The following is a 144,179-nucleotide window of genomic DNA, read 5'->3' as shown; positions in this document are numbered from 1 at the left end:
GCCCTACTGTAACCTTTGACAGCCTTCCACACTATCCACAAATCATTGAAATTCCCTCTAATGCAGCAGTATCGTTTCAGCATATTTCCCCGTACAGTTGACTACATGTTTGACTCTATGAGAGTTCTGTATTGCACTCATGTAACTTCACTTCTACCTGTTTGAGCTCACATATTGGTCTTCAAGCCATTTCATTCCTCCTCTATGCTTACAGTTCCTTTAACCTACAATGGAACCTTCACCTCTCTCTTTTGTCCACTCCATCTCATCCAAAAACTATGCAGCAGGAATTCCAGTTTTTACTCTACCTGTATTTCAGTATTAGCTGTGGTATCATTCTCTCTCAGGTTGGTCTAAGGCTTTCACTCATATACTACAGTCATTGGTCAGCATTCCGTGAGCACTGACTAATTCCTTTGCTGTCTTTTTTCCTTTTTTTCCCCTGTTCCATCCTGGCTTGATTGTTTATTGCTTCCAGTTCCAGTTTGGTGTACCTCTCCCCTGAGCAAGCAAATTTCCCCAGAGCAGTAGCGGCCCTGGTCCTACTGAGTCTCAATCAATTCGGATGGTATTTTCTCCATCTTCTCCAGACCAGTCCCAACGCTTCAGGAATCTAAAACATTGCCTCCTGCAACATCCTTCCACCCATTTATTTGTCTACAGTTTCCTCTTATTTCAGGCTGGAGGAATTCATCATTCTGTTTACCAATGTCAGCAGTACTGACATATCGATCTCCTATTATATATTGTTTCCATTACACCATAATTCCAACTCCAAGAATGTTCTTTAGCTGCTAAGGGATATCCTCTGTACGTGTCACCAGAGCAATAATGTACTGTCATGGTGCATTACTGAATCCCAATTCACTGACCTTCCTTCTACTCCACTGACATGACGTCATACTGCTATACCAGAACAGTACCTCAGTGCTGGGGTGGACTCTGGGATGTTAGCTACGCAATCATTTTCACCAATTGAAGACCAACATGCACTCTTAGCAGTGGAGCTCCTGTCACCCTCCATAAATATTGAAAATGCTGCTAATAGGCAGAATAAACCAAATCTTGTGCTTTACATTAAATTTAGCAGTTAAGTGACACAAATAAAGTGACACTTTTCTAATTATAACTGCCATTTTTCAATACTTCATTATTCTCTTTTTCATCATCTTTTCATTATTTTAAGTTCACTCTAATTACTGCCAGGGCCTTTTCCCAACTGATAGTGCTATGTGTCAATCTTCCAAAACATCCATCTGCAATAACGTGGCAGTGGGCTTAATCTTTCATCGTCAGATGTGCTGGTTGCAAAAAAAAAAATTAGCTGAATCCTGAAACCTGCAGCAGGTTGTACAAGGAACAGCTGCACTCAACCCTGGCTTCCAAAACTGGGCCCACATCAAGTTTGGTGCTCGGTCTCACCTACATTTAACTGGCACCAAGCAGGGCTCCAAATAACAGAACCAGATCAAATACTGGACATCCAAACACGTGAAAATCTGCAGATGCTCGAAATTCAAAATAACACACACAAAATGCTGGAAGAACTCAGCAGGCCAGGCAGCATCTACGGAAAAAGTAAACAGTTGACGTTTCGGGTCGTGACAGTTCCTCCAATGAATTTCAAAGGTGATGCATGTTCCAATGAAAGATTGGTGACCTCAGATGAGTCCTGAACCATTACACACATTTCCACCCTGCTTAGCTTTTATTTTAGCATCATCCATATCTCGCATTTGGCTCAGTGCTTCTGATTTCATTTGAGAAGCTTCTCCCTAACAAACGTACGTCCAGCCACCCGAGGTCTTGAAGACGTAGCCAGGCCTTGTGTTCCCAAGGTGCTATTTAGTATATACCAAGTTTCTTTCCAACATCCTAAGGTCACTATGATGCCCTGAGTTAGTCAGCATCAAATTCCCATTCTTTTTCCCCCATTATCTTGCTTTATAACAATATTAAACAATTTCCCCCGGGATCAATAAAGTATGACTATGACTATGACTATATCCCGTAACTATTTCAAAGTTACGATTGAATCTACTTTGCCCACCATTTCAAAGATTCCGCATCACAATAGTGTACAAACAATTCACCTTATCCCCCCTCTGCTCTTTAGCTCATTATCTCAAAATAGTTTATTTTCCTCAATGGTGATTTTCCAACTGTTTCACATTATATTCTCTCTCTAAACCTCTCCTTATTTTGAGCTTTATATACAGTTGACGTCAGAAGTTTACATACACCTTAGCCAAATACATTTAAACTCAGTTTTTCACAATTCCTGACATTTAATTCTAGAAAACATTCCCTGTCTTAGATCAGTTAGGACCACTACTTTATTTTAAGAATGTGAAATGTCAAAATAATAGTAGAGAGAATGATTTATTTCAGCTTTTATTTCTTTCATCACTTTCCCAGTGGGTCAGAAATTTACATACACTCTGTTAGTATTTGATAGCTTTAAATTGTTTAACTTGGGTCAAACGTTTTGGGTAGCCTTCCACAAGCTTCTCACAGTAAATTGCTGGAATTTTGTTCCATTTCTCCAGACAGAACTGGTATAACTGAGTCAGGTTTGTAGGCCTCCTTGCTTGCACACGCTTTTTCAGTTCTGCCCACAAATTTTCTATCGGATTGAGTCAGAAAATGATGTCAAGACTGGTTCATCCTTGGGAGCAATTTCCAAATGCCTGAAGGTACCACGTACAAACAATAATACGCAAGTATAAACACCATGGGACCACACAGACATCATAACGCTCAGGAAGGAGATGCATTCTGTCTCCTAGAGATGAACGTACTTCGGCGCGAAAAGTGCAAATCAATCCCAGAACAACAGCAAAGGACCTTGTGAAGATGCTGGAGGAAACAGGTAGACAAGTATCTATATCCACAGTAAAACGAGTCCTATATTGACATAACCTGAAAGGCTGCTCAGCAAGGAAGAAGCCCCTGCTCCAAAACTGCCATAAAAAAGCCAGACCACAGTTTGCAAGTGCACATGGGGACAAAGATCTTACTTTTTGGAGAAATGTCCTCTGGTCTGATGAAACAAAAATTGAACTGTTTGGCCATAATGACCATTGTTATGTTTGGAGGAAAAAGGGTGAGGCTTGCAAGTCGAAGAACACCATCCCAACCGTGAAGCATGGGGGTGGCAGCATCATGTTGTGGGGGTGCTTTGCTGCAGGAGAAACTGGTGCACTTCACAAAATAGATGGCGTCATGAGGAAGGAAAATTATGTGGATATATTGAAGCAACTTCTCAAGAAGTCAGCCAGGAAGTTAAAGCTCGGTTGCAAATGGGTCTTCCAAATGGACAATGACCCCAAGTATACCTCCAAAGTTGTGGAAAAATTGCTTAAAGACAACAAAGTCAAGGTATTGGAGTGGCCATCACAAAGCCCTGACCTCAATCCGATAGAAAATTTGTGGGCAGAACTGGAAAAAGCTTGTGTGAGCAAGGAGGCCTACCAACCTGACTCAGTTACACCAGTTCTGTCTGGTGGAATGGAACAAAATTCCAGCAACTTACTGTGAGAAGCTTGTGGAAAGCTATCCAAAACGTTTGACCCGTTAAACAATTTAAAGGCAATGCTATCAAATACTAACAAAGTGTATGTGAACTTCTGACCCACTGGGAAAGTGATGAAAGAAATAAAAGCTGAAATAAATCATTCTCTCTACTATTATTCTGACATTTCACATTCTTAAAATAGTGATCCTAACTGACCTAAGACAGGGAATGTTTTCTCAGATTAAGTGTCAGGAATTGTGAAAAACTGCGTTTAAGTGTATTTAGCTAAGGTGTATGTCATCTTCTGACTTCAACTGTATCTCCATAACATTTGCAAGAAGATGGATGCCAAAGACTGGTGTGCTTTTTTATGTATAAAAGAAAGCTATTTTGGTCTAGTGCAGCACCAACGTATTCCAAACGAGGCAAAAGCTAAAGGCATAAGTACAGTCTGTCATTCAGTTCCATTGCCATCCTGGTGTAGAGTGTGAAGGATGTGGTCTTTGTAACGTAGTGGATAGCATGTTGGACTTCTACAGATGTGATGAAATAATTCAGAGGTTGTCAGCTAAAGTCCCATCAGTCACTGTTTACCTTCATAAGTTATCATGAGTTATATGTGTTATGTGTATCACTGTGCGTTACATCCTGGTTCGGAAAAATGTTGTCTTGCTTCTGTATACATTATGAAACACCTTGGCTGCATAAGTCCAGGGAAGACACTCTAAAGTCCCGCCAAACTCGTGAGATTGAGACAGCACGTCCCACCCCAGACTCTGGTTTGTGTGGATGCTGTGTAATTTGCTACCCTGTTACAAATTAGTGCCACGAAATAAGACAGTACACTGCATACGATTAAAGGAATTATATTTATGAATCTTAACCTAACTAAAGGGTTATTAAAGAATAACAAGAAGAAAATGGCCCATTCTAATTAAACAGTCAAATGTGCACAAGTTGTAGCTCATCTTGAACTTCTCTGTCACTCACGTGCTGGGCCGTCGGTCATCGTGAAAGCACACACCACCTTCCGACTGTTGCTCGCAATCCATCTCAAACAAACGGGTCTCCCACCGGGTCGTATACTACGACCGGTTCTCCCCAGCATCTTCCCTCTCCATCTCCCACCAAACTCAAGCCCGAGACCAGCATAGAACATAGGAAACGCAGAGCAGAATACAGGCCCTTCGGCCCACTAAGCTGTGCCGAATATGTCCGTACTTGAGAAATTACCTAGGGTTACCCATAGCCCTCTATTTTTCTGATCTCCATATACCTGTCTAGGAGTCTCTTAAAAGACCCTATCGTATCTGTCTCCACTACCGTCGCCGGCAGCCCATTCCACGCACTCACCACTCTCTGCATAAAAAACGTACCCCTGACATCTCCTCTGTACCTCACCAGGAAAACCTTCTGCTAACTGGATGGCACACATTCCACATCATCCCTTATCTTCAACAATAACCCAAATGGGCTGAAAGCAGAACAGACTGCTCTCACAGAGCTGCTAAATGAAATACCTACAGCATAACAGTAAAGATGTGAACCAGGGCATTACAATTATATAGTTATATACATGTATATAGTTAAATGATAATAAATTTGCTTTGACTTTGATGGAGAGAATGCCAACTCCATTACTCACCTCTGCAGGGCACTATTTACTGCTACAATAAAACCAACTAAATTTATCAGTTGAAAAATGTGTTCCCAGATGGCCAATTAAACCCCCCCCACCCCGAATCACCCCTATACCCATCCTAATGACAAAGTCCCACCACCACCCCACCCCAAATTCCAGTGAAATAGAGCCACGTGCAGGGTTAATTGTGCTTTAAGGGAGTGAACAGTGTGATTCTCAAAGTTACTGCAGCCTTCTTCCTCATACATCAAACTGAATGCTTATTGTCCACATTGTGGTTCGGCCACTACAATATTTCAGTGCCATTCAGCTAATTCTTTAATCCATTTACATTAGATCTTGCAATCTTACCATTCCTGCTAATCTATTGGCTGTCTTTATAATACATCTTTTTTTCTCATTTTCCTTTTAACTCTCTTCTGACTATTTCCATTTGTACAATCATCAGTCATTGGAATGGAAATGATTGCAAGTGATCCGACAGAGGTATTTATAATCATATTGATAAAGTAGGTAGAGAAAAATTTTCCCCATTAGCAGTGGGATCAAGAACGAATGTTTATAGCGTGAAGAAAACAAAACAAGAATGACCTGGAGCCTGGAACACTTTGCCAGGAGTAGTGGTGGGAGGCCGCCTCACTGTAATACTCAATAGGGAGCCTGATACATATTGAAAAGAACTGCAGGGATATGGGGAGTGTGCCCTGGTGAGGCGCCAGCTGACTTCTTGTGTATGGGGCCAGCACGGGCTCAACAAGTCTAATAGTCTCCTTCAGATAAGTTAGCTTCTTGTCCATGAAATATAAGAAAATAAAAACAAGGGAAATATGCATTAGAAGGACAACAAATAAATTAGCAGAATAATTAATATTGCAGGATATAATGTCTAAAACAGTGAAGGATCAGCAAATTCTTGGATTACTTTTCATATAAATTTGAGATGTAGTGGAGTTTCCCTACTTCATATGCAATAGTCAACTCAGGGGCAAACTGTCCCCCAAAATATAACTACTTTTCAGATCTGTACTTTTTCTTCTGACATTTCTGTTCAATCAAGTTTACATATCATTGAACTTTGAATCTGTGAAGAACCAGGCCAATGACCAGCATTATGGAAGATAGCTTTTTTGCAGCTTCTTTACTTGAGAAAGTATTCATTGACATTCCTACATTTGAGAGGTGTAGATTGATGGGTGTTGGCTCTGGCTGACTGGTACTCACAGGGAGGGAACACGTGGAGTATAGCTGAGGCTCAAGGACAGGCCAATACAGCAGTCACTTTGCTCCATTATCATACTCTACTCTGGCACCAATGAGACTCATCTAAGAATGGCCAAGCCTACATGGGGAAAAAAGAAAATTCAAATGCAAGTGTGAGCAAATGTGCACTCATCGTAATCTCCATAATGCAACTTGAAACCAAGCATTACTTTGTCAAATCCTTTAACATGAAATAAACTAAAGGGTATTGAGTGAAGGACAAATGTTAAATACAAAAAAATAATGAAATGTTTCATAATTTTAATAAATAGCAGTAAACAATAAAAGCACACATACAATAATTCAGGCTAGGTTTCTGATTTCCAGGTTAGGTACAATCAGAGATGATTCTAAAATCAACGCAGTAGTTGATCTCACTGATCATTAAGTGAGTATCTTGCTACAGCCCTAAGATAAGGCAGCCAATTTCATCTTCCTCTACCCTTGATTTGACTTTGCCTTTACTGCAGCTGCTGCATTGATATCTGCCATTTATTTTCAGCTTTCATGTTAACTAAGGAATAATCATACAATATACTTTATTGATCCCCAAAAACAACATTTAACTCTTTGAACTTCATTCTTACGTCTGTCATGACCATGTAAGATTTATGTTTGAATACTTACAGATAGGTGAATAGCATATTGTACCTTAATCTATGTTCTTTTTTGATTTTTTCCTTATAACCTCATACAATTTAAATAAAATATTCAATACTTCCAATGTTACTTTATTAAATTATTTTTAATAGGATTGATTTAGTTGGGTTTTAACTTTTTCTCTTTTCAGCCAACAAGCTGCCAGAAATTGACTAACGTCAGAGCCGAATTCAATGAATTAAAAATAATAAAGCAATATTCTACCTTCAGATTATATATTGCTTGGATCTTCATGCATATTATTTTGGAGAATGAGAGCGGCTTCTAATGAACAAAAATTGTGATAAATTATTTTCTGCAAGTCACAGTTACTACTTCAACATAACAATCAATTCAAATAATCATGGAATATGCACATCTCCTCGGTTCTCCAACATTCTCATACACTTCCAAGTTGTTTCCTTTCTCTTTTTGTGGCATTGTAGTGATTCAGCTAAAAACATCTCAAATGAAAAAGATATTCAATTTGACCCACAAGCACTGTTTGAAATTGCAGGCATCAAATTACATCGTATAGCTATCAGATAGAAGCCATATACTTTAGTGTCTAATAAAGCCCAAACATTTCAAAGATTCCAAACATTAGTATTGAGGAAATAAGACCATAAAACCATAAGACATGGGAGCAGAATTAGGCCTTTCAGCCCTTTGACTCTGCTCTGCCATTTGATCATGGCTGATTGAAACAATGGAAACTATACATGAAAACATCAAGCCACTATTTAAGAGTATTTGAAATGGGGTAAGTTCCAGGGACAAAAACAAATGAAGCTATGATATAAACACAAACAAAATGTTGGTAGATTATTTAAAAACGCAAACAACAGGAATTCTGCAGATGCTGGAAATTCAAGCAACACACATCAAAGTTGCTGGTGAACGCAGCAGGCCAGGCAGCATCTCTAGGAAGAGGTACAGCCGACATTTCAGGCCGAGACCCTTCGTCAGGACTAACTGAAGGACCTTCAGTTAGTCCTGACGAAGGGTCTCAGCCTGAAACGTCGGCTGTGCCTCTTCCTAGAGATGCTGCATGGCCTGCTGCGTTCACCAGCAACTTTGATGTGTGTTGGTAGATTAAGAGCTTCAGTAAAATGTTCCATTCCAAAGACTGAACAGAGCATTGAATTAATCTAAATATACATTGCTATTGTTCAATTCATGTTCCTTGCTTTAATAAAGTTTAAAATTTACGTGAAAATATCTTAGAGAGAAGTACAGATGATGTGATGAACAAAATCATACAATCCATATGTTTGCTTCTGATATTCTTCATGTGATCTAATCAGTCTCTTTGACTCTTGCTAGTACCCAGGTACTTTCATATCATTCCTTCTCAAACCAATCTTTAATTATTTTTCAAAAGTGAAACACTAGAAATGCCATTACCAATCAGGTAGCCACAAAACCAAAGTCTTTGCTGTTTACAAAGACTTCCCAGTGCATTTCATTGGTGGCCAAATATTACTCTTCCTCAGACAAATAACATTATTTACATGATTCTAAATGATGATGTCTATCCACAGATAAATGCTTCTATGCATATGTCTTCAATGAGATAAACAGTGGCAACCTCAGTGGCCGTACTGTCAAATTTGGCAGGGTCCTGAGTGCAAAACTAACTCTATCCAATATTGTTATGTGATGACATTTGCCATTATTACATTTACTTCCTTGGCATCCAACAAAAGATTTGTGGTCTTCCTCAGGTCACACATGTAATCAATGGTAACGAATGAAGATTCGTTCGTTTTGTCACAGCTGCAAATCTGAAATAGCTATTTCATTACAGAAATACTGTACACAGTGCTTCATAAAGCTGCAACTTTTATGTTTACGGAAGGCCACCTGGTTCTGACATTGTTCAGTCCTATATACAGAATGAGAGATTGCCTTAGCACTGAATCTGCATGTACAGTATATCATGCCTTTTCGCATTATGGTGTCTTTTCATTTTACATTCAGTAATTCATTATGAAGTTATTAAATAGCTAAATACTACCCAATCATTACAGAGCCAAATTCTGCAAGATGCAAACAGGATAATGGTGTTTTCATTTATGATAGAGTTAAGAGAACTGCAGCATCATAACTTCACAGGCAACCCACATTTTGGTTGGAAGTGGGTGTGGGATTTGCGTTCCAAGAAAACAGTCCATATCGCATTATTCAGTAATGTGAAGTGGTATCATGTCAAGAAATGCGAGATGAAAAAAAGTATTTATTTACTTTTTTCACATAAATTTTATAAGAGCGTATTTATATTCCATTTCCAATTTTTGGTAACAATTAATGAATGCCAGAAATCTGAATTTCCATAACTCAAATTGCCATAATGTGGGGATTGCCTGTATATTCCAAAGTATAGGCTCTTATTCAAAATCCTGCCACGGGAACTTTCTTGTCCACTTGGGACTGCAGCTGAATCATTCACCTGAAAGAGAAAGCCTGTAACAATACAAGATTCCCTCAGTCTTTGACATCTGGGTTTAGTTTTCTGGACATCCTTGTGGGAAATTTTAACCAACTGAATGGAGTCAGTGATTTTTTGGGGGGACGGAGAGATCTTCCTTTCTGTATATCAAATAGTATTATGAGACCCTTACTATGTTTTTAGGGCAGCACTTTCAATAATGTAGAACCGAAATGACATTTTGATTTGCTTTTAACTGAAAATCTGCTGATTAAAAGGCACGTGAGCAACAAACAAAGCAGTACCATTCCACAACTGCCCTCGGACCCAACACATGCATATTAATAGATTTTTGATATTTAGTGGTTCATCAACAGAAAACTAGAAGACCAGACTAGAATCCTAAAATGTTTAATAAAGGTTTTATTTTATAAAGGTTAGCTTTATTTGTCATATGTACATGAAAACATACAGTGAAATGCGTCATTTTGCATCAATGACCAACACATTCCAAGGATTGTGCAGGGGACACCCCGCAAGTGTCTCCATGCTTCCAGTGCAAGCATTCACACTAACACTAATTATACATCTTGCTTTTGGAATGTGGGAGGAAACTGGGGCACCCAGAGGAAACCCACTCGGTCACAGGGAAAACGTACAAGCTCTCTACAGAACCTGTAGGAATTGAACTCCGATCATTGACTGCCAGCACTGTAAAGCGGTTACACTAACCACTACACACCATGCCTTCTCAAAAGAGTGAAGACAATGAAAAGTGTTCAGCACCAAAGCAATAAAAATGGGAATAGCATAATTTAAAGCACATTTCATAAGTGACTTTCTTCACATAGAAATCTGTTGAAAAGATGATTGTGACAGTTAAATTTAAGGCTCCAATTTGTACTGTTGCCTAACTAGTGTATGAACATAAAGCTAATTTTTTAGGTATACTGAATATTGTCACATTTATTTTTTCCCCTAGGATCAGAGGACATCAACAAAATACCAGAGTTTTGCAATCGGTTGAGAGAAATACAAAATGATCCACAAATGATTTAAATGTTAATTGTTATCTGATTGTTGAGAAGTAATGCAGTAAAAAGAAATGAAAAAGTGTTGCAGAAGAAAGACTAATGATAAAGTATTGTATCATGAATTTTACAGTATCATTTGATGAACAGTGGAAGGGATAGCTGTGAAAGAAAATCAAAGTAATAGGAATAAATTGCGTCTACAGTAATAAAGTTAAAATAATGAAACTATTAAGAAAGAGTTGAGATGTAACTGATATCAATTCCAGAAAATTAAACCCAATATGGAAAGACTAACCCAGTGATCAAAGTAGTCAATGAAATAAATAATAGAAGAAGGTAATGCAATTATAAAGAAATATTGACATAAATTTAAATGAAAAATATATGAAATATTCATGGCAGCAATCACTGTCAGTAGACAACTGCAAATTTTGAAAGTTCTGTATCGTGTGTTACAGAGCTTAGCTTGTTCTTAGTTCATTTTATGTTTTTTCCTAATCCGTTATTCAGAAATCCTGTGCCTGAAAATGGAATTTAGGAAACTCAACAAATTGTCAGCCGTCTCACTGAAAGGTTATTGACCTGAAATATTAACTGATTCTCTTGTGGGAGGTACTACTGCTGGATATTTCCAGCATTCCATATTTTATAACAAATTACTTTATTTTTCCTGGGAAGAACAAAAGGTTGATTTGGAATTGTTTTAAAATCAGTAACAGCAGATCTAAGAATACACAATGGGCTACATTAGGATTACCTGCTGTTGACAGTTCCATAGTGAACTGCCAGGTCTCAGCCATTCAATGTCCTATAAATGTCGGACATACACATTGAAACACTGAGGCAAAGTTCAGCAGATGAACAGTGACATGCTGAAGAGACGAGTAAGAGGCAGCCCCTCACCTCTGAGCCACAGAGGACCCATTTGTGATTGTTGACTCTCTTTACTTGAATACTGGTTGTTCCTGTGTAAAATATATCTATTCAGCTTATTTTGCTTTACTTTAATGTTTTTAATCATTTATCAGTTTCATGTTTTTATTACTTTTACCTTTTAATTTTCTTTAATTTTAGGTCATTTAAAACTAATTGAATAGTTTTTTAAATTTCCCTATCAGAGCTGTCAGAAGTAGAGCATTCGAAGGGGTAGGACTTTAGGACATACTTTCTCTTTTTTTTCAGAAAGCCAATCTGTTTTGTGGGTTACCTTGGGTTCAAAAAACATACCTGGCCTTCCACATCCACAATAATTAAGTACGGGCCAGATAATTTATGGAGCAAATCCAGGCAACGGGCTAGAATCAGGAAGAAACAGTCCAATATCATTTACAAAACAACTGTGAGAAAGCGGAGAAGTGAAATTTTAACTGCTTGATGCAGTTGGCTATTCTTCAATTAGCAATTTAAATTCACGTCAACAGTCTAAACAGGTATGATACATATTGCTTAATAAAACACAGAATTAACTACTGCTTCATAATTTAAATCTGTGCTTCACAGAAGCACTAAAGGCAACATGAAAAAAGTTTTGTGATGGAATGATTAACTTGCATCACCTGACAGGTGACGTAGGCACATACGATTGTGGCTTCCAAAAGGGAATTAGATCATTTCTTAAAAGAGTACAAAAATAGCTGCAGTAAACAGGCAGGGTGTGGCTCGCGTAAGCATAGGCCCATCCAACCACCAGCCATAATCTGTCCAAATTGTTTTATGATTTATTGTGCTATTTACAGTATCATTGCAGTTCTCTTTTATGAATAAACTACTTCCACTACTAATTTGTATTTTTCTGAACTAACAAATATCAAAAAAGACTATTTGTAATGTTAACATTAGCAATCACAATGAAACTTGCAATGAATAAGTTCCAAGAAACATTTCATAGAAACTTCCCTTTACATTAATAATGTAAAGAATGAATATAATCTGTAATAAAAACTTGAGGTCACCTGAAAGGTGTAGAATAATTCATAAAATAGCTGTGTAGAAAATAATACAATTACTATGGAGTTGGTATTAATAGGTTCGTTTTATCTGTATAATTGTTTAAAGATCTGTGAAAGATTGTTGAATATATGATGCATAATATTTAAAAGAGATCATAAGAGTTACGTAGTGAAGAGTAATTTTATTTTTAAATTAATTGAGGTTGCTAAGAAAAAAACTATCTTGATTCCAGTATCTACATAGCAGTGAGCTTCCAATACATTCTCCAGCAACGTCAACCTGGACTTAACATGGCTATAACAGAACTTAAGGGTTTAACTAGACAGTGCAATATTATGAGCACTGAGCACTTGACCCTGCATATAGTGTACACAAAATCCGTGTGTTCTGTTAGCTTGACTTCAGGATTCTGGCAGCATTGACCGTGCTTTATCCCATTGGATTTGCTCATGGAGTCCAATTTCATGATTGAATAACATAAGTTGCAGCTGGCTAATACTGATTGAAGCCATGCTAACACTCCTGAAATACTGTATATGAAATATAGAGAATACATAACATCATATTCTAAATCTTGCCAACAGCAATATAATTTATGTTTTCAGCCACTTTGCTCTATGTCTTGCTCACCATACAGGTGTTTCCTCTGCTCTTCAAGTTCAGGTTCAAGTTCAAGTTGGCACCAGTGAACAATGTGACCAGTGGTGACATCCTGCAGAAATTCACAAAACTACTTACTTTACGTGCTTCTTATTCTGCTTTCAAATATGACTCTATTATTAAGCTGTGTGGGATTGGAAGCTGTGATTTACATTTTGATAGTGTGTTTGTGGGCCGATAGAGCGATTTCTGGCGCTGCTGTCTCCAAGGGGGTTCAGTGAGGGTTCGAGCTGAGTGTGCAGCCTAGAGGCTTGCAAGCCTGGAGACAATTGACTCCATAGCTTCACTTTGATTCAGGCATAAAGCAAGGAAGGAGTCAACGAGGACAAGAGCAGAAGACAGGCATGTGTTTGATGCTGTCTGCTTTCTTTTGACCAGTCTTCCTCACTCTCTCACTAGCTGCTGTCAGAGGGAAGTACAGGAGTGCAGAAGTCTTGGGATCCACATTGCAAAGATTGTTTAGTGAGGTTATGGAATCATTTTGGGGGACTTTGAAGTTCATGTTGCATGTGTTTCTGGAGTGAGCTGCAGTGGTCTAGTGGTGCGGTGCTGAACTGAACAAACTGTATACTCCTGGACTCCTGAACTGAACTCAATAATCCTGGACTCCTGAACAAACTGTGTACTCCTGGACTCCGGAACTAAACTGTATAATCCTGGAATCCTGAACTAAACTATATTCTCCTGGACTCCGGAAATAAACTGTATAATCCTGGAATCCTGAACTAAACTGTATAAGCCTGGAATCCTGAACTAAACAGTATACTCCTGGACTATCATGGTCCAGTCCGTGAAATCCACATTCCGTTTCATGGTCTGGTTCATCGATCCTTTTTCTGGGATTTCCTGCTTTTCCTTGTTCCATTGGGTGCTTTAATTGAGGCACCTGATTCTCATTTTGGGCTGCCACATAAATACCTCTGCAAACCAAGGATTCCCTGCTGCACTGTTCCCTTCCCCTTCCTCCTGAAGCCTTGCCTGCATCCCCGTCAAGTTCAACCACCGGAGTGAGACCGGAGTTTTGCCACGCCAAGATAAGGAACTATCTATCATTGAGTTTGGAACTATCTCTTTGTGTCCCCGTCTTTAGTGTCTGTGTCAAAGAAGAGTCCCAGCCCTAGGTCCTGTTCCCAAGGAGGGGTCCTAGCTCTGTGTTCTGTGTTCCTGTGTTCCAAGTTCCAGGCACCGTGTTCCAGTCCCGTCCATATGCCTCGTCTAGTCCAGGAGTCCCTCGGCAGTTTACCTTGGTAAGTGTCCTCGGCAGTCATCCCGGCCCTGCGTCCTAGAAAACGTCCCAGCTCTGTGTCCTAGAAAGCGTCCTGGCCCTGCACTCCAAGGAGGAGTCCCGGCTCCATACCCAAGAGCCTAACCAAGCTGAGTCCAAGAGCCGAGCCAAACATAGTCCAAGAGCCTGGCCCAGCCCAGGGCTGGAGTTCCCTCATCCTGTGCTGGAGTCTCTCGTCCTGTCCAAGCCACATCCAAGAACCTCCTCCTGTCCAAACCAAGGCTTTATGTTCTCGTCCTGTACATGTGCCTCGTCCTGTGCAGGAGTCCCACGTCCAGTCCTGTAGCCACATTTTGTCCTCACCTAGATCCGGGGTCCGAGCCTGAGTCAAGACCCAGGTTCCCGGTCCAGGTCCAGTCTCCGGCTCGGAGTCTGAACCCAGGCTCCTAGTTCCAAGTTCCTTGTCCTGGTCCCGCTTTCCTAGTCTTAGTCCTAGCCCAGGTCTGGTGTCCTTGTCTCATTCAGGGCCTGTGTTCATGGACAGCATTGTTTCTTCCTGACTCCCCTTGCTTGCTTTCTTGATAAACCGTGTCCTGTTCCTAACACTTCGGTGTCTGTGTCTTGCATTTGGGTCTGTTCCCAATGCCCACTTATGATATCGACTCTGAAACTAAACTGTATACACTATGCTCCTGGACTCCTGAACCGCACCATGTACTCCCGGACTCCGGAACCGCGCCGCGCGCTCCCGGACTCCGGAACCGCGCCGCGCGCTCCCGGAGTCTGGAACCGCGCCGCGTGCTCCCGGACTCCGGAACCGCGCCGCGTACTCCCGGACTCCTGAACCGCACCGCGTACTCCTGGACTCCTGAACCGCGCAGTGTACTCCTGGACTTCTGAACTCCTGAACCGCGCCATGTACTCCTGGACTCCTGAACTGCACCGTGTACTCCTGGACTCCTGAACCGCGCAGTGTACTCCTGGACTTCTGAACTCCTGAACCGCGCCATGTACTCCTGGACTCCTGAACCGCACCGTGAACTCCCGGACTCCTGAACCGCGCCGTGTACTCTTGGACTCCTGAATGGTGCTCCTGGACTCCTGAACTGCACCGTGTACTCCTGGACTCCTGAACTGCACCGTGTACTCCTGGACTCCTGAACTACACCCTGTACTCCTGGACTCCTGAACTGCACCGTGTACTCCTGGACTCCTGAACTGCACCGTGTACTCCTGGACTCCTGAACTACACCCTGTACTCCTGGACTCCTGAACTACACCGTCTACTCCTGGACTCCTGAACCGCGCCTTGTACTCCTGGACTCCTGAACTACACCGTGTACTCCTGGACTCCTGAACTACACCGTGTACTCCTGGACTCCTGAACCACCGTGTATTCCTGGACTCCTGAATTACACCGTGTACTCCTGGACTCCTGAACCGCACCGTGTACTCCTGGACTCCTGAACCACCGTGTACTCCTGGACTCCTGAACTGCACCGTGTACTCCTGGACTCCTGAACTACACCGTCTACTCCTGGACTCCTGAACCGCGCCTTGTACTCCTGGACTCCTGAACTACACCGTGTACTCCCGGACTCCTGAACCACCATGTACTCCCGGACTCCTGAACTCCACCTTGTACTCCTAGACTCCTGAACTGCACCGTGTACTCCTGAACTCCTGAACCGCACCGTGTATTCCTGGACTCCTGAACTACACCGTGTACTCTTGGACTCCTGAATGGTGCTCCTGGACTCCTGAACCGCACCGTGTACTCCTGGACTCCTGAACTACACCCTGTACTCCTGGACTCCTGAACTACACCCTGTACTCCTGGACTCCTGAACCACCGTGTACTCCTGGACTCCTGAACCGCACCGTGTACTCCTGGACTCCTGAACCGCGCCTTGTACTCCTGGACTCCTGAACTACACCGTGTACTCCTGGACTCCTGAACTACACCGGGTACTCCTGGACTCCTGAACGACACCGGGTACTCCTGGACTCCTGAACTACACCGTGTACTCCTGGACTCCTGAACCACCGGGTACTCCTGGACTCCTGAACCACCGTGTACTCCTGGACTCCTGAACTACACCGTGTACTCCTGAACCACCGTGTACTCCTGGACTCCTGAACCGCACCGTGTACTCCTGGACTCCTGAACCGCACCGTGTACTCCTGGACTCCTGAACTACATCGTGTACTCCTGGACTCCTGAACTGCACTGTGTACTCCTGGACTCCTGAACTACACCCTGTACTCCTGGACTCCTGAACTACACCCTGTACTCCTGGACTCCTGAACTACACCGTGTACTCCTGGACTCCTGAACCACCATGTACTCCCGGACTCCTGAACCACCGTGTACTCCTGGACTCCTGAATTACACCGTGTACTCCTGGACTCCTGAACCGCACCGTGTACTCCTGGACTCCTGAACCGCACCGTGTACTCCTGGACTCCTGAACTACACCGTGTACTCCTGGACTCCTGAACCACCGTGTACTCCTGGACTCCTGAACTACACCGTGTACTCCTGGACTCCTGAACTACACCGTGTACTCCTGGACTCCTGAACTCCACCGTGTACTCCTAGACTCCTGAACCACCGTGTACTCCTGGACTCCTGAACCACCGTGTACTCCTGGACTCCTGAACTACACCGTGTACTCCTGAACCACCGTGTACTCCTGGACTCCTGAACTACACCATGTACTCCTGGACTCCTGAACCGCACCGTGTACTCCTGGACTCCTGAACCGCGCCTTGTACTCCTGGACTCCTGAACTACACCGTGTACTCCTGGACTCCTGAACCACCGTGTACTCCTGGACTCCTGAATTACACCGTGTACTCCTGGACTCCTGAACCGCACCGTGTACTCCTGGACTCCTGAACTGCACCGTGTACTCCTGGACTTCTGAACCTCACCGTGTACTCCTGGACTCCTGAACCGCGCCTTGTACTCCTGAACTGCACCGTGTACTCCTGGACTCCTGAACTACACCGTGTACTCCTGGACTCCTGAACCACCGTGTACTCCTGGACTCCTGAATTACACCGTGTACTCCTGGACTCCTGAACCGCACCGTGTACTCCTGGACTCCTGAACCGCACCGTGTACTCCTGGACTCCTGAACTGCACCGTGTACTCCTGGACTCCTGAACCACACCGTGTACTCCTGGACTCCTGAACCACACCGTGTACTCCTGGACTCCTGAACCACCGTGTACTCCTGGACTCCTGAACTGCACCGTGTACTCCTGGACTTCTGAACCTCACCGTGTACTCCTGAACTGCACCGTGTACTCCTGGACTCCTGAACCGCGCCGTGTACTCCTGGACTCCTGAACTGCACCGTGTACTCCTGGACTCCTGAACCACACCGTGTCCTCCTGGAGTTCTCAAGTCATGTCAAGTCAAGTCACTTTTTATTGTCATTTTGACCATAACTGCTGGTATAGTACACCAGGGGTCCCCAACCTTTTTTGCACTGCGGACCGGTTTATTATTGACAATTTTCTTGCGGACTGGCTGACTGGGGGGCGGGGGGGTGCGCGCAGTAGGGTTGCCAACGGACAAGTAGCAGTCAAATACGTTGTGTTTACCCTGAGAAAGACTACCATGACCATGAAGCCTTGCACGGGCACCTGTATGCGCATGCGTGCCGTGTGCATACGTGTACGTGCTGATTTTTTCCTACAAATGGTTTTTGGTGATTCTGTTCAGTGAAACTACACTGTACATACATTATTTCTATTTTATATAGGCTGTGTATTTATCATACCATTCCTGCTTTTACTATATGTTAGTGTTATTTTAGGTTGTATGTAACACAACGCATGAATATAGTGATAAGTCACTTATAAGTCAATAGCATCATAACATTTTAAGTAACGTTTGGATATTAAACACACAGCGCATATTTTCCCCGTAAGAACTCATTGCAACACACCAATATTGCTGAATCAGTGGGAGCCCTGGGCTTGTTTCCCTGCAACAAGACGGTCCTATCGAAGGGTGATGGGAGACATCGATACTCGAAGGGGGTTCCTGATGTCCAGTCTATTCTGCAATTTAGTTTTCATGCATTCATTGCAGAAAACTCCACTTCGCAGAAATATGATGTTGGAAATGAAAGCAACGTTTTCAGTGCTTTTGTGGTGATCTCATGATATTTAGCCTTGACTTTGATCCAGAATGCTGGCAGAGATGTTATGTCAAACATACTTTTCAGCCTGTCATGATTTACAAGTTCGAGGAGTTGATCTTCTTCCCGCGCTGACATGGATGATGCGTAGGTAATGACCTCGCATGCGTTCAAGTTCAACAGTGAGCATGACAGGGAATGAGGAAAGGTGCTGCTGACTCATATCGCCAAATCATATCGTTTCCTCATGGCCCAGTAGCACAAGCTTTGCGGCCCGGTACCGGTCCGCAGCCCAGTGGTTGGGGACCACTGCAGTACACAGTGAAAATGTTTTTCAGGACCATGGTGCTACATGAACAATACAAAAACTACACTGAACTACGTAAAGCAGCATAGAACTACACTAGACTACAGACCTACCCAGGACTGCATAAAGTGCACAAAACAGTGCAGACATTACAATAAATAATAAACAAGACAATAGGCACAGTAGAGAGCAGTAGATTAGTGTCAGTCCAGGCTCTGGGTATTGAGGAGTCTGATGGCTTGGGGGAAGAAACTGTTACATAGTCTGGTCGTAAGAGCCCAAATACTTCGGTGCCTTTTGCCAGATGGCAGGAGGGAGAAGAGATTGTATGAGGGGTGCGTGGGGTCCTTCACAATGCTGTTTGCTTTATGGATGCAGCGTGTGGTGTAAATGTCTGTAATAGTGGGAAGAGAGACCCCGATGATCTTCTCAGCTGACCTCACTATCCGCTGCAGGGTCTTGTGATCCAAGATGGTGCAATTTCCGAACCGGGCAGTGATGCAGCTGCTCAGGATGCTCTCAATACAACCTCTGTAGAATGTGGTGAGGATGGGGGGTGAGAGATGGACTTTTCTCAGCCTTTGCAGAAAGTAGAGATGCTGCTGGGCTTTCTTTGCTATGGAGCTGGTGTTGAGCGACCAGGTGAGATTCTCCACCAGGTGAACACCAAGAAATTTGGTACTCTTAACGATCTGTATGGAGGAGCCGTCGATGTTCAGCGGAGAGTTCAGCAGCTCCTGAACTAAACTGTGTAATCCTACACTCCTGAACTAAACTGTATATTCCTGCAATCCTAAACAAAATATATACTGCTGGACTCTTGGTTCGATGGTTGATATTCTGTGTGTTATTTGCTCACTTTTGGTTGTCTGCGCAATTTGTTCTTTTTCGCGTGTTAGGTGTTTGAGGTTTTCCCGTCGTTTTCCATGGTGTTTCTTTGCTTCATGCTGCCTGCGGGAGGAGAAATTTCAGAGTTGTATTCTGTATACATACTTTGATAATAAATATACTTTGAACCTTTTGAATCTTTGAAGTTTTTTGTGAGACAGTGTTAGATGATGGCCCAAGTGCTGAGGGAGATTCACAAAAAGGGAATCAACAGTTCACTGAGTTTTATTAAGAACTGCGCAGAACAAAGGGAAGATAGTGAACACGAGGCCAATAGGGCTACTAACTAAAGCTCTCAAGCTAAAATATAACGCTGTCACTGCGGCTCAGAAGCAGTAACTTAATACTAAGTGAATATGGTTTCTTTACAGCCTCAATCTAAATTGTAATCTCTTTCCAGGAACAAGGATTAAGGTAAGTATGGAGCGTTGCTGTCATTGTGCTTTGGTCAAGACTCAATAGGACTCAAATGAAATGAAGGGAATTAAATACAACCACCAAGAAATCCGATTTGGCTGGAATGTGCATTCTCTGGAGTGTGATGGCCGACCTCTTTCAGTTGCCCAGCAACAATGGTGTCCAGACTCGGCGGCAGAAGCCGTGGTTTTGACAGTGCCCCCTTCCGAAGCATCAGAGACATGTGCCCGCTGGAGGTCACATATGAAAGACTTCTCCAGGATGTCAGGACCAGAACCCAAGAACGTTCCTCTGGGCAATACCCCTCCCAATCATCGAGGGACTGAACCCTGCCCAGACCCAGTACAATGGCAGGAGGCACTGCACAGAATAAACCGGGAACACATCTACCAAGCGGGTAGGGAGTAGCGGGTGACTGGAGCAAGAGGGGATAAAATTACCAGCTTGGGCTGGGAAATATGAAATACTGGGTGAATTTTCATAGATGATGGTAGATGGAGACTAAAAGAGGCTCTGTTGATAGCCTTCTCCAGTATGAATGGTCTCAAATAACATGGGTCAACCTGCGACTCTCTATTCTCAAAGGAAGATCTCTAGATGCCAGCTAGACCTCTTATCCTGGCTTGAGAGGCCTCACCTGTCGGTGGAGCCAATCAGACTGCTACTGAGTGTGCAGCGGAGAAGCCTTGGCCCACATCTGCATGCACTTGTAGAATTGCACCAACTGTTGAACAGCAGGAACTCCCAAATCAATCTTTTGGTCAGGAAAGAGTAGCGGTGGGAATCCTTTACGGCAGTGAAAGGGGGACATGCCAGTGGGGGACGACTGAAGGCTATCATGAGCAATATTTGCCCAAACAAGTTGGGAGCTCCAGGTCGTAGAGTTGGAAGATACAAGGCAGCGCGAGGCTGACTCCAGCTCCTGCTTCACTCTCTCAGTCTGAATGCTAGATTGGGGGTGGAAACGTGATGAGAGACTGGCTGTGGCTCCCAGTAGAGAAAATAAAGCCTTCCAAAACAGGGAGGTGAACTGTGGTGCTCCATCAGACACTATGCCCTGAGTGAAGCCGTGCAGCCTGAACAAGGGGTGAATCCTGCTGGTGGCAGATTCACAAGCTGATGGGAGCTTGGGGAAAACAATGAGGTGGGTCTGCTTTTGAGAACCGGTGCATAACTACCTGAATGGTAGTGTTCCCATCAGATGGAGGCAGATAAGTGAGGAAAGCCACCAGAAGTTGGGACGTGGGATGGTGAGGCACAGGCAGAAGGCAGAGTTTTGTTCTGGGCACAAGCAGGACAGGCAGAGTTGAAGTTGTGGACATCTTGAGACATAGACAGCTACCAAAACCTTTATAAATTCCAGGGTCCATTTAATCCCCAGATGGCCAACCAGACAGGAAGAGTGATCCCACTCTAACGCTCTGGGGCACACAATGGCAGGGACAAACAGCTGGTAGAGAAGATCCTTACCTGGGCCTAGATCTGACTTTTGGGCACCTCTCACCTCTGTTTCTATTCCCCAAATCACCGTATAAGCTACGCACAAGAAAGGAAGATGGGCTTTGAACTGGTGTTGAACTCAGAGATGTCAAACTGACAGCAAAGAGCATCGGATTGGTATCCTTGCTGCCAGAATAGTAGGAGAGGTGAAGAAGAGGATCCAGTGGGCTTCATGGGAGTTGAGTCTCTTGGCATCACGGATGTAGGAGAGGTGCTTGTGATCAGTCTATACCAGAAAGAGATGCTCTGCCCCTCCAGATGGTGTTGCCACGTCTCCAGGGCCTCCTTGATAGTCAGAAGTTCTCAGCTCCCAACATCATAGTTACACTCTGCAGAAGTCAAGCAATGGGAAAGACAAACACAGGGGTGAAGCCGATTACCTACAGAAGAGATCTGGGAGAGTACAGCTCCAATGCTGACATTTGATGCATCAACCTCGACGATGAATCAAAGTCAAAGTCTGTCCCGAGCCTTTGTGGCCCATCAGGCCGGTGCTTATGCCGGTTCCCAACCTCGATGATGAAAGGACAGCATTTTACAGCACTGAGAATGCTGGGTTTGCCTCACTTGTCCAGAGGAATCTTGTAAAGGAGTTAGTGAGTGCACTTATGGGAGCCGTGAAAGAATTTAAGTTTTGGATGAAGTGGTGATAGAAGTTTGCAATCCCCATGAAGCATCTCACCTGTAGATGGTTTGGCACTCTGTGACTGCCTGAATTTTATATGGATCCGTATGAACGTTGGAAGTGGTGAGGATTTAGCTCCATAATGAATGGTACCTGCTCTTTATGGAACTCACACTTATTTGGCTTGGCCTAAAGCTGTTCTCAAGGAGCCATCTGAGAACCTTCCAGATATGTTTTATGTGTTCCTAATGAGAGCGAGAATAGATAAAAGTGTGGTCCAAATACACAAAAACAAACTCATCATTGACTAGGGCCTGAAAAACAGCCGGGGCGTTAGCCAGACCAATTGGCATCATGAGGTACTCATAGTGGCCAGTGGAGATGTTGAATGCTATCTTCCATTTGTGCCCTTCTCAGATGTAATCATTGCACAGATCTGCCTTGAAAGATTTGGTTGCTCACTGAAGATGTCTAAATTCAGAAGCAAGTAGGGGAAGAGGGTATCAGTTCTTTACCATGATGTTGTTGAGGAGTCGATAATCAATGCCGGGGTGGAGCTTGCCATCCTTGTTGCTCACAGAAAAAAGAAGCCCGCCCCTGATGACAAAGTTGACAGGGAGATAAATCCCAAGGCCAATACCTCCTTGATGTATTCTTCCATGGCCACCTGTTCAGGACAAGAGAGTGAAAAGAGCCAACCCCAGAGGGGTGGAGGTGACTAGAGATGGGTAAGAGGGTCAATGGTGCAGTTGTTTGGCTGGTGTGGAGGCAGGGAGGTGACCTTCCTCTCATTAAAGATTTCAAAAAGGTCAGCATATTCAGCTAGAACAGCAGACGGGTCCACACTAGCAGTTCGCACCGGAGGGGATATACTGACAGGGGCTTGAGCTGGACCCAGACAGGTAGACAAGCATGCCAGAGTCCACTCTTGCAGCACCTTTAGGGACCAATCGATCTAAGAGTTGTGTCGAGATAGCCAGGCACCAGCAGCAGTTCAAGTGAGTCAACTAGACAGGAGAGCTGTTCCCTATGATTGCCTTCTTGCACAAATAGGATGGGTACTGGGGAAAGATGAATCTGCCGGTGCCCAGAGGCTGATTATCCAGAGCCTTGGCATCAGTATTCTCTTTCCATTGTTGAGTGGGAATTCCTCAGCTTTGAGCCAGAGACATACCCATGAGGTTCCCAGCTGCCCTAGAGTCAGTAAAAGCCTGAAGTTCATGGGTATGTGTCTCCTACGACAGGGAAGCTAGGAGCAATACTCAATTAGCGGAAGATGTTTGCAGGGAGAATTGACCTGTCAGAATTCCTCTTCTTGCTGCCAGGTATCCTCTTTTACTAGGTGCTTGGGACATGATGGCCAGTAGTGTCCTGGAGAGACACTGTAGAGGCAGCAACCTGTCCTGCACTGATTTATTTCCTCCAGAGGTAGGTACAGGTCCCTCCACAGACTGTGCACTGGGAGATGAGAGGGAGCGGAATTAGTGTAAAATTGATGGTTTGCATTGATTTGATAGGCTAAAGGGCCTGTTTATGTGCTGTATGATTCTTTGAGTTAATGGCTTCAATCTCACAGTAGCTTCACAATAATCTTCAAGACAATGGGTAAAATCAATGTGTATTTGAAATCTAGTGGATTTAACTACCTCCTGAACTACCAGGCAAGGGAGGTTAAAATTGGCATTGTCTTTTGGGATTAAAATAGTAAATTGGTAAATTGGTTTCTGATTGATTCTGATTCTGCTGTTATTATCACAAACCAAGAAACAGTGAAAAACCTGTCCTGCATACTGTCCATACAGATCAATTCATTACCACAACATATTGAGGTAGAACAAGGTAAAGGAATAACAGGGAACAGGTAAAGTGTTACAATACATAGAAAGTCTAGTGCAGGTAGAAAATAAGGTGCAAGGTCATAACGAAGTATATTGTGAGGTCAAGAGTCTACCTAATACTAGGAAGTCATGCAGTAGTTTTATAACAATGGGACAGAAGCTGTCTTTGAGCCTGGTGGTACATGTTTACAGGCTTTTGTAGCTTCTGCCTGATGGGAGAGATGAGAAGAAAGAATGTGCAGTGTGGGTTGGTCTTTGATTATGCTGGCTGCTTCACCAAGACAAAAAAAATTGTGAGGGTCAAAAGGGACCTGCTAAATTTCATTAGCCTCCTGAGAAAGTAGTGGTGTTGCTGAACTTTCTTGGATGAGTCACAACATGGTTGGACTAAGGCAGTCTACTGGTCACGTTCAGTTCTAGGAACTTGAAGCTGTCAGCTGTCCCAACCTCAGTATGAAGTATGAGAAACCTAATTCTTAATTTTATCAATATGTGAAGAATTCTCTGAAGACATTTATATTAAAATGCGATTATGATCTGTAGCTGCACAAAACCCTATCAGTCTTGAGCACAGGAGAACCATGCCCTCAACAGGCAACTGAGTCCGCTGATAACTAGTCGAAAATGAAGCTTTAAAAATTTGGACATGTATTGGACTATGCCTATGATGCTCCATTTATTCTTAACCAGAAACTGTTTGCAATTATAGCTGCACATGTAGAACTTGCCCATATAAATTTCAATGAAATCCAAATTATTTTTAAATTATAGGCAATGATTCATTCTACTGTACAATTATGCAAGCTTTCCTATCAATTCTGACCCACTTTACATACAGAAGACATCTCCAATATAAAAATAGGCTCTTTCTCAACTATCCTTATGTGCTTCATTTTATTCGCATATCTCCTGTAGAGTCAACTTGGTTCAACATTTTTTTTGTTCCTATTAAGATGACAACGACTTAAAACAGCTGAAACCAAGGTATAAGCTGTAAGCCCTTCATGGTGTACAAGATGTGCACATGCTCTTCCAATTAAAGTCAGTTGGGTAAATTTTCTGTGGAGGATCTCCTATGGATCCCCTTGTGTATTGTTAATTGAATCCCATTACGGGAGACTCTAGGGAGACTGTCACATGCACTTCTTCTATGTGTTCTTTCAAGTAGAAGTAGTTACATTAAACTAGTCAAATTAATATAACTTGTTAACTGTGCATACAATAATTAGAGATGACAGCAGTTGTGTTGAGGCTGTGGTTCTCTTGTACTTAAAACTGGCAGGGATTCTTGTGCAGGTACAAATCACAATCAAATTTAAATCAAAGCTTTCTTCAGATAAGAGTAAAATTTAAGAATTAGCTTCCTCTTACTGCTTTTTAAACCAAAAACAAAATGCCAAGTTTAACTTTACTTGCATGGTACAATTGAGATGAAGGGGTAGTTAAAATCAACCAGATGATTCACCTGATGACATTAGCCACTATCTGGAATATTATCCCATCCTATGAGCAGAGAGGAAGGAAACCAGGGGGGAATATATTGGGGTCTTTCTATTAAATATGATTTGGCTCTGATAATGGAATTGGACTATAAATGCAGTTTAAGTTGTTGGCCTAACTGTAATTCTTTTGCATCACCTGATATTCACAACAGAGTACAGCATGACTTGGACAATGTGCGGAAAGCATTCAGAGGTCAGGACGGTGTGCTTGAAGAAATAGTGGGAGAAGTGCTCTGAGCAGGAGGCCACATAATCTAAAGTATACAAAGGATCATCCACCTGCTTGGTGCACAACCAAAAACATAGAACATAGAACAGAATGCTCCTCTTGTAAAATGTGAGGTTGCAGGAAACCTAACGGTCTTCCTGTTGATAACATCTGCAGGAAATGCACCCAACTTCAGCTCTTGACTGACAAGGTCAAGGAACTGGAGCTGGAGCTAGATATACTCAGGACCATCTAGATGGTGAAAAAACCTCATAGATGAATTTTACTGAGGACACAACAGCAGCATCAGCCAGGCAAGAGGTACTGTGGCCAGTTCTGAGACTCAGCAGGGAAGGGCAAGGTCAGGAAGAGTGATAGTGTTAGGAGATTCAATAGTTAGGTGGAGGGATAGGAGATTTTATGACCATGAAAAGAAGCAAGGATGGTGTACTGCTTCCCAGGTGCTAAAATCAAGGACATATCAGAGCACTGCAGAATATTCTCAAGAGGAAGGATAAGCAGCCAGAGGTCGTGCTGCACATTGGCACCAATCACATAAGATATAAAGGGGAAGACAGCCTGCACAGTGAGTACAGGGAGTTAGAAAATAGGCTGAAGAGCAGCACCTCCAAGGTGGATCTCTGGATCACTCCCAGTGCCACATGCCTTACAGAGCAGGAATAGAATGATAGTAAAGGTGAATGAGTGGATGAGGAACTGGTGCAAGGGGCAGGGTTCAGATTTCTGAATCACTGGGATCTCTCCCAGGGAAGGTATGACCAGTACAAAAAGGATGGGCTGAACCTGAACCTAAAGGGTCTAATTTTGTAGGGGGCTGGGAACAGGAGTGATAGGGCTAGTGGTGGATCATTTGGTATACAAGTGGGTGCAGTGTACAGTGAAACTGTGAGGAAGTACAGGTAGATGATAGAGCAAAATTGCAGTCAGTGGGATGAGTTAAAGTGTAACGTGCGGGCAAAATAGAAAAGGGTGATGAATATAGAACTGAAGGTGTTATACATGAATGCATGCATGCAGCATATGGAATTAGGTAGATGATCTTGTAGAGCAGTTACAGATTGGCAGGTCTGACGTCGAGGGCATCACTGAGTTGTGGTTGAAAGAAGATCATAGTTCGAAGCTTAATATCTTAAGGACTTTTGAGAGCTTGACATCAACAAACAAGGAAAGATCATGACTTGTGATACAGTGTGCTATGGATAGCCTTTCTGAATATGATTTAGTATCTGAAACCTACCATTTCCTTTGCTGCACAGTGCATTGTGCCAATTAGTGCATCATTGGTAAATGGAAAATAAAATTACTTAATTTGGTAATAACCATGTGATGGAAATTGTCAGGCAGTTAAAAATGACATACCTGCATCAATACTGGAATTTTAACATTCTCTTTCAACTTGGCCACAAGCTTCTGGTTTGAGGTTCTCCTTTAAACATGTGGGTCGGGTCCAATGATGTCACTTGACCTCGAATGTAGTTTTAACTGGAGTTTTATTCTGGGATTTTGAGGCTGACAGCCACTATGTAAATTGCAGAACAACAGATTTCTGTGAGTTCTAGGGATAAAATGGTACTTAGCCCTAAATATTGTCCTGAAGGCATTGCTATCCTAATATAGATTTGGATTATCAATTGAGCAATTTACCACTGCTGCAGAATATATTCTGCAATTTTCAAAGATATTAAGTAAACATACAGATAGATCCAAATAATTAAAAGCTCTTAAAGGAAGGTACAAGAAGAAATACTATTTCTCATAATAAATATTCCGCACTCTCTCCTTGCTGCAGACACTATATCCAGTTGGTTGTTTTGCATCTGTTTGATATGTAAGTGCAATTATCAATACCAATGGTCTGGTATCATTTGCTGGTTTCTTGAGAAGGTCATTGTATGTACTTAACAAATTTTCTACAAATTATTGAAGTGATTTTGAACAGGACATATGCAGTTCCAACAATGCAAAGGATTTAGGGTAGGAAGTAGATGCCATCAAATTGATATGTTAAGAGTTGCTCTTTTTTGTGGAAATTCTTTAAGCAACATTTGAGGAATAGGGACAACCATTGCATAGGGTGTCAGATTCTGGATTGATGGTTTAAACTAATTTGGCAGGGGGATGGGAACCAGAGTGATAAAGGCTGAGCATGGGGTAGTTAGTTTACAAAGAGGGGCTTGGTGTAGTGAGACTGCCAGCAAGGACAGGCTGATGATAGGACAAAATTGCAGTCAATGGAATGAGTTGCAATGTAAAAAGGGACAAAGTCAAAGAGGGTGATGAATACAGGATTGAATGTGTTACAGTTGAATGCACACAGTATACAGAATAAAGTAGATGAACTTGTAGTGCATCTATAGGTTGGCAAGTATGACGTTGTGGGCATCATTGAATAGTGGCTGAAGGAAGATTATAGCTGGGAGCTTAATGACCAAGGTTACACATTGTATCAAAAGGACAGGCAGGTAGGCAGAGGGGTGAGGTGGTTCTGTTGCTAAAAAATTAAATCAAACCCTTAGAAAGAGGTGACATAAGATTGGAAGATGTAGAATCCTTGTAGGTAGAGTTAAGAAACTGCAAGAGTAAAAAGACCCTGTTGGGAGTTAGATACAAGCTTGCAAACGGTAGCCAGGATGTGGGATATAAATTACAATGAGAGATAGAAAAGGCATGTAAAAAGAGCAATGTTACAATAGTCACGTGGGATTTCAGTTTGCAGGTAGATTGGGAAAATCAGGTTGTTACTGGATCCCAAGAGAAGGAATTTGTAAAATGCCTATATGATGGCTTTTTAGAGCAGCTTGTGGTTGAGCCCACTATGGAAATCAGCTATTCTGGATTGGGTGCTGTATAATGAACTAGATTTTAAGTTAAAGGTAAAGGAAGCCTTAGGAGGTAGTGACCATAATATGGTAGAATTCACCATGCAGGCTGACAGGGAGAAGTTAAAGTCAAATATATCAGTAGTACAGTGGAGTAAAGAGAATTACAGAGACATGAGAAAGGAGCTGGCCAAAGTTGATTGGAAGCAGACACTAGCAGAGATGATGGCAGAGCAGCAATGGCTAGTGTTTCAGGGAAAAACTCAGAAGGTACAGAAAAGATACATCCCAAAGAAGTATTCTAAAGGTAGGATAATGCAATCATTGCTAACAAGGGAAGTCAAAAATAACATAAAAGCCAAACAGGGCATAAAATAACAGCAACAATTAGTAGGATGTTAGAGGATTGGGAAGCTTTTAAAAACAATCAAAAAGCAACTAAAAAGCCATAAGGATGGAAAAGATGAAATATGAAATTAAGCTAGCCAATTATATCAAAGAGAATACCAAAAGTGGCGAGAGTGGATATCAGACTACTGGAAAATGACTCTGGAGAGGTACTAATGGGTGACAAGTAAATAGCAAATGAACTAAGTAAATATTTTGCATCCATCTTCACTGTGGAAGACACTATCAGTATGTCAGAAATTCAAGAGTGACAAGGGGCAGAAATGACTACAATTGCTATTACTAGGGAGAAGGTGTTTGGGAAGCTGAAAGGTCTGAAGATAGGTGGACTACAACCAGGGTACTGAGCAGATAGCTTAAGACATTGTGCAGGTATTAGTAATGATCTTTCAAGAATACTTAGATTCTGGAATGGTTCTGGAGGACTGGAAGATTGAAAATGTCACTCTATTCTTTAAGAAGGGAAGGAGGCAGAAGAACAGAAATTATAGGCCAGTTAACCAGACTTCAGTGGTTGGGAAGATGTTGGAATTAATTATTAAGGATGACGCTTTGGGATACTTGGAGGCACATGATAAAACAGGCCAAAGTCAGCATGATTCCCTTAAGGGAAATCTTGCCTGGGAATTCTTTGATCAAATAGCAAGCAGGATAGACAAAGGAGACCCAGTCGATGTTACTTACTTGGATTTTCAGATGGCCTTAAACAGGGTGCTGCACATGAGGTTGCTTAACAAGGTAAGAACCGTGGTATTACAGGAAAGATACATGCATGGACCGAAGATTGGCTGACTGGCAGCAGGCAAAGAATGGGAAGATCTGGTCAAGATGGTGCCTCTGTACAATACTCCTTTGGTCAACATCTTCTGGATAGATCATGAAACCATATATTTAATTTCTTTTATGTCTTTTGCATTTTTCATCTCGAATGTGATTCTGGAACTGCTGGAGCCTGAGATTTGCTGTTTTGCGATTGTTTGGGTGTTCCAACACTCTGCAATCTCCGAGGGAATTCCAGGAGGTAGAGGCAGCGTGCGGGAACCTCGTGGCAAGAAGACTGTGAGCCGATGTTCAACTCCATTTTGCCAATTAAAGCTTCCATTGTTCACTGATTAAAGCAATGAGGGAGACTGAAATGCTGGCTGCCTGCCATTTTATCGCGGGTGAGATTGCTCTGCTACAGATGGGGAGAATGTTGCCCAGGATTTCTGTGGTTTGGATGTGGACTTGGACTGTAGACTTTTTTTCAGTCTTGAGTTTTTTTTGTATTCTGTGTTTATCACCCAATCTTTCTCATTTTTTGTGTATGGCGGAGGGGACCTGGTGGTGGATATGCCTGATATGCCTGTTCTGTTTTGACTTTTTTTTGTGCGGGAAGGAGGGATTTGGGGGTTGACGATCATGCTGCCGTTCTTTTCTTTCTTGGTTTACTGGCTGTCTGGAGAAGAAGAATTTCAGAGCTGTATATTTTGAACCTTTGAACCTTTGAACCGTAAATAAAGGGGGCCTTTTCTGGTTGGTTGTTGGTGCCGCAGGGGTCGGTATTGGAATCACTTTTCATATTATGTGTTAACGATCTGGATGATGGAATCGATGCCTTTCTGGCCAAGTTTGCAGGCGATACCAAGGTAGGTGGAGGGAAGTTTAGTGTTGAGCATGCAGGAAGTCTGCCAAAAGATTTAGACTGAGGATGGGCAAATAAGTGGCAGATGGAATATAGTGTCGGGAAGTGTATAATTATACACTTTTGTAGAAAGAATAAAGATGTAGACTATATTCTAGATGGGGAGAAAATTCAGAATATGAGGTGCAAAGGCACTTGCGAGTCCTTGTGCAGGATTCTCTAAAGGTTAACTTGTAGACTGAGTCAGTGGTAAGGAAGGCAAATGCAATGTTAACATTCATTTTGAGAGGACTAGAATATAAGAGCGTGGATGTGATGTTAAGGCTTTATAAGACATTGGTCAAACCACATTTGGAGTATTGTGGGCAGTATAGGGCCCTTTATCAATGAAAAGATGTGCAAGCATTGGAGAGAGTCCAGAGTTCAAAGTTCAAAGTACATTTATTATCAAAGTAGGTAAACTTTATATAACCTTGAGATTTATCTTCTTACAGGCAGCTACAAAACCAAGAAACCCAATAGAACCCAATAAAACAAAAGAAGACCTTCAAACACCCAACGGGCAGAGAGAAAATAACACGCAAACACTTGAAGTAAGCAAATAGCATTCAGCACTGAAGCTCACAAAAGTGGTTCCACACTGTGATAATTACAGAAGACAGCCACAGCTCAGTGCAGGGGTAAGTTAAATTCACGAAGCAGCAAGCTGAAGTTCAGTGCAGAGTCGAGTAAAATTCATGGAGCAGTAACTTGAACCGGCCTGTTCCTCACCTCCAGCCCCCCAACACCCTGACCTTTTCAATCTGGCCCAGTGCTTAAATCGTTCAAACCTCAGGACATTGCTTGATCTCGGACCTGGGCTCTGCCACCTCAAAAAGCTCCTAGGCTGGTGCCCACCCACCTCAATTCGACCTGTACCCAACTTTTCCAATTCCATCACACCTCGGGTCTTTCCTCACTCTGAGGCCCGAGTCCAGGCCCATTGCCTTAATTCTGCATTGCCTCCACTCTCCCCACCTCGGTTCTGCTGAATCGAATTGCCTCCACATCTGCACCAGCCAAACAGCAGCTCATTCCCCGCTCTCCAGCCTGACTCCACCAGCTAGATTCAGCCCATGCACACCACACTGCACCATCCTGCACCTCTGAGACTTCAGTTCCCACCACAAAAATGCCAGGTCGCACAGGCAGTTCAAAAGCTCAACTCCAACAGGGAAGTTACAATCTATTGTCTGCAGTGATCGTTTACCAGAAAAAGTGTGATTAATGAAGTATTAAATTGTTTCCTTTGGTTTATTTGCCACCAGCAAGTAGTCACAGAGCTTCACCAACGCCATCTTTAACCGGAAGTTCATGAGGAGATTCATGAGAGCGATTGCGGGAATCAAAGGGCTAATGTATGAGGTGCGTTTGACTTCTCTGAACTTTACTTGCTGGAGCTTAGAGGGCACGGCCTCAGAATAGAGCAATATCCATTTAAAACAGAGGTGAGAAGGAATGTCCTTAGCCAGAGGGTGGTGAATCTGTGAAATTTATTACCTCAAAAGGCTGTGGAGTCCAAGTCATTGAGTATATTTAAAACAGAGGTTAATAGGTTCTTGGTTAGTCAGGGCATCAAAAGTTAGGGGGAGAAGGCAGGAGAATGAGGTTGGAGGGATAATAAAGCAACCATGAAGGAATGGTGGAGCAGACTCGATGGGCCAAATGGTTTGATTCTTATGGTCTAACAGTACAGCACAGGAATAGGCCTTTATGTCCACTATGTCTGTGCCAACCATGCCAATCTAACTATTCCAACTGCCCACACAAGGTATATACCTCTCTATTCCCTGCCTGTTCACATGCCCAGAGGATCAGTTTTCTGAAAGAATAATCACTGAGGTGTGAAGCTCACAGTGAACCGCAGTTTCTTTTCCCAGCTCATTCCAGTGGGAATTGATCGAGGGCCACGTCACAATATTGAGGCTCTTGTCTATTCAGTGAGCTGGGAATTCATCTTTCTCCTCGAGTACACAGAATTGAGTAGGTCCCCATGTCGGTTTGTCCAGAGGAGTATTTTCTCAAAGGTTCATGGCATGATACTGTACACGTGTGATGCTGTTGGGTCTACATATAAAGCCTGAGGAACTCATCAGCAGACAAGGCTGTCACTCACTGAATAAGAGAACATAGTTTTATTACTTTGAAATGTCAATTTGAAATGACAAGCTGTCAATACTACACACCTCAGAAGCTCACTCTGAGATAATCTGCTCCAAACAGATAGTTGGCTCTTGGGAACAAACACTGATTCCTGTATCCAGACCTCTTCATTCCTGTATGGGCAATGCATTCAGATTTCTGAATGGACAATGAACCCATCTACACTACCTCATTATTTTTTCTTTTTTTCTGCTCTACTTATTTAATTTTATATACATATTTATTATAACTTACAGGACTGTATTAGTTTTTTATATTATTATGTATTACAATGTACTGCTGCTGCAGAACAACAAATTTCATGATGTATACTGGTGATATTGAACCTGACCTGACTCTGGAGGTGTTGGACAATATAACTACAATCAGACCAGTGGACCAGGACAACACCCAGTAAAGAAAGAACTGTGGTTCTCATAGAGATTTTGTTGTTGCAACCACTCTGTAGCACAGTTCCTAGAGGGCCTCCAATTAGACATAATCTGTCTACCATGAAGGGATAGCTCAGGCCTATTGCAGAGTGAGAGAATGAGAAGGAACTTGAGGAAAAGGAAGGATGTGACAAACAGCATCAAAGACTCTGCATCTGATTTCCCACAGTTCAGAAGAGGACCCCACTCCGCTGAATAGCAACTCATGCATCGAGACAAGCAATGCCTACTTACAGCACAATTTTGCAATATTCAGATGTCATAAGTTGTCACCTTCTTGAAAACCATCACCTGCAAGCTGAGCCTTACTATTTCTCGTTGACACTTAATGCCATTACCAATGTTCATGTAGCATAACCTGTGGGGACCACAAACTGACCTGGAGCTGATACTTAATTGCAGATTCAAGAGCACAATGGAGGCTGTGTATTCTTCAGAAATGTACTCAACTCCTGACCTTCCAAAGGTTTCTCTTTCTGCAGGATTGTAAAAGAAATTCCCTCCAATATGCTGCCTCTGTATCCACAATAATTGTCCAGTTCTATAAATATTGAAAACATTTTCATTTACTAACAGTAAAGCAAAGGTCTTCAATGCCAAATGCACACCACTGCCATCAACATTTAATACTGTCCACCATTTTTCATTGGCTATAGTAAAGCCACTTCCCAAAGAGATGGGAACAACTCGCTGAGACCTTCTCAGAGCAACCATGTCCTCGATCACCTAGAATAACACAGAAGCTTTAAGGACAGTGCATATTATAGACTAGTTTAATCATAATAGGCCCTTTTCCTGTTAACTGTTTGTTAAAGTTGAAATATCTGTAAATACAGTATAGCTCCACTTTAGCTTTATGCCGATGTAAGTTCCATAATTTCCTGGCAAATTATAACTTCTGCATAGGGCAGTATTTATACAGCATTAACCATAACTTTGTTCCCATAACAGAACAATCGAACTGTCTTGTTTGTATTGAACCCAAATCATACCAACCCTAGATGTGTGGTGTTTATTGGGAATGGCTGTCTCCAACGTTCCCTCTAATTTGTAATGACCAGTATGTGCAAAAATCTTGTGCTGTGTAATTTTTGCCCAATGACAACAACATGTGTGCATTTAATTTTATATAGAGAGGTACTCATTTTAACATAAGAATAGAAGAACATAAGAAATAAGAGCAGAAGTAGGCCACCTGGCCCATCGAGCCTGCTCTGTCATTCAATAAGATCATGGCTGATCTGGCCATGGACTCATCTCCACTTACCTGCCTTTTCCCCATAACCCTTAATTCCCCTACTATGCAAAAATCTATTCAACCTTGTCCTAAATATATTTCCTGAGGTAGCTTCCACTGCTTCACTGGGCAGAGAATTCCACAGATTCACCACTCTCTGGGAAAAGCAGTTCTTCCTCATCTCTATCCTAAATCTACTCCCCTGAATCTTGAGGCTATGTCCCCCAGTTCTAGTTTCACCTACCAGTGGAAACAACTTTCCTGCCTCTATCTTATCTATCCCTTTCATAATTTTAACAGCTAGCAGAACACTGTCAATAAGAATTTTAACCTCTGGGCTTGATCATTTTCACTCTTGTTCATCTGCACTCCCACAAAACATATGTAGCAGGCCTGTAGCGAGTAATGAAGGATTTTCTCACCAGACCTTGTGCACACTGTCCATATGTGAGTTGCTTGCTACATGACACTTTAAAAAGTAAAGTTTCCAAATATCACACCACTTGTTCCCACTTGCAAGTTCTCCAGCAACTTTTGCATCGCGACAACACACGTAGGTAACACCAGTTTCTGTACTATAAATAAATATTTCTCGTAGCTGCATGTTCCTGACCTCATGAGCTTTCGGTGTAGCAGTTTCTGCTGTTTCATTGAGCCATTCCGTTTTAAATGAACTAGCAATTCTTTTGCGCTTCATGCCCTTTACTTCTTTGGAATTTGACATAGTGAATCAATAATTTCTTCAATAAAAACAGTATAAATAAGCCAGTTCTAAATTCTGCAGACAAATCATCGCAAACTTCACATTGTCAACACCATCCACATCAGAAACCGGAAAAGGAAATGTGATTGCGTACTATCATGAAATATACTTAACGTGCCAAAGATGTAGAGGGTGACAACCTTTTGTACGTAGTTTAAATTCCATTTTGCGCTAGTAGCAGAAGATATTTGCACACACACACTCCCATACCCTAAAGGTAACTTTGGCCGTCTCACAGTTACACATGCATTGCTGAGTCACACTGCTGTTAGTTGGAGATAGCTAACGAGCCTAATTTGTTATGAGCCACGGTGAGAGAGTTACATATGTTATACACTAGAAGAGCAAATATCTATTTTAATGAGTGCATCTTGCATGATAACAAAAGGTCAGCAGGTACCACGACACAGCAGACCCAGAATAACACTATCCACACTCCTGCTTCAAATAGCTCTCAATATAGCAAGGCTTCTAATTTTCTACTCTGAGAAGAGTTCTTACCATTAAGAATGTGTAGAGCTGCCTGGAAGTGGGTAAAATGAACTGAAATTCCCACAGCAATTATCAGCTGCAAGATTAGTAATAGTGGAATAGCAAGTGACTCTTGTTCACGTATTTTTTCATAGACCTGCCCAGTAGCTATGGAGCAATGTGACCTGAAAACTGATGCTTTTCGATTTATGAAAATGGTAGATCTCTAAAGTTGCAGATGCAAAGAAGGATAACGCTACAGTTGTGGCAGTAATTATGTGAACTTGGGCTTTCTGCCAATGAAAGTGATTGCTGTCCAAGTCAAAAGATCCCTGGACATTCTGCATAATCTATATAATAAAAAAAAGGTTTAAATGAAAAATTGAAGTGTTTTTATAATATGCATCTAAATGCTTCAAGGAAATCCCCTGACGCAGACTGCTCAGATGTAGTGGACCATTTGAGGGAAGTTCTTATACATTCCCAGTTGTAAATAGATTAAAAATATTAGAGCACGGCATATAATCCAAGAGCTGTTGTACCACAGCTATAAACCCATTGTAGTCTCTGGCTGCTGAGGTGATTCATCTTTATAAAGCATTAAATTACTTGGAATGGTTTTATTTTTCAAATAAGCAGCATGCTGGCCATGGCCTTGATTCATATGGACCTACCTGGAAACATTGTGCTTCGCTGGAATCTCAGTTCAATCAAGAGGAAAGTATGAGATTTTAAACATATTTAAATGATCATGAGTAAAAGCACTCAATCACTTAAAAGCAGGACAAAATGAAAATGGGGCCAGTGCCTCTGTAACCTCCTATACACTAATGGATTCATGCTAAGTCCGTGCAAAATTAATCAGGCACCAGTAGTTACTTTGGACTCAGCTTGCCTGATAGAGCCAGTTATAAATATCAGCAACAGAAAGAAAGTTGAAATCATTAGTCCAGGCATACCACCGAAGCATTTGTATTTTAAATGTACAGGCATTTTTAAATAAGGCCTTCTTCATATTAAAAGTAGATCACTGTGTATTACTCTTAATCATAATCTTCATGAAGGCTGCTTTGTAGACTAAAATTATTTCTTATGGCTGGTACACGGTGGGAAAAACATTGCTATGCTAATGACACAATAATCAATCCTTTTGTATTCAATTTCCTGAGCAATAGGCAAGATGTGGGCCATGCTTATTATTTAAATGCAAAAAAAATGGAATCCATTGTGAAAAGGAAATAAAATGACTGCAAAATTAATAGGTGCAGCCTAAAACTCCTCAGCTTACATTCTTGCATCTTTGTAAGTCAAGAGAATCAAACTGTGGATGACTCTGCTCCAGGATAAATGTGCTTCAGCAAATTGGAGTGAGGGGGCATTAGATGCAAACTGCTGGGAAAAGTGGACAGTATACAAATTAATTGTAAATGGATTTATACCTTGTAAGGAAGTAGTGTCAGGAAAGTATAACCCATCTTCATGGGGCATAGATAAAGATGAAGAATAGAAGAGCTTAGGAGGACCTGCCCCAGATTTATTTTATACTAAAATTTCACAAGTGATCACCTTTCTGATCACCTGCTTTCTTGCATTTCCTTTCCACAATTGTTGCCACATCTCTCCCTTTGTTATAAAATAGACCAAACTTCAAAGACAAGTTGAGAATGCAAATAAAGTTGTTCTTTTTAAGTGATCATTGGTTACTTTATTATGAATTTGAAGCCTGCAACAAAGATTAGTATTAACAAAGGAGGCTAACAAAACTAGTGCCGGAAAACAAGCACCGGAACCTTAGTGATAATTTACTAATGGTCGTTGATCTGAGCTGATCAGTATTTTCTCCATTCTGAGCAGCCAGGGACAGGGATTCACAAGAGCTGGTGAGGGTATTCAACACGTTAAGGAGACTCTGGTAAGAGTTATGAATCATTTGCCCAATCTTTCTGTAAATTTCTTACCATGGTGGAGCTCAGAGTAGAATTTGAGGAGTCTGGTAACCAGCACACAGACAATATGGGCACCCTCCTGCTGAGGCTAGGCAGAGCCCAGACGCTGGAGATATGGGCCTACAACAGGAGGCTGATATTGTTCCACTGTTCCTCCAATAGCAGAGTGCCTAGTGTAATGCTTTACAGTGCCAGTGATTGGGGTTTAGTTCCCACTACTGTCTGCAAGGAGTGTTTTTGTTCTCCCCATGACTGAGCCTCCATTATAGTCTGGTTTCCTACCACATTCCAAAGGCGTACGGATTAGTAAAGGTTAATAGGTTGAGAATATGCCGGAAGCATTGCAACACTTGCTTGCAGACCCCAGCCTCCATACTGTGTTGGTCATTCACAGAAACAACACATTCCACTGTATGTTCCGATGTTTTTAAAGAATAGATTGATTTGTCCTATGTACACTGAAACATACAGTGAAATGTGTCAATTTGCATCAATCAAATTAGCAAGGATTTTGCTAGGGGCAGCTTGCAAGTGTCATACTTCTGACACCAACGTATAAAACCCACAACTTCGAGGTACATCTGACAAATAAAGCTAATCTTTAAATGGAATTTACAGATTCTCTAAAGAGTTTTAGCTGCTACTGATCCACTTCTTTGAGCAGCCTATTGTAGGTTGCCCTTGTCTTTGAAACACACAGGAGAGAGGGGCTCACAGCTATCCACTGATGCTTGGCTTTATTCTTCAAACATGCTTTTCTCAGTCATCCTCAGTACACTGGAGATGGTGGTGTTTCACTCACTAACGTCTTCATTAACATATGGTGAATCTGTGGAAATCATGGCTTTACGTGTATTTAAGGCAGAAGTTGATAGATTTGTGATTGGTCAGGACATGAAGGGATACGGGGTGAAGGCAGGAAACTGGGGCTGCGAGGGAAAATGGATCAGCTATGATGAAATGGCAGAGCAGCTTTGATGGGCCAAACAGGAGGAGAAGATGGCAGCACGACGCAGCTCGCAGCGGCCACTCCGGTGGTGATGTCCGTTATTTGTCAAGAAGGGTGCTGTGCACAATCCTGATTTGATGGAGACGGACGTGAGAGCATGGAGGAACATCTGGTGAAACTTCTGAAATGCCCGCTTCGCTGATACTGCTACTGTGTGGTCCAGAATCTCTGGGGGAGAAGGCCCTGAGTCCTCGGCTTTGCTTGTTACTCGGTGGCTGGGGAGGAGTCGAAGCGCTCAGCAGAGGATGGTGCTCAGAGAGGCTGTGTCAGAGGGGCTGGTCGGATGCTCGAAGTTTTCGGACGGACTCAGAGTCCGCTGCGGTTGGGTGCTTCCAATGGTGCTGCATCAGCAAGTTGGCGGCACTTGGAGGTTCATGGCAGGGAGAGTTTCTCCCTTCTACCGTCTGCATGAGATGACGAGCCTATCGGAACTTGAGACTTTTTTTTACCGTGCCCATGGTCTGCTTTGCACTGTTGTAACTATATGTTATAATTATGTGGTTTTATCAGTTTTAGTCTTGGTTTGTCCTGTGTTTTCTTGTGATATCATTCTGGAGGAACGTTGTGTCATTTTTTAAAGCATGCATTTCTAAATGACAATAAACGAGGACTGAGTCCTCATAATCTAATCTAATCTAATCTAATATTTTATGGTGTTATATGGAAATTGATCCAGATTATCACAGGACTGACTGACTGTGATCTTGATTGTCAAGGGGAGGATATTGGTGGTGGGGCTAAGCAGTAAAGAATGTTTGCCTTCCAGCAATGCAATGTTACCCTGTAAGGCCTATGCTTTTAGTAGTCGATGGTGCATGGCTCATCTTCCAAAGGAGATCCTGTGCAAGAATTGTCTGTCTACTGTATGACACTGGAGTGGATCTGAAAAAGGCTGGAGTGGATATGAAAAATTGGACTTGCAACTGGAATTGGTTGATTATTGTCACATGTACCAAGATACAGTGAAAAGCTTGCCATGCATTCTGTTCACACAGTTCAAATCATTGATGTGAAACAAGCTAAAACAATAAAGTGTAACAACTGCAGAGAAAGTGAAATTACAGGTAAAGAATAAGATACAAGATTATAAAAAAGGATAGATTGTGAGATCACAAATCCCCCTTTATCATACTGGGGAACTATTAAGTAGTCAAACCAGCAAGGTAGATGGTTGGAGAGTTTGTGTACGCTCTTGTAGAATACCTCCATGCCAGTGGAAGTTTGGTGGCATCATGGCGAGGAAGAATGAGAAGAGTAGTTGTTGCAGGGATGCAGCCAGCACACCAGATCACACTGGAGTTGGATTTAAGGTGGTCCCAACGGTGAAAATCACAGCTTGCAGCTCATCATGGAGTAAACACAGACTGAAATTCCAAACAAATTATGGAAAGATATTATGTGATCTCTTTAGCCTGATTTTTGTGTTGTTAAGGAAGACCGAGTGCCTCATGGCTAGCACTGCTCCCTATATTTTTTCTTTGATTTGCCATATGTCCATTGTATCTGTAAATGGACAGAATTCACATTGCGACTCTGGGAGGAGACAGTAGAACTAGATCCTTGTGCTTCCCTGTGGTAAAGGAAATCCATTTCATAATCCTTTCTTTAAGATGGTCGCAATACCAATGCCTGTCAGATCAACTCGTTTGTTCTCCCTTTCCAGTATGTGCTAATATCTCAGCAGGGATTCAGTCTATACCACAGCAAGAATACTCTTACTGAAGGTGTGGTGGAAGCTGGTTTACAATTTTCCCACGGGAGACTTGGGCAGAAAGAGAAATTTGGATGAGCTTTGGACGAAGGCAAATGTCAATAATCAGGGAGAGTCCAAGCAACCAGCAGGTTGAGGGTAGTGGGAGGTCAGGCAGATTTTGGGAGAGAAAAAGAGCAGAGATTTGAGGCAGGGAAAAAAGGGTGATATGGGTAGGAGCTGAGAAGAAAGGGAGTGAAAGGAGGAAGAATTTAAGAAGAAAGAACACTGACACCAGTAGAGGAAAGGAAGCTGAGAGAGGGGTGTATTTGAGAAGAGAAGTGATTAGTGTGGAAGGTGATGGAGGGTGCCAAGGAACAGGGTGCTGGCAAAAGTCTGCAGGTTGGTGCCCTTTGTGGTCAGTATACAACTGCCTGTTGCGATGGTGATTGATGTCTTGATGTGCAAATGCGTGTGCCCACATGTGCAAATGTGGTAGGTTCATGGAGCAGCTCCTGATTTCAAGTCATTTTAAGCCAGTGATCAAGAACTCACTGTCAAAGCTGCATGGGAGTTGGTGCGTACCATTCACCTTGTGAAGAAGTACACAATACATCTTCAACCCCTCAATATGAACTTTTCACCTTTGACTATATCAGAGCACTAGGGGTACTTTACGATGCAAAGAGCTTTATTAAAATTATATTTTAGGAGGGTTTGTGTATTTACATATTGTTTATTAACTTATTTTTAAAATAAAATAATTCTTTATATACCACAGACAGTAAATATATTACTGGACTACAATGGCTTGAGTTATTTGTCTGTCATTTTGATGAAAGGCTACAATTTAGTATAACCTGCATAAATTCAAGTGCTCAATTTCATTTTCAGAAGTTCCATCCAAAGCAGAATGACTTCTACAGAAAAATGTTACATTTAAAGCCAATCTCTGTCAGCCTATCTCACAGCAGCCATCCCATGTACAATCAGGCCTGTAATCACTGTCCATATTTATAGAGAATGATTTCAGCATTCTGTTATTATCCATCCGTTTCTTCAAGAAAACCACGATTCGTTATAGAATAGGCCATGGTCAGAATCAGAATCAGGTTTATTATCACCGGCATGTGTCGTGAAATTTGTTAACTTAACAGCAGCAGATCAATATAGAAGAAAAAATAAAATAATAATAATAAGTTAATCAATTGCAGTATACGTATATTGAATAGATTAAAAATCATGCAAAAAATAGAAATAATACATATTAATAAAATGAGGTAGTGTTTAAGGGTTCAATGTCCATTTAGGAATTGGATGGCAGAGGGGAAGAAGCTGTTCCTGAATTGCTGAGTGTGTGCTTTCAGATTTCTGTACCTCCTACCTGATGGTAACATTGAGAAAAGGGCATGTCCTGGGTGCTGGAGGTCCTTAATAATGGACGCTGCCTTTCCAAGACACTGCTTCTTGAAGATGTCCTGGGTACTTTGTAGTACCCAAGATGGAGCCAATAAAATTTACGACTCTCTGTCTGTAGCTTCTTTCAGTCCTGTGCAGTAGCCCACCGCCCCCCGCCCCCAATACCAGACAGTGATGCAGCCTGTCAGAATACTCTCCACAGTATATCCATAGAAGTTTTTGAATGTTTTTGTTGACATGCCAAATCTCTTCAAACTTTGAATGAAGTATAGTCACTTTCTTACCTTCTTTATAACTGCATCAATATGTTGGGATCAGGTTAGAACCTAGAGATCTTGATACTCAGGAACTTGAAACTGCTCGCTCTTTCCACTTCTGATCCCTCTATGAGGATTGTTATGTGCTCCTTCATCTTACCCTTCCTGAAGTCCACAATCAGCTGTTTCATCTTGCTGACTTTGAGTGTCAAGTTGTTGCTGTGACACCACTTCATTAGTTGGCATATCTCACTCCTGTACATCCTCTCATCTCCATCTGAGATTCTACCAACAACGATTGTATCATCAGCAAATTTATAGATGGTATTTGAGCTATGTAGCTAGGCATAGCTACAGTCATGGGTACATAGACAGTAGAGCAGTGGGCTAAGCACACCCCCTGACACGCCTCATTAGCGGGACAGAAGCATGGTAGCATTGCGTATTCCAGGGACCAGCTGATTGAGCTTATGCCAGCCGGTTTAGCGAGCAGAGCAGCGGACACCCCTGCTGAAATCTGGAGGAAAACACACAGAGGATGCAGAGGGGGATCACAAAGTCAAGGAAAGAGGACCGGGTCGAGACAACAGAGACTTATGGAGAAGAGGAGTTTGTTGGGTAATAAAAGGGACGAGTTCACGGCGCTAGCCAGGCGTCAGAGAACATTTCGGGAGTGCAGTGTTATGTGTTTCACTGGAACAAGGCTGCACGAGGACATACCCGATCAAAACTTCTCCATGGACGACTTCCAGACCGTTCGGGCGGACCAGAAGTGCACTGAGAGCGGTAAGCATAAAGGAGTTGGGTGCTTACTGTTCTGGTTAACAACAGATGGTGCAATCCGGGTCATATTACGATCAAGGAACGTGTTTGTAGATCGAATATTGAACTTTCTGCTTTTGGACTTCGGCCATATTCCACCAAGATACAACACTGGGCGGCACGAGAGGTCATTCCTGCCTGTGGCCATCGAACTTGCAACTCCTCCCGTGGAGGGTCAGACACCTTGAGCCAATAGTCTGGTCCTGGACTTATTTTCCATCTGGCATAGTTTGCATTTTGTTGTTTGATTGTTTGTGGTTTTTGTATTGCTATACTTATGCTCTATTCTTGGTTGGTGCGGCTGTAACAAAACCCAATTTCCCTCGGGATCAATAAAGTATATCTATCTATCTATCTGAGGTGCACCAGTGTTGATCGTCAGCAAGGAGGAGATGTTATCACCAACCTGCACAGATTGTGGTCTTCCAGTTAGGAAGTTCAGGATCCAATTGCAGAGGGAGGTACAGAGGCCCAAGTTCTGCAACTTCTCAATCAGGATAGTGGGAATGATGGTATTAACTGCTGAGCTATAGTCGATGAACAACATCCTGACAAAGGTGTTTGTGTTGTCCAGGTGGTCTAAAGCCGTGCGAAGGGCCATTAAGAATGTATCTGCTGTTACTCTTTACATAACTGAAAAACCTTTTGGTATCCTCTTCGATATCATTGGCTAGCTTACCCACTCTTTGCTAGTGTAGCAGTTAACACGACAGCTCGGGGCATCGGAGTTCAGAGTTCAATTCTCACATCATCTGTTAGGAGTTTGTACATTCTCCCCATGAACGCATGGGTTTCCTCCGGCTGCTCCAGCTTCCTCACGCAGTCCGAAGACATACCAGTTACTAGTTTCATTGATCATTATATCTTGTCCTGTGATTGGGCTAGGATTGAACTCGTGGGTTAGGTGGTACGGCTCGTTGAGCCATGAGGGACTGTTCCATGCTGTATGTCTAAATAAACAGACAGATGGATGGATAGATAGAAAGATAGATAGATAGATAGATAGATAGATGGACAGACAGACAGATAGACAGATAAAGGATAGTAAAGTTAGTATTAAAGATATATAGTAAATAAAGTTAGTAAAGGAACCGTAAGGAGGCAGTGATCATAATATGATAGACTTCAGCTGCAATTTGAGAGGGAGAAGATAAAGTTAAGTGTATCAGCATTACAGTTGAGTAAAGGGAGTTATAGAGGAATGAAAGAGGAACTGGCCAAAGTAGATTGGAAAGGGACACCAGCAGGGATAATAGCAGAACAGCAATGACTGGAGCATTCTGGGAGCAATTCGTAAGGTGCAAAATCAGTCTCAGGATTGCTGCCTGTGTCACGTGCTAATGAGCACAAGAATAGCATGATCAGGCATATTAATGCGTGGCTGACAGACTGGTGTAGGGGGCAGGGCTTCGGGTTCCTGGATCATTGGGGCCTTTTTCTGGGATGACCTGTACAAAAAGGATGGGTTACACCTGAACCCAAAAGGGGCCAATATCCTAGCAGGCAGGTTTAATAGAGCTGTTAGGGAGGGTTTAAGCTAATTTGGCAGGAGGATGGGAACCAGAGTGATGGGGCTGAGGAAGGGAAAAACAGAAATAAATCAAAGATAGCGTGCAACAGAGATGATAGAAAGGACAGGCAAGAGATGAAGGCAAAGTCAGTGGCATGATTTACAGGGCAATAGAGGCATGGTGCAGTTAAAACAGAAAGCAACAAATACTGGACTGAAAGTGCTATATTTAAATGCATGCAGCATTAGAAATAAAATGAACGATCTTGAAATTCAGCTACAGATTGGCAAGTATGACATTGTGGCCATCTCTGAAACTTGGCTAAAGGATGGCTGCCATTGGGAGCTGAACGTCCAAGGATATATGGTGTATTGGAAAGATAGGTTAGTAGGCAGAGGGGGTGGAGTGGCCCTGTGTATAAGAAATAATATTAAATCATCAGAAAGGGGTGAGTCTCTATGGGTGAGTTAAGAAATGGCAAGGGTAAAAGGACCCTAATGGTAGCTGCATACAGGCCACCAAACAGCAGCCGGGATGTGGATTACAAATTTCAGCAGGAGATAGAAAAGGCATGTCAGAAGGGCAATGTAAAGATAATTGTTGGGGATTTTAACATGAAAGTCGATTGGGAACACTAGGCCAGCACTGGACCTCAAGAGAGAGAATTTCTAGCATTTCTAACGGATGGCTTTTTAGAACAGCTTGTTGTTGAGCCCACTAGGGGATCGGCTGTGCTGGATTGGGTGTTGTGCAATGATCCGGAGGTGATGAGAGAGCTTCAGGTTAAGGAACCCTTAGGGAACAGTGATCACAATATGATCGAGTTCACTTTGAAATTTGAGAAGGAGAAACTATATTCCAATGTGTCGGTATTTCAGTGTAATAAAGGAAATTACAATGGCATGAGAGGGGAACTGGCCAAAGTTGACTGGAAAGGGACACTAACAGGAAGGACGGCAGAGCAGCAATGGCTGGAGTTTCTGTGAAAAATGAGAGAAGTGCAAGACAGATATATTCCAAATAAGAAGAAATTGTTGAATGGAAGAAGGACACTACCGTGGCTGACAAGTGAAGTCAGAGCCAAAGTAAAAGCAAAAGAGAGCGCATACAAGAAAGCCAAAGATGGTGGGAAGATAGAAGATTGGGAACCTTTTAAAAACTTGCAGAAGGAAACTAAGAAGGTCAATAGGAAGGAAAAGATGAATTATGAAAGGAAGCTGGCAACTAATATCAAAGAAGATACTAAAAACATTAAGTACATAAAGGGTAAAAGAGAGTTGAGGATAGATATAGGACAAATAGAAAATGACACTGGACATATTGTAATGAGAGACGCAGAGATGGTAGAGGAACTGAATGTGTATTTTGCATCAGTCTTCACAATGAAAGACATCTGCAGTATACCGGACATTCAAGAGTGTCAGGGAAGTGAATTATGTGCAGTGAAAATTATGACTAAGAAGGTGCTCAGGAAGCTTAATGATCTGAGGGTGGACGGAATGCACTCTCGGGTTCTGAAGGAAGTAGCTGGAGAGCTTGTGGAGGCATTAACAATGATCTTTCAAGAATTGATAGATTCTGGCATTGTACCGGATGACAGCAAAAATTGCAAATATTACACCGTTATTTAAGAAGGGCGGGAGGCAGCGGAAAGGAAACTATAGACCTGTTAGCCTGACATCAGTGGTTGGAAAGTTGTTGGAATCGATTGTTAGGGATGAGATTACGGAGTACCTGGAGGCACATAACAAGATAGGCCACAGCCAGCATGGTTTCCTGAAAGGAAAATCCTGCCTGACAAACCTACTGCAATTTTTTGAGGAAATTACAAGCAGGGAAGACAAAGGAGATGCAGTAGATGTGGTGTACTTGGATTTTCAGAAGGTCTTTGACAAGGTACCACACGTGAGGCTGCTTAACAAGATAGCCCATGGAATTACAGGGAAGTTACTAGTATGGGTGGAGCATTGGCTGATCGGCAGAAAACAGAGTGGGAATAAAGGGATCGTATTCTGGCTGACTGCTGGTTCCTAGTGGAGTTCCACAGGGGTCGGTGTTGGGACCGCTGCTTTTTACAATGTACGTCAATGATTTGGACTATGGGATTAATGGATTTGTGGCTAAATTTGCCGATGATACAAAGATAGGTGGAGGAGCGGGTAATGCTGAGGAAACAGAGAGCCTACAGAGAGACTTAGATAGTTTAGGGGAATGGGTAAAGAAGTGGCAAATGAAATACAATGTTGGAAAGTGTATGGTCATGCACTTTGGTAGAAAAAATAAATGGGCAGACTATTACTTAGATGGGGAGAGAATTAAAAATGCAGAGATGCAAAGGGATTTGTGCAGGATACCCTAAAGGCTAACCTCCAGGTTGAGTCAGTGGTGAAGAAGGCAAATGCAATGTTGGCATTCATTTCTAGGTATAGAATATAAGAGCAGGGATGTGATGCACTCGTGAGACCACACTTGGAGTAGTGCATGCAGGTTTGGACTCCTTATTTCAGAAAGGATATACTGATGTTGGAGAGGGTTCAGAGACGATTCACAAGAATGATTCCAGGAATGAAAGGATAACGGTATGTAGCCTGGGGAAAAGTACACGCTCAGGACAACAAAGACTCTTTCAGGTTTTAATACCTTTATCTGGTTTAGATGTTTAAGTGCCAGAAGAGGGTTGCAAAACAAAACGAATGAATTTACAACCAGTTCCTGCCGTTACAAGCTCAGTTTAACTTTCGATCCACACCCTTGTGTATGAACAAAATTGCGTATGCAGTATAAAAAAATACCAGAACTAATACAGTACTAATACGGTAGTGGCAATCCTGAAGGGACACAATACAAACAACATTAGAATCCTACTCACCCTGCATCTCATACACAACAGCGAAAAATGTAAGCGAATACATCTCATCTAAGATGCACACACATGCTGAACTTCCAAACAGAGACTAAACATTCACGTTATGCGGTTACATGCACAATCAGTCCTGATACAATAAAGTTAGACAAAAGGTACACTTTGGCACAACGTTTACAAGGTATTGCCTGGTAGTTAAATTACAAGAAACTGACCTACTTGGATGGTGAGGAACTTTGCCCAAGCCACGCGATCCAGCTTTGAGTCACTTACTCGAGAAAATCTAAAGCATCCACATGTAAAACATGTCAAATTACCGATATTCTCGATCTGCCAACAAGCATAAACGAATTCACATGGATATTGTCAATTAATGCTCTCCTTTCCCCACCATGCCCAGCACACTCTGGGATGAACCCAATTCCAACGCCATACCACGTTTTCAGCAGAAAGAAAAATGGTTTCCCCACTATCCCACACGTGCGTAATGACATCACTGTCTCCCTTAAAGGCACAGACAACTATTCTAGCATTACCCGGATGGATGCCTAAGTACACTTTTAACAATACTGAATAAGATCCGATGATCACCCGGTTACACGTATGAGGAATGTCTAACAGCTCTTGGGCTGTATTCCCTGGAGTTCAGGAGAATGTCAGGGGATTTCATAGAAACATTCCAAATGTTAAAAGGCCTGAACAGATTAGATATTGCAAAGTTGTTCCCCATGGTAGGGGAGTCTAGGACAAGAGGCCACGACTTCAGGATTTAAGGATGTCCATTTAGAACAGAGATGCAGAGAAATTACTTTAGTCAGAGGGTGGTAAATTTATGGAATTTGTTGCCACAAGCGGCTGTGGAGGCCAAGTCATTGGGTATATTGAAGGCAGAGATAGATAGGTTCTTGATTAGCCAGGGCATCAAAGGGTATGGGGAGAAGGCAGGGGAGTGGGAATGATTGGAAGAATTGGATCAGCCCATGATTGAATGGCAGAGCAGACTTGATGGCCAAATGGCCTACTTCTACTCCTATATCTTATGGTCTTATGGTCTAAGACAGATACATCCCAAAGAAGTAGTATTCTAAAGGGAAGATGACACAACTATGGCTGACAGGGAAGTCAAAAACAACAAAAAAGCAAAAGAGAAAAGCAAAAAACAGTGGGAAGTTAGAAGATTTGGAAGTTTTTAAAAACCAACAGAAGGCAACAAAAAAGCCATAACGAGGGAAGAGATGAAATATGAAGGTAAGCTAGCCAATAATATCAAAGGGGATACCGAAAGACTTTTCAGTTATGTAAGGAGTAAAAGAGAGGCGATAGTAGATATCGGACTGCTGGAAAATGACACTGGAGAGGTAGTAATGGGGGACAAGGAAATGGTGGAAGAACTAAATATGTTTTTTGCATCTGTCTTCACTGTGAAAAGCACTAGAGTATGCCGGAAGTTTGAGAGTGTCAGGAGGCAGAAGTGAGTGCAATTGCTTTTACTAGCATGAAGGTGCTTGGGAAGCTGAAAGGTCTGAAGGTAGATAAGTTACCTGGGCCAGATGGACTACACCATAGGATTCTGAAAGAAGTAGCTGAAAAGATTGTGGAGGCATTATTCATGATCTTTCAAAAATCATTAGAGTCTAACATTGTTCTGAAGCACTAGAAAATTGCAAATATCACTCCACTCTTTAAGAGTGGTTGGGAAGATGTTGGAATCGATTGATAGGATGAGATTTCAGAGTACATGGAGGAACATGATAAAAAAGGCCAAAATCAGCATTGTTCCCTGTCAGAATCTGTCAGAATTCTTTGAGGAAAGAACAAGCAGGATAGACAAGGAAGAATTGGTGGATATTGTGTGCTTGGATTTTCAGAAGGCTTTGACAAGGTGCCGCACATGAAGCTGTTGAACAAGATAAGAACCCATGGTATTACAAAAAAGATACTAGCATGGATAGAGCATTGGCTGATTGGCAGGAGGTAAAGAGTGGGAATAAAGGAAGCTTCTTCTGGTTGGCTGCTGGTGATTAGTGCTGTTCCGTTAGAGTCAGTGTTGGGACCACCTCTTTTTACGTTACACTCTATGTCAATGACTTGGATGACGGAATTAACTGCCTTGTGGCCAAGTTTGTGGATGATACAAAGATAGGTGGAGGGACAGGTAGTACTGAGGAAGCAAGGAGTCTGCAGAAGGACTTAGACAGATTAGAAGAATGGGCAAAGAAGTGGCAGATGGAATACAGTGTCCGGAAATGTATAGTCGTGCACTTTGATAGAAACAAAAGCATAGACAGATTTTCTAAATGGGCAGCAAATTCAAATATCCAAAGTGCAAAGGAAATTTGGAATCCTTGTGCAGGATTCCCTAAAGGTTAACTTACAGGGTGAGTCAGTGGTGAAGAAAACAAATTGAATATTTGCATTAATTTTGAGAGGTTTAGAATATAAAAGCAAGGATGCATTGCTGAGGGTTTTTAAGGCACTGATGAGACCTCGCTTGAAGTATTGTAAGCAGTTTTGGGTACCTTATCTAAGAAAGGACATGCTGACATTGGAGAGGGTTCAGAAGAGGTTCACAAGAATGATTGTGGAAATGAAAGGGTTATCATATGAGGATCATTTGATGGCTCTATGTACTCGGTGGAATTTACGAGAATGAGGGGGGATCTCACTGAAATCTATCGAATGTCAAAAGGTCTAGAAAGAATGATGTGAAGATGTGAAGAGGATGTTTTCTTTGGTAAGGGAGTCTCAGGCCAGAGGGCACAGCCTCAGAATAGAGGGATGTTCATTTAGAACAGAGATGAGGAGGATCTTCTTCAGCCCAAGGGTGGTGAATCTGTGCAATTCGTTGTCACAAACAGATATGGAGGCCAGGTTAGTGGGTGCATTTAAGGCAGAGGTGGATAGATTCTTGATTAGTCAGGGCATGAAAGGTTATGGGGAGAAGGCAGGACAGTGGGGTTGAGAGAGAAACTGGATCAGCCATGATGAAATGGCAGAGCAGACTTGATGAATCAAAAGGCCCAATTTTTCACCTATCTCTTATGGTCTTTTTTTGTCTTATGAATAAATAGATAGACAGAGAGAACAGTCATTGGCGGAACTACACAAGGTATTCTATAATTCATATGACATTGCTACAGTGGCCTATTATATGGGCTGGTTATTTGAACAGGATCAGAAAACATCTTCCCAGATTGTAAAGCTAAAGGTAAGCTATTAACAAGCCCTTTTTTACAATATATACTGATTTTTCAGTTTTCAATTACTGACCAAAAAGGGTGTCACACATGAGCAATATCTTCCAGTCACAAGGGTGAATAAAATAGCTGTTAAAGCAATTATAGTTTGCCATGATGATACAGTTTCACCCAACCTGACCCCTGTAATTCCTTAGATCACAATTAGTTTGGTGCTGTTATGTTTTTATTGGTTGCAGGCAAATTCATTTATCTGTGGAACGTCTCTAAATTACTAAAACATAATAAATGGAAGGACTTGTAAATATTTTTTAAAAATCCATTGACTGTTACTAATAAAATTGCAAAGGTTAGAATCTTAAATCCTAACAAAATCTGCTCCCACTGAATTAACAAGGCTTCATTGATGTACAGTGCAAATTAAGTGATTAAAATGAATTAATAAATGCTTTCAACAAATCAGATGAATAATGTGCAATCACTACAACTATCAACTTAAACCCTGATTCAGTGTTCATGGAATAACAGCATGGAATTGTATCTTATCAAATTCTTACTAGCAGCCTACAACTAATCTTCAGACAGAACAAGCAGATTCAGCTACTGTACCTACCGCCAAAAGCCAACATTAATCAGACACCCGAGATATTGAATGCTGCCATCACCAAACAAGAAACAGCCTACCACAACACCTTTCAAATCATTGTTCAGGACTTCAGTCAGGCTTGTTTGAATAAATCTCTGCTCAATTATCATCAACATATTACCTGCAGCACCAGGGGTCCCAACGTACTTGACCACTGCTACACTGCAATTAGCAACGCCTACCGTTCCATGCCTAGACCACATGTCGGGAAATCTGATCATTTGGCTGTCCTTCTCCTACCGGCATACAGGCAGAAGATAAACAGCAAGTCTCCAGAGACAACAAGTAGGTATTCGTGGGAGCAGAGAAGAGGCTACGGGATTGCTTTGAATTGGTGGATTAGAACCTGTTCAAGGACTCAACAGAAGATCTGAATGAATTGAATTGACTTATTTATTACATCCTTCACATACATGAGGAGTAAAACTCTTTACGTTATGTCTCCATCTAAATGTGCAATGTGTGATCATAATAATTTATAATAAATAGAACAGTCAATGTAATATAGAGTACACTCAAATCAGCATGAGTTCATCAGTCTGATGGCCTGGTGGAAGAAGCTGTCCCGGAGCCTGTTGGTCCTGGGAAAAGAAAGCCAGCGTCATACTCAGTGTTATGGGAGCAAGAACATACGGGCTGCTATGGAGCTTGTTAACCCCTGAAAAGCCAGCTGACAAAACGTTCAAGCAAATAGTAGACACTCTCCGACAACATTTAAAACCCAAACCACTGGTCAGTGCTGAAAGATTTCATAGTCATAGTCATACTTTATTGATCCCGAGGGAAATTGGGTTTCGTTACAGTTGCACCAACCAAGAATAGAGTATAGATATAGCAATATAAAACCATAAATAATTAAATAATAATATGTAAATCATGCCAGGAAATGTTCAGGACCAGCCTATTGGCTCAGGGTGTCTGACCCTCCAAGGGAGGAGTTGTAAAATTTGATGGCCACAGGTAGGAATGACTTCCTATGACGCTCAGTGTTGCATCTCGGTGGAATGAGTCTCTGGCTGAATGTACTCCTGTGCCCACCCAGTACATTATGTAGTGGGTGGGAGACATTGTCCAAGATGGCATGCAACTTGGACAGCATCCTCTTTTCAGACACCACCGTGAGAGAGTCCAGTTCCATCCCCACAACATCACTGGCCTTATGAATGAGTTTGTTGATCCTGTTGGTGTCTGCTGCCCCAGCACACAACAGCAAACATGATACCACTGGCCACCACAGACTCATAGAACATCCTCAGCATTGTCCGACAGATGTTAAAGGACCTCAGTCTCCTCAGGAAATAGAGATGGCTCTGACCCTTCTTGTAGACAGCCTCAGTGTTCTTTGACCAGTCCAGTTTATTGTCAATTCGTATCCCCAGGTATTTGTAATCCTCCACCATGTCCACACTGACTCCCTGGATGGAAACAGGGGTCACCGGTGCCTTAGCCCTCCTCAGGTCCACCACCAGCTCCTTAGTCTTTTTCACATTAAGCTGCAGATAATTCTGCTCACACCATGTGACAAAATTTCCTACCGTAGCCCTGTACTCAGGCTCATCTACCCTTGCTGATGCATCCAACTATGGCAGAGTCACCAGAAAACTTCTGAAGATGGTAAGACTCTGTGCAGGAGTTGAAGTCCGAGGTGTAAAATTTCACAAATGGAATCACAGCAAAAATGAAAATATTTCTGAATAATGTGCTGAATTGCGCAAACTATCAGAACATTGTCAATTTGGAGCTGGTCTATTGGACACATTGAGGGACAGATTAGTGTGTGGCATGCACTGTGAAACCACACAGAAGAACCTCCTGTGCGAAAAAGACCTTACATTAGAGAAGGAGCTGAACATTGCAATATCATTGGAAGCAGCAGCACGGGGTGCTTCAAAGATATAACAAAAATCTCTGGAATATGCTACAAATAAAATGTCACTGAACAGAAATGAAGGAAAGAAATGTTACCATCCGCCACAACGGACAGGATCTCCCGGTTGCCACCCACTTCAACTCTGCTTCCCATTCCCAATCGGATATGTCCATACATGGCCTCCTCTACTGCCATGATGAGGCTAAACTCAGGTTGGAGGAGCAACACCTCATATACCGTCTAGGTAGTCTCCAGTCCCTTGGTATGAACACAGAATTCTCCATCTTCCGGTAATTCCCTCCCCCTCCCTTCCCCTAACACTATTTCACTCTGCCCCCTCCCCCAGCCACCTATCACATCCCTCATGGTTCCGCCTCATTCTACTACCCATTGTGTTCTCCCCTATTCCTCCATCACCTTTCCTGCCTATCACCTCCCTGCTTCCCCTCCCCCACCCCTTTATCTTTACCCTTACTGGTTTTTCACCTGGAACCTACCAGCCTTCTCTTTCCCACTCTCCCCCCACCTTCCTTATAGGGCCTCTGCCCCTTCCCTCTTCAGTCCTGATGAAGGGTTCCGGCCCGAAACGTTGACTGATCGTTTCCACGGATGCTGCCTGACCTGCTGAGTTCCTCCAGCATGTTGTGAGTGTTGCTTTGAGCCCAGCATCTGCAGAGTATTTTGTGTTTGTTATTTTAAAGTGACTGTTAACCCAGTTCCCAGCACAGTACAGTATCCTCTACCTTGCATTGAGGACATCTTTGCTTCCCTGTCAGGAGAACATTTCACAAAAATCGATTTGGCCCAGGTTTATCTCCAAATGGAAATTGATGAAGCATCCAAGAAATACCTGACAATAAATACACACAAAGGACTTTACCAGTACAACAGGTTGGTGTTTGGGATAGCAACAGCTCCTGCAATCTGGCAAAGTGCAATGGACCAGGTCCTGCAGGGGATTCCAGGGTCTCAGTGTTACCTGGATGACATTATTGTCACCGGCAAAGATGACGATTAACATCTTTCTAATCTTGAACAAGTGCTCCCCAGGTTACGAGAATATGGACTCAGAGCTAATGGACAGAAGTGTGAGTTTTTCAAAAAGGAAATCTCATACTGTGGGCATGTGATCAACAAGGATGGATTACACATGTCTCAAGACAAGATAGAAGCAGTGCTTACGGCACCATCACCTGAAAATGTGTCTCAGCTGAGAGCACATCTTGGACTAATACCACAAGTTCGTGCCTAACCTATCCACAGTCCTACACCCATTAAATGCAGTATTACAGACAGGGACACAGTGGAAGTGGACTGAGAGCTGTGAGAAAGTGTTTCAAGAAACTAAAAGACTCATAACTTTGGAAGGGGTGCTCGTGCACTTTGACCCCTCCTTACAAATCCAACTGGCTTGTGATGCCTCACCCTATGGGATAGGAGCTGTGTTATCTCACAAGTTTCCAGATGGTTCAGAAAGACTAACAGCCTTTGCCTCAAGAACACTAACTTCAGCTGAACGCAACTACGCACAGTTTGACAGAGGCCCTAAGCCTCATGTGGGGAGTCTGGAAATTCAGTCACTACCTGTATGGTCAGAAGTTTACCCTCTTTACTGACCATCAGCCTCTCGTGTCAATCTTCAACCCAAGAAAAGGCGTTCCAGTGATGACCGCACAAAGGCTGCAGCGATGGTCTCTTTTCTTAGGAGGTCGCATGTATGACATTGAACACAAGGGGACCAAGCAACATGGCAATGCAGATGGCTTGTCACATTTACCACTGACGACTTCAGAGATAACTACACAAATGGATTCAGCAGAGGTCTTTCACACAACAATAGTTGAACAACTACCAGTGACAAACAGCCTCATTGAAAGAGAAACACGCAATGACCCTATGTTGTCAAAAGTGTATGACATCACGGTAAAGGGATGACCAGCGCGGGGTAACACACTGTTTCCAGCCTTCTCAGTGAGGAAGGAGCAGTTGTCAGTGTATCGGGGAATGTGTGGCTCACGAGTTGTGATTCCTCCCAAGCTATGCACCAGAGCGCTGGAGGAACTGCACGAGGAGCACCTGGGTACCGTGAAGATGAAAAGTCTTGCCCATGGCTATGTGAGGTGGCCAGAAATCAATAAACAGATTGAGGACTTGACCAAGAACTGCTCTGGATGTCAAAAGATCCAGAACGCACCACCACAAGCCCCTCTCCATCCATGGCAACGGGTGCACATCGACTTTGCTGGACCATTCATGGACTATTTTTTTAATTACCGTCGATGCACTTTCCAAATGGCCAGAGGTCAAAAAAATGAAGACAACCACATTGGAAAAGACCATTACAATTCTGAGGGTCATGTTTGCCAGGAATGGCATACCAGAACAAATCTGCACAGACAATGGACGACAATTTGTCTCTGAAGAATTCCAAAGTTTTGTGAAGAACAATGGAATCAAGCACTTTACATCTGTCCCTTACCATCCATCCACAAATGGCAAGATTTTTGCAGACATTCAAGAAAGCCATCAAGGCAATGGACAGCGAAAATCGACCACTGCAACACAAGACAGACAACTTTCTCCTTGCCTATCGTAACGCAGTACATGCAACCACTAATCAGACTCCAGTGATGATGTTTCTGAACAGGAACCTGAGGTCCCGCATGGATCTTCTCAAACCAGATGTACGGCGTGATGTGGAGAACAGACAGTTCAGCACATGAATGCTAAGTCAACACGGAGCTTCAGTGTGAGACAGTCAGTTCTTGCAGGTGATTACCAGACTGAAAAGTGGCAGCCAGGTACAATTTCCACCATAGACAGGCCACTGATATATACAGTGGAGGTAGGAGAGAACGTATGGAGATGTCATGTGGACCAAATCCTGGATGCTCAGGTGAAAAACACAACAACACCTTGCCCAGACTCCCCTGACATAGAAGCAAACACTCTTGATGTGACCACATCAGCCTCATCTACATAAGCCTGTCATCAGCGCTGATGACCCACCTGATGTACCTGTGGAGACTCATTCCCCAAAGCAAACGTTTCAGGACAGACATTACCTGGAGAGGCAGAGAAGACCTCCCCAGAGCCTTGAGTTCCAGATGAGTCTTAGACCAAAAGTAAAAAGTAAAAAAAAGGGTTGTTATAACTTGATATTATTAAGTTGTCAGAGAGAGCTGTCTCTGCCGAAACCATCAGCCCCTTGTCTCGCTCCCGTGTCTGCACAAATTCTTTCCTGGCTACTGCTACGTCTCTCCCAGCTCCCTCGCTACCTCTTGTCTCACCACACTCCTTCTTTTCATTTTCTACCCCCTTCTCGTACAAGGTTGGCAGAAACGTTTCAGCTAAATTCACTACCGCAGCCCCATGATGAACCTGTGAGTCCATGGGCGGGGCCTCACTGCTGGCAGGCTGACCTGTCAATCTCACGATTGGGAACTCGATTCCCCCAGCGATGTCATTACTGAGCAAGACTTCCACGCCTTTCATCGGTAATTCAGACCTCACCCCGATCGTGACTAGTCCAGAGACCAGGTTGCTTTGTAAGTGTATCTGGTGCAAAGGGACTGACTCTGTCCCTTCCCCAACACCTTTGACCTCTACCTCCCCAGTCTGGGTCTCTGAGCTAAACTCTAATACACTCTTCAGTATTAGTGACTGACACGCTCCCGTGTCTCTCCAGATCCGCACTGGAACTGGTTTTAACCCCTCCTTCACTGACACCAATCCGGCCGAGATAAACCTCTCGCGCCCTTCCTGAACTTTGGCAGACCTGTCCTTCCCTAGCGGTTCGCTTAGCAGCTCGATACAGCCATTCAAAATCGCTGTCTTCCCTTTTCCTGTCTCCTTCTTTGGGGCAAAGCACCTGGACGCAAAGTGTCCGACTTTCTCGCAATTATAACAGACGACCCCAGGAGACTTCCTACCAGACTGCTCCAGGTCTACCTTATCCTTCTCACTAGTCCCCGGCTTACTTTCTGACTTTTCCGGCGGACTCTCCCCGCCGTCCTGACTACCCTTCTGGTAGCCTTTACTCGGGGCAAACTTCATTTTATGCGTCAACACATACTCATCTGCTAACTTAGCAGTTGCAGCTAACGTGGCTGCCTCCTTCTCATCTAGGTAGGGTCTCATACCCTCAGGGACATAACCTTTAAACTGCTCAATCAGGATCAGCTGTAGCAGTCTGTCATAATCCCCCTCTATCCCCTTTGAGGCGCACCAACGCTCACAATATGTCTGCATCTCACGGGCAAACTCCAAATACGTGCGGTCCCACTGCTTCCTCGCATTCCGGAACCTCTGCCGGTATGCCTCCGGGACCAACTCATAAATCCTGAGGATGGCCTCTTTCACCACCTCATACCTCTGGGCATCTTCCGTGGACAAAGCTGAGTAAGCTTCTTGGGCTTTCCCTTCCAGTACACTCTGAAGTAACACAGCCCACTTATCCCTCGGCCAGTCCTGACTTATAGCCACTTTTTCGAAGCGGAGAAAGTACCGATCCACGTCGGTATTGTCAAATGGGGGAACCAGCCTAACCTCCTGGGTCGCCCGGAACCCTCCACCTTGGTTCGGCACGAGCCCCTGCTCTGCCCTTAACCTTAACTTCTCCAGCTCAAATTCCCTTTCCCTCTGTTTCTCCAACTGCTGCAACTCTCTCTCTCTCTTTCTCTTCTCTCTCCCCAACTGTCTCTCCCTCTCTTTCTCTTCTCTCTCCAACTGTCTTTCTCTCTCTTTCTCTTCTCTTTCCAACTGTCTCTCTCTCTCTCTCTTGCCTTTCCACCTCTCTCTCCTGCTCTTCTCGCTGTAACTGTCTGTCCCTCTCCTTCTCTTCTCGCTCCAACTGCTGTACCTGGAACTCGTGCTCGAGTCTCAGTTTTTCAAGCTGCACCTGTACCGCGTCTTCAGCAGGTTTTTCAATAGTCACCACCCCCCAGCTCGCCTTGGGGAAACACACCTTTAGATACATAGTGCTCTACGATAGCTCTGTGTATCTCCTCTCTCCTCATTGTCGACTTCCCTGTGTTTGGCCACAGCTACCAATTCCGATTTCCTGGCATCCTCTAATGCCTCCAAGGTCGGCGCCTTTATAAATTCCTCAGCCTCCATTTCTGCTGTTTGTCTTTTCTTTCTTTCGGGAATTTTAACCCAATCAATTTACTCCGTCCCAAATTTAGCGTTCAAAATCCCGGACGAGCCCCCACTTATGTTACGTACCCCGTAACTGGGTTGCCAAACCAGCAGAAATGGATCACTCAGTTGGAGTCTGGATTACTAGAACTAAGAAAGTTTTATTAAAGAAACAAGCAACACAGTAATCGAAAGGATAATAAATGCAACAGTTCAGCAATGATAAACACACATGTGCACAGAAGTAAGATAACAGCATCAATCAAGCTCTATCGTTGTGTAGGGGTAAATGACCAATTTCAAAGTGACACAAAGTTCAGTCCAATTTAGTTCAGTTCGCAGTAATCGTTGCCATGGCGATGGACAACGTTGGGGGAGGGAGAGAGAGAGCGAGAACGACTGATCATTCAGAACGGCTTCCACTCACAGTCCGGCGATATTGCTCACAAGCAGCTTTCGGGCGGGTCCTTTGTGATGTCACCTGAGGTCACCGACTGTGACCCCTCCTCCAGATGCGGTCGATCCTCTGCAGTGAACCGGGCACCCAAGCGAGGGTGGACACACACCGGGTTCCCGCTGATCGTACCTTTCCACCCTGTGCATTTATGGCCCGGTACTTCCCACAGACTTGTGAGAGGCGCACCGCTTCCAGAGTCTCGTTACCTCAGGGTGTCGTGTGTGTGTCGCCTTAGCGAACCTGTCGCTTTTTATCCCCCTGCAGGGGTATCGCCTGTCCATCACTTCAAACAGTTCAGGGTTCAAAGGGGGAGCCGCTCTTGACAATACCCAGACTGATGGCTCCTTCATTAACACCTCCAAATGTTGCTTCATTGTGTGCCTTATCTCTCCTTCCCCTGAGGACAGGTGGCAGACCAACTGCTGAGGCCACTGATGCTAGCCCAGGCCAGCAAACATCTTAATTTATGTGTATTCTCGTCACAGTATGTTAAGGGTAAACATATTTGTTTAGCATAGTGCCCCAGTAAAAAAAAAGTTGATACACTATTAAAATAAAAGGGGAGGAGTGCACCGTATAGCCTATATTATGATAAGGGTCTACTTTATGTTATGTTTTATGTTTTAGTGGAATTCTCTGCCACAGGAAACAGTTGAGGCCAGCTCATTGGCTATATTTAAGAGGGAGTTAGATATGGCCCTTGTGGCTAAAGGGATCAGGGAGTATGGAGGGAAGGCTGGTACAGGGTTCTGAGTTGGATGATCAGCCATGATCATACTGAATGGCGGTGCAGGCTTGAAGGGCCGAATGTCCTACTCCTGCACCTATTTTCTATGATTCTAACACGTCGTTGCATGCGCTATTAGGCATGTATTGATCTGTTGTGTGTGTCAAGTTCGAACTCTACCAGTAAAGAACCATGAAACTTAGTTCCCATCTCTAGCATTGTTATTAATAACATAGTTGTGTAAACAGGCCACATACACAACAGCTTTGAAGTCTGCAATGTTATGCAGCCCTCGCCACAAGTCATGTGCGCTATTCATTGTGAATCTTGACTCAATCTTGTCCCTGTATTGTTGTTTCGCAACCTTGATAGCTTTGCACAGATCATAGTTGCTTTTCTTGAGCTCTAGCTGATTGCCGGCAATGTAAGCTCTATGTCACACAGTAAGTGCTGCTCGCACAGAACTATTGATCCAGGGTTTCTGGTTTGGGAAGACCCTGGGAAACAACATCGTCGATGCACTTCTGGATGAAGCACATGACTCCATCAGTGAACTCGCAGACATCCTCATCATGGAAGACGTTCCAGTTGACATCATCGAAGCAGTCCTGCAGCATGGAGGCCGATTGGTCGGACCAACAGTGGATGGTTTTAACTACGGCCACCTCTTGTTTCAACTTCTGCCTGTACGTCGGCAAAAGCAGGATTGAAGAATGATCTGATTTTCCAGAAGCTGGGCGAAGGTGAGCTTTGCAAGCGTTGTGGAAGGAAGTGTAACAGTGGTCAAGTATCTTATCTCCACGAGTGCTCACCTGGATGTGCTGATAAAACTTCAGAGAGACTTTTGTCAGCAATGCTTGATTAAAGTCACCGGCGACGATAAAGGCAGCCTCTGGGTGAGCAGTCTCCAGTGTGTTGATGGTCCTGTACAGTTCCTTGAGAATCAGGTCAGTATCAGCCTGCGCTGTGATGATAACAGCCATGAACTCCCTAGGCAGCCAGTAGGGTCTGCATAGCAGCACCAGGTATTCCAGGTCTGGGGAACAAAAGGATTTGAGGGCATGTACATTCTGGGGTTCACACCAAGCATTGTTGACCATGAAGCATACCCCGCCTCCTTTACTCTTCCCAGTGAGGTTTTTCAACATGTCCGCCTGGAACAGGGAGAACCCAGAGGGCTCAATGGCACAATCCGGTATCTCCTCCATCAGCCAGGTCTCCATGAAGCACAAAATGTTTCATTCCTTTGTTCCCCGCTGATAGGAAATTCTGGCTTTCAATTCACAAAGCTTGTTATCCAGGGACTGAACGTTAGCCAGTTGTACGCCAAGCAGAGGCGGCCAATTTGCACACCGTCTCGGCCTCACCATGACGCCGGCCTGTCTCCCTCGCCTCCAGCGCTTCTTCCGAGGTAGAGGCGGTGTAAGAGATGAGTCTCCCATGGATCGCACAAGCAGGGGTTCCCAGTGTAGGAAAGGTGGCAGATAGTGGGTAAATGCCGTCTTTCCGGTGTTCAGAAGCATCAGTCTATCGTATTTGATGTGACTATCAGCTACCTGAACAGAAAATGCTAAGAAAATTGTAGAAATTAGTGGTATACTGCAAGTTTGGAATGGAACTCGCAACACGGCCCCCATACGTAGCGCCATCTTGGGAAAACAGATTTGATGAAAACACAAATATGTCCCCACAAAATCATTCAGTCTTCCCCAACTAAAAGCCCTGGATGAGCCATGAGATTCATAATCTGCTGAGGGCCAGATGAGTGGCATTCAAGTCTGATAACCAAGGAAGATGCAAAAGGTCCAAGTATGATCTCCAGAAAGCCACCTCACATGCAAAGTGACAATTCTGGACCAAACCTGAATCACTGAAGGATTCTCAGCAGCTGTGGCAGGGGCTTGAATGCTATTACCTTTTACTAAGTGAAGCCAAGCAATATAGGTGACAAGAAGGCTTTGCTCCCAGATGAGCTCTATGCCTTCTGTGCTCACTTTCACCGCCAAAACCTGAAGGAAACTTCACAACTCCCACAGTCCCTGATGACACTGTGATTTCAGTCTTTGAAGCCTTCATGAGAGCATCCTTCAGCAGAGTGAGCCCATGGAAAGCATCTGGCCCAGATGGGGTACCTGACCGAATACCTTTGCTGACCAACTGGATGGAGTGTTCGCTGATGTCATTAACCTGTTGCTTCGGCAGTCTGAGGTACCCACTTGCTTCAAGCAGACTTCAATTACCCTGATGCCTAAAAAGAGCGTGATAACCTGCCTCAATGACTGTTGTCCAGTAGCACTTACATCCATAGTGATGAAGTGCTTTGAAAGGATGAAAAGTCTGGTCCTATTTGCCTATGGGGCAACAGGTCCATAGCAGAAGCCATTTCTCTGGCTCTTCGCTCAACCTGCAACATCCGGAGGGCAAAGATGCATTCGACAGGATTCTTTTTATCAACTACAGCTTGGCATTCAATTCCATCAACTCCTCAAAACAAATCACTAAGTGTCAAGACCTTGGCGTCAGTACCTCTTTGTGCAATTGGATCCTAGATTTCCTCATTTGCAGACCACAGTCAGTTCGGATTGGCAAAAACATCTCCACAATGTCCATCAGCACAGGTGCACCACAGGGCTGTGTGTTTAGCTCCCTGCTCTGCTCACTTCATACTCATGACTATAGGCTAAGAACAGCTCTACTGCCATATTTATGTTTGATGAAAAAACCACTGCCATGGGCCAAATCAAAGGTGGTGACAAATCAACATATAGGAGGGATACTGAAATTCTGGCTGAGTGGTGGCACAACAACAACCTCTCTCACTCAATGTCCTCAAGACCAAGGAGTTGATTATTGACTTCAGGAAGAAGAAACTATTGGGCCATAAACCAGTCCTCATTGGGGATTCAGAAATGGAGAGGGTCAGCATCTTTAAATTCCTTGGTGTTATGATTTCAGAGGATTTGTCATGGGCCCAGCACATATGTGCCATTGCAAAGAAAACATGGCAGCATTTCTAATTCCTTAGAAGCTCATGAAGATTCGGCATGACAATTACAATTTTGACAAACTTCTATACATGTGTGGTGGAGATTATTTTGACTGGTTGCATCACTACCTGGTATGGAAACACCCATACCCTTGAATGGAAAATCCTACAGAAAGTAGTGGATACAGCCCAGTCCATCACGGGTAAAGCCCTCCGCACCTTTGTGCACATCTATATGGAGCACTATTGCAGGAAACCAACAGCCGTCATCAAGGACCCCCCACCATCCAGGACATGCTGCTGCCATCAGGAAGGAGGTACAGGAGTCTCAGGACCCAGACCACCAGGTTCCGGACCAGCTATTACCCCTCAACTATCAGGCTCTTTAACCAGTGGGGATAATTTCACTCAACTTCACTAAGCCCCATCAATGAACTGCTCCCACAATCTGTGGACTTACTTTCAAGAACTCTTCATCTCATTTTCTCAGTATTTATTCTTTTTTCTCTTTTATATTTGCAGAGTTTGTTGTCTTTTACACATTGGTTGGTTGTCCATCCTGTTAGGTCTGGTCTTTCATTGATTCTAATGTATTTCTTGAATTTACTGTGTAAGAAAAGGCATCTGAGGGTTGTATATGGTGACATATATGTACTCTGATAATAAATTTACTTCGAACTTTGAGCTTTGAAAGTAACATACTAAAGACTCAGGGCTACCTCTCTGGCAATGTGCTTCTAATAATGCTAAAAATTGCAGTTTGCAAAATGTTCAGGATTACCTGCACCCAAAACAACTACTGATTGTTAATCATCCCATACAAGACAAAACAGAATGAAGGTTATTTGTTTTACCAGTAGCAAAGATCATGCCTTTCTTTTTAGACAGTCTATAATTCATTTGTTTTTCTGTTCTAATCTTTTGCTTGGAAAACTTTCTTAGTTACAGCTCATGAAAAATTCAATACCTGTAACGGCAATGAATCAAAATGTTTCAAATTATTGTTGTTCATTCATGGATTTGACATTATAGATCCTATTTCAATACCATGGATTTTTTGCTGTAAAGAACTAACTTTATTGTTCTGATCAAGTCTGGTTAAGTTTTAATATGCTATTTCAAATGAAGAAGTCCTAAATTTATTGGCCTACAATTGTGCCAGATGCAACTCAGTGCAAGATCAGCAAGCTCATTCATTTGACTGGGCTACCAGGCAGAAAGGTAAATTACAATTTCTTAAAGTTATTTGAGATATTTTTATTTTATTTAAACTTTTTTTAGATGTTTGCATTTCATTATCTTTTATGTTTTTGAATAATTCATTTCTGATATATTTGCATGTTTCTGAATGTCAGAAACATTATCCTTGCTACCAAGAATAATCTTTGTGGGTGAGGTATGCCCTGTGACATGCTTGTCACCCCAACATTCAAAGTAAATATCATAGGCAAAGTGCAATGGTATTAAATGTCCTGACTGATCTCAATGCCAGAACAACAAAGGGGATTAGGTTGTGGTATCTGAAATACCTTATCTCTCAGAATATCTGTAACCTTTAACGTAATGTAATCTTTTCTGTAATCTGGTCTGTTATTGGAGTGAAAATTGTGAACCAATGAGTAATGCCATCCAGATTCAAGAGAGTTAGATCAGTGTGAACGGCAATCGGTGATATGGTTAATTATAATTTAGACAATCCATTAATTATTGCACAGAATAATTATGATGCTACATTCTGAGAGATGCCCTTCCAGGCTACTAGTTAAAGTCCAAATTTAAATAGGGGATAACCTTTCCAACTAATTTGTTCCATAGGGGTGCAATATTATCTCTCCAATACTATTGAGAACTGGGGTGTCAAAAATAAACCCAACTGAAAACATTTATAAAGATTAGTTAAAATACTGTAATGCATTGGATTTCAGAAGTATGTTCTATGTGCAGCAACAAAATAGATTTATAACCATACAACCATATAACAATTACAGCATAGAAACAGGCCATCTTGGCCCTTCTAGTCCGTGCCGAACGCTTACTCTCACCTAGTCCCACCAACCTGCTCTCAGCCCATAACCCTCCATTCCTTTCCCGTCCATATAGCTATCCAATTTTACTTTAAATGACAACATCGAACCCACCTCTACCACTTCTGCTGGAAGCTCGTTCCACACAGCTACCACTCTCTGAGTAAAGAAGTTCCCCCTCATGTTACCCCTAAACTTTTGCTCCCTAACTCTCAACTCATGTCCTCTTGTTTGAATCTCCCCTAATCTCAATGGAAAAAGCCTATCCAACTCTATCTATCCCCCTCATAATTTTAAATACGTCTAATAAGTCCCCCCTCACCCTTCTACACTCCAATGAATAAAGACCCAACTTGTTCAACCTTTCTCTGTAACTTAGGTGCTGAAATCCAGGTAACAGTCTAGTAAATCTTCTCTGTACTCTCTCTATTTTGTTGACATCTTTCCTATAATTCGGTGACCAGAACTGTACACGATACTCCAAATTTGGCCTTACCAATGCCTTGTACAGTTTCAACATTACATCCCAACTCCTATAGTCAATGCTCTGATTTATAAAGGCCAGCATACCAAAAGCTTTCTTCACCACCCTATCCACATGAGATTCCACCTTCAGTGAACTATGCACCATTATTCCTAGATCCCTCTGTTCTACAGTATTCTTCAATGCCCTACCATTTACCATGTATGTCCTATTTTGATTAGTCCTACCAAAATGTAGCACCTCACACTTTTCAGCATTAAACTCCATCTGCCATCTTTCAACCCACTCTTCTAACTGGCCTAAATCTCTCTGCAAGCTTTGAAAACCTACTTCATTATCCACAACGCCACCTATCTTAGTATCATCTGCATACTTACTAATCCAATTTACCACACAATCATCCAGATCATTAATGTATAAGACAAACAACATTGGACCCAGTACAGATTCCTGAGGCACACCGCTACACACCGTTCTCCAATCGGACACACAGTTATCCACCACTATTCCCTGGCGCCTCCTATCCAGCCACTGCTGAATCCATTTTACTACTTCGACATTAATGCCTAATGATTGAACCTTCCTAACTAGCCTTCCGTGTGGAACCTTGTCAAAGGCCTTACTGAAGTCCATATAGACAACATCCACCGCCTTACCCTCGTCAACTTTCCTAGTAACCTCATCAAAAAATTCAATAAGATTTGTCAAACATGACCTTCCACGCACAAATCCATGTTGACTGATCCTAATCAGACCCTGTCTATCCAGATATTATATATACCATCTCTAAGAATACTTTCCATCAACTTACCCACCACTGATGTCAAACTCACAGGCCAATAATTGCTAGGTTTACTCTCAGAACCCTTTTAACAATGGAACCACATGAGCCCCTGCTATTTCCACACTAACTTCCATCAAGGTCCTAGGGAATATCTTGTCCGGACCCGGAGACTTATCCACCTTTATATTCCTTAAAAGCGCCAGTACTTCCTCTTCTTTAATCGTCATACTTTCCATAACTACCCTTCTTGTTTCCTTTACCTTACACAATTCAATATCCTTCTCCTTAGTGAATACCGAAGAAAAGAAATTGTTCAAAATCTCCCCCATCTCTTTTGGCTCTGCACATAGCCGTCCACTCTGATTCTCTAAGGGACCAATTTTATCCCTCACTATCCTTTTGCTATTTATATAACTGTAGAAACCCTTCGGATTTATTTTCACCTTACTTGCTAAAGCTGCCTCGTATCTTCTTTTAGCTTTTCTAATTTCTTTCTTAAGATTCTTTTTACTTCTTTAAATTCCTCGAGCACCTCATTAACTCCAAGCTGCCTGTATTTATTGTAAATCCCTCTCTTTTTCCGAACCAATTTTCCTATATCCCTTGAAAACCATGGCTCTCTCAAACTTTTAACCTTTCCTTTCAACCTAACAGGAACATAACTGTCGGGCAATGCAGCGCGGCAGATTTAAAAGGGCAGACATCTTGCTTCGGGTTTGATTCGAAGAAGGAGTCTGAGAGTCTGAGTGGGAGTGCCGAGAAAGAGATTTTTGAAATTTTCGTTATTTTTTTTCTCCAACGGCTTTCTGAGAGGCGGGACTGCGCAGGCGTGTGACGTCGGGCAGTGCAGCGCGGCAGATTTAAAAGGAACAGAGCCTCATAGAGCGGGCAGCGTAGTGTGCGGGCTGCGGAGTGAGCCGGGAGCAGAGTGAAGACTTAAGGGCTTCGGCTCAGCGGGCTTAGGCGGAAGCGGGCGAGGCGAGGAAGGTTTGACATTCATTTTCTGTTGCTATTTGAGGAGAGGGGCATTATGACTGTGAGGGCAGTTTGCTGTTCTCGGTGTCGGATGTGGGAGGCCCTGGAGTCTCCAAGCCTCCCGGACGTCTACATCTGCGCCAAGTGCATCGAGATGCAGCTCCTAAGGGACCGCGTTACGGAACTGGAGCTGCAGCTCGATGACCTTCGTCTGGTCAGGGAGAGCGAGGAGGTGATAGAGAGGAGTGGAAGGCAGGTGGTCACGCCGGGGCCACGGGAGGCAGACAAGTGGGTCACGGTTAGGAGGGGGAAGGGGAAAAGGCAGGTGATGGGGAGTACCCCGGTGGCTGTGCCCCTTAACAACAGGTACTCCTGTTTGAGTACTGTTGGAGGGGACAGCTTACCGGGGGGAAGCGACAGTGGCCCTGCCTCCGGCACAGAGACTGGCCCTGTAGCTCAGAAGGGTAGGGCAAGGAAGAGGAGGGCAGTTGTGATAGGGGACTCGATAGTAAGGGGGTCAGATAGGCGATTCTGTGGACGCAGTCCAGAGACCCGGATGGTAGTTTGCCTCCCTGGTTCCAGGGTCCGGGATATTTCTGATCGTGTCCAAGATATCCTGAAGTGGGAGGGTGAGGAGCCAGAGGTCGTGGTACATATAGGTACCAATGACATAGGTAGGAAAAGGGATGAGGTCCTGAAAGAAGAATATAGGGAGCTAGGAAGGGAGTTGAGAAAAAGGACCGCAAAGGTAGTAATCTCGGGATTACTGCCTGTGCCACGCGACAGTGAGAGTAGGAATGCGATGAGGTGGAGGATAAATGCGTGGCTGAGGGATTGGAGCAGGGGGCAGGGATTCAAGTTTTTGGATCATTGGGACCTCTATTGGTGCAGGCGTGACCTGTACAAAAAGGACGGGTTACACTTAAATCCTAGGGGGACCAATATCCTGGCAGGGAGATTAGCGGGGGCTACTGAGGTGACTTTAAACTAGAATGGTTGGGGGGTGGGAATCAAATTAAAGAGGCTAGGCGTGAGGAGGTTAGTTCACAACAGAGGGATGGGAACCAGTGCAGAGAGACAGAGGGGTGTAAAGTGAGCGTAGAAGCAAAAAGTACAAAGGAGAAAAGTAAAAGTGGCAGGCCGACAAATCCAGGGCAAGCATTAAAAAGGGCTAAGAGAGTTGTAAAAGAGCGCCTGAAGGCTTTATGTGTCAATGCAAGGAGCATTCGTAATCAGGTGGATGAATTGAAAGTGCAGATTGTTATTAATGATTATGATATAGTTGGGATCACAGAGACATGACTCCAGGGTGACCAGGGATGGGAGCTCAACGTTCAGGGATATTCAATATTCAGGAGGGATAGACATGAAGGAAGGGGAGGTGGGGTGGCGTTGCTGGTTAAAAAAGAGATTAATGCAATAGAAAGGAAGGACATAAGCCGGGAAGATGTGGAATCGATATGGGTAGAGCTGCGTAACACTAAGGGGCAGAAGACGCTGGTGGGAGTTGTGTACAGGCCACCTAACAGTAGTAGTGAGGTCGGAGATGGTATTAAACAGGAAATTAGAAATGTGTGCAATAAAGGAACAGCAGTTATAATGGGTGACTTCAATCTACATGTAGACTGGGTGAACCAAATTGGTAAAGGTGCTGAGGAAGAGGATTTCTTGGAATGTATGCGGGATGGTTTTTTGAACCAACATGTCGAGGAACCAACTAGAGAGCAGGCTATTCTGGACTGGGTTTTGAGCAATGAGGCAGGGTTAATTAGCGATCTTGTCGTGAGAGGCCCCTTGGGTAAGAGTGACCATAATATGGTGGAATTCTTCATTAACATGGAGAGTGACATAGTTAATTCAGAAACAAAGGTTCTGAACTTAAAGAGGGGTAACTTTGAAGGTATGAGACGTGAATTAGCTAAGATAGACTGGCAAATGACACTTAAAGGATTGACGTTGGATATGCAATGGCAAGCATTTAAAGGTTGCATGGATGAACTACAACAATTGTTCATCCCAGTTTGGCAAAAGAATAAATCAAGGAAGGTAGTGCACCCATGGCTGACAAGAGAAATTAGGGATAGTATCAATTCCAAAGAAGTAGCATACAAATTAGCCAGAGAAAGTGGCTCACCTGAGGACTGGGAGAAATTCAGAGTTCAGCAGAGGAGGACAAAGGGCTTAATTAGGAAGGGGAAAAAAGATTATGAGAGAAAACTGGCGGGGAACATAAAAACGGACTGTAAAAGCTTTTATAGATATGTAAAAAGGAAAAGACTGGTAAAGACAAATGTAGGTCCCCTGCAGACAGAAACAGGTGAATTGATTATGGGGAGCAAGGACATGGCAGACCAATTGAATAATTACTTTGGTTCTGTCTTCACTAAGGAGGACATAAATAATCTTCCAGAAATAGTAAGGGACAGAGGGTCCAGTGAGATGGAGGAACTGAGTGAAAATACATGTTAGTAGGGAAGTGGTGTTAGGTAAATTGAAGGGATTGAAGGCAGATAAATCCCCAGGGCCAGATGGTCTGCATCCCAGAGTGCTTAAGGAAGTAGCCCAAGAAATAGTGGATGCATTAGTGATAATTTTTCAAAACTCGTTAGATTCTGGACTAGTTCCTGAGGATTGGAGGGTGGCTAATGTAACCCCACTTTTTAAAAAAGGAGGGAGAGAGAAACCGGGGAATTATAGGCCGGTTAGCCTAACGTCGGTGGTGGGGAAACTGCTGGAGTCAGTTATCAAGGATGTGATAACAGCACATTTGGAAAGCGGTGAAATGATCGGACAAAGTCAGCATGGATTTGTGAAAGGAAAATCATGTCTGACGAATCTCATAGAATTTTTTGAGGATGTAACTAGTAGAGTGGATAGGGGAGAACCAGTGGATGTGGTATATTTGGATTTTCAAAAGGCTTTTGACAAGGTCCCACACAGGAGATTAGTGTGCAGACTTAAAGCACACGGTATTGGGGGTAAGGTATTGGTGTGGGTGGAGAATTGGTTAGCAGACAGGAAGCAAAGAGTGGGAATAAACGGGACCTTTTCAGAATGGCAGGCGGTGACTAGTGGGGTACCGCAAGGCTCAGTGCTGGGACCCCAGTTGTTTACAATATATATTAATGACTTGGATGAGAGAATTAAATGCAGCATCTCCAAGTTTGCGGATGACACGAAGCTGGGTGGCAGTGTTAGCAGTGAGGAGGATGCTAAGAGGATGCAGGGTGACTTGGATAGGTTGGGTGAGTGGGCAAACTCATGGCAGATGCAATTTAATGTGGATAAATGTGAAGTTATCCACTTTGGTGGCAAAAATAGGAAAACAGATTATTATCTGAATGGTGGCCGATTAGGAAAAGGGGAGGTGCAACGAGACCTGGGTGTCATTATACACCAGTCATTGAAAGTGGGCATGCAGGTACAGCAGGCGGTGAAAAAGGCGAACGGTATGCTGGCATTTATAGCGAGAGGATTCGAGTACAGGAGCAGGGAGGTACTACTGCAGTTGTACAAGGCCTTGGTGAGACCACACCTGGAGTATTGTGTGCAGTTTTGGTCTCCTAATCTGAGGAAAGACATCTTTGCCATAGAGGGAGTACAAAGAAGGTTCACCAGATTGATTCCTGGGATGGCAGATCTTTCATATGAAGAAAGACTGGATGAACTGGGCTTGTACTCGTTGGAATTTAGAAGACTGAGGGGGGATCTGATTGAAACGTATAAGATCCTAAAGGGATTGGACAGGCTAGATGCGGGAAGATTGTTCCCGATGTTGGGGAGGTCCAGAACGAGGGGTCACAGTTTGAGGATAGAGGGGAAGCCTTTTAGGACCGAGATTAGGAAAAACTTCTTCACACAGAGAGTGGTGAATCTGTGGAATTCTCTGCCACAGCAAACTGTTGAGGCCAGTTCATTGGCTATGTTTAAGAGGGAGTTAGATATGGCCCTTGTGGCTACAGGGGTCAGGGGGTATGGAGGGAAGGCTGGGTTCTGAGTTGGATGATCAGCCATGATCATAATAAATGGCGGTGCAGGCTCGAAGGGCCGAATGGCCTACTCCTGCACCTATTTTCTATGTTTCTATGTTTCTATAAAGATCCTATACCCTCAAAATTTCACCTTTAAATGACCTCCATTTGTCTATTACATCCTTCCCATAAAAAAAATTGTCCCAATCCACTCCTTCTAAATCCTTTCGCATCTCCTCAAAGTTAGCCTTTCTCCACTCAAAAATCTCAACCCTGGGTCCAGTCCTGTCCTTCTCCATAATTATATTGAAACTAATAGTATTGTGATCACTGGACCCGAAGTGCTCCCCAACACATACCTCCGTCACCTGCCCTATCTCATTCCCTAACAGGAGATCCAACACTGCCCCTTCTCTAGTTGGTACCTCTATGTATTGCTGCAAAAAACTATCTTGCACACATTTGACAATCTCCAAACCATCCAGCCCTTTTACAGAATGGGCTTCCCAATCTATGTGTGGAAAATTAAACTCTCCCACAATCACAACCTTGTGCTTACTACAAATATCTGTTATCTCCTTAAAATTTGCTCCTCCAGTTCTCGGTCCCCATTAGGTGGTCTATAATACACCCCTATAAGCATCACTACACCTTTCCCATTCCTCAATTCCACCCAAATAGCGTCCCTGGACGAGTCCACTAATCTATCCTGCCAGAGGACCGCTGTTATATTTTCTCTGACAAGCAATGCAACACCTCCCCCTCTTGCCCTTCCTATTCTATCACACCTGAAGCAACGAAATCCTGGAATATTTAGTTGCCAATCACACCTCTCCTGCAACCACGTTTCACTAATAGCTACAACAACGTATTTCCAGGTATTAATCCATGCTCTAAGCTCATCCATCTTTCTTACAATGCTCCTAGCATTAAAATAGATGCATCTCTTGCTCTCGTTTTATCCTTAATGGAGCAAACAACTGTTATCTTTTTCTTCCTTGTCCCCTACATCTTTGGTCTGAGTGCTCCTGATCTCTGCCCCTGCCTATCCTCCCTCACACACTGTCTACTAGCTTTCGCTATTTGTGAACTAACCTCCTCTCTCCTAGTCTCTTTAATTTGATTCCCACCCCGCAACCATTCTAGTTTAAAGTCACCTCAGTAGCCCTCGCAAATCTCCCCGCCAGGATATTGGTCCCCCTAGGATTCAAGTGTAACCCGTCCTTTTTGTACATGTCACACCTGCGCCAAAAGGGGTCCCAATGATCCAAAAACCCAAATCCCTGCCCCCTTCTCCAATCCCTCAGCCACACATTTATCCTCCACCTCATTGCATTTCTACTCTCACTGTCGCATAGCACAGGCAGTAATCCCGAGATTACTACTTTTGCGGTCCTTTTTCTCAAATCCCTTCCTAACTCCCTATATTCTCCTTTCAGGACCTCTCGCCTTTTCCTACCTATGTCATTCGTACTGTTAAATGCTCAAGGAGCTCTTTTTTTTGTGAGAATGCTGTAATGGTCTTTTGGAGGTCACCTGATGTGATTTTCCCGCCGATGTGAGGTCACGTGATGACATGTGCCCCCCCCGTGACTATATAAGGGCCGACTCAGGTGACGCAGTGAGTTTTTGAGTTTGTTGATTTCCAGGTAGAACGTGTTGTGCCTCCGTTTCTGTTGCGTGTTTGTTTTTGTGACGCAGTTTCATTTTTAAAACGGAAGGTGTGTTCTCTTACAAGATATTGTATTTGAACTGGGAATTTGTGGCTGGAAGTGCCAATTTGCTCAATTCCGACAGTTTTGAAGGGAGAGTGAAGAATTCATCAAAGTGAAGGATCGAGAAAAGTTGGCATCGTTTGACAGTTTAATAAAGGATCGACCTTATTGAGTCTTTGTTGAGAACCTGCATTGAGATAACTCTTGCAATAGGGCAATGAGTTCATGCACAAAGGCTCTCTCTCTCTAAAAGGAATTTAAGGTCAGTCGATTTAAACTGTTTATTTTCGGCATCGGGAATCCTGTGGACAGAACCGGCAGTAAAGGTGCATCGGTGAAGAAATCGTTCTCCAGAGAAGTCTCTCCCAATTGAATGTGTAAAACTGTTGGACTTTCAAAGTTATCGCTTTAAGAACTGTATCTGACTGTATCGCTTTAAGAACTGTTTTCGCATTTAACGCTTTAAGAACCAGAGCCGAGTGGCGAGCTGGTGAACAACTGCGTACCTGTTAACCTCCGGTTAAAGTTTTCCTTCGCTTTTTTTTCCCTTATCGTTTATATGTGTTTAATAAATGTTTGGTTGTTTTTATAAAACCTGTCTCAATTAACATTTATTGTTGCCGGTTACGTAACAGTACCTATATTTACCACGACCTCTGGCTCCTCTCCCTCCCACTTCAGGATATCTTGGACGCAATCAGAAATATCCCAGACCCTGGCACCAGGGAGGCAAACTACCATCCGGGTCTCCAGACTGCGTCCACAGAATCGCCTATCTGACCCCCTTACTATCGAGTCCCCTATTACTACTGCCCTCCTCTTCCTTTCCCTACCGTTCTGAGCTACAGGGCTGGACTCTGGGCCGAAGGCACAGCCACTGTTGCTTCCCCCAGGTAAGCTGTCTCCCCCCCCCCCCCCAGAAGTACTCAAACAGGAGTACCTATTGTAAAGGGGCACAGCCACTGGGGTTACTCTCTATTGCCTGACTCTTCCTCTTCCCCCTCCTAGCCGTGACCCACTTGTCTGCCTCCCGTGGCCCTGGTGTGACCACCTGCCTGTAGCTCCTCTCTATCAACTCCTCACTCTCCCTGACCAGACGAAGGTCATCGAGCTGCAGCTCCAGTTCCCTAACGCGGTCTCTTAGGAGCTGCATCTCGGCGCACCTGGCGCAGATGTGGACGTCTGGGAGGCTTGGAGACTCCAGGACCTCCCACATCCGGCACCGAGAACAACAAGCTGCCTTCACACTCATACTTCCCCTCTCTTCAAATAACAATAAAAAATGAATACCAAACCCTCTTCGCCTCGCCCATTTCCGCCTAAGCCCGTTGAGCCGAAGCCCTTAAGCCTTCAATCTGCTCCCGGCTCACTCCGCAGCCCACAAAATATGCTGCCTGCTGTATCCTGTTCCTTTTAAATCTTCTGCGCTTTACTGCCTGACGTCACACGCCTGCACAGTCCCGCCTCTCTGAACGCCGATGGAAATAAAACTGAAAAATTCAAAAATGGCTTCCTCCGCACTCCCGCTCCGATTCTCAGACTTCCTTCTCCGAATTACATCCGAATCAGGATTTCTGTCCTTTTAAATCTTCCGTGCTTTACTGCCCGACGTCACACACCTGCGCAGTCCCATCTCTCAGATCAGTAATGAAAAATCCTGGTTTAAAAATCTTTGAAGAATCTGCAATAATTCAATTGGCGATAATTTCTGTGTCAAGTTATGCCTATCATGTGACTCTACCACGCGACATTCTTGCAACCTCAGCATGATTACCACATCAAAGACACATGGGATGATGAGCATTGCAGGAGAACTTGGGCAATACTTCCCTAGAAGCACCTGTTGTTGAGCTCTCTTAGGGCAACACAGCTTAAGACCATAAGACATAGGAGCAGAATTAGGCCATTCAGCCCATTGAGTCTGCTCCACCATTCCATCATGGCTGATCTCGGATCCCACTCACTCCAATACCCCTGCCTTCTTGCCATATCCTTTGATGCCTTGACTGACCAGGATCCTATCAACTTCAACTATCAACTAGCTTAAACCCACAACCCCATGAACTAGACGTCATTGGTTTTGGGTGAAAGGTGAAATATTCAAGGGGAATCTGAGTGGAAACTTCTCCACTCAGAGGGTGGTGCGAGTGTGAAAACAGCTGCAGTGAAGTGGTATGTGTGGGTTTAATTGTAACATCTTAGAGAAGTAAGTGAGGGGTTTGGAGGAATATTTGGGTGCAGGTAGATGGGACTATGAAGAAGATCAGGCTGTCATTGACTAGATGGACTGAATGACCTTTTTCTGTGCTGTAGTACTCTATGACTCTATAATGTGGGAAGGCCACAGGCAATTAAGACAACCTTGTTTACTGCCGTAAACACGTGAACCATAACCTTCTGCACAGCCCTCCCTGCCAATGAACAGCTGGCCCCAATTCACCCAACCCTTGTCAAACACAAGACTCCTTGTCCTTTCACCAAGGTCAAGTAATATATCACTGCTCTCCCCATGTCCACACCTAGCCACTGCAAATGCTGTGCTGCTTGGAATCCATGAAAAGAAGTGGTTAATCGAAAATCCTCCACCACCAACCGATTCCCTGCTGCTTTCTGAACTCTTACTATGTGACCAAACATTTGCATTTCACACATGACCTGGATCTGCTCTGTGGTTTAAATTTCCATCAGATCCAGGTTTCCAATTAATTTGAGACTGATGCAGTGCATGCCTCACATCTTCGGGACCTCAGCCGAACGCTTTGGTTCCCCACACAACACTGCTTCAATACTTGTTTACATGTGTTGAGGAATTTCTAGCCTAACACATTTCGGTATCTTTGTACACCCCAATTTAATTTGCTAAATTGACAAAATGTGATCCGCAGTTTTTAATTGTTTAAATATCCAGATACCTAACAACAGCCCCTATGTATTTTAATTATAATTGCTTTACTTTAGAAGATGGTCAGTGGTGCAAAGCATTCAAATTTGTAGCAGCTGGACATTCTAATCTGCTCGCAAAATCTTAGTGTACACACCTTTCCCTGAATGTCAGCAAAACAAAAGACCCTAAAATGTCCACTGCTTACTCTTTCTCATAGATGTTGCATGGCCTGCAGAGTTCCTCCAGCATTTTGTGTGTGTTTTAAAACAAAAGAGTTTCTCAATGACTTTAGGAAGGGGGTGGTACACATGCTCCTGGCTGCATCAATGGGGTGGAGGCTAAAAGTTTCAAGTTCCTAGGAGTGAACATCTTGGTCCATTTTGGTCCAACCACATAGACGCTACAACGAAAGGAAGTTTACCAACACCACTCCTTCGCCTGGAAGCCAAGGAAATTTGTCATGCCCCTTTCAACCCTTACCAGATTTTTATCAACACACCTACTTGGATACATAACAGCTTAGTACGGCAACAGCTCTGTAAATGGCCATAAGGAACTGTAGAGAGTTATGGACACAGCTCAGCACATTATGGAAATCAACCTTCCCTCCATGGATTCTGTCTATAATTCTCAGTGCCTCAGGAAGTAAAGGCTCAAAGTAAATTCATTATCAAAGTACATATATGTCACCAGATTCATTTTCTTCCAGGCATTCACAGTAGAACAAAAAATAAGATTGAATCAATGGTACATGGAGCTTAGAAAAATAGAGGGCTATGTGTAACTCTAGGTAATTTCTAAAGTTCGGCACATAATTCTGGCCAAAGGGCCTGTATTATGCTGTAGGTTTTCTATGTTTCTATGGAAAATTATACACAAAGACTGACAACCAATATACAAAAGAAGACAGAGTATGTAAATACCAATAAATAAATAAATGAATGGATGAATAAATAATACATGAGTTGTAGAGTCCTTGAAAGTGAGTCCATAGGTTGTGGGTTCAGTGCTGAGGTGAATGAAGTGGTGGTTGAAGGGTAATAACTGTTCCTGATATTGGCGATGTGAGACCTCAAGCTCTTTTACTTCCTTCCCTATGGCAATAGTGAGAAGAGATCATGGCCTGGATGGTAGGAGTCCTTGACATGCTCGCTGCTTTCTTGTGACAGTGCCCCTGTGGAAGCAGCCAACAAAATCAAAGACCCCACCCACCCCAGACATTCTCTTGACTCTTCCATTGGGCAGAAGATAGAAAAACCTGAAGGCACGTACCACCAGACAGCCTCTTCCCACAGTTATAAGAACACTGAATGGTTCCCAAATATCCAAAAGATGGATTCTTAATCTCACAATCTATCTTATTATGACCTTGTGCTTCGCTGTTTACTTGCATTGTACTTTCTCTGTAGCTGTTGTACTTTTCTCTGCATTTTGTTATTGTTTTACCTTGTTCTAACTCACTGCACTGCGTAATGATTTAATCTGCATGAACAGTATGCAAGTCAAGCTTTTCACCTTATCTCAGTACATGTAACAGTAATAAACCAATTCCAATTCCTTATCCAAAAATGTCCACTTTGAGCAGATTTACCCTCCAGCAACAGTCTGGCTATGGAGACAAGTACCTCACACCTCCACATACCCTGCAATCAGACCTCCAGACCCACAGTAGGGATCATGTTGATAATCAACACTGATAAAGTGGAAGAAGTATTTGGTTCAGACCATGAAAGTCAAAAGAAAACTGCAAATGCTGGAAAATTTAAATATAAACAGGTAATGCTTTAAACATTCAGCATGTCCAATGAAGTGAAATTTTCAGGTCTCACCTTTTTTGCATCTTTCCTGCCAGATATGCTACTGACGATCAAGCAGGAACTGGCCTTGATCCCCTGGTTAAGGCTTAACTTTGGGCCATTTATTAAATGCATTTTCACAGAAAAACATTGCAAGAGTGTTATCTGCTAGCAGCCTCGTGCTTTGGCATATAACCCACAGAGTTAACTGGAATACAATGACACAAAATGCACCATGCACTAACTTTTGTAGCTTTGAATACAGTTTTACCACACAGAAAATTAAAAATATTACACTATCTGTTTGAATTTCTAGGTTGTTACATCAGTTCAGAACACCATTTTTAAAACAATTAATGGGTATTTTTTAGGAATGAAGTGTACCATGAAATATTCTTAGTAAATTATTTTCTTAATGCAATTGTTAATTTGTTCTCAAAATGTTGTGATAAGTAGAACTTCAAATGATCTCAAGAGAAATTCATTCAAACTGATAAAGCACTGTATTCTTGGTAGGATGAACATCTGATAAAAATTACTTTGCCAACACCCGTCAAGTTTATATCAATTGCATTTTGCTTATTGTCATTGATTTTTTTTTTAATCAGTTCATAAATCTAGCTCACCTGATTGTCTAAGTTTTGCTTAAATGAGCAGACTGTATGAAAATCATTTTTATGTACTCTGGAGAGTTGCTGTCCCATACAGATTACCATGGAACCTTATAGCACAACTGACACAGGAGATTTAACTACTGCAGATGCCTGTTATGGGAGAAAAACTGCAGACTGAGTCAATATGCCAGCAGATTATTTATCCTAATTAAGCCAGGGCAAGAAACCTGGTCCTTTTCAGCAATGAAAATGTGCAGAGACTTCCTTGGAGTCCTGTATCGCAGCGATGAAAAAGTATTGCTAATTTTGTTCATCAATAAATACAATGTCACATGGTGAAAGGTGAGGCTGTCAAGACCATCGGTTTTGAAAATCCATTAAAGAATTTTATAAATGACCTTAACTTTCTAGGTTATCTCTCTCCAAGTATTTTTTTCTTGGATTAGCCCAATAATCCATATATTTCTTCAAAAATGTGTTTTATTATGGTCCACAGCAAATTACTCAACAAAATTCATTGCAGAAGTCCATGTGATTAAGTGCAAGACTTGGATACTAGCAAACTCATTTCGAATGATTGTTGAAACCTAAAGAGAATATAAACAGCCTTCTCAACTTGATTTCTATACTGGGGAAAATTAGATGAGATTTATTATTTTATGTTATTTTTTTTATTTACTTTTATTAGCTTTGCATAATCTCCATTTTGAAGACACACATAATCAACTTATTAAGGTATTAAGGTACATCGTTTAGTTTTTGAACACTCAGATTTTTTAAGTACTATACAATATAAATTCTACACATTTTGCTGATTACATAGAAAATAATTTTAATTGCACACTAAGTTGCCTAATCCTACAGTGCTTAATAGATGAATAAATATTTTCTTCGATTTGAAGATGAAACCTGATGAGCAGTACTTGAAGAAGAATAAGACATTAATATTTCTGTTACATACATCAAAGTTGCTGGTGAACGCAGCAGGCCAAGCAGCATCTATAGGAAGAGGCGCAGTCGACGTTTCAGGCCGAGACCCTTCGTCAGGACTAGATATTTAATATTTCTGTTAGTGATTTTACTGATGTTTCCAGTCTAATTACAAGCCAAAGACAAGGGCAGAATAAAGTGAACCTGTGAGTCTACAAACTGCCACTATATACCCTACATGTGTAATAGCCATAACAGATGATAAAGAATTTTCACTCAAAGACAACCAGGTTTCTTTAGCGTTTACCTATTTATCAGAGAAATTTTGCTATGACACTTATGGGAAGTACAGCTTTAAACCAGTAACAGATGACTGTTACATTAGATAGAAATGATCAGACTTTAGATTAATAGTCCTAATTCAGCAAGGACATTTGTCCTACTCAGAGAGCAGAACTATCAAAATCCTAACAAAAGCTTACTAGTTCTAACCTGACTGTTTTAATTGTGAGCAATAATAAAGGTCAGAATTAATATCCTGCCATAGTCACTAATAAACAATTTAAATTGCTGGCATAATCAAATGATGCAAACATCTATGAGCTACAAAAGTTCATTGTAGCAACTGACAATTTCTTAATTGTATTCAGTCATTCATGGAAATTTTATTAACATATAACTGATGTTTCCTGCCCTTACTTTGTCACAACACCAGGGATCTAATTTCATTATTTTCCACAAGATTTGCTTGACTACTGCCACAATTCTAATATCTTCTTAGTCCAGATGTTTATCATATTTAAATTAGAGTACAAAGACTTTTGGGTAAGTAACATCTCAAGGCATTTCTGAAACAATTTAACACAGGAAAAAATGCTAAAAAGGTTCCCCATTCTTCCTTAAAATATCTCCATATATCCCAACTCTTCTTGTTGCAAAATTTTATAATATCTTTCTATCAGTGGTTTATATATTCATAACATGCAAAGAAGCTACGTGACTGTTGAGTGCAATAACCCATAAAACTGCAGTTAATGAATACTCCTGTACAGCACCATAGATGGTTATCTCCATTACTTTATTAAACCAAAAGTAAACTTTACTGAAGTTTGATGGACCATGTGCTGAGGACAAAACACTTTCAGTGATAGCTTTCTGTGATCCTTTTGTCTTGTGTTTAACATAAGAAGTCAAAAAATTGAAAATATGTTTATTGACTGTTTTCATCTTTAGGCAATTGAAATTAGACAAATACACTGCAGGTTAAGGTATTTGTTTATGAAGTCTTACATTAGATATGTACAGGAAATGCAAAATAAGACTTAAAGTGGATTTTTGTATCTGCCTCTCCTAAACTTGGATTATTTGAGGTTAAATATCTAAAAAAAAATCAAGGCTTTGACTTTGGATTAATCATAATAATGTTATCTCTTCTCCCACTCAGTAAAGGCTGCTTTCATTGAGTTGGCAAAATCAAGTATGCATATGGCCCAATTAAAGATGCCTGTTATTCCACACTGCTCTGAAATACAGGTAATAGAACATTTGTAAACATAATAGACATAAATAGAATAGAGGGCCACTGGAACATTCATTTAATTAAAGCTACTTGACCTTCAGCTAAAAATAAATGTAGGCCTGAAGAAAGAATTGCAATATTCTTTGGTTTTCTGTCAACTTAAAAACAAATTGCTTGAAAGCATAAATTAGTGTGCAGTGCATGGCAGGGTGGTGAAAAAAAGCTCTGTTTATTGAGATCAAACATGTAGCATTAAAATGACATTCTATGGAATCAAATGTTGCAGTAATGTTGCATACTAAAACATGTAAGTATTCTGAAGCAGGTTATCTTAATATATTACCATCTGAACCATTCACTTTTTCAACAACATCCATGATGGTCTAATGAAGGCTGTGCTGGGAAAACTAACAAGGACAAGTCCACCATCGTGCCTTCAACCAAGAAATGGAAAATCATGTTATCTTTTAAGTGTTTTTTCAGGAAGCACTTTGAAAATTGTAGGACTGGAAAGCGAGTCGTGTATGACAGTAGTAGCAAGTCTACCAAATCAACTTTATAAAAATTCAAATTTTGTTGAGAAAATATTATCATGAGCACATACGTGAAATTATAAATATTCAGTACATCAAGCTTATGATATACTTTGGTGCACATGAACTGAGTAGCTGTCAAAATTAGAACAGGCAACTCAAGTAATTATGCAGATTTATGCAAAACATTAACAAGAAGAATTAAAAGCACAAATGAGGTGGCTACACTTGAATTGTTAAGATTATGAATAATTACCATGAATCTTTTGCTCTTAATATAACTTGTTTTTGATAAACAAAGCCTTAATTATCAGAATACTTCTGAGAATTTTAGTGACCTTCATTAATCTTACAAAACAAGTCTCTTGTGTTCAGCATTGTAAAAGGCACATGCTCTGAATAAGTACATAAACACAGGAGTTGCATATGCTAATGATGGTGTAAACTAGCACATGCTAACAAAAGAATATTTTAAACAGTCATCTTGAACACCTAAACAAGGTGGGATTATAAATAGGAACTGCGTTGTGAATTGTAACAGAATATACATCTGTAATTTTCACACAGTCATTTTTTTTGCTTAAATAATTACTAGAACCTATTTATGTCCTTTAGTTAATTTCTAAAGCAATTTGAAATGCTGTCATCAGCAGAGTAACAACTCACTGATCAACAGTTGCAATTCTTCATAGCACTGTCAAACTCCCAGCTGCCACCATAGCAGCCTGTTCTGTCCAAATCCCCAGCTTCTGCCTTGAGACCAACAGTGATAAAGGACTTCAGCAGTACTAAGTCCATAATGCTGCCCACAATATTCTGTCCCCAGGGAATGAACTGTCATATCAGTGGAGCTTTCTTTTTACAGAATGCACACTCAGGGATTTGAATTTGTTTCTCTAAATGTCAGAACAGTATGTTGCATAAGAATGAACTTAAGCAGGTCATATGTACAGAAGAGGAAAGGGACATAAACCCTAAAGTACCAGGAGCAGCAAAAACGATAAAAGCACATCTACAAGTATCTGTTAATGTCGAACTTCCCTTCCATTTACATTTTCTTGTCATCTTCTGCCTTCGGTCCTTGCTAAGTTTTAGGTAATGCTCAACATCTGTAATTGTTTCCCTACAGGAATTTATGTCTTGAAGAGGCTAATGATATGGGTGCTTTTAGCATTCACACAGTAAGTACAATTATGCAATTTGAAAAAAATATTAAATCTTCATAAGTATTATTTCCCATATGGGATGTTAGTCATCAGCAAAGAGATGAGAATCAAGGTGTTTGATAATCCATGATTTGGATGTAACTGGACTTATTTCTGAGGAAGCAAAAGATTCAATTTCAACACAAGCCTTGATATAATTCTCTATTATAATTGTGACAAAACTTTAATTATATTTCATTGGCTGTAAAGTGCTTTAAATCAAATTGAGGTTATGAAATACATCATTTAAAATGATTTTTTAAAATCCTTGGTAACCAAATTACACTGAAATAATAATATTCCTTATTTTGTGAAAGATGGCATTAATTTTAACCAATAGCAGACACACAACCAAGTTCAGCTTGTTTTGATATATACTTTTAATCTGCAAAAACATTGTCCATAGAACAGTATAGCACAGAAATAGGCTTTTGTGGCCCATCATGTTTGTGCTGAGCATGATGCCAATCCATATTAATTCCTGCTTGTGGCCCATGCCCCTCTATTCCCTGTTTGTTCATATATCTGCCTAAATGCCTTTTTAAAATAGCTTTCCTACCTGCTTCTATCAACTCCCCTGGCAGCACATTCCAGTCACCTACCACTTGCTGTGTTTAAAAAAACACATGCCTCACAAATCTCCTTTAACTTTTCCCCCTCTTACCTTAAACCTTTGCCCTCAAATATTTAACATTTTCAGCCTGCAACAAAGACAGTATCTATCCTATCAACATCTCTCATTATTTAAATCACACATTTTTTCATATTTAGATGTAATGTGTCAGTTGTTGAAGATGGCCACTTTTTAGCGTACACCTCACTAAGCAAATTATGAACTATTCTTCTATCCTTTTCAAAGATGAAGTGGATGAGTATTTCTGTGTCGGGGATATTGAGGGTCAGATGTCTGCTTTCCATCTAGATAAAGAACTGTCTAAATATATTTAAACAGCAAAACATGGTTCTTTAAAAAAGTGTAATGTCTGCAGAAAAGTTCCAATTTGCTGTGCCAAAATTTAAATACTAAAGTGTAATTGGTTCTTTGTAAAGTTTCAAAAATGTACTTGGGCATGCAAATATTTAAATGTATGGTGCTCTCTTAAAATATTTCTAAAGGTTAGATAATTTGAGATTTTAAAAATGGCATTAATTCAATAAAATTCACACTTGGTACTGATTTAAACCTACAAATGTGATTTGAAATTGTCTATATCAACAGGTTACAAGTGTGATAGTTGAACTCAGATACCAGAATCAAACCTCAATGTTACTATTCAATGTACCTTGCTATGGCTGAAAGTTGAAATCCATAATCAAGTAGCAATATTAAAGTCAATAATTAATATCAATATCTGCAGCAGAGTGACAGAGCTTCACAGTTCCAGCAACCCAGGTTCTATCCTGACCTCTGATGTCTTCTGTGATGAGTTTACATACTATCTCTTTGTGATCACATGGGTTTCCTCTGGTACTCCAATTTCCACCCAAAGATGTGCAGATGTTGGCCAAAGTAAATTACCTCTAATATGTCAGTAATAGATAAAAATTGGTATTAGTGTAGGAATTATGTCAAAGTAGTCAAGATCAGCAGATACACCTTCAAGTAGTATATCCTAGCAGGTGTAAACCGGTGTCAGCCATGTTTAATGCAACAATACCCTGCGGCACTTTGCCATCAAAACATTTGGTTAAGTCTGGTAGTTAACATCAAGACATTTGGTTAGGTCTAGTAGTTAATATTCATATGCCCTACAGTGCCTTCTCACATTAACACTGTTGAAAGGCTCACGCCTATTGTAGCCTCTAGCTAATCAACTAAGATTACCACACAATTCAAACACATTGCATGGCACTCACTGACAGATTTCCCTCAAATATGCACAACAATTTCGCAAACAACTACAGGTGGGGATAATTACACCTGCATGTCCTAATCCCTATCAAAGACACAATGCTGGGCATTACTGAGATGCCACGGACAGAAGCAGGGCTGAAACAATTCAAAATGACAGCAGTCTCAACGTTAATATGAATCCTCACAATTGCTTTCCCCTCTAGTATTTCAACAAAGCTAAAAAGGAATTGCAAGAAGACAGTGATAATGAAGATAGACAGTCAGTTGAATTCGCATTTACTAGAACCAACTCAGATGCACACATGTAGAGAATATGCAGATGTAGTCTCACTGGCTCTCCACTCAGATGTACACATGTAGAGATTATGGAGATGCAGTCTCACTGGCTCTCCACTCAGATGCACACATGTAGAGAATATGCTGATGTAGTCTCACTGGACTGGCTCTCCACTCAGATGTACACATGTAGAGAATATGCAGATGTAGTCTCACTGGCTCTCCACTCAGATGTACACATGTAGAGATTATGGAGATGCAGTCTCACTGGCTCTCCACTCAGATGCACACATGTAGAGAATATGCTGATGTAGTCTCACTGGACTGGCTCTCCACTCAGATGTACACATGTAGAGAGTATGCAGATGCAGTCTCACTGGCTCTCCACTCAGTTTTGGACCATCTGGACATAAGCAATACCCACACCAGGTATTGAATTTCCAGTATCTGCAGATTTCCTCGAGTCTACACCAGACTGCTGTTTATTAATTACAGCTAAGTCATCAACACCATCATTCCCTCAGAAGACATCCCAGCCTGCAAAAACTCATTTCAGGGAGGTAGCACCCCTGCCCCCCGCGACCCCATATCACCCTACACCACCCCACCCCCCGTCAACCTCCAAGGGTGTATGTAATACTTTGTTTAGTGATTTTAGTAAACCAAGTTGGGTATATGCAGCAAATGTGACATTAAAAAATGTACTTATATTATATGATCATGTTTATTCTATTACAACTTTAAGCAAGTCTACAGGGAGTTTGGCCTCATCACATAGGACATCATTAGCGTAGCTCCTTGGCAGCTAGCCAGCTAGTTTAAATCAGGGGTCCCCAACCTTTTTTTGCATCGCGGACCGGTTTAATATTGACAATATTCTTGCGGACCGGCCAACCTGGGGGGGGGGGGTGCAGTGTTAAACGCGACCAGAATATAGGTGATAAGTCAACTATAAGTCACTTGTAAGTGGCTAATACACTCAATTTCATTTCTAAAGGGGTTTATCTAACAAATTTAATATTAAACACACAGCACATATTTTCCTCGCATGAATGTAATGATAAGTCAATTATAACAGTGGTCCCAAACCTCCGGGCCACAAAGAATGCAGGGGTACAGCGGTAGCCGGAACGCACCCAGCACATCTTTAAGAAAAAAGCCAAAATAAACAAGCTAATTGATTAGGTGCCGCCCGGCACATAAATGTCGGCCCAGATCAGAGATGACACTGAATTATAAGTCACTTATAAGTCAATAGCATCATAACATTTTAAGTAATGTTTGGATATTAAACACACAGTGCATATTTTCCTGATATGAACATATAAAATCATTGCAACACACCAATATCGCTGTATCAGTGGGAGCCCTGGGCTTGTTTTCCTGCAACAAGACGGTTCCATCAAGGGGTGATGGCAGACAGTGATACTCGAAGGGGGTTCCTTATATCCAGTCTATTCCACAATTTAAATTTCGTTGCATTCATTGCAGAAAACTCCGCTTCGCAGAAATATGTTGAAAATGGAAGCAATGTTTTCAACACTTTCGTGGCTATCTCAGGATATTCAGCCTTGACTTTGATCCGGAATGCCAGCAGAGATGTTATGTCAAACATACTTTTCAGCCCACCATCATTTGCAAGCTCGAGGAGTTGATCTTTTTCCCGCGCTGACATAGAAGATTCACTGGGGACATTCACAAATGGGTCACGGACCAATTCTTTTGCACGTCTTGGGTCACTGATGACCTCACCTGCGTTAAAATTCAACAGTGCATGACAGGGAATGAGGAAAGGTGCAGCTGACTCATATTGTTTCATATCGCCAAATATATTGTTTCCTCGCGGCCCAGTGGTTGGGGACCACTCTTAGCACGAAGGGAGACCAATGAGGATGCTCGCTCTCCCTTTCCCTCTCAAAAAAATCTATTTCCGGGATATTGTATATGATTTCTGGGCGTCAGGGAGCCACCATCGATATGCGGGAGACTCCTGGAACTTCTGGGAGAGGTGGGATATCTGCCTCAGTGCTTATCAACAAGCTTCAGAACCTTGGCCTCTGTACCTCCCTCTGCAACTTAATCCTTGACTTCATCACCAGGAAACGACAGTCTATGTGGATGGGAAATAACATCTCCTCCTTGATGACAATCAAGATAGGCATACCTCAAATATGTGTGCTTAGCCCACTACTCTATTCTCTCTACACTCACGACTGTGTAGATAGGCACAGCTCAATTGCCATCTATAGATTCACCAATGACACGACAGTTGTTGGTGGAATCTCAGATGGTGACAAGGAGGTGTACAGGAGTGAGAGGGATCAGCTGGTTGAGTGGTGCCACAACAACAACATCGCACTCAACCTCAGCAAGACCATGGAATTGATCATGGTACTTTCGGAAATCAGGACAATACACGGCAGTTCTCTTCAAGGCATCCGATGGGGAAAGGGTGAGCAGCTTCAAGTTCTTGGGTGTAAGCATTTCTGAAGATATATCCTGGGCCCAACATAGAAACATAGAAACATAGAAAATAGGTGCAGGAGTAGGCCATTCGGCCCTTCGAGCCTGCACCGCCATTTATTATGATCATGGCTGATCATCCAACTCAGAACCCAGTCTTCCCTCCATACCCCGTGACCCCTGTAGCCACAAGGGCCATATCTAACTTCCTTTTAAACATAGCTAATGAACTGGCCTCAACAGTTTGCTGTGGCAGAGAATTCCACAGATTCACCACTCTCTGTGTGAAGAAGTTTTTCCTAACCTCGGTCCTAAAAGGCTTCCCCTCTATCCTCAAACTGTGACCCCTCGTTCTAGACCTCCCCAACATCGGGAACAATCTTCCCGCATCTAGCCTGTCCAATCCCTTTAGGATCTTATACGTTTCAATCAGATCCCCCCTCAATCTTCTAAATTCCAACGAGTACAAGCCCAGTTCATCCAGTCTTTCTTCATATGAAAGACCTGCCATCCCAGGAATCAATCTGGTGAACCTTCTTTGTACTCCCTCTATGGCAAGGATGTCTTTCCTCAGATTAGGGGACCAAAACTGCACACAATACTCCAGGTGTGGTCTCACCAAGGCCTTGTACAACTGCAGTAGTACCTCCCTGCTCCTGTACTCGAATCCTCTCGCTATAAATGCCAGCATACCGTTCGCCTTTTTCACCGCCTGCTGTACCTGCATGCCCACTTTCAATGACTGGTGTATAATGACACCCAGGTCTCGTTGCACCTCCCCTTTTCCTAATCGGCCACCATTCAGATAATAATCTGTTTTCCTATTTTTGCCACCAAAGTGGATAACTTCACATTTATCCACATTAAATTGCATCTGCCATGAGTTTGCCCACTCACCCAACCTATCCAAGTCACCCTGCATCCTCTTAGCATCCTCCTCACTGCTAACACTGCCACCCAGCTTCGTGTCATCCGCAAACTTGGAGATGCTGCATTTAATTCCCTCATCCAAGTCATTAATATATATTGTAAACAACTGGGGTCCCAGCACTGAGCCTTGTGGTACCCCACTAGTCACCGCCTGCCATTCTGAAAAGGTCCCGTTTATTCCCACTCTTTGCTTCCTGTCTGCTAACCAATTCTCCACCCACACCAATACCTTACCCCCAATACCATGTGCTTTAAGTTTGCACACTAATCTCCTGTGTGGGACCTTGTCAAAAGCCTTTTGAAAATCCAAATATACCACATCCACTGGTTCTCCCCTATCCACTCTACTAGTTACATCCTCAAAAAATTCTATGAGATTCGTCAGACATGATTTTCCTTTCACAAATCCATGCTGACTTTGTCCGATCATTTCACCGCTTTCCAAATGTGCTGTTATCACATCCTTGATAACTGACTCCAGCAGTTTCCCCACCACCGACGTTAGGCTAACCGGCCTATAATTCCCCGGTTTCTCTCTCCCTCCTTTTTTAAAAAGTGGGGTTACATTAGCCACCCTCCAATCCTCAGGAACTAGTCCAGAATCTAACGAGTTTTGAAAAATTATCACTAATGCATCCACTATTTCTTGGGCCACTTCCTTAAGCACTCTGGGATGCAGACCATCTGGCCCTGGGGATTTATCTGCCTTCAATCCCTTCAATTTACCTAACACCACTTCCCTACTAACATGTATTTCGCTCAGTTCCTCCATCTCACTGGACCCTCTGTCCCTTACTATTTCTGGAAGATTATTTATGTCCTCCTTAGTGAAGACAGAACCAAAGTAATTATTCAATTGGTCTGCCATGTCCTTGCTCCCCATAATCAATTCACCTGTTTCTGTTTGCAGGGGACCTACATTTGTCTTTATCAGTCTTTTCCTTTTTACATATCTATAAAAGCTTTTACAGTCCGTTTTTATGTTCTCTGCCAGTTTTCTCTCATAATCTTTTTTCCCCTTCCTAATTAAGCCCTTTGTCCTCCTCTGCTGAACTCTGAATTTCTCCCAGTCCTCAGGTGAGCCACTTTCTCTGGCTAATTTGTATGCTACTTCTTTGGAATTGATACTATCCCTAATTTCTCTTGTCAGCCACGGGTGCACTACCTTCCTTGATTTATTCTTTTGCCAAACTGGGATGAACAATTGTTGTAGTTCATCCATGCAACCTTTAAATGCCTGCCATTGCATATCCACTGTCAATTGATACAATTACAAAGAAGATACGCTAGAGGCCATATTTCATTAGGAGTTTGAGGACACTGGCAAATTTCTACAAATGTATTGTGGAAAGCATTCTGACTGGATGCATCACCATCTGGTGTGAAGGCACCATGCATTGGATCGAAATACGCTGCAGAGCTCAACCAGCTCCACCATGGACACCAGCAACCCCACCCCCAACCACTGAGGGCATCTTCAAAATGTGTTGCCTCAGGAAAGTGGTGTCCATCATGAAGGACTCTAACCATCCAGCAAATGCCCTATTCTCATTACTGCCATCAATGAGGAAGTACAGGAGGCTTACCCACTCAACATTATAGGAACAGCTCCTTCCCCTCTGCCATCAGATCTCTTAACAGACCATGAACCCATGAACCCATGAACACAACCTCACAATTTTGCTCTCTTTTCCATTATTTATTTATTTTTACATATTCTTGTTTAACTTATACTAATTTTATGTATTGCAGTGTGCTGCTGCTGCAAAACAACAAATTTTATGACATTTGTCAGTGATAATAAACCTGACTCTGATGGAAGGATCGAGACATTGATCATAAGTGGCTCACAACGAAAACTGAGGACATATAACCATATAACAATTACAGCACAGAAACAAGTCATCTCGGCCCTTCTTACTCTCACCTAGTCCCACCGACCTGCACTCAGCCCATAACCCTCCATTCCCTTCCTGTCCATATAGCTGTCCAATTTAACTTTAAATGACAACATGTAACCTGGCTCAACCACTTCTGCTGGAAGCTCATTCCACACAGCTACCACTCTCTGAGTAAAGAAGTTCCCCCTCATGTTACCCCTAAACTTTTGCCCTTTAACTCTCAACTGATGTCCTCTTGTTTGAATCTCCCCCACTCTCAATGGAAAAAGCCTATCCACGTCAACTCTATCTAACCCCCTCATAATTTTAAATACCTCTATCAAGTCCCCCCTCAACTTTCTACACTACAAGGAATAAAGACCCAACTTGTTCAACCTTTCTCTGTAACTTAGGAGATGAAACCCAAGTAACATTCTAGTAAATCTTCTCTGTACTCTCTCAATTTTGTAGACATCTTTCCTATAATTTGGTGACCAGAACTGTACACAATACTCCAAATTTGGCCTTACCAATGCCTTGTCCAATTTTAACATTACATCACAACTCCAATACTCCATGCTCTGATTTATAAAGACCAGCATACCAAAAGCTTTGTTCACCACCCTCTCCACAGGAGATTCCACCTTCAGGGAACTATGCACCATTATTCCTAGATGCACCTAGATTCCAGAGCAGCACATACAGGACCTGGTTTTGGGAAATGAGCCGGGTGATAGACCTGAGAGTGGGAATAGTGACCACAACTCATTATATTTTAAGATATTATGAGTAAGGATAAAATCAGATCATGTGGGACAGTAATAAATTGGGGAAAGTCAAATTTCAACAGAATAAGACAGGAGAAAAGGGGTGTTGATTGGGAGCAGATGCTGTCAGACAAGTCTGCACCTGACATGTGTAAGATGTTCAAAGACCAGCAGAACAGAATCAGCCTTTTTTGGTAATGAGTCAGGAGATGATCTGAGAGGCCCTAAATTTAGTCAGGAAGGAAAAGGATGCCGAGCTAAGGTTTAGGAAGTAAGATTCAGACAGAGCCCCTGTACAATATAAAGATAGCAGAAAACTGCTGAAGCAGGCAATTAGAAAGGTCAAAGGGCCATGAAATGTTCTTAGCGAACAGGATCAATGAGAATCCAAGGGCATTTTATACTTTTATTAAGAGAGAGGTTGACTAAGAAGAAATCCATTCAAGGATAAAGGATCAAGGATATTTGTGCTTGGAGTCAATTTGTGGTTAAGGTACTAAATGAATACTTTATGTCAGCATTTATGAAGAAGGATTTAAAGGACAGTGAATGCAGAGTGGGGCATGCGAATGTGCTGGAACAGTTTAAGATGAAGGGAGAGGAAGTGCTGGGATTTCTGAAAATCATTAAGGCAGATAAGTCCCTGAGGCCTGATGGCATATATCCCAGAGAACTGAAAGAAGCAAGTGAGGGGATCCCACCACTAAACACATCTTTCCCTCCACCCCCCCCTCCACTTTCCGCAGGGATCGCTCCCTATGCGACTCCCTTGTCCATTCGTCCCCCCCATCCCTCCCCACTGATCTCCCTCCTGGCACTTATCCTTGTAAGCGGAACAAGTGCTACACATGCCCTTACACTTCCTCCCTTACCACCATGCAGGGCCCCAGACAGTCCTTCCAGGTGAAGCGACACTTCACCTGTGAGTCGGCTGGGGTGATATACTGCATCTGGTGCTCCCGATGTGGCCTTCTATATATTGGCGAGACCGGATGCAGACTGGGAGACCGCCTTGCTGACACCTACGCTCTGTCCGCCAGAGAAAGCAGGATCTCCCAGTGGCCACACATTTTAATTCCACATCCCATTCCCATTCTGACATGTCTATCCAGGGCCTCCTCTACTGTAAAGATGAAGCCACACTCAGGTTGGAGGAACAACACCTTATATTCCGTCTGGATAGCCTCCAACCTGATGGTATGAACATTGACTTCTCTAACTTCCGCTAATGCCCCACCTCCCCCTCGTACCCCATCCGTTATTTATTTTTACACATACATTCTTTCTCTCATTCTCCTTTTTCTCCCTCTGTCCCTCTGAATATACCCCTTGCCCATCCTCTAGGTTCCCCCCCCCCTGTCTTTCTCCCCGGGCCTCCTGTCCCATGGTCCTCTCATATCCCCTTTGCTAATCACCTGTCCAGCTCTTGGCTCCATCCCTCCCCGTCCTGTCTTCTCCCATCATTTTGGATCTCCCCCTCCCCCTCCCACTTTCAAATCTCTTACTAACTCTTCCTTCAGTTAGTCCTGACAAAGGGTCTCGGCCTGAAACGTCGACTGTACCTCTTCCTAGAGATACTGCCTGGCCTGCTGAGTTCACCAGCAACTTTGATGTGTGTTGCTTGAATTTCCAGCATCTGCAGAATTCCTGTTGTTTGAGGAGATTGCTGGAATTTTGGCAAAGAACTTTGTGTCCTCAGCAGCAACAGGCGAGATCCCAAAGGCAAGAGTGGAAAATGTTGTGTATTTTTTCAAGAAACCAGGTAGAGATAATCCAGGTAGTTATAGGCCAAAGAGCTTTGTGTCAGTGGAAGGGAAGCTTTTGCATAGGATTCTGAGAAATAGGATTTTTACATGTTTGGAGAGGCATGGCCTCCTTAGGGATAGTAAACGCGGCTTTATGCAGGGCAAGTCATAATTTTTTGAGAAGGTGACAAAAAAGCTCGATGAAGGTAAGGCAGTGGTCATTATGATAGGCCCACAAGAATCATTAAAGTTCAGAGAAATCTTGGAGTTTGAATCCATCAGTTCTCTGAAAGTGGCTATGCAAATGGATAAGATGTCAAAGAAGGCATATGGCATGCTTGCCTTCATTGGTTGAGCATAAGAGTGTAAGAAAGTCATGCTGCAGCCATATAAAACTTTAGTCAGACTCCACTTGGAATATTCAATAGGTTCAATAGGTACATTTAACGTCAGAGAAATGTATACAATATTCATCCTGAAATTCCTTTTCTTTGCAAACATCCATGAAAACAGAGGAGTGCCCCAAAGAATGAACGATAGTTAAACGTTAAAAACCCAAAGCCCCCCACCCCAGCTGCCCGCCCACGCACAAGCAGCAGCAAGGCAATGACCCCCATCCCCCAGCAGCAAAAAAAGCATCGGTACCCTTCACCGAGCACTCAACCATGCATCAATAAAGACAAAGACTTGTAGTACCCCAAAGTCTACTTGTTCACCCGCAGGCTCTCTCTCTCCCTGATAAGTAAAAACAGGTATCCCTATTTCAGAGTGAGAGGGGAGACATAACAAACAACTCACTAATTTCTGATGTTAGAAGTCTGTTGCATTACTTTTTCTGAACTCTGCGCCCAGAGAATCGGCCCTGAGGCTCAGGTCTCTGGACACACAGCCGGCAGCTAACCCACCTGCTCCCGATGTTCCATGTTCTCCTGTGACACCTCAGTCAGGGGCACCGGCCTTGAATCAGCTGCTCTCCAGAGCCACAAAAACCCAGCACCCGGAAGGCATGCTAGATTTCCAGGCCACGTCCTTGAAATATCAAAAAGCGGATGGTCATGAGGTCCTGAGAGTCCTGCAAAGAACCAAAGTCAGAGTGTAACTCCAGATCAGGGTCTTGAAAAGGGAAAAAAGAGATATTCAAAGATAGAAATCGAGCTGTTTCCAAAGATGCAAGCAAAGGAGTTGCCATTTAGTGCCTCTTGACCTTGCTCCGCCCTCCTTTAGTACGCAGATCAGGTCACCCCATTACAGGCAGGATGTGGAGACTGTGGAACGGGTGCAGAAGAGCTTTACAGGGTTCTGTCTGGATAAGAGGGCATGAGCTATGAGTAAAAGGTTGGCCAGACTTGGGTTGTTCTCTCTTGAACATGGAGGCTGAGGGGAGGCACAACAAAGGTTTTTAAAATTATGAGAGGCACAGATAGGATAGACAGTCAGAATCTTTTCCCTGGGGTAGAAATGTCAAACACCACAAAACATGCTTTTAAAGCTAGTGGGGGAAAGTTTAAGGGCAACATGATGGTCAAGTATTTAATGTAGAGATTATGGTAAGTGGCTGGAATAGGTTACTGGGGTAATAGTGGAAGCAGGCAGGTTGGTCGGGTTTAAGAGGCTTTTAGATAGACGCATAAATATAAAGGGAATGGAGGGATATGGACGACACACAGCAAGAGGACACTTAGTATAAATTGTTATCAAGACCAGCACAACATAATTGGCCCAAATGGTCTGTTCAGAGCTGCAGTGCTCTATGTTCTGTGAAAGGAAAGTATAGGAGCTAGCTTATGCAAGGCAAGATCACATAAGTCCTACTGCTGAGAACGCAGGTGAAACCTTAAACATAGAAGAGCAGAGAAAACAATTTTTTATCTGCTGCCTGAACTGTTATTTAATATCAATCTGAAATCTGTAGCAAATGATACATCTCATGCATAATAAAACATTTGATCATGTTTTCCTGTGTGCAAAATATACACATGCCTGAGGTACAAAAGGACCAAAGGGGAGGGTGTCAATCATTCTGCAAAGCACAATTGATGCCCTTCCTGTCAGGTCTGTTCTTTGGTATGCAAGGGCAATACAGAGTGGGTCCTAAAGGAAATACAGATCAAACAGGAGAAAGAAAATGCTTGTACCTGCACTATTCATATTGATCATTAATTATTTGCAGATTTGTTGAAGAGACAGCACAAGAGAACTCTTTGTCTCAGCTACACTTTGAAACTGCAACAACTTGAAGGATTTCAGTGCATCATGAAGGTAATTTTTTTTAATTTATATCTTGAAAACAACGTGGATGTTTTAGTGGTGGTCTTGCCTCTGGTGTGACTAGAAACAGGAGAAGACTGAAGGCAAGACTTCTTTCTTCAAGGAAGCTGAAGAAGGATGGAGACAAGCTGTGACCAGGAAGAACTGTCCACCCTACTTTCCTATCAGCAATGTTTCTGGAGAATATAACTTGATGACAAAAACCTCGTGTTGACAGCAGCACCACCAAACACTGGCATGGATACTCTGGGATCACTCCATGCAACAAAGACTGATGTCTGCCTCCTCAACATTCACAAGTCACAGATGCTTACCACCCTAGCTAGGTGTGGGAATTCATCAGATTCTGCACGTGCTGGAAATCTTGAGGAACACACGCAACATGCTGGAGGACCTCAGCAAGTCAGGCATTATCAATGGTAGGAAATAAGTAGTCAGTGTTTCGGGGTGAGACCAGTCATCAGGCCTCACCTCCTTCTCTTCAATTAGAGAGCATCGGGGGCACAGCCATGTGGATCTACAGGCTTTCCAAGCGTTCAAAGAAAGAAAAACTACAAATGGTCATCCCTCAGTGCTGCACACATGAATCAAGAGCACTTTATCACCAGAGAAGGATACGATAACAGGAACAGTCTGCTGTGGCTGTTTTTCCCCTCCTACCAAGTTGGAACAACAGGTGGATGTTGGGAAAAAAGAGGCAGCTCTGTCTGTGGTTCCTTCACTGTGAGCTGCGAGTTCCTTCATTCTGAGCACGGTGGTGCTGCGAATGGAAGGAGCACTATAGCCGTGGGCAGTGGAAAGCATGGTGGAACAAAAAGCAACAAGTGCTAGAAGCACTCAGTAGATAAAGCTGCGTGAGCAGGGCAGGAAGAGAGTCCATGTTTCTGATCAAAACTCCTTCATGGAATAAGTTGCAAAAGAGAGTGAGGGGGTGGAGAGAGCAGACAGAAAATCTGTGAAACAGTGAGGATTAAAGTTACAACTTTTAAGTGGATACAGAAAAGAAGTAAAAAGAAGCAAACAAAAACTGAAAGGAAAAAAAGATGCTGGCCAGAATTTTTTATATTCAATTTTGACCCAAGGTCTGTATGGTACCCAGCTAAAAGATGAAGTGCTGGTCCTCAAGTTTGTATTGAGCATCAGTCACCTGAGAGGTCAAAAGGGGAGTTGGACAAAGTGTTAAATTGAGAGGTGATTGGATGGTGTTAATTTAAATGATGGAGAAACTGCAAATGTACATACATAGCCATGCTGCTGTAAACTCTCCATTCTGCAAAATGGTAACATAATCTGTATTTCTCCAAAGCAGAGGGAAACCGTACTATAGAAACATCGAAATCTACAGCACATTACAGGCCCTTCGGCCCACAATGTTGTGCTAACCATATAACCTACTCAGGCAGCTGCCTAGAATTACCCTACCGCATAGTCCTTTATTTTTCTAAGCTCCAGCTACCTACCTAAGAGTCACTTAAAAGACCCTATTGTATCTGCATTATAAAATTACAACCACAGTTCCCTACCCAATTCCCACTGTGACCTCGCTTTTCTCCAAGATTGCTTCAAAGACGCTCCAACATAATCCTGAACTACATATGTAAGGAGGTAATTATTGAAGTAATAGCAAAAGTTGGAAAAATGTTAAAATGGTGATACATCTGTTTGTTCAGCAGTGATTAATAGGGATTGTTATTGAGTAGTAGGGTTTATGGTCAAAGAGCAGTGTTTAAATGGGTGGCTCAGAAATAAGATCTGATGACACTTTCACAGAGCATGACCTTGCATATGTGACCATTTATCTTGTGGTCTAGTGCACTAATGCCCTTAGGGCGTCATTCTTGGCATGACCTGGTTCAATCACCTCCCACTGTCTCTTTAGTATGAATCTAGAGAATTTTCTAGGCTCTCCTATCAGCAGAGGACCTTTCTACAGCTGGTCATGAAATTAAACCTCATGGATTTGCACCTGGACAATGTCTGAACTCGTACAATGTTGATTCTATAGCATAATGTCAATCAGCTGTAAGTTAGTTGTGTTTTGTATTCATTGCATTGCTACTGAACTTAGATCAAATCCTTATCCAACCTAACCCTCATGTTCCTGTTTCTCAGCTTGCAGCCAGTGTGGTTTAGGCATATTAATATTCTTGTGGTATGAAGTTTTATTCAGATTTCCAGCATTCACAGTACCTCACTATTATATTTAAGTTAACTATGCTGCTAATATTATTTAAAACATATTTTTCCTTCAGAGGCAGTAAATTAGTGGCAGAGACAAGAGTATTGAGACCATCCAGATAAAGAAGGTTTTGTTTTGAGAAACAGTCCTCTATTACAACAACAGTTTGCTTTGGCTACGTAAAGAATCCCTTTTGTTGAGTTTGACTTGCATGATCAGCTCTGGACAATAATGCCAATAAACCACCGATTGCACTCATTTATGAATAGTTTCTTTAGAAATGGCTATTTCACTCAAAACTCTTATAGCAATTAGTAAAATGATTTTTCGTCAACTAACCAAGTATGATTTAATCAACAATCCTTGACCTTTCACTCAGTTAATTTGCATCAGTTCCCACCTTCTCTTTCTCTGTTAAACTTTACCAATCTTGCATTGAAAAGACATCCAAAGTGCTTGGAGAAGTGATGAGAACATCTTTTGCAGCTAAGCAATTGTTGGCAGAGTGGACTACCTGTAAAGTAGGGGTTTGGAGCAGCAGAGAAAGTGAAAAAAATGTCCAAGGAACCAGAAAACATTAAAGAAACTAGGGATGAGCAATTAAAGCAGTCATGATTAATAACAGCCAGAAATAAAGTGAGTGCCTTTTCTCAATGGCTAACAACTGTATACAATTTTTAAAGCCTTTGGTTCATCTAAATGATGAACCTTTCTTCTCAGTGCCAATCCACCTCATAACAAATGTACCTAGAGTCATTGTACACCAGAAAAATAATTTTAAAACTGTATGTTTCAGTGGATCTCTGAGGCACCAACACTGCTGAAAACATTAATTTCCACTTGACTGTAATAGTCTGGAAATGTTACTGACACTTTAAATATAATACATCTAGAAATTATATTATAAAATTACTCAGATTTTAAATACATTAAGTATTTGTTGTGTATAATTGATAAGAAACCTTGTAAGTTTATAATTGCATAATAGCAATCTAGCTTTCTATCTCACTAATGTACAATCATTCAATATTTCATAACCCGTGACAATTTAAAAGCTGTTGGGTACTTAACATTTTCTTGAGAACAATATTGAATTGATATTAAGAGCTTATAGTCCTTGCTGACAGATACATAAAAGAATGCTTTGAAACATCTGTCATCGTAGGTTAAAGGTTACAAAAGACACATAAACAGAGCAGTCTTAAAATCATTAAAGATAGAGTGCATTTTCCAGTGTGTATTACATTCCCAAGATAGATGTTCACTTCTGTGCTCAGGTTACGTATAAAGACCTGTAGAGTGTAAATTTCACCTTGTAAAGTGTTTTTGACATCTAACTTTTTCAGTTTTCTTTGAAAGTTGTTGATACTTTTTGAATCATTCAACCCAATGCCATCACCAACATTTTCAAGCAGATCCATAAAGCATATATTTAGTAAATTAGTATTAATTGCAGAGAAATATGTTGTGAAATTTTCAAGCAATTATTGGCTTCACCATTATAAATTTCCTCACCTTCCTTCCCAAAGGTATTGACTCAAATCGAGGACTTAGTTCAACAAGACATTTTACCATGTGATTATTAGTGACGGTTAGGCAAGATGATTAAAGGTTGTTATCATGATGCCTATACCTAGCAAGAATCACTGGATGTCTGCCAGCCCTCAGGACCCTATAAAATTTCCTTTCTTGAATTCAAGGAGCCCAGGGTCAACAGTGTTATCCTTATTTTAACACTGAGTAAGAAAATTGGTATAAAGCTTAGCTTCATAGATTTCTGAAGTCGTGAAATTAACTTTGATGAGAAAGAGAGAAAGCGGCCAAAGATAACACAGCATTTTTGACAATGTAAGCCTGAGATGTGTAAGTTTGTATGTGTAAACTTGTCTTGTCAAGTCAAGTCAAGCTTATTGTCATTTAACAATTTACATGTATACCGTCAAACGAGACAACGTTTAATTTTGTGTTTTCTTACTTAATTTTATTTCTTATATCCCGATGCATCTCCATCCCAACGTACAAGCAATAAAGAGGGGAAATGTGGAAGGATATTGCCCAAACACTAAATAATCTGTAGATGCTGGGATCAAAGCCACACTCACAACACGCTGGAGGAACTCAGCAGTTCGGGCAGCATCAGTGGAAATGATGAGTCGACATTTTGGGCCAGAACCCTTCGTCAGAGGCCCTATAAAGAAGGTGGGGGAGGGTTGGAAGGAGAAGGCTGGTAGGTTCAGTTGAAAAACCAGTAACTTGAAGACAAAGGGGTGGGGGGAGGGGAAGCAGGGAGGTGATAGGCAGGAAAACAATGGGTAGTAGAAGGAGGCGGAACCATGAGGGAGGTGATAGGCAGCTGGGGGAGGGGGCAGAGTGACATAGGGATAGAGGAAGGGAGGGGGAGGGAATTACCGGAAGTTGGAGAATTCTACGTTCATACCAAGGGGCTGGAGACTACCTAGACGGTATATGAGGTATTGCTCTCTACTGTATTTCACTGGTTTTCACAAACTATGTTGTGTTTAAATTTGGAAAAAATTAGAAGTGTGGTTTATGACCCTTCCATTAAATTTGAAAAAACTTGGAAGCCATTTATTCAGCATTTTCATATGATATAATTTGACCGTTTCCAAACTTATTTTACTTCTCTGTAGTGTTGGTTGAGAGGAACGGAGTCGTCAACACTAAGGTTTTCTTTTCTCCCATTTTTTATGTTGTTAAAATAGCCCAAGTCTTTTTTTAGTTTAGTTGATTAATTCTGTTTAGATTTTTTTTGAGGCGGTTATATATTTTTTCTATTTTTTTTATTTTTTCATGATTTTTGTCTAGATATTTTCTTTTTGTCCTGTATTATTCATTGGTATCATATATGATTGGGAGTTTTATCAATTAAATACTATTTGGTTTTATAATTACTCATGTTAAGTATAACAATGTATTCCCAATAACTTTGTATTATTACTATGCTATGTTTATATTCTATGAAACTAATAAAAAGATTGAAAAATGAGGTGTTGCTCCTCCAACTTGAGTTTAGCTTCATCATGGCAGTAGAGGAGGCCATGTATGGACATATCTGAATGGGAATGGGAAGCAGAGGTGAAGTGGGTGGCTACCAGGAGATCCTGTCTGCTGTGGTGGATGGAGCAGAGGTGCTCGACGAAGCGGTCCCCACCACTAAGCACATCTTTCCCTCTCCACCCCTCTCCGCTTTCCGCAGGGATCGGTCACTCCGCGACTCCCTTATCCACACGTCCATCCCCATGGATCTCCCACCTGGCACTTATCCCTATAAGCGTAAGTGCTACACCTGTCCCTACACCTCCTCTCTTGCCACCATTCAGGGCCCCAATCAGTCCTTCCAGGTGAGGCAACACTTCACTTGTGAGTCTGTTGAGGTCATCTATTGCAACGGGTGCTCCTGGTGCGGCTTCTTCTACATCGGTGAAACCCAACGCAGATTGGGGGACCGCTTGGTCGAGCACCTTGGCTCCATCAGCCACAACAGACAGGATCTCCCAGTAGCCACCCACTTCAACTCTGCTTCCCAGTCCCATTCAGATATGTACATACATGGCCTCCTCTACTGCCATTATGAAGCTAACCTCAAGTTGGAGAAGCAACACCTCATATACCGTCTAGGTAGTCTCCAGCCCCTTGGTATGAACATAGAATTCTCCAACTTCTGGTAATTCCCTCCCCCCCCCCTTCCTCTATCCCTATTTCACTCTGCCCCTCTCCCCCAGCTGCCTATCACCTCCCTCATGGTTCCGTCTCCTTCTACTACCCACCGTTTTCCTGCCTATCACCTCCCTGCTTCCCCTCCCCCACCTCTTTGTCTTCAAATTACTGGTTTTTCAACTGAACCTACCAGCCTTCTCCTTCCAACCCTCCCCCACCTTCTTTACAGGGCCTCTGCCCCTTCCCTCTTCAGTCCTGACGAAGGGTTCCGGCCCGAAACGTCGGCTCATCGTTTCCACTGATGCTGCCCGACCTGCTGAGTTCCTCCAGCATGTTGTGAGTGTTGCTTTGCCCAAACACTAAGACTGTGTACATAATTGTTTTGTATACATGTATGTACAGTCAGATATGCAATCAGATCAATGTGTATTGATAAACCTGATGGCCTGGTGAAAGAAACTGTCCTGGAGCCTGTTGGTTCTGGCCGTAATGCTGCAGTACCGTTTGCCAGACGGGTGCAGCTGAAACTGGTTGGGATGGCTGGAGTCCCTGATAATCCTCCAGGTTCTTGTTACACACCTGCTACTGTGATTGTCCTGAATATAGAGAAGTTCACATCCACAGATGTGCTGGGCTGTCCGCACCACTCTGTGCAATGCCCTGCGATTGCACGTAGTACAGTTCCCATATCAGCCAATGACACAGCCAGTCAGGATGCTCTCAATGGTGTTCCTGTAGAAAGTCCTGAGAATTTGGGGATTCATGCCAAACTTCTTCAGTCACCTGAGGTGAAAGAGGTGCTGATGTGCTTTTTCACCATAGCCAGTATGTACAGTCCAGGCGAGACCCTCAGCAATGTGTATGCCAAGGAACTTGCAACTACATACTCTCAACTACAGTCCTATTGATGTCAACAGGGCTAGCCTGTCTCCGTTCTTCCTGTAATCCACGATCAACTCCTTTGTTAAATGCTGAACTGTAGTCCAAGAACAGCATTTTAACTTAAGCATCCCTCTTCTCCAAGTAAGTATGGACAGTGTGTAGTGCTGTGGCTACGGCATTGTCTGTTTATCAGTTGTGTTGTAGGTGAATTGTAGTTCTCCAAACCAAGATGTATAGCACAGTAGAACACATAACACACACAATACTTATGAGAGTAAGGATAAAATTTACAGATGAATTGTGCATAAATAAAGTGCATAAATGAAAAATCGTAAAGTACAGAACAGATTAATTTTGCATGCGATTCAGCAGGGAGTTCAGAAGCCTAATGGCTTGAGGGATGAAACTACTTCCCATCCTGACTGTTCTTGCTTTTATTTTCTACTATTGTTTGTGGAAATGAAAGAAATAAGTAAAAGATGCAAATATCTAATACAAGTTATAAAAATGAGCACGTTCCTCTTCAAGTGGCACATCGTATTATCTGGGACACTAACCTCAGCCATTGTTCAATATATTTTACATACATCATTCACCTACCAACAATATTTTGCAATTACAAGTCAACGCCAATCTCAGTCTCATATACTTAATATGTGCCACATCCATAAACTATATTTGTGGCTTTCCTGATACCTGTGTACAACTTTACACTCAAAGAAGGTACAAAATATAAAACTACTTGCAAATAGTTCTATGCACACCTATTTCCCCTAATTCAATTTGTCTCTGTAAAGCTGGCTCCCTGTGCAGGCTGGGATTTTAATACTTGTGTTGAAAGGACAGGCTATCAGATTCCAGTCTATGCATAAAGTGACAAAAGTGACTGGATACATGGGAATCTGGAGCAACAAACAATCTGCTGAGAAATATGCTGTACATTAGTCATCCCCTTTCTCAATAGGAAAGCTGACCATTCCTCCCCCCACAGATGCTGCTCAGTAGAATGTTGGTGCAGAACTCATGTTACGACGCTTTTCAATTATTTTTGTTTTGCTGCAGTGGTAGTTTGCTTATGGCATTGAAGATACTGTTATTTTATTTACAACTCTCCCTTCACTCTACAGGTAAGCTATGAAACAGGCATATCAGGAGAAAGTGGAAGAGGCAGAATGAGATTAAGAAGTCAGAAAGGAAACACAAAACAGCAAGGGCTGTGAATTATGCTTTTTCTCCTCAACCACAGAGGTGTACAGGGATGCCTGAAACAAAATGTGAGGATCCAATCCACAACAGTTTATCAGATGAAAGGTGTCAAGCAAAGACATTAGCTCTGTTCCTCTTTCCACAGAAGTTGTTTGACCAACTAAAGTATTTTCTGTTTTTATCTCAGATTTCCAACATCTGCTGGTTATTAGAACAGCTTTGCATTAAGTCCTGCTCTTGCCCCCCCCCACCCCACCCCACCCCACCCCAGTGATCACTGATAGGCATCAGCTCTCTTCTAGCAACACCTCAGAGATAAACCCATCCTAGATTATCTTTAGCAGCTCAGTCTCAAACATCGTGTGATAACACTCAGATAAGGTGCCTTGGGAATTTTTCTTATATTCAATGAATGTTATTAATATTTCTTGTAATCCTTATTGTTTGCAGGACTAGTTCTTGCATGGTCAAGAGTATTCCTTCTCAATGTGGTTGTGTCCTCCCTTCAGAATAATATTTATGATATTTAGGATCATTCTACAAGAAATGCCAATGCTTCTGTTTTCAATTGTAGTCTCTCCAGCCAATAATGCTATAGCCATGGAGAGATAATTCAGTTGCTGGAAGCACAGAAGGGGGTACTGAGAAGATGAGCCAGGACACCACTAGAAGCCACTTGAGTTTTTCCAGGAGAATTTGCCTGACTTCAGATTGTCACCTTTCTGTCTTTGATAGAAACCATTTCCAAAAAATCACTAGAGGTCACTTACTGCTTTTCTGCTCACTCAGAATAAAAATATTTTCAAACAGCAACTCAGATTAATCATTCGTTGACAAGAAATATCTTAGAGTTCAAGTATTATTTTGTAATTCCCAATAGTTATTTTCCATTTTACCATCTCTTGCTATATCATATTCAGATGGCTTAAGTGCTACAAAGTCCTTTCTGAAAAGCCATGTGCATGTGGATCTTTTGCCACAGAAATACTCTTTCACCAAGCTTTCCAAAGTGGTCTACATGAGGTTTCAGGCTCCTGGCTCAGTTAATACTGCCAAATCATCCATGACATGGCTGCCTGCAATAATGGCCTCATTTCAACAAACAGAGAATCACAAATTTTAAAAAAAATACACAACTATTGGGCATCTATAATTAACTTCAAGGTGCTTTGAAATTTGTCTGCAGATGGCATGTTTAACATCATCTCTTCAGTGCAACAGAAAATTCACACGCTAAGCCATCCTTGTTGTGGGAACTCTGCTGTTGCTGCCTCTTTAAAAGTTAAACTCTTACTTAGCTTCCGGTAATACCTGTACTTCCTCACTTGGGCACAGCAATAGTCTGCCTAGTCAATATAAAAATGAGGTCAATGAGGTAGTTCAGGCACTCAGCTTCTGGTCCCTATAGGCCGCACATCCAGTGCGGTGCCTGCTAATTGCTCCCAAACATCATGAGGAAAGAATGATCAATCCTGGCGTTTTCACTCCCATCAACAGAGAATGTGTTTCAATTTCTATAATCATCTAATATTAAAAAAGACAATTAAATAGATTGGATCCTCAGCTTTACTATGTTGCTATTACAAACAGAACATGTTTTATGTATTCAGTTGATAAATAAAGACAGCTTTAAATATGCTTTACCTGATTTATGCTTATGTGATTAACATACTTTAAATTCCTGGGTTTTAAAAATACTTATCTTCGTATTTATTTTTATAATTTGCATTTTCATACATAGAAGAATTAAACAACTATATTGAGCTATAAATTTCTATGAAGATACAAGCAATACCATTTTTGATACTGTGGCTTACATTCCTATTACACATAGATGTAAAAAAAAACGTTGTTATGTGAACAAATCACCTTTAATTGAACAACAAGGTAAATGTCAGTTGAAGAAAATGTGCTTTTCTTAAAAAATGTCAAAGGAACCTTGCAATTAACATTTTTAGTGACAGTTATGTTGTCCTAAATGTGAAATCACAAATGAGGAAATCTAACATGACGAGAGAGATTTTCAAATGAAGAACTATATTTATCACAAAACTAATAAAGTAGGAACGCCATAACCTATTTCCTTCTCACACTGGATGAAGATCTGAATTTTAACATTGGCTAATTCAGATTTATAACCCAGGAAATCCAATTTTGACTTCAAAGAATATTCAGCAGGCATTATCAGCAAAAGACCAAAATTGAACATTAAATTACTTATACTGGAGATGGCTAGAATTGGCCTGTGCCTTGTGGTCATTTCTAAAATCCATTCACAGCACTACAGTGCTCTGAAGAATTTGAGGTCTCAGTCTCTGAGCCCATACCCTGAGCAATGATTTGGCCTCAGGCAGCCCAAATTGAGATCCTGCCCCTAACCTCATCACAAGGCACTTTCACTGTTTCCAATATCTCTGATAATTAGGGACATTTAGAACTAGTTGAAAAAATGCTTAAAAATTATCACAGTACAATTTAATATAACATATCTTTTAATATCATTGCTTTGCATATACCACAGATACATACCACAGAAACATTTAATTTCATTTATTTAATTCCTTAACTAAAAGTAGTTTTAATTAAAGTATCACTAAAAATAAACACTTATTTTTCCAAGGAAGAAAAACAACATTATTAAAATACCCTGAAGAAGGGTCTTGGCCCATAACATCGACTGTTTACTCTTTTCCATAGATACTGCCTGACCTGCTGAGCTCCTCCAACACTTTTTGTGTGTTGCTCTGGATTTCCAGCATCTGCAGATTTTCTTGTGTTTGTTATTAAAGTGAATGGTTTGATATGCCAAGTTTAACTAGGATAAATTTGTGCATCAAGCTCTTCAACTCAGATTATCACAGTGCCCATGGAATTTATGATGAGTTCAGGGTAAAATTAGAGGCTACATGCACTTTGACATGCACGCTCCCCTGAATTTACAATCTGTTTTGCAGTGGCCAGGTGAGGAAATGGGAATCTAGAATACAATACAGCTAACCAATAGTTCTCCAAGATAGCACCATCAAGCACTATATGTACTTATATATCTCAATGGCTTATTCAAATTGTCAGCAAGTATTTTGGAATTATACGAACATAACAGATATTAATTCAAACAAATACCAGGCTTCAGTTCTTGTTGTAAATGTAAATAAATTCAGGAAGGTTACAATTAGCCTTCAGTTTTATTTGGCTGGAAAAGTTATACACAGACAACCGACGCCACGAAGAGATCACCCTCCCACCTGACATGCTACCAATCCATCCACCAGAACACCAACTAGATATCAGCCCACCTAGATGGAATGAGGTGGAAAAAATTGTGCATACAGCAAGGGCCGCATCAGCCCCAGGTCCCAATGGAGTGCCATACAGGCTCTACAACAGTCCACCAGGTGTCTTGCGGTTCCTCTGGAGGCTCATGAAGGTGGTATGGCGTAAGCAGGAGATACCAACATCCTGGCAGAGAGCCGGAGGAATCCTGATCCCAAAGGAAAAGGGTTCATCAGAAATTGGCCAATTCTGCCAGATTAGTCTCCTAAACGTCGAGGGCAAAATCTTCTTTAGTGTGGTGGCTCATAGGCTGTCAGGATATCTGCAAAGAAACCATATGATTGATACATCAATCCAGAATGCAGGGATCTCGGGCTTCTCTGGCTGTCTGGAACACACCCACGCCATCTGGCATCAGATCCAGGTTGCCAAGAAGGAGGGAACAGATCTTCACGTGGTGTTCCTGGACCTCGTCAACACCTTCGCTCAAAGGCTCGTGACGCAGGAGATACGTTGGCAGGAGGAGGCAGCAAGGTACGCAACAGCCGTTGCTCAGGCAAGCCAAGGGCAATGGATGAGATGGGAGGAAGTGGAGAAAGGAAAGTTCTCCTGGAAAGAGCTGTGGGAGATGGGGACATTCAGAGCGAGCTTCACCATCAGGGCTGCCTACGATGTCTTGTCGTCTCCCATGAATCTCAGCCACGGGTATGGAGAGGACCCCACATGCTCCCTCTGCCTGACTTCAGCAACACTAAAACACATTCTGGTGGGCTGCAAGACCAGCCTTACTCAAGGCCGATACACCTGGTGGCACAACCAGGTGCTACGGTGTCTTGCAGCAGTGCTGGAAAGTCGGCAGATGAGCGTCAACGCTCTCCCTCCCCCTTCAGCCCGCTGGCCGTTAACAGCATTTGTCTGGGAAGGTGAGGGTCAAACCAGACTCGATGCATCGAGACCAGACACCAGGCGTGATTGGAAGATGGTGGCAGAATTAGGCCAGAGGCTCTGCTTCCCAGCTGAAATCGCAGAAACCAACCTCAGACCAGTCCTTGTGCTATGGTTGGCCTCACTCCATCTCGTTTACATCATCGAGCTTACAGTGCCCTGGGAGGATGCAGCGGAGGAGGCGCTTACAGTGCCCTGGGAGGATGCAGCGGAGGAGGCGCCTACAGTGCCCTGGGAGGATGCAGCGGAGGAGGCGCCTACAGTGCCCTGGGAGGATGCAGCGGAGGAGGCGCCTACAGTGCCCTGGAGGAGGCGCCTACAGTGCCCTGGGAGGATGCAGCGGAGGAGGCGCCTACAGTGCCCTGGGAGGATGCAGCGGAGGAGGCGCCTACAGTGCCCTGGGAGGATGCAGCGGAGGAGGCGCCTACAGTGCCCTGGGAGGATGCAGCGGAGGAGGCGCCTACAGTGCCCTGGGAGGATGCAGCGGAGGAGGCGCCTACAGTGCCCTGGGAGGATGCAGCGGAGGAGGCGCCTACAGTGCAAGAAGCTGAGGTACGCCGAGCCGACCAGCACAAGAAGCTGAGGTACGCCGAGCCGACCAGCACAAGAAGCTGAGGTACACTGAGCTTACAGCCGGTGCACAACAACGAGGCTGGGAAGCAAGGGTCCGACCGGTCGAAGTAGGCTGCAGAGGATTTGTAGCCACATCAACATCAAGGCTACTCTGGGAGTTGGGAGTGCGAGGGAAGACACACCGACAAGCAGTCAAAGACCTCTCCAGAGCTGCTGAAAAGGGTAGTCAGTGGCTCTGGATGAAGAGAAAGGATTCCATCTGGACCTCCAAGTGAGTGAAAGGCATCGAGGGAGTGAGCCCAGGACGCAGGGATTCACTGCTGAACCCTCCGGAGGTGTCATGGGCCTATCAGCAAAACACTGAGGAAAGAGGGCGCCCAATTGATAACCCAGAAGATGCCACCTCAGAGTCCAGGCAGCAAGTCTCAGGAGTGCAACTAAGGGATATTAACATTTAGTCCTACAGAACATACCTGGTGACTGCAAGCAGGAGGTTGAAGTTAAAAGCACAGGCTGCTCCACAAACTGAGAGATTTCAGGTGCAAGAGCCAAATATTAAGACAATGAGTTTGTGTTAATTGGCTTGCATCAAACCAGACAATATGGCTAAATTATTTGCACCATTGTGACATGAGTGCAAGCTCGCAGACCAGATGGATGTTGTCACTTAGCATACCAAGCATGGCCACAGGTATTGCCAATTAATAGTTTTGTCTACTTATCATATTTGTATACTACCATGACAACATATTTGTGTACTGCCATGGCTCTCTGTTGTGAAAAGGCTTTAGAATATATGTGTTAATTCATTCTTCCCAAAGGCATTTGGATTTTCATAAGTGTCTTATCAATTACAATGTGCTTCCACTATGTATCTCAAAAGAACCATTTGCCAACCCAAAGTATGAAGTGAACAATGTCCTTGTAACTATAGAAATTGGACTGAATCACCTGTTGACTTTGATCTTAAGGGTATAAAAATGGGATGTGCCTTTGGGTTTGTGAGCCTCTATTGAGGGTGTCTCCAGAATTATACCTGCTTGTAGTGCTGAATAAAGACTTTGATAACACCAGCTTCAGTGTCTTCGATCAGAGTCAAAATATGTATTTATATATTTTGAAGATTTATTCAAGTAAACAATTATAAAAGAGAACAAAAAGAAAAATTTAACTTGCTACAACAACCCAAGTAACATGGCCAAGAAATTCATATGTGCAATGCTGAAAGAGTGATGCTGTCCAGTCAAAACACATTCCCAATATCTATACATGTTTCAATGTGAATCAATGTGGTATTAATAAGGGTAGTCCTTTTGATGCTAGAACTTCAGTTACTTTGGTACTGTTCAGCGGCAATCATCTTGCCCAATTGATGTCAGTAGTGTACAAGATAATAAGAGGCACAGATTGAGTGGACAGCCAGAGACTTTTTCCCCGGGTGGAAATGACTAAACAAGGGAACATAATATAAGGTGATTGGAGGAAAGTATAGGAGGCATATCAGAGGTAAGCTTTTTTACACAGTGTGTGGTGTGCATTTGTGGAATAAGCTGCCAAGGTGGTTGTAGTAGCAATACATTAGAGATATTTAAGAAACTCTTAGATAGGCACTTGGAGGTTAGATAATAAGATGGAAGAGTTATATTGATGTTAGAGTAAGCAAAAAAGTTGGCACAACATACTGGGCTGAAGGACTTGTACTGGCTGTAATGTTCTATGTTATATGTTTACAAAGCCCAACATTTGTTTCTGGTAAGATTTTCAACCACCTTGCTGTGAACCTTGACTAGCATTGTCTCTCAGAGAGGGAGAAAAAAAATAAATACTCTGAAGGCTCAAACTGAATGTAACTTAAAGGACTGGGCATATTACTCCTGTTGCCATGGGCATGGTGCAACACAATCCTCTATCAAACTAACTGAAAGCATATTGATCCACGCTCACCCCCTGGTAGTTTCACTGGGTTTTCTCTCTCAAAATCAAGTACTCAGAAAGGCCAAAGTAGAGAAGTGGTTCAATGTTCCTCAGATTAGAAACAAGTGATGTAATTTGGATCTAAGGAGTTAAGTGCACCTGGTGATGTCGAAGTGCAACACCCAAATGAGGCATTCATGGAGTGTTTTCAAGAGGTTTCCTTCGAAATGCATATCCTGAAGCCAGCCAAGGAATACGATCCACTATATTAACAGGTAATATAATTGCGCAATGAAAGAAGATTAAATAAAAACTTCATTCCGAAAGCATCCTTAGGTAGCAGAAGTGATAATATTTTTGCATTCACTTTGAGGGAAAGATTTCTGATTCAAAGAACAGCATTTGAAGTTTAATTGAGGACTGTTGTGAGGGCATGAAAGCAGAGCAGGCTAATGTGACCCAGCAAGCAGAGGGATCTATTAGTTTACTTGCAGTGGCAGAAGTCAAAGGGAAACGTTCAGTTCACCAAATAGCTGCAGTCCAATGAGAAAAAAAACAAGTGGGAGATTGATTATCCACAGTTAACTAAAAGAGTTAAATACATTATCAAAAGTAAAAAGAAAATGTGCAAAGATAGTGAGAGATCATATAATTGGCTGCAATATAAGAAAAATGTTGCATTAGTTTAATTTGCTAAAGTTCCATAAATCTGGGTCAAGTTCCATTATTGCAAATGCAACTCCTTTATTCAGAATCAGGTTTCTTATCACTGTCCTACATGATGTTAAATTTGCTGCTTTAAGGCAGCAAAAGAATGCCACTCAAAGCTGCTGCGCAGGTAAACTCTGTGGTTAAGAAGGGATACGGTGCATTGGCCTTCATCAACCATGGGATTAGGTTTAAGATCCAAGAGGTAAATTACAGCTATATAGCACCCTGGTCAGGCTCCACTTGGACTACTGTGCTCAGTTCTGGTCACCTCACTACAGGAAGAATGTGGAAACTGTAGAAAGGGTGCAGAGGAGATTTACAAGGATGTTGCCTGGATTGGGGAGCATGCCTTATGAGAATAGGTTGAGTGAAGTTGGCCTTTTCTCCTTAGAATGACGGAGGATAAGAGGTGACCTGATAGAGGTGTGTAAGATGATGAGAGGCGTTGATCATGTGGATAGTCAGAGACTTTTTCCCAGGGCTGAAATGGTTAGCACGAGAGGGTGCTTAGAAGTAGGTACAGAGGAGATGTCAGGGGTAAGTTTTTTATGCAGAGAGTGGTGAGTGTGTGGAATGGGCTGCCAGCGATGGTGGTGGAGGCAGATACAATAGGGTCTTTTAAGAGACTCCTGGATAGGTACATGGAGCTTAGAAAAATAGAGGGCTATGGGTAACCCTAGGTAATCTCTAAAGTAAGTACATGTTCAGCACAGCATTGTGGGCTGAAGGGCTTGTATTGTGCTGTAGTTTTTCTGTGTTTTTATGTTGAGTGCAAAAACATTAAATTACAAAAAATTACTAAGTAAATTAGCAGTGCAAAAAGGAATAATTGAGTAATGGTCATGGACTGTTGTGAAATCCAGTGGTGGAGAGGCAGTGTTTCAGCATCATTGAGTGTGGATCTTCACAGTCCTGTAGCTTCTACCTGACCGAAGCAATGAGAGGAAGGGTATGTTCCAGATGGTGAGGGTCTAAGAGATGGATGCCACCTTCTTAAGGCATTGGCTCTTGAACATGTCCTCAATAGCCTAGAGAATTGTGCCTGTAATGAAGACGGTTGAGTGTACAACCATCTGCAGCCTCTTGCAATCCTGTACATTGGAGCTTCTATACCAGTTGAAATGCTCTTCATTGTACATCTATCGAAATTCACAAGTCTTTGGAACATACCAAGATTTTCAAGCTCTTAATAAAGTAAAGCCACAAGCCTGCTTTCTTCAGGATTGCAACAATGTGTTGGACCCATGATTAATTTTTCAAGATGTTGACACCCTGGAACTTGAAGCTGCTCACACCCTTTCCAGATCTGACCCCTCAATGAAGATTAGTGATTGTTCTCCTGACATCCACAATTAGTTCCTGGTCATGCTGATGCTGAGTGCAAGTTTGTGGCTGCAACATCACTCAACCAGCTGATCCATCTCATTACTGTACACCTCCTCATCATCAGCTATGATTTTGCCAACAAGAGTGGCATTATCAGTGAATTTATAGATACTGATTGCAGGCAGGTGGAAATGTTACCACCAATCCGCACTAAGGTCTCCTGATGAGGAAGTCAAGTTGCAGAGAGAGACGTACAGAGGCTCAGGTTTAGAAGCTTGCTGATTAATACTGAGGGAATGATGGTATTGAACTCTGAGCTATAATCAATAACATGCTGATGGAAATTTTGCTGTTGTCAAAGTGCTCCAAGGAAGAGGGGAGAGCCAATAAGACTGCATCTACTGTAAACTTGTGTCAGTAGGCAAATTGCAGCAGGTTCAGGTTCTTCCCCAAACAGAAGTTAATTTTATCCATTACCAACCTCTCAAAGTACTTCATCACAGTAGATGTCAGTGCTACTGAACAAAGTCATTGAGGCAGCTCTGTTCATCTTAGGAACCAATAAGATTGTTGCCCTTTTGAAATAGGTGTAACGTCTGACTACAGCAATGAGAGAATGAAGATGTCCTTGAACACTCCCACCAGCTGTGCCCTGCCAGGTATACCATAGGGGCCTGACACCTTGTAAAGGTTCACCCTCTTGAAGGATGTTCTGATGTCAGCCTCTGAGACAGAGATCATAGAGTTGCTGAATGCCTCGGGGTCTGGTGTTATTCTCTCTTCCAAAGCATGCATAAAAGATGTGCGCTCATGAGGAAGTGAAGCATCACTGCCATTTATGCTGCTTCACCTTACGGGAAGTAATACAGCTCCACTTTCAATGTCACAATCCAAGCAAACTCATCTGACAGCTGGGACTCAACATCTTTCTTTGCATCTGGATCTTTGACTTCCTGACTAGCAGACGTCAGTCAGTAAAGATATGCAGCAACAACTTATTCTCAACACTGACACTCCATAAGGTTGTGTCCCCAGCCCACTACTTCACTTCCTGTATACTCATGACTGCATGGCCAGATTTTGTTTCAATGCCATCTCCAAGTTTGCAGGTGATATCAATATAGCGGGCTGCATCTCAAATAATAGTGAGTCAGAGTACAGGAAGGTGATAGAAAGCCTAGTGACATGGTGTCATGATAGCAACCTTTCCTTCATTTCAGCAAAACAAAAGAGCTGGACATTGACTTCAGGGGTTGGGGGGTGATATCATTGCTGATGTAAAAAGGACTATATGGATTTCACTCCTTTCAGCATTGTTGATGTAAACAGGATTATATGTGTGTTCAAAAAGTTTGAGAGTTTCAAGTTCCTTGGAGTAAATATCACCAATAGCTTCTTCTCCTCATCAGCACCTCTACTTCCTCAGGGAGCTGAAGAACTTTGGCATGACACTTCAAACCTCACCATTTTTTATCAATGCACCATAGAATCTAGAAGTACTGGATGAACCAAGAGATTTGTCACCTTCTGAGGGCTAGATCTGTGCTGTTCAAGCCTGGCTATTCAGGTTAGCACAGATACCTATTTTTGATTGCTACAGGAGGTTGGTCAAGTATAGAAACATGAGTGTCTATGCTGCATTCACAAGCTCTCCCTCAGACACTTTGCCTCAGATTCCTTTCAGGTAACCTCCATTGAGGTCATTAGGCTTGTGTGTTTCCAAGTGATTTGTGGCCAGCTTGTTTTGAAGGAAAGAGGACATCTCGAGTATGTACTGTGTCTGCCAAAGGTGAAAGGTATTATAATGTTCCTAGTTTTATCAGGATCTTTTGATAATGAAGAAGCCTGTATTCTCTTTCAATAAACCATTCAGTTCATCAAACCTATGCCAATTTTCAGGGCAATCCCACCCCTCCCTAATTCCCCTGGAACCTATTCTCTTGAACATGCTCTTTACATCCATTTGTTCACTCAGCTGCCTACAGTAGTGGCAATTTACAGTGACTAATTAACCTAGCACTGAGAATGTCTCCGGGATGTGGGAAGGAACAGCCATGTGGTTGCAGGGAGAACATGTGAGCTCCAAACCAACATCAGGCAAGGTCAGAATCAAACCCAGGTTGCTGGATCTATGAGACTGCTGCAATGACATTTATGCCACTCTTAAAACCAAGCATTCTTGGTATTAAAATTTTAAAAGGTTGCAAGCCTTGGATACTTTTGAAGGAAAAGATACATCACAAATTTTTTTTTCTCTCTTCTATACAGAAGATCCCTTCACTATGCATACTAAGCCTTAAATTAGTTTGAAAACTCAGCGCACACAGACTTCTTTATAATAAACTGTTAATTAAATTACAAACTTTGAAGCTGTCAATTTAAATAATGCTGCAGTGCATCAGAGAGGAATGATAGGTTGGAAGGAAATCACATATTTTTAAAATCTGTCTGTAATGTACTTTCATATATACATCCATAAAGCCACGGCCACAAACTAATCAATATTATAATGGATTAACAACAGTATATTTTAATAAAATTGGTGTCCATTATGCAAGATTAACAGAGATTATTGTCAAACACAGAATAGCATGCAAATTTACTCTTCATGAAATGTACCATGAAATCCAGCTGCCCAGTACTGCATGGTCATTAGCTATTATGACAAAAATACCGGATTGCATTGTCATTAATAATAAATTTAGTTTTGCTCTGTGTTCTTTTTTATATAGCCTAACTGGACAAGTCACAATGAATTCCTACAATTATTGACTTTAGGTTTAATGGCTATGAGGAGACTACAGTTTTGTCAAGAATATTTATAAACAGTATGCATAATACATGCACTTTAGATTACTAAAGCAAATTCTGAACAGATAATATCATGAATCAAACACAGGTTTATTCTACATACTGCAGAATTTGCTAGCTTGTGTACCTTAAAGTTTGAAGCATCACCCAAGTGGTGACGCAGTGTAGTAGAGTGAATGCTCCAAAACAGAAGCTTATTGCAACTGTACAGTAACAAGAACAACTTTCATTTAATATAGAACTTTATTCATGGAAAATATCTCAAGGCATATGGAATATTTGCAAAGATTCTGTTCTGAAAAAGCAAGATATTCCCACATTTTACTGATGTTAAGCTGATGATGTTCTTTTTTCTTTATTGCAATCAATATAAATATCAAAAACTAACTGAAAAATAACAGCAAATTTCCCACAGTATGGGTGCAACAGGCAGACATTAAAAACTTGATGATAATGGGCAGGCATTCACCCATTGGACGAACGTCTTTCCATTTATTAGCATGACAAAGAACACAATTATTTTTGTTATGGCTGAGTGCAATTTTCATTAACTTTGCAATGATTTATTAACAGGAGTGTCACAAATGTAATAAAAGCAGCAGGACTTCACAAAACATCAAAATATATAAAAAGTAAAACAACATGGCAACATTTCCAAACACACGTTCTCACATCAGGTCAATAAGTTGCTTGATTTTGTCATAAACTTGAGACTAATGAATTATTTTACAATTTCAAACAGTAAGAGCAAAATGCTAATATCTCATTTAAATGGCATTACAAATGCATTACAAGGAACTGAAACTGAAAAGGACTGAACATTGTTGGCTATTTTATGATAAAGTAAATTGCAGCTATATATAGTACTCCAAGCTGCAAACCAAGAATGCATTTTATCAGCTGTTTTCCTTTTATTTCCTTTCACAGAAAGGTTCAGATGATCATGTTGTGACTATGCACTACCTATTGAGCTTTAAAATACCACCACAATTATGTGGTTTGAATGATATCATACATTAGGCTGAATACACATGACAAGAACACAAATGACCTTCTGTTTTTGAAGCCTTTCTATAATTTCTGGAGGTTGATGTTATAACTTTTTGCTAACTTACAGGCACTCTGGCTCCCGACAGATTGCTGTTGAATCACACTATGGAGAGCATGTTACATGTACTTTGAAATGAAAAAACCTGAAAGATCAGTTTTGAGAGTGGTATAATACCTTCTGTATCCCAGTGACATATGCCATTTGTTTGAAGAATACAAAGCAGTAGGTGCCTTTGCCAATGATTTAATGGAGAGGTCTTTAATCAAATGCACAATAATTTGTTCAGGAGAAACTGGGACAAAAGGAGAATAACTTTATTATGCTATATAAGATTTGTTGCAAATATCTTGGGATAAAAACAATTCATTATCATCTTATTATGAAATAGTAGCCATTAGTGAGGAAGTATTATAAAAATCAGCTTCTTTATCTATAGAAATGCCACTTTATTTGTTATTAACATCAGACACAACTAACTCAGTTAAAAGTCACAACATGTTGAATTGAAATATTAATCAATCCTGCATTTTTAAATTAACATTTCAAAGTCTGTCCGATTTTATTTCATTAATGCTGCTGGAAAGTTCATCTGCAAGCTTAATACTCCACACAATAAGCTTCTAATTTTACCTGTGGCACCCAAAGACATCAATGAGCAACATTGCATTTCCCCCAAAGTAGGGAAGGAAAATCAAAGTGAGTCAAGGATAGCTTCTCCTGTGGATAGCCATATGATAGATTACAGAACTGATTTCTATAAAACATTCATCAACAATATTTTCACTCGTTGGGGCTTATTTTTAATTTGGTAATATATTGTACTATAGCCAACAATGAATTAACTGCAAGTATGCCTAATGCCTTATTTTCCTTTGCTTTTGTTAATAGGAAACTCAAGTGGGGCAAAAAATACATACATAATTTTATATTTCTCTTTTTACACCAGTAACCAAGGATTGTTATAACTAACAGTGATTTGAAACATACTGCTTAATAAAACAGTATGTAGACTAGTAGAATAAAACATGCTTCCCCCATTGTACAAATGACATGAAAATTAATGAATAAATTATCTGCAACTGTTATAAAGTGTATTTACTTTGCCAACTCTTCTAACATAAAATTAAAGAGTTCAATTGTAAGTGTTGAAAATATAGAAGGGAGATGTGAGTATTCATTTAGTTCCCCTGTCTGGTCAGATATAATTTTAAACTCAGGTGGCAAGGAGGCTCACCTGTAACAGACTGTAGGACTCTAAGAAGTATGAGAGGAGCAGCAGGGATGGCTCCTCTGTTAGGGAAGAATTCCTTAGAACAGCAGGATCAGCAAAGTCAGATTATTAATGTTTCAAAAACATATTTATCACCAATATTAGCAGGCACTGAATGTCTCCAGTCTAGGATTTATCCCTCTAACTCCCTACTCCTTCAACTTGCTACTTCCTACTTGCTTTTCCTTCCTGGTTGCTGGGGTACCTGTTTACTAAGTGATTACAACATAGAGGTATTAGTGACACCTGAAGTTGTTTTAGACTCCTCCTTTTACGTTTAAGTCCATTACTATAACAAATTCCAAGGCAATATTAATTAGCTCATTGAGTAACACATAAAACTAATAATCCACACATGTCAAAAGAAATGTTTGTTAAACATAAATGTCTATAAATCAGCTGGAGGGAGATGCATATGTGTCTTTTCCAATGGCAACAAAAATTAAACTCATCCCAACATTTACAATGAATAATTTTGAGAATCCAACATTTGGTAATATTTAAAACATGATCATTGTGCTCTGCATGGAAAAATGGGTCAGAACACCGACCTTTAACCCGTAGTTTTAAAGAGCACAGGTGATGGTGTTAAAGTATATGTCTGAATGGAACTAAGTGAAAGTAGTTTGGACAGCCCTTGGTGGGATTGAGTTTTGCATCACAAAAGTGGTGATAACACTGCTATAATTTTTAATAAACAGTTGATCTCACTCTAGAAATTTGGCATGCCAATCTCTGTGGCTCAATTGCATTGCTGGAGCAAAAGAAAGCAAGCTTAATATTGTATGATCTCCTCCATGAAAATACTGATAAAGACCAAAAATTAGGAAAATGTCCATTCATGAAAACAAAAAGAAATGTCCTTTTCTTTAACTTTGAAGCTTCCATATTTTGAATATACAATATACAACAATTGAAATTTATGATTCCTTTATTGGCAAGCACCTGAACTGCTTTCAGAATTTTTTTCTTTTCCTAACAGAATTTTCTAGCCATATTGACATTTCCCAACATCCTTACAAAAACATAAAACATAAGAAATAGGAGCAGAAACCTGCTTCACCATTAAGATCAGAAAAAAATCATTCCTTATATGTGATCATGGCAGTTCCTCCACCTCATGGGTATGAAAAATGCAAAACCCTTATTCTAGTTTCATCACTGGCTCACTATGTAAAACATCAACATTTTTCTTACATGATCTATCACTGAAGTGAAAGAATAAATCAACCTTATTACCTAAGGTGGAATCAATACTAGTGGATAAGTATATTAAATTTTGTTGGAAACTGGCATGAACAGGTAAAAAGATAGATTGGTGATTAGTGGTGGCTGATATAAAGTTAGATTCAAAAGTCAGTAAATTAAATTCTAAATATCAGCACAATCCACAATTTAATGTGCCACTTCAAAATGTACAACAAAGCTGCATATGATGGAAATCTGAAATAAAAATTGACAATACTGAAAATACTTAGCATGCCAGGCAGCATCTGAACCTACAGAAATAGTGTGACAAAAGGTCAACCACTCAAAAAACATTAACTCTTCGTAACTCAACAGATGAAGCCTGAACTGCTGAGCATTTTATATTTTGATTACGTAAATTCCATTCTGCCAAATCAGTACCTTGATTGTATTTGCCTCTCTTTCCCCTGTGTTGCCTGATACCTTTACCACACAAACGCCTCCAAAAACAAGGCTAATGAAGTTCAATGAGGGGAACATAAGCACATCTACTTTAGGTAATTAAAAGGCATGTCAAAATATTTCCTTCGTGGCAATGAACTTGAAGCTGTGGAGAAGCACAACTTGAAGTACATAAATCAAAACTAGATTAAATAAAATAAAAAGTCACTGGCAACCCTGGCAGTTATTTAGCCAAGTGTCTTGAATATCAGAAGGGAACAAGTTGCAACTGATTACAGTCAGTGCCATTCTATAAAGTAAACAGCACAACTGCTGCAATGGATACCAGACTCTCCCATGGCACAACATTCCTTATTGCCTTGTATACCAGTTCTTCACTATTCCTTACAGCTGTAATATGTATAACATTGCACGGAATATAATATCCAGTGCTACGCAGTTTTTTTCTGCCATGTTGCAGTTTCATTGATCTTAATCACAACTATTAGTCTTCAAGACAATATTCCCAAAAGTATCAGCTTAAATTAAATGGCAACTGTCAGGCAGCTTAATCATTATAGGCCATAACAAACTGCATCATACATGGGGACTTTGGATATTGGATCCACTTTAGACTAATGTCATTAACCTATTAGCCTTTTTAATTATATTTTATCCACAACACAACACTTTTTGTAGTCTCCTGCACTCAGGCACCCAAATCCTCTTACCCAACAATATTTTCCAATCTGTCACCTATAGTATAATGTTTTTTTTCTGATCCAAAGCAAGCTTGCTCTGAATATGGTAAGCAAGGCTCTCTCTTATTAATTTATTTCCTTGAGTTCCCATCCTTTGCTGGAATCAAGTTTATTTCACTGCACCATCAGGGGAGATGGGTCCTTGTTAAGACATGTTAAGTCTTAGACTCCATCTTCCAATATATTTTATTCATCAAGTAAGAAAAGCCACAGCAGAAATGTAAGGTCTTCCAAAGACCTGGTTAATATTTTTTCAAGAACCAACAACACATCAAATAATGGGATAAATGATCAATAATCTCATTATTGTTTGTATAATGTTGGTGAATCCAAAAGAGTGACTAACATTCCCCACATAAAGAATGCAAATTGGAGTGTTTTGGCCAGTGAGATCCAGGTTTTGAATCACTAGGTTTTAAATGATGAAGGCCTGACAATATATTTCATGTCAGGATGTACAAATAAACCTTCTCACCAAGATTCTGAGAGACCTTTAAACATGATATCATCAACAACCTTGGTTCAAATTCAGTAAATTTACAGTAAAGACCAGCTTTAACAGACGCAAACAACAGGAATTCTGCAGATGCTGGAAATTCAAGCAACACCCATCAAAGTTGCTGGTAAACGCAGCAGGCCAGGCAGCATCTCTAGGAAGAGGTACAGTCGACGTTTCAGGCCGAGACCCTTCGTCAGGACCAACTGAAGGAAGAGTTAGTAAGAGATTTGAAAGTGGGAGGGGGAGGCGGAGATCCAAAATTAAAGGAGAAGACAGGAGGGGGAGGGATGGAGCCAAGAGCTGGACAGGTGATTGGCAAAGGGGATATGAGGGGATCATGGGACAGGAGGTCCGGGGAGAAAGACGGGGGGGGGGACCCAGAGGATGGGCAAGGGGTATCGTCAGAGGGACAGAGGGAGAAAAAGAAGAGTGAGAGAAAGAATGTGTGTATAAAAGTAAATAACGGATGGGGTACGAGGGGGAGGTGGGGCATGAGCGGAAGTTAGAGAAGTCGATGTTCATGCCATCAGATTGGAGGCATTCAGGGCCATTCAGGGCCCCAGACAGTCCTTCCAGGTGAGGCAACACTTCACCTGTGAGTCGGCTGGGGTGATATACTGCGTTCGGTGCTCCCGATGTGGCCTTCTATATATTGGCGAGACCCAACGCAGATTGGGAGACCGCCTTGCTGACACCTACGCTCTGTCCGCCAGAGAAAGCAGGATCTCCCAGTGGCCACACATTTTAATTCCACATCCCATTCCCATTCTGACATGTCTATCCAAGGCCTCCTCTACTGTAAAGATGAAGCCACACTCAGGTTGGAGGAACAACACCTTATATTCCGTCTGGGTAGCCTCCAACTTGATGGCATGAACATCGACTTCTCTAACTTCCGCTAATGCCCCACCTCCCCCTCGTACCCCATCCGTTATTTATTTTTATACACACATTCTTTCTCTCACTCTCCTTTTTCTCCCTCTGTCCCTCTGACTATACCCCTTGCCCACCCTCTGGGTCCCTCCCCCTTGTCTTTCTCCCCTGACCTCCTGTCCCATGATCTTCTCATATCTCATATCCCCTTTGCCAATCACCTATCCAGCTTTAACAATGTGGCTTTTTTATAAGAGACGATCGGAAAGTACATCAGTTATGGAGCAAATATTCAAGTAATGGTGTCTTTTCAACTATAGCAGAAAACTAAGTTTCCATTCCAGCTGTAAAGAGACACGGCTTAAAAATAACATGATTCTGTACTGTGTTAGAGGGAGTAGGTGCAAATAAATGTTGCAACCTGTAAGTTAAATAACAAGAGTGTCACAAGAATCTCTTCCCTAAGGATTAAATATCAGAGCCAACATAACATGGAATGATTTGAAAGTCAAGGTACTGTATAAAAGAAAATAATTTTTAATCTCTGTAAGCATGGATATCTTAGAAAGCATTTCCTCATCTTTTATTCAATAGAAAACGGACAGTGCAGGGTCAAGTAACAGCAACTGATAATTAGAACATATTTCTAATCAGGAATCAGAATCAAATTATTCCAGTATAAAATACAACTCTATTAACAAGTTGACAATGCCAGCAGGCATGTTTTGCTCTGGCAGTGTCTGCATTGGCACTGGTCCTACCTGCTAGAGAGCAGCTGGCACAAATCAGCTTGTGAACTTCAAATGCTTGTCAAGGTTTTCTTTATTTCCTTACAACTCTATCAGTGGTGTTTGCCTTCAGACATATCACTAACAGACGGCCGGCAGTACATTGTTGGAAAAGTATTGAAGGCAAACCCCTCCAACCACCAATTACAACAAATGCATTTTTACCTGATTGTTCGTACAAATACGTAGATAAATCTAATTTTGATAAGAGTGGATTATTTTCCTTTTCATTGGCAACTATGTTAGATTAATTTGCATTGTGTCCTGTAGGTGAAGAATTCTGATATCTCTTACCTTCTTCAACTGTCATTCTCTTTGCATAAATACTAACCTCCCGTTGAGTATGCCAAATTATCAGGGTGAAGATTCCCCTATGCAACTGAGATCAAAAGTGTGAGGTCAATTATAGAAAATTAATTCATGATTTTGTTATTTATGGCATTCCTATATGAGAAATGGGCTTTAATGGTGGGACATTTAAATGGTGGGACATTTAAATCCTGGGTCCTACAACTAACTCCAAGCCACAACATACATGGTTGTTGTTGAATTAAGTGACTACATTGCCTTCAATTAGCTTGGATGCTTGTTCAAAAATTACACTGAAGTACAAACAACATTCTTGAAAACCACTAGTAGATGAAAAAAACTCATTATACAGTAGCACAGACAAAATGCTAGAGGAACTCAGCAGGTCAGGCAGCTTCCATGGAAAAGAGTAAACACTCGACCTTTTGGGCTGAGACCCTTCATCAGGACTGAGAAGGAGAGGAGAAGGGCCTGAATAAAAAGGTGGGTGAGGGGAAAGAAGCTAGCTGGAAGGTGATAGGTGAGGCCAGGCGGATGGAAATGGTCAAGTGCTAGAGAAGAAAAAATCTGATAAGAGAGGAGAGTGGACAATAGGAGAAAGGGAAGGTTGGGGAGAAGACAGGGGGAAGTAATAGGCAAGTGAGAGGACATGAAAGGACAGAGTGGGGAATGGGGGGGGGGGTGGAATTTGTTTACCAGAAGGAGAAACCAATCTTCATTATACAGTATTTGCCACTTCTTATGCAGTCAACAACATTAATATTGAGACAAGAAAAAAACCACTTTTGGTCTTTCAGCCATGCCCAGGACAATGTGCTAATTTAGCATGACATTTCCTAATGTGGCACAATCAATTGCTTACAATACAATTCACAATGTAAAAAGTTGTGACGAGCACATTTAAATGGAAGATCAATTGAATTATTCAATCACAATCCTCGAAATTTGCTGCTTTGATGAAAAACTAGCAGCAACAAGATAAGATACAGCAGACCTACTTTAAAAAGAAACTATTTGCAATGTAATTAGGTTAAAGAATGACTTAAGTTAATTTTGAACATTCATGATCAATGTGTACTAACAAAACAAATGAAAGAGACTGACAAAGAGATGTGTTCAGCATACAAGAGTCACTGAGCACGAGGAAGTCACAAGGAATTGAAATCAGATCAATTCTCAAGGGGCAACAAAATGAACACAGACTTTTGAGGAAGTGAATGTAGATATTACAACAGCATGGTGCTTCCAAACTATCTAAAGGAATTTGGCAAATCAGCTGTAGAATTCTAACAGAAAGAAGCTTCAGAATCATGTTAGCCAATATTAGGCAAGCCCTTCTAGTTGAAAACCAACAAGGTGTTGAAATACATAACCAAGCCACAAGTCAATCACTGCTACTCAGGTCTTATCATTAGCACTGAAGACCTAAGTCCATGAAGTAATTCCTCAGTATTAATAATCTGAATGATGGGAAAATTATAATTTCATTATATAAATACTCAACAGTCCTGCTCCATTTTTCTTTTCCTCGCTAATGTTCTTGATATTTTATTGCTTCCCATATCCATTGGCTCACCCACAACTTCAGCTTAAATGTCTTCAAACAGTTTCTTACACCTTCAGTGGTTCAAAAACATTCTCAACCAAAGTAATTATAAACACAAGAGATTGTGCAGATCAACACACACAAAATGCTGGAGGAACCCAGCAGGTCAGGCAGCACCTATGGAAATGAATAAACAGTCAATGTTTAGGGCTCAGACCCTTGTAGGAACTTGAAAGGAAGGGAAAGATGCAGAATAAAAAAGTGGGGGTAGGGGAAGCAGGATGAGCTAGAAGGTAATAGGTGAAGCCAGGTGGGTGGGGCTAGGAGGGGTAAAATAAGAAGTTGGGAGGTGATACGTGGTAAAAGCATAGGGCTAGAGAAGAAGGAATCAAATAGGAAAACAGAGTGGACCATGGGAGAAAGTGAAGAAGGAGAGGCACCAGGTGGAGATGATAGGCAGGTGAGGAGAAGAGGTAAGAGGCCAGAGTGGGAATAGAAGAAGAGGGAGGGGTGGGAAAAAATTACTGGAAGGCGAAATCAATGTTCACACTACAGGTTGGAGGCGACCCAAATGGAACATAAGACCATCTTGAGAGTGGCCTCATTGCAGCAAAAGAGGAGGCCATGGACCAGCATGTTGGAATGGGAACTGGGATAGGAATTAAAATGGTTGGCCACCAGGAAATTCCACTTCTTGCAAAAAAGTGGAGGTGCTTGACAAAGTGACCTCCGAATTTATGTCGGGTCTCACCAATGCAGATGAGTCCACACTATGAGTACCAAATGCAATAAACAACCCCAAAACACTCGCAGGTGTAACTTTGCCTCACATGGAAGGACTGTTTGGCACCTTGAATGGAGGTGAGAGAGGAGGTGAATGGGGAGGAGTAGCATTTTTGTTGCTTGCAGGGATATCTGGAAAGAGGGAGATTGGTGGGAAGGGACAAATAGAGAAGGGAATCATGGAGGAATGATCCCTACAGAAAGTAAAGAGCAGAGGGGAGGTAAAGATGTATTTGATGATGGGATCCCATTAAAGATGGTGTAAGTTGCGGAGAATAATGTGTTGGATGTAGAGACTCATTGGGTGGTAAGTCAGGACAAGAGGAACTCTGTAAGTCAAGATAGTATGGGAATTAGATTATTAGATTAGATTATGAGGACACACAGTCCTCTTTTATTGTCATTTAGTAATGCATGCCTTAAGAAATGATACAATATTCCTCCGGTGTGATATCAGAAAACACAGGACAGACCAAGACTGAAAAAACTAACGAAACCACATAATTATAACATATAGTTACAACAGTGCAACAATACCATAACTTGATGAAGAACAGTCCATGGCACAGTGAAAAAAGTTCAAAGTCTCTCGAATATCCCACATCTCACGCAGACGGGAGAAGGAAGAAAACTCTCCCTGCCATGCCCGACCACGGTCCAACTCTGAGTCGTCCAAAAACTTCGAGCCTCCGATCAGCCCTCCGACACCGAGTACCGAGCACCAACTCTATCCGAACAATTCAACCGCAATCTCGGTCGCCAGCAGCAGGCAAAGCCGGGGATCTTGGGGCCTTCCCTCCGGAAGATTCTTGATCGCACAGTAACAGCAGCAGTGAACCGGCATTTCAGAAATTTCTCTAGATGTTCCTCTGTGCTTTCACGTCTGTCTCCATCAAATCAGAATTGTCCACGGCCCCTATTTAATGGATACGATATCATTTTCACCGGAGAGCTGCGGATTGGTAGATTTATAAAAGATATTGGTAGACCGTTTGTCTCTAGAGATGGAGACAGGGAAATTGAGAAAGGGGAGAGAGGAGTCAGAAATCGACCAAGTGAATTTAAGGGCAGGGTGGAAGTTTTAGGCAAAGTTGATGAAATTCACAAGCTCAGCAAGGGTGCATGAAGCAGCACCAATGCAGTTGTCAATACAATGCAAAAAGAGTTGGGGGCCATTACCAGAGAATGCTTGGAACATGGACTGTTCCACATGAGAGTTATAACAGATTCTGTAATTAAGACTAATGTCCATTAAACTTCCTCTTGCTGCTTGACCTCTCGAGTTTTTGACTCTTTTACATGATCACACAATTTTCCAACATCCTTTGAACAACATTCAGCTCTACAATGCTGGGTTTGCTTAGTTCCATTCTTTCTGATTCATTCATGACCACAGCATCTCTTATTTCACACACAGCCTAATGATATCCAACTGTAAAAGGGCATGTGTGAGAGTAAATAAGCTGTGAGAATTCAGGGAAGCCAGAAGCAGAAGAATGAAACTGGTAGGATTGCTTGCCTGGGAGATGGCCTTGATTTTGTAAGTTAAATGGTCTCTTTCTATGCAATCAAAAGTACAGCTGACCTGTGTTATAGCTGTTCAAATTCCAGAAACTGACCTGTATAGCAATCGTAAAGGATTACCCTACATTGTGAGGTATGAAATAAGATTGGCTTTTACAGCAGCGAAAAAGTAAAAATAATCTGTTTTCAACTTGCGTTTCATGACACATGCACAAATGGTATGACTTTGTGTTATGGAAAATCATGTTGTGGAATGTTTTCTAGGAATGCAACCATCCTGTAATGAAGTGGACACCTGCACAGGATGTGATATAATTGCTTATCTGATATTTCATCTTAGATGCACTGCATCTTCCTCAAAGAAAGACTGGGAGGATTGAAGCTATTTTCTTCCATCCCTGCTATAAACTATGCATTTTCCTGCCACCACTCCTCCACTATCTCAGGTTATTTCAAGCCACTGAAGCCTGCCCATTATGCCTTCAGATGCATGTACTTTTTTTACAAAGAAGACTTACTCCTATTTCACAAACATCCTTTATTTCCAGTTCTACTGAATCATTCCCTCAATAAAACTTCGAAGTGGTCATTGGACTTAATTTTTTCTATTCTTTCTCAGCTGCCGATCTAAGTTCCACACTCTCTACTTGAGTTCATTTCACTTTCTGATAATCCTACACATCAAAGCACAATTACCCAGCCACATTGACCTTGAGTAGTTCTTGGCCTCTCAATATCTCAAATTTAAAATTCTAATTTAACTACAAAGGCTGGACTAATTGTAAATAATAAATCTTAACTCCTTTGATTTCTATCATTAATGCTGGCAGTAGTTAGCTTCTGTCAAAATAATATTTACAGGGCATCTGGGTCTAAACTGGTGAAATGACAACAGTTAGTAAAAGAGCATAAAATTTTAAAAAAGAATTTGTGAAATTAAATTCTGTTATTTTTGTCCATGAAATTACTTATAAAATTTTAGAGAGAACAGCTTATAGAGGTTTCTTCTGCTTATCCTCTGCCACTTCAGCTGAAGAGATGGGAACTTTGGATGAATTTCATAATAGGAATCAATTCATTAATACACTTTAAAACACATCAGGATACAAATGTCTCAGAGAATAATGTAAATGCTGTAGATGGTATTAAGTCACATCCCAACCTATCTCAATTCTGTTGAAGTCAATGAGTTGTAAATGTCTTTAACCATATTTGTTGTGATTAATTCACTTATAAACATAATGCATTTATAACATTAACATCTGTGCTTTTGCATAGTATTATTAGCACACTTACATTAATCTGTACCATCCTGAATTTCAAGAAAAACACTACTGTAAACAATTGGCTTACAAATTGGCTATATTCACAATGGATTGAATGTCATTGTTACCCTCAATATTGTATTCTGCATTGAAGGAGATGCTTTTAAAATTGACAGAAAATATAATTCCATTGGAAGTACTGAGTCAACAATAAAATGTACAGTTTTGTCCACAGGTGGTAAACCAATAAACCTAATGTACAGTATGTTAATTCTTGAGGCCAATAACTGTTGCATTAGTTGAATACGAGACTTTCCTAGTCCTTGCTATTCCTCTAAATTTATAACAGGGACATGATTGGTTGAATTTCATATAAATTTCATGTATTTCCATTATTCTGACAAGTCTTTTGAGCGTTTTTCAATAGTAACAAATGCATCACATTCTTCATGCCTGGAAAAATGGTTGATGTAAAAATAGAATAAATTCTTCAGCGCAATAGTAACTTCAACTCACTTCTTCTAGTCACTTATTACTTTGTGTTGTGTTGCATTGCAACAGTTTTAAAGATGCAGGAAAAGAAACATAATAATCTTACTTTAAGGGAGTTATTTGCCATAATTTGCACAGTTCTTAATTTTTAAAATAAAAGAATAAACCCCACTGTTTCAGTTTCACTTCCAAAAAAATTATAAAACACCCAAAGGAAAAGAGCGCTCTCATTATTATTTCTATTAAAATTACATCTGCTGATATTAACAGAACTGTTTAATGGATTCCTACTTTTGATAAAATAATAAAGAAATATCATATTTTGTTAATACTGATTATTATAATTTGGGCTATTATTAACCTAAATCAAAAGAAATGATAGTTCAAGAACTAAGGAAGAAATAGTAACACCTAATTTTTGAAGCACTGCATTCTGAAGTATTTTGAAGCACTGTAGATTAGGAGGAGACAATGGCACCTAACTGCATCTCCTTTGCTTGCATCTTCAGAAACAGCTCTATTTCCATCTTTAATATCTCCATTTTTCCCTTTCTGACTTTGGTTCTTTGCAGGAATGGGACCAGCTCTCGGGGTTTCACGACTGGCCGTTATTCTATATGCCAAGGATGTGGCCTAAGAGATTAGCTCAACTTCGTGGCTCTGGAGATGGGCGGACCAAAGGTTGGTATCCTGGCAGGAAATCGGTGTGTCGTGGGAGATGGAAGATCTCTGGCTGTGTGCACAGAGACCTGAGATCTTTGGGCACAGAGCTCGGAAACAGTGACGTAACAGACTTTTAACATCGTAAATCAGCTAGTTGTTTGTTATACCTCCCCTCTCGCTGTGAAACGGAGATATCTCTTTCTCCCTGTGGTATGTTGAATACCGGGTGAACGAGTAGTCTTTGAGGTGCTGCAAGTCTGTGTCTTTGCTGTTGCTTTGCTGCACACTTGACTGCTCAGTGGTGGGTGCCGATGCTTTAATTTGCTGGTGGGGGGAGGGGGGGTCATTGCTTTGATGCTGCTTATGCATGGGAGGGGGGAGCTGGGTAGGGCTTGGGGTTCTAACATTTAACTGTCATTCATTCTTTGGGGCACTCCTCTGTTTTCGTAGATGGTTGCAAAGAGAAAGCATTTCAGGATGTATATTGTATACATTTCTCTGACATTAAATCTAGCTTTGAAACCTTTGTATTCACATTAAAATGCTGGAACTCAGATGAACTGATACCTGATGACCTCACCACCATGGCTGCCACTCACTCACTATATTCCTCCATTCAGTGTACTCTTATATACTTTACAGTGAACATTTTCGATAAGAATTAGCTGCAAAGATCATTAATATGCAAATTAAAACTACAGCAAAACCATTAAATAAAAGTTAAAGGTAGTACACCTGCTTTCTTGGCAGATGGTTAAGTTCAACTGTATTCACTCACCTAAATTTCCAAGAAAAGTATAGAGTTATACAACATAGAAACAGACCCAACTTGTCATGAAAGTTATTATTCTGGAGCAGAAATTATCTGTAAATTCTCTAAAGAAATGAAGTGCTGGAAATGAAATGAAAAATGTTGTTGAAGTCTCCTGGATTTTCATCCACACCATTCATCCCAGGAAGGATTTCATTGGTGCTTAAATTACCTAAAATGACAAAAAAAAATCTGAGGCATTCAGATTTTTTTACTGCTCTGACAATTGGTTGACTCTGAGGACTCGGTTGTTTTGTGGGCTGGGTTTATACTACTGCTCCCATCACCCATCAAACATCTACACCCATACACGTAAAACAGCATAACATCACATTATACCCTGTTACCATACTGGTCTCACCATTTCAGATATGAGTGGCTTCAGAAAGCAGGGCAACATTACTATATCTGGAAAAGGTAAGCACATAGTTACTTATCAATTTGTCAGCAGCAAATGCAACTGGCCTGACCCAGGCTGCAGGTTCTGGCCCCTTGTTTCCTACAACATAACATGAATTCTCCCTGTCCTGCCACCACCAACTCTCTTACGTTTCCATCTCACTGCTTCACACTTCGACGTAGCCTCCTATTCCTTTCAAACTATACGATGCAAACATCTGAAGCTTTGCTGCATCACTTTCTTCAGTGCCTTTACATGCTTAAGTGTTCTTTGATTTGTCTAGGTTTTCACGCCTTTCTTACTACCTCCTGCCATTTTCCACAATCTTCTCCAGAGCCCTGTAAAATTCATTGTGATTCTCTGCATCTGAGAACTTTAGAAATTTAAAGGGTATTTGCCTTTACTCCTTTTTTATTGTTCCCTGCCAGAAAGAATTTATAAAGCTAACAAAAATTCAGACAATATTAAGTGTCAATCATGAAAAATACAAGTAGAGTTACAAGGGAAATAGAACCATAAAAGAAATTAGTAACCATGGATTAAATGTGAAATTAATCTGATGTGTCACTGATGATGAAAATTAACAGTACAGGTATATTTTCATGTCAACACATGAGGACTACATTTTTGTAAGATCCAACACTTCAAGTACACTTTCTCACCTAATAACTATTTTGCTTGCTTTTTTCTAGCATTTATTGTAATGAAAAATAACTCCAAAAGCAATAGGTCTATAACAACTAAGACATTGCATTATTTCCAGAAACATGGTGAACTGTTACCCTGAGGTAACATTTAAAAAATTTTTTTATAACTTTTTAAACAATTCTGAACCACTTGCACTTTACACTGATTGTAGTAAAAAGAAGTGTTTGCATTATGTGACATTTTGCCGCAGGATTTGCCTCAGTCAGCTGATGACAGAGGAGATGCAAAGGTCCTCGCATATATAAAATATATTCTTTTTCTGCATTACATTCACAGGTAACTGCAAGATCACATGGGAAAATTAAGTCCTAGGAAACTTCCCAGGAAAATTAGTTAATCTGTATTTGCACATTCAATGGGTAGATTTTAAAATATCCTCTTCCAAAATACTTATGTACTTCTTAGGCTGAATTGAAAAGGGTTAAAGAATCATTATTATGTGTCTAGTTGAACTGAGGATATTTTCACTAATAGTTTTGCAGTTAAAAAGGGCCATTCAAGAAGACAGAGAAAATTAGAGCAAGTTCAAGCATGTATCAGAAACCAATGTGATACTGTATTTCTTTATTGTATTTTTTTTGCCTCTGACAGTTGCTGTTTTCTACTATCCCTCTGATAAAATAAAACAGAATTTTATGCATTCCAGGACATAAATGAATTATCTTTGCATACATATATTGCTGATAGTATGTTAAAAGAAACCAAAATTGTGTGCATCATGCTGATTTCTTTATATCTACCAATTCCCTCATCATGACTCGGCTTCTGCATTACTTACATGCTTGCTTCAATGTACTTCAAATAAAACTAATTAAATACATTTTTTTTTGTCAACAAAACTTTCCTCCACCTCACGGCTACATGACAAGTGAACAGATGGCAATTTAAGGACAGAATTTATGATAGCCACAATCTTAATGTTGCATAAAGAAAAGAAAAGGCTTGCATCAAAACCACTGACAAATGTACTTGCTAATATTAATGCACTCCCTACTCATCCAATATGCTTCCTAATTGCTTTTCTGTACATAATAATGTGGCACCTGCTGCTCAACATTGCAGACACATCAGGCTTTCTCCAAAGTCAAACAGATATGCAACTGGCCCTCTCCCAGTGATAAATGTAGAGCGCTGTATCACACACAGTTCCTGTCACTGGCATAATTAAAATTTTATAGTTACAGAAAGAGATAGTAAACAGAGTTCTATAAATGAATGCATGATTGTGAAAGCATGCTTCTGCCAACTTAATGATTAGCATGCATCATGGGCTGTTAATAATTCCTGATACCAGAAAGTAAGTGGACACGTTTTACTGACTTCATATTGTTTAATTTATTTTTCACATTGTATTGTTACATCAACACAAAAGAAGCCCTGCAGAGTGTTACAATAATCTCAAATTTCTGCAGCAGCAGCAAACAAACATACCTAAATACAATTTAAAATTGTCACAGGTATATGTTGCAAATAAATAAAAAATTCAAATGTTTCACTCGTTGCTTGTAGGAATGCGTGCAATATTTGCTGCCATACTATGTCATTATTTCCTTATATTAAATTATTTGGCTGATACATTAAGTTCAGTTCATTGTTTTATTTGGGTAAATTGTAATCGCAATCTTTTTTTGAAAAGTAATATTTTCACATAAATTCCTGAGCATAAGCCTTGTCGATATATCTAGGATTTTTTTCTTCCCATATTGTTGCATGTTTTAAATGGATAAACTTTATTAATTTTTATCTACCTTTTAATGATGAAATATTAGAAAAGAAGATGAAGATGAATAAATGAATTCTCCCTTGCTACACATGTACATGAAATTTAAGACTTTGAAGACATTTTTGACAGTTATCTATTTCCATTTAGGTAGCATAAGTGACATTAGCTTTTGGCTCTCTGGGAATTTTTTGATTGAATATATAGCATTTCAAACTTTTCTAGCTATTTGGGGAATAAAATATAAATATATATTCCAGATAGAATTGTACTTAAGTTTTCGTATTCAATTTATATATAATTTCCCACTTTTTAATGGAGCAAAGCATCACAAACAACATTGCAAACCAAAGTTCAGAACCAGGTTTATTATCACCCGCATGTGTCATGAAATTTGTTAACTGTTTGTGTTATACTGATCTTAAATGATTGTCCCAAAAGGCTTTAATTTGGTGAACATAATAATTAGCCACAAAAGAATTCATTAAACCTTTTCTTCAGTAGAAACCAATCATAATAATAGTTAATCTGAAAATTCAGTTGCAAGATTTGCCAACAGATCAGGGGACTATCAACAGCCTGTAAAGAGGATGTGCTTTTCAAGAAATTACTTGGAGAAGTAATTTTGGCATTACATTGTTTTAATAGTTTCTTTACTGCATAAATAATATTTCATATACACCATGGGTTCTGGTTAATTGGGCTGTTGGTTAATTAGTGTAGTTAGTTAATTAGTGCCCACTTATTTGGGCCAGCTCTTAAAGAACAAAAACTAATTGCAAAAATAGCCAGGACACCCTTTGTTCATTTGGGACACTATGTTGCTTAACTAGGGCAGGAAACAGTATCATGGAAATGTTGCCAAACAGTATCTAACCAGAGTCAGCTGCGTGCACTTGCATGGCTACTAGAAACTACACCATGCTTAGAGTGAACAGTTTTTAAATAGTATCAGTTGAGTGTATTTGTGTTCAAATAACAGTGATTTTTGTCACTGATAGTTGGTGAGAAATAAGCAGTAGGACAATTCAGAACTATTTTGCTCACTGGGTTTTCAAGAATTCAGCCTTGGAGATGGCAAAAACAGCTGGGAGTGAAAATGAACCAATTTCACTACTTCAGCAAGTTAGGAACTATGAAAAATTTGAAGGTATCAACAATCATTTTGAATGTTACAATGAAAATAAAGATTTGGAGGATGTAATCATTGAAAGGATTGCATGAAGGCAAATCATTATCTACACTAGGTGTCTGCATTGATTTTGTTCATTTACAGTCAATCAAAAGAACACGGCAGCGTACTCTGGATTAATTCCTCTGTCAATAACTATTAGCAACTAATACTCGGTTTTTTAGTACTGTAGTAGCATTGATAGTGTTCTAATTTGTTCTGTTTGTCATTTAAATACATACTCAGTTAAATGTTAGTTTGTCTTTCTATACTGTACCCTTTTAACTATTTCCATGAAACTTCAGCTCATTGTGGCAGCTGCTTAATTAGGCCAAAATTTACTGGTCCTGATGTGTTCCAGTTAACTGGAATTGAATGCATATAATTTCTTTGGTTTAAGACCAAAGTCTATATAGTTTACAAGGTTAAAAGTGAATAATTATTTTCCATCGAGTAATGTTGATTTCAATTTTTTTGTTGTTGAAATCACTGATGAATTTTGAACTGTTTTTCTTGTTTAGGGTACATTCTGGTTCACACAATGAAAGTACAGTGTAATGACAAGGTCAGAATGTTGTTTAACTGCAGTGCCATCTACCTCTTACTTAGCAGCATTTCATCATCAGTGCGAAGTTGCTAATGCCACTATAACCATATTATTCAGATACGTCTAGCAAAACTAACTGTACATTTGAAAAATATTTTCCTTCCTGGTCCAAAGATAAATATTGTAACTTCCTCTGAATTAGCTTCCTACTTTAAATAAACTGTTTCAATTAATTCACTGTGGGTTTTGATCTTATGCATTTAAATCAGATAAAACTGCACACATCCATATATTTTACAAATATTCCATTATTGGAATTAAATGTGACTTGGTGTCTATATATAACATTCATTGTTATTATTATATCATTATATTGTTAGCTATCTAGGAGATATTAACTGGAAAAATGTAAGCAAATATCATCAGGATGAAATGATGGCACTAACAATCATTCTTTATCTTCTTCACATTCAATTAATAATTCCTCCCCAAAAGGCCAACAGGCTAAAGTGTAACTTTGTGATCTTGATGATAGAAATTATTGCTGTAATTTACTATTTATTATTATATGCAGCAGGACAATAGTTAATTGAAAATCAACTTCCTATGCAAATAATGACCTGTCAAGTTTATGACCTCAGCATTTTTCTTTCTGAAAGTACTTTAGGTCAGGATGTGACCACTGGTTATATACATTCCATACAAATGGACTTCCATTAATCTGCTTCTTGAGATGGTCTTGAGGTCAGTACCATAACTTCCATGCAGAAAACTTGGTTATAACTGGGTTCTCCTAATCATGTGGCTTCAATGCCTTGAATTGTGAAAAAAATACTTCTGTTACAATGCTTTGGATACTTTTACAGTATTTAGCAAATCATCTTATTTATAATATCTTGTGCAAAAGTAATCCATATAAAGCATTCATATCTACTGAATTGTTGCCGCTTTTGTTTACCTACGGAATGAACACTCACACTGGTTATTTCCGTTAATCTAGTAATAATACTGACCATCAGTTTCAGTTATAGTCAAAAGCCCAGAGGGTTATAGTTTGCTCTTCAGTAAAAAAAATCAGCCACCATTTTATTAGTGGCCATGTCAACATGGAGGATAGTGATCTGAAGTCATACCTGTCACTGAATAGTAATTAACTGACATTTTGTTAGTTAAGTAAAATATTGATAAATAATAATACATTGACGAGTTTTTCCATTTGAATAATTACAGAGGAGACAGACGGGACATATAGATAAACTATTACATCGGCATCATGCCTATGGCACTCGCTTTGATCAAACACGATCTTTCTACTCATTACTGTCCTTTGGACTCAGTTGCTTATTAATTTCCCAGCAGAATAGTAACCATTTATATCTATTTAAAATAATTTATTGGGCTCCTTAATAGTCACCAATGAGAGGGAAACTTAAACTTATCTCAATGGGCTAGATCCAAGTGCAGGTGTTTTAATGTCAAGGACAATTTTGCAGAACTATAATCAATCAGATGCATCACAATGCTCTTCAGTATTCTTTGCTTCTACATTTTGTTTAAGATACCTTTCTCGTTTAAGTTTACTTCTCTACATCACATTTCACAAGAAAGTAAACTATAGATTGGACAAAGAAGTGCTTAAACTTATTATACATTGCCTAATCTTTTTTAAATCCTATGGAAGAAAAATCCTGCAAACCTTAGATGAGTTATTCCAAATCAGAAATAGAGTGCATGCTAAAATGGGACAGATCTACAGTGATTTGTTGCACTATATATACATATCAGATAGAGCTATATTTAGAAAATGCTGATTGTTTTGTTTTTTTTAAAATTATGGCTATGTACCTGCTCTATATGAAGCAATTGTCAGCAAATCAAAACAGAAATTTCATTTTACAGTATTTATAAACTACAAATAAATCATTGATACAATATGAATGATTAACAGCACATGCAGTGGCAGCATGTAATACCAAGGATGTATTACCCATGATGCTCTTCTAGAAGGCAGCTAATTAGCAGCAAGAAAGGTCACACCAAACCAGAATGTGATTAGAAGAGGCCAAGGAAAAAAAAACAGACACATATTTTAGTTGCTTTTGGACGGTAGCCAAATTTCCTTTTGCCTCTGTAACTAGAAACCAATCATTCAATATTTAATGAAATGCTTATGTTGCAGCACCTGGTCACATTGATAGTGCAGCCCTGGTGTCTACTCCCATGTGGGTCATTATTGTGGCCATCTGAAGGGGCAAACTGTTCACTGACTGCACTAATGCCAGTCTTAAAGATGCTGCAGCGAAAAAGCAGCAGGAGCCAGAGGTACCTTGGCTCTGAACTTGGTGAAAATGGCTGCAGGCAAAATGTTGTTTCCAACCATTACGGAGTGTAGTTAGCAATGATTCAGTGAGTTAAAGTGAGTGTGCAAGATATGACTTGGCTGCTCTGCTTTGCTTCTTTTCCTGCATAAGCTCCAGCTCCTGGTGAGAGATCCTTGTCAACAGGAAAACACTAGTTCATGCTGCCCTGCTAATGATCCAATGCATCAATAGCTCAAACAATCACAACAAGCAGATGTCCTAAGTTAAGGCAGATTTCCCTGGGATTTTAATTGTGGAACACGGCTTTAGAAGGCATTAGTCTTTTGTCCTCGCTAGAGAACTGCTAAAGCCTGGCATCAATTCCTTGGGCATCTGAACCCTGTCTAATGGAATTTAATTACTTCAAAGGTATTAATCATCTGTAGAGTTGAACAGTGAATACTTCAATACCACTTTTAATTTATCAGCACATTTGCCTGCAATGTGTTATGAAGACTGCAACTGCTATTGTGGAACATTTGCACCATTCCACTAAAACTGTATTATCATATTTATATTTTATTTCAGGGTTCAAACTCTTCTCAGTAATTACTTGATCACTTATACAGTTCTTTGAGGTTCATACAAAGCACTTATTACAACCAAACAAAACTGGACAATTTAGCGTTTAGAATTTTCACTTGTTATTTCATTTAATGTTGTTACATATTGATACAAAAATGAGGTTACCAAAAATTAGCAATTTTAAAAAATAAAGTTGAGCAGTAGTGAAGTAGCAGTATTGACAGCTGTAAATAAATCCATTCTAATTTGCATTCCCTGTCAGCATTAGAATGTACCACGATAATGTTCTAAAAGTTGCTAATATCTTCAAATTTATCTGCCAAATTTATCACAGTGCCCTTGAGGAAGAAATTCTGGAGAAAACTTATATCAGAGTTTTGTAAATGCAGCAGGAAGTAAAGAAAAATCTCCAGCAGAGTCCTTTCCATGCAATCAATATAAAATGATAAATTCCCTTGGGATTCCAATTTAAAGAAAATTAATTTGACATTCTAAATAATAAACCTGAAAGCTAAACAGTGAGACTACTAGTAACACGAATGTGCCTATAATCCTTATTCAGTCATAAATATCTGCATTCCATTAAACAATGCACAATAAGAATTAGGCCTCAAATTTAGTATTCCTCGGCTCAGAACTAGTGACAGGAATAAGGATGGGAGCTATCAGTGGAATTTATTGCAGGCTACATCGTGTTTATAAACATAAATCTATTTAAGGATCTATTTGAAATATAGCTAAATTTAGCTCCTGAAAGAGAAGTGCAGGAGTTAGTACTACTGAACTGAATTCAAAAATCTTTTGGATCTAAATTTTCATATTGCACTTATGTTGATTTTATAAATTGAGGACTTGGGGATGAAGTTATAATTTAATACAATTGAATAATTAGATATTGGGCCAGATTATTCTGTCAAAATAATGTTGAGGCTGATGGCCCCTGTCAATTTTATGTACAAATTGTTTATTGGATGAAGTCCAGCAGCAGAAAAATTTGCCTATTTTATATATATATATATATAAATGAAAATAGAGGAGCTAAGTCAAATAACCAGAAAACACAGAGGGATTACAATCAGAAGAGACAGCTATTGAGGGCAATGTGTGGATTCAAGTTCTCTGATCAGATACAGTGTAGGAAAAGAATGATTTCAAATACATGTTTACTGGCAGAGAGTGCATTCAATGAGTGCATCTTCTGGTTTTCTGCTGCTGTAGTCCATCCACCTCAAGATTCGACATGTTGTGCATTCAGATGTGCTCTTCTGCACACCACTGTTGTAACACATAGTTATTTGAGTTATTGTCACCTTCCTGTCAGCTTGAAGCAGTCTGGCTATTCTCTTCTGACCTCTCTCATAAACAAGGTGTTTTCATCCACCGAACTGCAGCTCACTGGATGATTTCTTTTGTTTTTCACACCATTGTCTGCAAAATCTATAGATTATTGTGTGTGAAAACCCAAGAGATCAGCTGTTTCTGAGATACACAAACCACCCCGAATGGCACCAACAATCATTCCACAGCCAGTCACTTGGAACACATTTCTTCTCCACTCTGATGTTTGATCTCAACAACAAATGAACCTCTTGACTATATCTGATACTCAGCTCATTCTTTCACTGGGCAATATTTTTGTCTCCATTGTATAGGTCGTTAGCTGATTTAGCAGCTTATCTACCTGTTGTACAACCTATTAGACTTTCCTTCTTACGAAATTTTGAATTGTGTAATTTTTCATTAATTTTGTTTGAACCTCTATTTGGGGATTTTAGGAATCCTATTTTGTTGAGGTATTGGTAATCTAGTTTCCAATAATAAGAAGATCAAAATGCATTTTGATTGATTTGCTTCAAGTTGTTGTAAGAAACACTAACATTATCACAGCAAGATAGCTCTGTGAAACTTTTAATATCAAAATGATTTATGACCTACAGGAGCAACAGATATTGCAAATACCTTTTACTCTCCCATTACAGTATACCCAGTATCATTCTGGTAAATCTCCTGTTGTGTTGGACAGAAGGACCAAGAGAATGGTGTGAAAAACAAAAGAAATCATCCAGTGGGCTGCAGTTTGGTGGATGAAAACACCTTGTTTATGAGAGAGGTCAGAAGAGAATAGCCAGACTGCTTCAAGCTGACAGGAAGGTGACAATAACCCAAATAACTATGTGTTACAACAGTGGTGTGCAGAAGAGCACATCTGAAAGTAAGGTAGAAAAATAGTGACCCAGCAAAGCAGTAGAGAAGTGTGTGAGAGAAACAGATGATCAATCAGAGAGAAAGAGAGAGAGAGTGCACAAAATGGGAAAGAAATGTTAAAGAAAAGAAAGAGGGAGAGATGATAAAATGAAGAAGATGGCAAAGGCATGAAAAAAAGGGAAGGGCAATGCTCAAAATACCACCTTTGGGAGAATACTAATAGCAATGCCCAGTGGGAGAAGAGAAAATCAAATTGCTTTTCACCAAAAGCAATTAAGAGAGATATGTAATGATAATGGCATAGGATATTGTAAATAACCAGTTCCCAAATGTGATCTCCAGTCCCACTCGCCTACTCCTACCCCAATCAATGACATCACTGTAACATTCCTTGGAAGTGGAACCTTTCTCCCACCCATCTAAATGATGGCCCAAACCCCAACAGCTGTCAGAACCAAGCTTTGGACTTCTCTCTCCTTCAGCCACCAAAATCTCTTTTGGCCCAAGTTTTTCTCTCTTTGGTTTCTCATTGTATTAATTCTATTTTGATAATAAGTTTACTTCCACTTTAACCTTGTCTGCCTTAACTGACATATTCTACTTATCACACCATGGTAGCATGGCGGCTGTTAGAACACTGCTACAGTTCGGGGCGCCAGAGTTCAATTCCGGCTTCCTCTGTAAGAAGTTTGTGCATCCTTTTTCCCTCTGGGTTCTCTGATTTCCTCCCTCCGTTCAAAGACATATTGGTTAGTAGATTAATTGGTCATTGCAAATTGTCCTGCAATTAGGCTAGGATTAAATAGATGGGTTGCTGGGTAGTATGGCTCATTAGGCCAGAAGGGCCTGCACTCACTAGTTCTCTAATAAAAATAAAATCAACCCAGTCCTAGATACACCAATCAGACCCTTATGCATTTCATCCATTTTGTTCCATTACTTCCCATGTGGAAATGGACAGATAAGTTTCTTTAGCATTCCAACTTACGACATTTTCTTATAGAATGCAGTGAAAATGTAATTAATATTTACATGTTATAACAGCAAAACTGTTCTGGCAGTGTTACATCTTTGCTGTCACACATTCCAATTGACTTTTGTTGTATCACTGATACAAGAGGACAATTTTGAGAGATGAAATACCCTTGCCACTATTTTAGAGATACATTTCCATGCTGATACAAATGCTTCCAGAAAATGCACAGAATAGAGAGATGATTAGTGATCCTGTTTTAAAGTTGGGGCTGTCAAATTGGTTGGAGCTCAATATACAGTTATCATAATGTATTATTTCAATCATGCAAAGTTGAGTTTAACTCCAGGAAGCAGCCTTACTGACAGATCATCAAACATTGCTGCCAGAGGAAGTGGTTGAGGTGGGTACAAATGCAAACTTTAGGAAGCATTTGGATAGATCCATGGAGGGGAGGAAGATACATGAAGCTTGGAGGGTTATGGGCCAAGCATATGCAACTACGACTAGCAGGGTAGAGCCTGTGGTCTACGTGACCAAATAGGTTGAAGTGGCTTTTTCCATGCTGAATCAATCTGTGACTCTATTTACAGATTAGTTGCTAATTGATTTCCACTGATTGTTGTTTTCATTCAGTGAATGATTGGTGCTTCTAGACCTCTTTAATGTTGCCAGGTCTGAGTACAATTGTGTGCCATGAGGTTGGCCTGACTTCAAGGATTCTTTTGTATCCTGTTTCAGTGACTGTAGTCAAAGGATGGCAGTATGACAGAGATAGTGAACAAAGAACATACTGAGCAGGAAGAATGAGGGTTGGTTCTCAGCAGGAGCTGTATGTCACCAACAGTTTTCAAGTAGAACTTACCTTATTTGAAACTCAGTGAGGAACAATGCACAAGATATCATGTACTACAACTGCTGCTCCAAATATTATCTTTTCACAGTGACCGTGAAGGACAAAGAGGCCATGAAACTTTTACATATTGCATGTCTTCCAGAAAGTTCTCGAAATTACAGTCAACTGACATGACATCCTTAGTAGGCAAACCATGAAAAAACACCCTGAAGGATTGTATGTATAACAAAAGGAAAATAGGCTCCTACAGAAGGCAAAATCTGGATTTACAATTTGTTTGTGTCTGATAAATGTATTGGATAACTGAGCAGTGCAAAACTTTGTGTGTAATATAATAGAGACTAAAACAGATAGTACCCCAAAACAAGTAGGGGATTGCAATGAACAATTCACCTAAGTCCTTTCACCTGCTGCAGAAAGTGCAGCCAAGTTTATGCTGCCTGCTCATGACAATGACTTTATCAGCCAATCAATGTGGGCCTCTCTGTTGACTATTTTTCTCACATCACATCAGCAGTTAGATTGATTTTACATTAGACTGGTTCTCACATAACTTTGCTATCAAACAATAAAACCTGCCTATATCACACAAAGAGTGGCTTGTTTTCTAGGTTGCATGCATGCATTTCCCAAGTGGTAGCTCTCCTCTGAATCTGACTCATGTATAAACATCAAAGAAACCATGTTGATCACACATAGGAAAGTGGGAAGGACAAGATCACACCTGCAATATACAAGTGAACCATCAGCTGTCCGTATGAGATAAAGCTAGCAAGAAATATAAAAACAATGGCAACAGTTTCTAGATATTTAACGAAAAAAGTGTGTTGGACCTTTAAAAAAGGAGTACGGGAAATTGATAATGGAAATAAAGAAGAAATTAGGTGAATTAAATGGGTCTTTTGCATCAGTCTTCACTGCAGAGAATTCTTCACTATTCGGTGAAGAATGAATTGCAAAGTTGAAAATTTCAGATACAACAAGTCATTATTGCTAGGAGAGTCAAATACAAACATATAAAGCAACACTTCAGTTACGTAGAATATTATTAATCACATCACACCTGCAATATTATGTATGGCATTAGTCTCCTTATGTAAGGAAGGACGTAAGTGCCATTCTGAAGTAATGCACCAGATTGAAACTGAGATTGGTGGGGTGTCCTATGAGGAATAAACAGTATATGGTGACATTTATGTACTTTGATAATAAATTTACTTTCAACTTTGGAAGATTGGACAGGTTGGGCTTGCAACTTCTGGGGTTTACAAAGATGAGAGGAGACAAATGAATTTTCAGTCCATCACACTTTGGTGAAGTTGCCAAAAACATCAAACATGGTCAACTACAAGAGAACTTAGGAATATTCTAAATCTTTACACTCTGGCTGAATTTAGTAAGTATCATTAAAGTGGTTTTCCATTAATCAGAGCCAATAAGAGACTCTTTCATGCAAGAGCATATGATTGATTTAATTTCTATAATAACCTGGATTATCAAATATAGCTCAGCATTCCATAAAAAATATGAAGACAAAGAATGAGAACCATTACTACAAACTGCAGTAGCAAGTGGAATATGGGAGAATAATGACTTTAACCAGAAATTTCCCTGATGCTGATGCAGTCTTACGTCAAAAATCACAAGTAAGGACTGTCCATTACTTGATTCTCTAGAATAGTTTTCAACATGGCACAATTGCAATTGTTTGTGAAATGGGTAAATTATAAAGAATTAGAAATCATAAATTTTGGTTTATGTATCCAATCCCCCCCCCCAAATTAATCTGCCTGAATTTAATATGAATACATACAAAAGAGCTTGTCAGTATCTCTGGATCGTCATAAAGTTCTTTTTGTTTTCATTTGTAAAGGATTGCAAAAGACTGGGTTTGGGATTTCCTTACACAGGTACCAGTAAACTTCAGGCCTCTGTGCAACTTTTCTCAAGGTGTGTGCTTGGGTTTGACAGCCATCAATCATTGTTGATGTTCAGTAAGGGAGAGCTCACTTTCTGAATCTGCCTGCTGAACGTGTCCCAGATTCAACCAGGAGAGCATTGAGGTTAAAGTCAGCTTCTCTGAGGAAGAGATTTCAAGAACCTCCTCTAATATACAAGAAATGTGGATGCTGCCAAAAACTTCTGAACCAAAGGCATGTCTAAAAAGTAATAAATAGAATTATTTTAAGACTATCCTTTACAATGAAGAATAGCACAGCCATGTTTTAAAAAAGTCATTACGAGCTACTTCAAAAAACAACATATTTACAGTCTTATCAACTTCTGCCACCAAAGACCTAGTTGCTGCTCTTAAAAAAAAGCTTAATGTAGCTGCAAAGATGACATAACCCAATATAAACTGTTCTGCGCCCAGATTAAATTGTTATAGCTGATCTTAGTCAATCAAACTGCATTCCAGACGGGCCTGATAATTAACATTTATCAATACAGAGGTTAGAGCAAGGAAATCCACTAAACCAGAAGACGGCAGAGTTCAACCAACTACAACTTGGTTTGCTTAGAATATAGATTGATTTTCCAGCTGCTTGATGTTTAACTGTTAACAGAATCAATTAACTCAAAGGAGCATTGTTTTGAAAGATATGCAAATAAAATGACTTACTCACAGCCATCTTTCTGTATTTACAAATAGGTGTATATTTGATTAGACACATTCCAGTGTTAAATTTTGTTTCTACATCTACAACATTGTTAAATTAAACTGCAGATGAAGTTCATCTGCAGTTTAATTAATTAATGCTAAAGAATTCAATTTCAAAATACTTTGTTTGTCAATGATGTGCTGCTTGAAATATGTGTCACAATTACATTTTCTGCTTTAAAAAAATCTCCAAGAGCTAAGTGGCAGGATTAGCAAGGTGTACTTTATTTCAGAAAACCTGATTTAAATCTAGCCCTTAAAATGTCTTCTCATAATAAAATGTCAACGGGTCAGACCGCATCTATAGAGAGGGAGACAGCTTTAACATTTCAGAATGCAAACTGCTTTGTCCAAGAATCTAGACCAAGTGAGCTGAAACTGTAGTTCCATTATATGGGCCTTAGCTTGACCCCACTATCAACAGCTCAGTGAGAGAAAATACCACTTGGATAGCCAAATTTGATTGTGTGCAAAGAATACGTAAATCTTTATCCCTTATGGGGGATGTATCTGCATTCCTGTTAGAATATTGTGCCTGTAGATGTAGGCATGGAAATGGCAAGATAGATAATTACTTCATATTCAAATAGTCTAAGGACAAATGGTTTAGGCTATTAGAACTACAGAGCAGTTGAAATCCTGCCTAGAGTGATATTACAGTATCAACTCATTCCTTAAGACCAGAACATCAGAATGAAAATAGGAAAAAAAAATCACTCACATTTACCTTTCTATGAAGTCAATCTAATACCCATGAAACAAACTGCTAATGTAAAATAACCCCTCTCTGTTAATAGCTTCATTATTAACAGCTAAAACAAATTAGAATTACAGAAGAAATTGACCAAAAAATTACCTGTTCTATTATTTTCCCCTTGCTATTTCTTTCAAATGACATTTTAAAACACTTAACACATAAACCAAGACTCCACAAATACAATGAGGAATTGAATACAGTAAATGTGAAATATTAAAAATATAAAATATTGAATATTGTACAAAGTACACCATATAAATGTTAGTATTGGAAATGTTTTTTCTTTGCTAGAAAGAATTTCAAGTCCATATTTGTTTTATTTTCATGAGACAAATGAATGCCCTCTCTTGGACACTATGGATCACTACAGTGTGTATATAATTCTTGATAAAACATTACACAAATGGCCATGTTCTTTTTATGTTCAGTATAAATTATATTTTATTGATAAAATATTTGGCATTTTGGGCATTGGAGAATTATAGTATTATGAAACTAAATTGTGCACGTGATTCACATCCACATAACTCAAATACACGTATAACAATTGAGACTTTCAATATGTAATACATTGGGGCAGATAAAAACAGCACAACTAGCCAACCTATGTGAAAGAACTTGTTTATTTGCCAACAATACCATGTGAGAAGTAAATGGGTGACATTAGTAATGAAAAAGGAAGGAGTAAAATGGCAAATGTATAGATAATTATATGTCAGCCAGAAATTTGTATTACAATTGAGTTTGAATATGGAGGAAGATTTACTCTAAACATCTTCAATATTTTCAGTAAAAATCATGTTAAGGAATGTATTTACATCATAGCTAAACATTGTAAAATTAATAAGCCCTCCTTCAAAAAATACACACAAACTTAACTTTTAAACAAGCGTAGCCTTTGGAAATTGTGTGTGTGGGTTGTAGGGTATCCATTCCACCTGCCTATCGAGTTCTTTCTCCCTCTGTTCATATTTTCCATCTTTCCCACCCACCTGTCCCTACTCCTCATTATCTGGACTCTCCGTCATCTACCACCTAGCTCCATCTGTCCATCACAACCATACCTATTCACCTACTTGGCTCATGTGTCCCATTCCCTTCATCCATCTGTCCGTCATCTCTCCTTCATCTAATCCACCAGCCTCTGGCTCTCCCTACTTTCTCCCCAGCTGACTCCAATTGTTTTTTTCTCTCCTTACCTATCTTATACCTATCATCTACAAGTCTTTGTGTCAACACTCCCCTCTCTCCCACCTGGCTCTATCTGTCCAGTATCCCCATCCATCTAGTCCCACTCTCAGTCCCGATAGAGAAACTCAACGTGAAATTTCAACCATTCTCTTGCCTCCACATATGCTGCTCAATTTGCCATGTTTCCCTAGCCGTTTGTTCTATTGTTCCAGATTCCAGCATCTACAGTCTCTTGTGTCTTCTGCCAAATCATTGCTTGTCCAATATTCCTATACTTTTGCTTCTGCCACTCATCCAATTTTTAAAGCAGGCTAATAACTTGCTTTGAATTTAATGAGCATTAATTTAACCAATGACATTCAACAATAAACACTCACATCCACCAGGTATGAGCTACCTTTTAAAAATC

General features: G+C 41.2%; 1 long non-coding RNA gene across 1 annotated transcript; it reads left to right on the top strand.

The window, feature by feature from the left end:
* The first annotated feature begins 63,274 nt into the window (after nucleotides 1–63,274).
* Nucleotides 63,275–130,326, top strand: LOC134350121 (uncharacterized). Its single transcript, XR_010018820.1, has 5 exons — nucleotides 63,275–63,536; nucleotides 81,674–81,725; nucleotides 93,836–93,924; nucleotides 126,794–126,902; nucleotides 129,080–130,326. It is a non-coding gene; the product is annotated as an uncharacterized LOC134350121 (long non-coding RNA).
* The last annotated feature ends 13,853 nt before the right edge of the window (nucleotides 130,327–144,179 follow it).

The sequence above is a fragment of the Mobula hypostoma genome, chromosome 8 (genome assembly GCF_963921235.1).
Source record: "Mobula hypostoma chromosome 8, sMobHyp1.1, whole genome shotgun sequence".
In the NCBI taxonomy this organism is placed as follows: domain Eukaryota; kingdom Metazoa; phylum Chordata; class Chondrichthyes; order Myliobatiformes; family Myliobatidae; genus Mobula; species Mobula hypostoma.
This window is presented reverse-complemented; position numbering and strand designations above follow the sequence as displayed.